The 144,179-nt window shown below is 28.8% G+C and overlaps 6 protein-coding genes and 1 long non-coding RNA gene across 20 annotated transcripts; 3 read left to right on the top strand and 4 right to left on the bottom strand.

Moving 5' to 3' along the window:
* Positions 1 to 43,753: 43,753 nt before the first annotated feature.
* On the bottom strand, positions 43,754 to 48,663 carry LOC126836466 (uncharacterized). Of its 5 annotated transcripts, XR_007685330.1 has the most exons (8): positions 48,479 to 48,663; positions 48,242 to 48,397; positions 48,108 to 48,170; positions 47,853 to 48,013; positions 47,590 to 47,699; positions 46,211 to 46,328; positions 45,538 to 45,599; positions 43,754 to 45,405 (listed from the first exon to the last, which is right to left on the bottom strand). It is a non-coding gene; the product is annotated as an uncharacterized LOC126836466 (long non-coding RNA). The 5 variants fall into 5 exon arrangements; XR_007685331.1 differs by having other exon boundaries at positions 47,590 to 48,013; positions 48,108 to 48,181; XR_007685329.1 differs by having other exon boundaries at positions 47,590 to 48,013.
* Positions 48,664 to 52,060: 3,397 nt separating this feature from the next.
* Positions 52,061 to 97,004, bottom strand: LOC126836543 (BTB/POZ domain-containing protein 9-like). Of its 7 annotated transcripts, none has more exons than XM_050570045.1 (16): positions 85,101 to 85,223; positions 83,345 to 83,465; positions 82,731 to 82,814; positions 82,061 to 82,190; positions 81,806 to 81,890; positions 80,922 to 80,994; positions 80,308 to 80,391; positions 79,666 to 79,795; positions 79,259 to 79,489; positions 78,908 to 79,181; positions 54,009 to 54,180; positions 53,439 to 53,662; positions 53,132 to 53,354; positions 52,353 to 52,539; positions 52,239 to 52,295; positions 52,061 to 52,165 (listed from the first exon to the last, which is right to left on the bottom strand). In XM_050570045.1, exons 1-16 carry the CDS (start codon positions 85,144 to 85,146, stop codon positions 52,106 to 52,108), a joined length of 2,181 nt encoding a protein of 726 aa, XP_050426002.1. In that variant the 5' UTR covers positions 85,147 to 85,223; the 3' UTR covers positions 52,061 to 52,105. The 7 variants fall into 7 exon arrangements, with proteins under 7 accessions (XP_050426002.1, XP_050426003.1, XP_050426004.1 ...); XM_050570046.1 differs by lacking the exon at positions 78,908 to 79,181 and adding an exon at positions 54,249 to 54,522; XM_050570047.1 differs by lacking the exons at positions 78,908 to 79,181; positions 79,259 to 79,489 and adding exons at positions 54,249 to 54,522; positions 54,600 to 54,830.
* LOC126836544 (BTB/POZ domain-containing protein 9-like) lies at positions 90,544 to 103,120 on the bottom strand. Of its 2 annotated transcripts, none has more exons than XM_050570053.1 (5): positions 103,062 to 103,120; positions 102,110 to 102,317; positions 90,851 to 91,037; positions 90,737 to 90,793; positions 90,544 to 90,660 (listed from the first exon to the last, which is right to left on the bottom strand). In XM_050570053.1, exons 1-5 carry the CDS (start codon positions 103,111 to 103,113, stop codon positions 90,601 to 90,603), a joined length of 564 nt encoding a protein of 187 aa, XP_050426010.1. In that variant the 5' UTR covers positions 103,114 to 103,120; the 3' UTR covers positions 90,544 to 90,600. The 2 variants fall into 2 exon arrangements, with proteins under 2 accessions (XP_050426010.1, XP_050426011.1); XM_050570054.1 differs by having other exon boundaries at positions 90,582 to 90,657.
* Positions 103,121 to 105,631: 2,511 nt separating this feature from the next.
* On the bottom strand, positions 105,632 to 109,320 carry LOC126836961 (BTB/POZ domain-containing protein 9-like). The gene is made up of 6 exons (XM_050570682.1): positions 109,305 to 109,320; positions 108,005 to 108,116; positions 106,616 to 106,748; positions 106,208 to 106,438; positions 105,896 to 106,130; positions 105,632 to 105,657 (listed from the first exon to the last, which is right to left on the bottom strand). The coding sequence occupies exons 1-6, from the start codon at positions 109,318 to 109,320 to the stop codon at positions 105,632 to 105,634; spliced, it is 753 nt and encodes a 250-aa protein (XP_050426639.1).
* A 1,238-nt stretch (positions 109,321 to 110,558) lies between these two features.
* Positions 110,559 to 114,897, top strand: LOC126836799 (BTB/POZ domain-containing protein 9-like). Its single transcript, XM_050570443.1, has 11 exons — positions 110,559 to 110,675; positions 111,594 to 111,677; positions 112,191 to 112,320; positions 112,486 to 112,716; positions 112,796 to 113,069; positions 113,143 to 113,278; positions 113,506 to 113,726; positions 113,838 to 114,024; positions 114,248 to 114,434; positions 114,494 to 114,583; positions 114,683 to 114,897. The coding sequence occupies exons 1-11, from the start codon at positions 110,593 to 110,595 to the stop codon at positions 114,722 to 114,724; spliced, it is 1,665 nt and encodes a 554-aa protein (XP_050426400.1). The 5' UTR covers positions 110,559 to 110,592; the 3' UTR covers positions 114,725 to 114,897.
* A 1,183-nt stretch (positions 114,898 to 116,080) lies between these two features.
* LOC126836960 (zinc finger protein 809-like) lies at positions 116,081 to 117,731 on the top strand. The gene is made up of 4 exons (XM_050570681.1): positions 116,081 to 116,214; positions 116,766 to 116,894; positions 117,071 to 117,193; positions 117,473 to 117,731. The coding sequence occupies exons 1-4, from the start codon at positions 116,150 to 116,152 to the stop codon at positions 117,729 to 117,731; spliced, it is 576 nt and encodes a 191-aa protein (XP_050426638.1). The 5' UTR covers positions 116,081 to 116,149.
* A 2,553-nt stretch (positions 117,732 to 120,284) lies between these two features.
* LOC126836456 (uncharacterized) lies at positions 120,285 to 143,946 on the top strand. 3 transcript variants are annotated; one of them, XM_050569896.1, is made up of 17 exons: positions 120,285 to 120,339; positions 120,427 to 120,456; positions 137,718 to 137,747; positions 138,373 to 138,429; positions 138,546 to 138,575; positions 138,676 to 138,702; positions 139,544 to 139,600; positions 139,882 to 139,932; positions 140,165 to 140,209; positions 140,335 to 140,385; positions 141,074 to 141,124; positions 141,366 to 141,395; positions 141,530 to 141,580; positions 141,827 to 141,874; positions 142,241 to 142,270; positions 143,147 to 143,230; positions 143,544 to 143,946. In XM_050569896.1, the coding sequence occupies exons 1-17, from the start codon at positions 120,300 to 120,302 to the stop codon at positions 143,825 to 143,827; spliced, it is 996 nt and encodes a 331-aa protein (XP_050425853.1). In that variant the 5' UTR covers positions 120,285 to 120,299; the 3' UTR covers positions 143,828 to 143,946. The 3 variants fall into 3 exon arrangements, with proteins under 3 accessions (XP_050425853.1, XP_050425854.1, XP_050425852.1); XM_050569897.1 differs by lacking the exons at positions 120,285 to 120,339; positions 120,427 to 120,456 and adding exons at positions 137,316 to 137,505; positions 137,595 to 137,624 and having other exon boundaries at positions 141,074 to 141,121; XM_050569895.1 differs by lacking the exons at positions 120,285 to 120,339; positions 120,427 to 120,456 and adding exons at positions 137,316 to 137,505; positions 137,595 to 137,624.
* Positions 143,947 to 144,179: the final 233 nt, after the last annotated feature.

Raw genomic sequence — 144,179 nt, 5'->3', positions numbered from 1 at the left:
GAAATACCAATGCGCTATGCATATGATTGAACGTCGGGTGGTAATTTCTTAATTTTGTCAATGCAAACAAAAAGATTTCCCAGTAGCTACTAAAATCATAAACAGTGCCTCTAGATTTATCCATAATTATTTCTTCTATGTCTATCAAATTTCGTCTTCTTCTTTTTAATTGTCGTAATCTATGTTTTTCTCGATCCTCCACATGTTCACATTCTCGTAAGATAATACTAATTAATGTGAAGAATTCCAAGACCGTATTTGCATAAACGCAACCCAGCAATTCGATGGTCATCTGATACTTTGCTTCGACACTTTGTTCGCCGACTTTAAGCCAATCTGTATCTTCTGCCGGTTGAATTAAATCGTTTCCGGAAAACCAGTCGTCCTCGTTCGTGGAACAGCTATGTCTGACTTTCAGATGGTGGATCTTACTCCAACCTGGGTAGCCGAGGATCGATTTCAATGTATTGGCAAGGCTCTTTTCGTCTACATACAAAAACAAATAAAATTAAGTAAGATTATGTACTAAAAAAAAATGTATTTATACAAAAATGTCAATTTTTCCAAACTCACAATATTTAGTTAAAATGTCCATATTAAACATTTGTACTTTGTTATAATAGTTTATAGTCAAATGAACTTACGCTAGGAATTCGGTCACAAAATAACCAGGAAGACACTTATAAAAACACCTTGGGATCTTTTAGGGGATAGATTCGCTGAACTATTGGTAGAATCAGGGTAGAAAGTATGAATATAATTACCGTTTTTCTCTTATTTAAAGGAACACTGTTTATTTCATAAACATACAGAGCACAAGATATAGGTAGTATTAATATAGATACCAACTAGTAACATTTCAGGGTCTAATCGATATTCAACAGTTAAACTTTGAGATGATTCTTGCAATCGGAGTAATTCATCTAATACGTTTTAATTATGAAACTAAAAGATTACAGTTCATATTTAACATTTGATCCGGACATTTTTGTTTCGATACTAAATCTGACTTACAAATTACCATCCATTTTTTTACATACGACCATTATTTTTATTTCACAAATCAGTTTTATTCTCATTATTATTCAATTTGTTATTTTTAGGGTCTATATATGTAATAATAACTTGCTTACCTCGTGTTTCAACAAAATCTGTGTGTCCCTCATTTAATTTATTGTCATTCAAACCTAAATCCAAGATGTAATTCTGGATCGTGTTGCCTACTTGATGTTGAATAAGTGTGCTTATGTTATTTAAAATACTGGCTTGATCTGCACTTATAATTTCCATGGCTACTGGCTCACCCGAGTTTTCTAGCCGTTGACAGTATTTATTTGCATAGAGAATCAAGGATTTTGTTTTATGGGAATTCAAAAAATCATAAATTTTTCTTCTAAATTTAACCACGTTAGCGTCAACGTTTTTTAGGTAGTCGTTGTTATAATCGGGAAGTAGTCGCGTCACATCTGTGGCAATTCGTTTCATTTCAAATAAACTAGCAACGACTTGTTGTATGTCCGAATAATACATTTCTGCATTTCCTAATTGATCCAATGATAGAAAGACGAATGCATTGCACATGCACTCAAACATCTGCCGACTTTTTTTCAACTGAGTCAGCGCAAAATCGAACATTTCCCAGAATATGCTATAGTTTGACTCGATTACATTAAAAAAAACAATTTTAGTATCTTTAAGTTGATATTTTTTATTTTTAAGTCCTTTTTTTCGAGATTTTAATTTTTGTATCCGTTTAGTCTCTAGGATTTCTACAATTTTGCTATCATTTAAAATATAATTAATTAATGTGATGGTATCTAGCACAGCATGTGTATACACACATCCAAGAAATATGGTAGCCTTGTGATAATAAATGTTTGCACTGACTTGTAGGTCGACGTTAACAGAAGGACTGTGTGGCTCTTCGATAGGTATACATACATCGTTTCCGGAATAATATGTCATTTCGTTGGTGACAAAAGTATAGTTCGCTCTTATATGATCGATTCGACCCCAACCGGGGAAACTGAGTAGTGCGTTTAGATTGTTGACAAAGTTATTTACTTCACCACACGAAATTAACAAATGTAGATTACACGCCGTTAAAAAAACAATGCAATTATTCATTATCTGTCTATATCAGAACTGTGAGAGGATTTGTAAACTTGATCAATTTGGAATAATCAAAACTCTTTAAAAAAAAAAAATAGTTTTTTTTTAAAACTATGCATATTAGTTTAAAAACAATTTCCGACAAATAAGTTCTGCACGAAGTGAACTCGAAAAAATTTTAAATAAAAATCTCATGTATTTCTGTTTTTGTTTTTGTTTTTGTGAACGCCATCTTTGCATTTTGTGCCTAATGTAAATATAAAATTGTTATTTATGTTTTTATGTAAATAAATATTTTTCAGTTTATTTTAATGGTTTGATAATGTATTTACGATTTAAAAAAAAAAATATTGATCACTCAGTGTAGATGTACACTGACAAATGTTTTCTTTGCTTGGCGTGTTTTTATTCCTAAATTTGAATACCTTGTGATAAAATCATTTTATTGCCACTGCAGATAATTTTGGGGTCATAGAAGTCTTTAGAAATCTTTTTTAAATTACAACTGTGGAATGTAAAAACTATTCAGTACAAATTATAGAAACAGTAATTTGAGTACTACGCAAAATGTGGTAAAGTTGCCGGCGTAGATGGCATCTTACCCGAATTCCTCAAATACCTCTGTTTAAAAGGTAAAGTTCGGCTAGCAAGTGTTTTCTCACCAGTCAAACATAATAGTGTAGTACCTTCATTATGGCGTGAATCAAAAGTAATTGCAATTTTGAAACCGGGTAAACGAGATAATGACCCAAAGAGATATCATTTCTATTAATGGTGTATAAATTATTTGAAAGAGTACTCTTAACAAGAATTCAAAAACAAATTGAAGAGAATCTACCTAAGGAAATTTATGTATGCAAGCGAAGTGGGATTATAGTAGCTCAGGCTGAGTTTTGTTTTATTTATACATCTGTTTTATAGTTTATAATTGTGTACATGTTTATTTCAGTTATTTATCTTTGTTAGTTTTGTTAGTAATTAAGAGTTCATAAATGTTTTTACCAATTAAGAATATGCCGTATGAAATTACTAGAAAGTGTGTCAGTATTAAAATACTACTAATATTAGAATAATTTTCTACCTATTGATTGTTTTTCATTTTTTTATTAAGTACTAACTAAAAATTAATGATACGATACCACAACAGCTTACAAAAAGTATGTAATATTATAATATTGTAAAACCAACTATCAATCAATTAATTTCTTTTCAGGATAAATTAATTTATTGTGTCTGAAAATTTACCTAACGTTGTTTTAATGATTCAATAATTAAGCTCTAAATAAATAAATAAAACGAATAGTCTACTTATGGTTTATTGTTTCCATTAATTCATGTACTTATTATTACACTAAACATGTATAATCTAATTATTGTTTTTGTCACGACACATTTTGTATTACAAAAAACGATGATGATTAAATACATTAAAATTTTTAAATAAATAGGTACATTTTTGTTTTATATATATTTTTTTTACTAGCTTCAGTTTAGGGCCCGAACGTGATTTGTTTTTATATTGTTTGTTTAAGTATTTTTGAAAAAAAACACTTATTTTAAAACTTTAAAGAAATGGCAAAAAAAATGTAGTCCGAAGAGTTTTACTTTTTGAGGGTATTTCTCAATACAAGTACAAAGTCAGAAACCAAAAAAAATGTTATTAATTTTTTTACCCCTCATAAAACGGTTGAAAGATTATTTTGGAGTTTGATTTTTTTAATAGCTTTTGTATTTGACAAAACTAGTTTGTGTACATAAAATTAAAAATTAAAATACATTTCATGGAAAACTTAATAATTATCGAAAAAAAGCATCAAAAAACCTAATTACACTGTTTGTACATGTATAGACTATGAAATTGTTTTAAATGTCAAATGACAGTTTTTTTTAAATAAAAAAAAATACAAAAAAAATTTTTTCTAAAAATAGGTAGTATTGCTTTCATTAAATCGTCGAATAGATTTTTCATTTTTTTTATTCCTTGGACAATTTTGATGTTTTTATTTTTTTTTTTGGTGAGTTTCAATTTAATAAATATTTTCAGGTCAACTTGATATAAGATGAGTTCTAACGAAAAAACAACATATATGTGCAGAAATAATAAATAGAGCGAAGAAAATAAAAATTACATTTTATTTTTTTAACAATTTGGTCATTGGAAGAAAAAAGTTTTTAGTCTCTATAAAATATATATTATGTAACATTGCGCTCAAGCTGTTAATGCAGTCTTCGAGATAACCTTATCTTTTGCTAAGTCATAGTTGTAACCTGTGTGAATAATTTATAAGTATTATTTTGTTATAATACATTAGGCAGCAAAAACTGATTTACTATGTTAGGTTGCTTGATATTTTGTTGAAAACATTTTTTTGTTGGCACCTTCAAAAGGCTTTGGGAAACTTTACTTTGGATATACTATTTGACTTGATAAAAGATTTTCTATCTGGACAAGAAATGATATACACCGAAAAGCTACTTCGTATTCAGAATATTATTATGATAATTTTATGTTCAAACGACTTTAACTTTTTGCCTAAATCGCGTGTCACCGGTTTGTGACCTTTTTGCTCAGCCATGAAGGTTTTATAAGGCAAAGTTGCCCCCCGCCCCAAAAAAAGAGACATTGGCAAAAGCCTAAAAGCCCCCGGTGAAATGCAATTTACATAAAAGCATCTCACGGAGTTTGATTGGATTTACAAGCGACACAGCGACCCCTCGGCATATATTCAACTGGAATTCCTTTGAACGTTCAGCATGCTTACATCAATGATTGAATTCAAGTCGTTTCCAATAAAGACGTTTCCTTCTTTTTTTTTTTTTAAGAGGATCCAGGAGGTCGTCTGAAATCCTAAAATTAAAATAAGATGACGTCATTAAAAAAGAAACCCTTATAACCTAGTAAGAAAGTACTCAGAATAATGTTGGAATAAATAAAACATATTTAACTAATTCATTTTAAAAACTGTGTCGGAATTTCGATTAAGCATAATTAACGTGTGCAACCCCTATTAGTGGTGGGGTTGGTGTATGGACTCTTTAGGCCTGTACACAGCGGACAACACATAAAGGGTGTATAGAAGCAGTCCGGTGGGCTGCACAATAAGGGTAGTAATTTCCTATGAACCAATTTGTAAAGAGGGCTCATGCATACTCTCCATTCAATGTACGGAAATAGCCAAAGGGCTTTGTCAATTATTTCCACCTGATCGAAAAGGTTTCCTTTTCTTGTTTGCAAAGGACAGACGCAAAGGTCCGGCAGGGCTTACTGCTGAATGGGATAATCAAATCTGGCGGTATGAGCTAATGTGATTTGAAAACTTGCTGAATCAGACATAGTTGGACGTGTACCGAATATAATGCAGCTTGTCTACTACGAGTGGGGTGTTATTTAATTCAATTTGACTGTATGAAAGTGGTTAAGCCAGGTACACTGACCCGATTCGACTTATTCTATGTAGGTAGTTATACGAGAAGAAGATGCAATCAAAGGATAAACGGAGCAGGGTTTTTCCGTGTGATGAAGCCAATAATATAATGTTTGTCCCTTTAAGTTTGAACTTTTTAAATTTAATTATTTGCTAATTGTTATAAACACTAAAGAAAAGTATAGTATAATATAAGTAGACTATAATTGCCAACAATATCCAAAATTATAAGAAAAATAGGATCCATAAAGAGGTTACCTCCCTCCCCATAATTCCGCCTTATTTTTGCAGAGCTTTATCACCTTTGGAAACTTATAATTTACTCAATAATTAACTTACATTTATTAACTTGAACATTTCGACTGGTCGATAACTAGATATGAATGAACTAGTTTAAAATCTAGGGTGGGTGGAATGTTGGAGAGTAGAGTTGTTTTTATCTGCACACATTACTTAGTCTCACTGTTAATTTTAAACTTAATTAACTTTAAAAATAATTAGTCAAACCTGGTTATCGACCAGTCATCATTTTCAATAAGCTATTCTTAGTTTAAAAATTTGATTGAATCTCTAGCAAATATAAACAAACATTTGAATATTGTCTAATATTGTAGTATGACATAAATAAAAAAAAACACTGCAGAATAATTTCCATTGTTTTCAAGAGTAAACTAGTAATGAGCGTTAAGAGAATCACCCTGTAAAATATAACTAAATATAATACAATATAATACGTCTTAGGGTTTAAATGAATTTAGCCGTGTATAGCCGTTCCAGAATTTTAATTGAAAACGTGAAGGCAATTGAAAGTAGGTATACCCAAGCCCTAATTTGAAATATGATTATAAACTTTTGTTTTTAATTAGATATTTATTTATGTACGCCCAAAGTCTGTGTCCTTCTGAAATGCGTACTTTTACAAATACCAGCACAATAGTTTAGCATTTGATATTTACTGTTTAATTTGTATTTTAATTACATTTTTGTATTGTTTGATTTATTATTTCAAACATTTATTTTTAACTTAGCAGTTTTAATATTTTAACATACATATTGACGGCCATAGTATGTTTTTTTCAACAAACGCAGTATCAAAAGAATATATACACATATATCTATACATACATACACTATTTCCTTCGTGCAATATTTCTTGCTTTGATATAGAAGGAAGAGGGTGGAATTTATCAGAAGAGACAAAACAATCATGAAGTCTGGAATACACGAACGTTCGCCGAAGGAGTAAATTAAATGAAAACGGTAAAACGAAACTTAAATAAAAAATAAAAGTATCAAATATAAAATATCTAAAAACAATGACAACCGTGATAAGAGACTACTTGAAAAAGCAATTTATTTTCAATCATGTTTCGTTAGACAACTTAACGCAAAATAAAGTCTTAATTCAATGAAATTTTAATTATATTTTATTTCCTCGAGTAGCTACAATTTCCAAAACCGGGCAAAGTGACTATTCAACAATATCTGTCTAAACCAAACACAGTTCGAACCAAGCACGGTCCAAATGTTAGTCCACTCAAATTACGTTTCCCTAGTTTATGCTTAAAACCTTCATTTACTTATTTTTTTAAATAAAAATTTGTAGTGAACCGTTTTTTTTTCAAGAAAACTAAAAATTCAGATCACACGCTAATAAACACGATTAACTGTCTCTAAAATTTTTATTGAATAGTTTGTACATTCCATTGTTTCACATACCAATGTTAATATAAAAGTGATAACATATCTTTCAGTAATAATTATTTCTTATGACTTGTGACTTCTACGATCCCAAAATAATCCCCCTCCACTCTGCTGGTTTTTTGTTTAAAAAATAACCAAAAAACCATTTTAAACAATTGGTTTGTCTAAAATGTTTGACTAGTTAATGAAAAGTAGGTAAATACTTTTTAGTTTTATTAATAATATTGTAGAAGGTACAACATCGTATGCAATCTATGTCAGTTACTACTTCCCACTTAATAATTTTATCTGTCTTAATAAATCACCAAGCACGAAATAAGCATTTCTGAGAATAGCAATAAAATTATTAAAATACAAAATATTAAAATTTAAGAATAAAAACAAGCCTTGCAAAGAAAACATTTGTTTTTGTACAAAAACACTGAGTGATCAACATTTTTGTTTAAACCGTATGTACATTATTAAACCATGAAAATAAACTGAAAATATATTTTTACATAAAAACATGAATAAAAATTACATACTTTTAAAATGTTATTTTCATAAGCATTAGGGTTGATATTGGAAAAATTATGCAATTTAATTTAGGTTGGAGTCAACCAAGAAATTATTTTGGATTTCGGTCACAAAATATCATACAGCTCAAAACCTCGATTTATTTTTTTTCAAATTTGGATGCTATAACAACTACATACATACTATAACAGCTACCTGCGTCATATATTAAATACTTACATTAAGCACAAAACGCAAATATGACATTAGAAAAAAACAAATATAACAGAAATACTTAAAATTTTTATTTAAAATGTTTAAAAGTTCGCTTCGTGCAGAACTTATTTGTCGGACATTTTTTTAAACCTTTATAAATAGTATACATATAAAAGTGTTTTTTTTATAAACAGTAGTAATTCTTCCAAACTGACCAAGTACTAAAATCCTTACACAGTTCTGACATAGCCGAAATAATGAAACATTGTATTGTTTTATTAACAGCGTGTAATCTACATTTGTTCATTTTGTGTGGTGGAGTAAATAACTTTGTCAACAATCTAAACGCACTACTTAGTTTCCCCGGTTGGGGTCAAATCCATCATATAAAAGCTAACTATGAAATTGTCAGCAACAAAATGACATATTTTTCCGGAAAAGATGTATGCATACCTATCGAAGAGCTAAACAGTACTTCCGTTAACGTGGACCTAGAAGTCAGTACAAACATTTATTATCACAAGGCTACCATATTGCTTGGATGTATGTATACAACTGCTGTGTTAGATACTATCACATTAATTAATTATATTGTGAATGAGAGCAAAATCGAAGAAACACAAGAGACTAAACGGATATTTCAATTAAAACTATCTCAAAAAAGTGGACATAAAACACATCAACTTAAAGGTGATAAAATTGATTTTATTAATGTACTCGAAGCTAACTACAGCTTATTCTGGGAAATGTTCGATTTTGCGCTGACTCAGTTGAAAAAAAGTCGACAGATGTTTGAGTGCATGTGCAATGCATTCAACTTTCTATCGATGAATCAATTAGGAAATGCACAAATGTATTATTGGGACATACAACAAGTCCTTGCTAGTTTGCTTGAAATGAAACGTATTGCCACAGATGTGACAAAACTACTTCCCGGTTATAACAACGACTACCTAAAAAACGATGATGCCAACGCGGTCGTATTTAGAAAAAAATTGATTCATTTTTTGATTTCCCATAAAAAGAAATCATTTCTTCCCTACGCAAGTAAATACTGTCAACGGCTAGAAAACTCGGGTGAGCCAGTAGTCATTGGAATCTTAAGTGCAGATCAAGCCAGTTTTTTAAATAACATAAGCACACTTATTCAACATCAAGTGGGCTACACGATCCAAAATTACGTCTTGGACGACATTGCATTAAATGAGGGACACACAGATTTTGTTGAAATACAAAGTAAGCACAGTCGCGATAATTATTAATTTGAACACACACTTTTTTATATATTGCAAACTATTATGATTATTATATACATATATAACCCCTTAAATAACAAGTTGTTTAATGATGAGAATAACGCTGATTTGTAAATTAAAAATGTTTACTGGAAGAGAGAATGGAATGTTACTAGTTGGTGTCTACTATTTATACTACACCCTGTAGTTATAAAAAAAAACAGTATTACCTGTAATAAGAGAAAAGCGGTGATTATCTTCATAACGCCTACCCTGGTTCTCTCAAAAGTGTAGCGTATCTATCCCTTAATGGATCTTAAGTAATTCTTGTAATTTTTTTTTTGTGGTTATTTTGTGACTGAATGTCTGGCGTCGATAGTGGATTGGCCTCAAATGGACAGAGTCAAATCAGTAATGTGTGTAACAACGATATTCTGAGTGAAAACATTTAATTTTAGTACAATATTTTAGTTAATGTTAATAAAATTTTTTTTGTATGTAGATGAAAAGAACCTTGTCAATATATTGAAATCGATCCTTGGCTACCCAGGTTGGAGTAAGATCCACCATCTGAAAGTCAGACATAATGGCTCCATGAACGAGAACGACTTGTTTTCCGGAAACGATTTAATTCAACCGGCAGAAGATACAGATTGGCTTAAAGTCGGCGAACAAAGTGTCGAAGCAAAGTATCAGATGACCATCGAATTGCTGGGTTGCGTTTATGCAAATACGGTCTTGGAATTCTTCACATTAATTAGTATTATCTTACGAGAATGTGAACATGTGGAGGATCGAGAAAAACATAGATTACGACAATTAAAAAGAAGACGAAGACTGCAGGATGAAGAAACATCAAATATCTATAAAACTAGAGGCCTTATTAATGATTTTAGTATTTACTGGGAAATCTTTTTTTTTGCATTGGCAAAATTAAAAAAATATCACCTGACGTTTAATTATATGCATAGCGCGTTAGTTTTTCTAGTGAAACTAAATGATCTCACTATCATACTACATGAACAAGTATATCAGGATATTCAGCTTGTCATAAATAGTTTGCTTCAAACTAAAAGAGTCACAGCGGACCTAAAACATTTAATACCCACTTACAATGAGGATTTTTTAGATGATACAAAGGTTGGTGTATTTAACACATTTTTGATTAAATTTATAAACACTAACATTAAAATTGACTTGGTCACTTTTACAAAAAAATACTGTGTACTACTGGATTCACCAGAATCAAACACTTTAAGTGGAAAGAAATCCAGTAGTATCTTTGGCACTGGATCACTTATTACAAAACATATGAATCATGTCATTAAGAAATACTTTTATGATTTGGGATTTGAAAACGACGAAACTACTATTTTAACTAAAGATATAAATCTTTATCCTATTGTAGATCAGGATTAATTTATCATTTAGTATCATGTTTATAATTTTATAAAAGCTGAGACCAATTGTAACCACAATGTCGAAATTTGAAGAAAAATATCCTTTACTGTATTTTATACTCTTATCACCAAAACTATTATACTTATTTTGCATACATTATAGATGTGTTTATCAATATCTATATACTATTGTTATATGATAACCACGTAATCAATATAGGTAAGTTTATAAAAATATTATGGACAGTGCTTTCGACGACTCGAGACTGATGACTAAACAATTAAATTAACCATAACGCTTAGTTTCTAAATGTAAAACTTAATAAATGGCAATTAATGTCACGACTTCTGTGCACTAGTTGGTCATCAGACAAAAAGTGTTCGGTTGTCGCTTTCCATTTCCAAGGCTTAAGTTCAAGAAATCGTTTGCTAAAACCCCTTGTACATTTTTATTTCTTTTTTACTCTCCAAGTATTCGTGTCTTGCGATTCGTTCGTACTTTGTACCAGCCCTGTCACAGTTAATCTCTATCACTTTACTCATTTTAACGATGGCTCTTCGACATCCGCAAAGAACCCGAACAGCTAGCCGAATACCGTCGGCAACAATACATCCAGTGTAATACAAGAATTTTATCGTCTTTTTCTTTTTGTCTTACGACACTGTTATTTATTTAATTTTTTCTATTTCTTTGCTTATTAATTAAATTAAGGCACACATCATTTTTTAAATGCTGTAATTAACCAATCTGATTTATTCTAATTTTAAATATAATAGAAAATATCGTTGTTTAATTACATATTATTTGGTAAGATTAGGTTTGGTTATCGACTGGTCAATATTTTCAGTAAAAAGTTCTTAGTTCAAAAATTTGATTGAATATAAATATTAACATTTGAGCTTCAAAATTTGAGAAATCTCTAGCAAATAAAAAAAAATAACAAATTCAATAAAATATAAATATTAATTCAATGAAACTTTAATTATATTTTATTTTCTCGAGTAGCTACAATTTCCAAAGCCGGGCAAAGTGAACAACTATTCAACAATATTTTAGCTTCGATAAAAGTTTTATAATGATGACTTTTTTGGCTTGTAGCCTAAATAACTTTTTCCCTGATGATCGAATTAATCGAGTACCACCACTTATAGATCCGGAATCGTATGCAGATGGTACTTTGGGTAAGTAGAAAAAAATGAACGTCTTCAGCCCTGAAGGCGTGATAAACCTCTCCAAAAAACCAAGCAAATTTTGAATCGAGTACAATATTAACCAGCACTTTTTAAACCAAGCACAGAAAATATAAGCAAAGTTAGTTCATATCAATTATTAAATTTCAATGTGATTTTATTAAAATTAAACGCTTTGATGCGATTCTGGAATAAATAAGAATCCAGCACAGTATAAATCAAGAACAGTCCAAACTACCACAGTCTAAATGGAACATAGTCTTAACCAAACACAGCCCGAACCAAACACAGTTCAAACCAAGTTCAATCTAAACCAGTACAGTCTAAACCATGAACATGAATATGTTTAAACTTTAAAGTAAAAAAAAAAAAAATCCTAGCCGTTCCAGAATATTAATTGAAAACGTGAAGGTAATTAGAGGTAGGTATACTCAAGTCCTACTAAGGACTAACACAATAGCACAACAGTGTAGTACTTGGAATTTACTGTTTAATTGAAAAAGGGTGGTAATGAATTTAGTCAAAAAGGTCAAAAGTAAAAAAAATCAACGCCCTCAGTACTGAAATTAGAAAACCCCCCAAAAAAAAACCGCTCAGTACAGTTTTAATAAGCAAATTCATAATCGAGTACAATATAAAGCAGCACATTTTAAACCAAACACAAAAGAATTTAGCAAAGTTGGTTCGTATCAATTTTTATTCTCAATGGCATTTTATCAAAATTAAACGCTTCCATGTGATTCAAGAATTAATAAGAATTCAACACAGTATAAAACAAGTACAGTGTAAACCCGCAGGGTGTTTGGTCACTAAATATCTTTTAGCTCAAAACCTCGATTGTATTTTTTTCAATTTTGGATGTTATAGATACTACATACTATAACAGCTACCTGCGTCATATTTTTATATTTACATTGGGCATATAATGCAAAGATGGTATTGAAAAAAAAAACAAAATTAACAGAGATTTTTACAAAAATATTTTCATGTCACTTGTTGCAAAACTTATTTGTCGGATATTTTTTTTAAACCTATATGCATAGTATAAGTATACTATCACAGTGGTGATTATTCCAAATAGACCAAGTACTACAAATCCTTACACAGTTCTGATATAGCCGAAATAATGAAACATTGTATTGTTTTTTTAACGGTATGTAATCTAAATTTATTTATTTCGTGTCATGAAGTAAATAATTTTATCAACAATCTAAACGCACTACTTAGTTTCCCCGGCTGGGGTCAAATCCATCAAATAACAGCGAACTATGAATTTAACACCAACGAAATAACATTTTTTTCCGGAAAAGATGTATGTATACCTATTGAAGAGCCGAACAGTCCTTTTGTTAACGTCGACCTAGAAGTCAGTACAAACATTTATTATCACAAGGCTGTCATATTGCTTGGATGTGTGTATACAAATGCTGTATTAGATACTATCGCATTAATTAAATATATTGTAAAGGAAAGCAAAATTGTAGAATTACAAGAGACTAAACGGATACGTAAATTAATGCTATCTCGAAAAAAAGGACTTAAAAATAAAAATAATCAACTTAAAGGTGATAAAATTGCTCTTTTTAATGACATCAAATCTAATTATAGCATGTTTTGGGAAATGTTTAATTTTGCGCTGACTCAGTTGAAAAAAAATCGGCAGATGTTTGATTGCATGTGCAATGCATTCAACTTTCTATCGTTGAATCAATTAGGAAATGCAGAAATGTATTATTGGGACATACAACCAGTCATTGCTAGTTTGCTTAAAATGAAACGTATTGCCACAGATGTGACGGAACTACTTCCCGGCTATAAAAATGACTACCTAAAAAATGATGACGCCAATGTGCTTATATTTAGAAAAAAATTAAATGATTTTTTGAATTTACATAAAACAAAATCCTTGCTTCCCTACACAAAAAAATACTGTCAACGGCTAGAAAACTCGGGGGAGCCAGTAGCCATTGGAATCTTAAGTGCAGATCAAGTCAGTTTACTAAATAACATAAGCACACTTATTCAACATCAAGTGGGCAACACGATCCAGAATTACGTCTTGGATTTAGGTTTGAATCACAATGCATTATATGAGGGACACACAGATTTTGTTGAAATACAAGGTAAGCATAGTCGTGATAATTATTGATTTTAATTTTTAACACACACTTTTTTATATATTGCATTTTTTAGTGAATATTATTACATATATTGACCCTATGAATAACAAGTTGAATAAATCATAGAATAACAATGATTTGTGAATGAAAAATAATGATTTTTTAATATGTAAAAAAGTGGATGGTAGTTTGAAAGACAGATTTAGTATCAATACTAAAATATCCGAATTAAATGTTAAATATGAAATGTAATCTTTCAATGTCATAATTAAAGCCTGTTAGAGAAATTCCAGTACAGTACAGTACATATGAAAGTTAATTTAATAAGCAACTATAATAACAAAGTATAAATGTTTGCTATAGACATTTTAACTAAATACTGTGCAAGATTGGAATCATTGTTATTTTTGTACAATATTTTAGCTAATTTTAATTTTTTTTGTATGTAGACGAAAAGAACCTTGTCAATATATTGAAATCGATCCTCGGCTACCCAGGTTGGAGTAAAATCCACCATCTGAAAGTCAGACATAATGGTTCCATGAACGAGAACGACTTGTTTTCCGGAAACGATTTAATTCAACCGACAGAAGATACAGATCGGTTCAATGTCAGTGAACCAAGTGTCGAAGGGAAGTATCACATGACAATTGAATTGCTGGGATGCGTTTATGCAAATACGGTCTTGGAGTTTTTTACATTGATTAGTATTATTTTACGAGAATGTGAACATGTGGAGGATCAAGAAAGACAAAAATTACGACGTTTAAAAAAAAGAAGACTAAATTTGAACTATAAAGAAGAAATATTTATGGATAAATCTAGAGGCTTTGTTTATGACTTTAGGAGCTACTGGGAAATCTATTTTTTTGCATCGAAAAAATTAAAAAACTACCACCTGACGTTTAATCATATACATAGCGCTTTGGTTTTTCTTGTGAAATTGAATGATCTCACTATCATACCACATGAACAAGTATATCAGGATATTCAGCTAGTCATATTTAGTTTGCTTCAAACCAAAAGACTCACTACAGACTTAAAACATTTAATACCCACTTACGATGAGGATTTTATAGACGATGATAAGGTTGGTGTATTTACTAAATTTTTGATTAAATTTATAAACAGGAACATTAAAAGTGACTTGGTTACTTTTACAAAAAAATACTGTGTATTACTGGATTCACCGGAATCAAACATTTTAATCGGAATGAAATCCAATAGTATCTTTGGCACTGGATCACTTATTACAAAACATATGGATCATGTCATTAAGAAATACTTTTATGATTTAGGGTTTGAAGACGATGGAGCTACTATTTTAACTAAAGATTTAAATCTTTATCCTATTGTAGATCAGGATCAATTTATCATTTAATATCTTGCTTTTAATTATATGAAAGCTGAGACCATTTGTAACTTTAATGTCTATATTTATACTCTTACCACCAAAACTATATGGCTATTTTTCACACATTTTAATTGTGTTTTTATATATATCTATGCACTTTTTTTTATATGTTAACCACGTAATCAATATAAGTAAATTTATCAAAATATTATGGACAGTGCTTTCGATGACTCGAGACTGATGACTAAACAATTAAATTAACAATAACGCTTAGTTTCTAAATGTTAAACTTTATAAAAGACAATTGAATGCAATGCTATTTCGCCAGACGACTTTCGTATTCGGGTGTCGCTTTCCATTTCCATGGCTTAAGTTCAAGGGTTCGTTTGCTAAAACACCTTTTTTATTTCTTTTTACTCTCCAAATATTCGTGTCTTGCGATTCGTTCGTACCTTGTACCAGCTATAATAAAATTATTTTATAAGACTTCAGATACATATTTTTTGCCAAGGTTAGGTTTGGTTATCGACCAGTCAACATTTTCAGTAAAAAATTCTTATTTTAAAAATTTTGATTGTATATTAATAATAACATTTGATAAATCTCTTGCAAATATAAAAAAATAACAAACATTTGAAAATTGTCTTATATTGTACTATAACATAAATAAAAAAGAAACCCTGCCAAATAATTTAAATTATTTTTGAGAGTAAACCAGTGTTGGGCGTTATGATCACCCTGTAAAATATAATTAAATATAATACGTCTTAGTGTTTAAATAAATTAAAAAAAACGTCTAGCCGTTCCAGAATTTTAATTGAAAACGTAATATAAAGTAGGTATACCCAAGCCCTAATTTGAAATATGATTAAAAACTTTTGTTTTTAATTAGATATTTATTTATGTACACCTAAAGCATGGGTCGTTCTGAAATGTGTACTTTTCCAAATACTAGCACGATAGTTTAGTATTTGGTATTTACTGTTTAATTTGTGTTTTAATGACATTTTTGTATTCTTTGATTCACTATTTCAAAATTTTGTTTTTTACTTAGCAGTTTTTAGATTTTAACTTACATATTGTCGGCCAAATTATGTTTTTTTCCATAAATGCAGTATCAAAAGAATATATATATACATATACATACACTCATTACTTCGCGCAATATTGCTTACTTTAATAAAATAAGGAAGAGGGTGGTAAGCAATTTATCAGAAGAAAAATGATAAAGTCTGGAATACACGAACGTTTGCCGAAGGAGTAAATTAAATGAAAACGGCAAAATGAAACAAAAATAAATTATCAAATATAAAATATAAAATATCTAGGAACAAAGACAACGGTGATAGAGCACTACTTAAAAAAGTAATTTATTTTCAATCATGTTTCGTTAGACAACTAAACGCGAAATAAAGTGTTAATTCAATGCCATTTTAACTATATTTTATTTTCTCAAACAGCTACAATTTCCAAAGTCGAGCGAAGTGAACGTCAAGTAAGAATTCAGCACCGTCTAAACCAAGAACCGTTTAAACTAGCACAGTATAAACTGAGCATAGTAAAAACCAAACACAGTTCGAACCAAGCACGGTCCAAATGTTAGTCCACTCAAATTAAATTTTTCTAGGTTATGCTTAAAAACTTCATTTACTTATTTTTTTAAATAACAATTTGTAGTGAACTGTTTTTATTGATGAAAACTAAAAATTCAGATAACACGCTAATAAACACGATTAACTGTCTCTAAAATTTTTATTGACCTATTTTTACATTCCATTGTTTTACATACCAATGTTAATATAAAAGTGACTATATAACTTTCAGTATTAATAATTTTCAAAGACTTGTGACTTCTACAATCCACAAATAATCCCTCTCCACTATGCAGGTTTTTTGTTAAAAAAAAAACAAGAAAAACACTTTAAACAATTGGTTTGTCTAAAATGTTTGCCTGGTTAATGAAAAATTTAGTATAAATACTTTTAAGGTTATTAATGATCAAAACTATTGTAGATGATACAACATCGTATGCAATTTATATGTATTTACTTAACCATTTGGTACTAGAACAACTACATACAATAACATCTACCTGCGTCATATTTTTAATATTTACATTAGACACAGCATGCAAAGATGGCACTAAAAAAAAACAAAATTACCTAAGATTTGTATAAACAATTTTACGAGTTGTATTTTACTTAGTGCAGAACTTGTTTGTCAGAAATTATTTTTAAATCCAAATGCATAGTATTAATATATCATTTTCTTAAAAAAATTTTTTAAAAACAGTTATAACTATTACAAATCCTCCGCACAGTTCTGATATAGCCGAAATAATGAAACATTGCATTGTTTTTTTAACGGCGTGTAATCTACATTTGTTAATTTCGTGTGGTGAAGTAAATAACTTTGTCAACAATCTAAACGCACTACTTAGTTTCCCCGGTTGGGGTCGAATCCATCATATAAGAGCGAACTATAAATTTGTCGCCAATGAAATAACATATTTTTCCGGAAAAGATGTATGTATACCTATTGAAGAGCCAAACGGTTCTTCTATTAACGCCGACCAAGAAATCAGTACAAACAATTATTATCACATGGCTACCATTATGCTTGGATGTGTGTACACAACTGCTGTGTTAGATACTATTGCATCAATTAATTATATTGTGAATGAGATCAAAATTGTAGAAACAAAAGAGAATAACCGGATACTTTAATTAAAGATATCTCGAAAAAAAGGAATTAAAAATAAAACTTATCAACTTAAAGGTAATAAAATGACTTTGTTTAATGTACTCGAAGCTAACTGCAGCTTATTCTGGGAAATGTTTGATTTTACGGTGACTCAGTTGAAAAAAAGTCGGCAGATGTTTGATTGCATGTGCAATGCATTCAACTTTCTATCGTTGAATCAATTAGGAAATGCACAAATGTATTATTCGGACATACAACAAGTCATTGCTAGTTTGCTTGAAATGAAACATATTGCCACAGATATGACGAAACTACTTCCCGGTTATAACAACGACTACCTAAAAAACGATGACGCTAACGTGGTTAAATTTAGAAGAAAACTGAATGATTTTTTGAATTTACATAAAACAAAATCCTTGCTTCCCTACACAAAAAAATACTGTCAACGGCTAGAAAACTCGGGTGAGCCAGTAGCCATTGGAATCTTAAGTGCAGATCAAGTCAGTTTTTTAAATAACATAAGTACACTTATTTAACATCAAGTGGGAAACACGATCCAAAATGACGTCTTGGATTTAGGTTTGAATGGCAATGAATTAAATGAAGAAAAAACAGAGTTTGTTGAAATACAAGGTAAGCACAGGGTAAGATAATATAAGATCTTACAAGATAAGATAATTCAAAATTTTTTACACACACAGTTTTTATATATTGCATACTATGATTATTATTACATATATAGACCCTATGAATAACAAGTTGAATAAAGATGGGAATAACACTGATTTAGGAATGAAAAATAATGGTTGTATTATTATTATATGTTAAAAATTGAATGGTAATTTGAAATCAAATGTTAAATATAAACTGTAATCTTTTAGTAACATAATTAAAGCCTCTTAGTTGAATAACTCCAATTAAATGAATCATCTCAATGTTAAACTGTTGAATATTGATTAGAGACTAGAATGTTACATGTTGGTATAAAAACAGTGTTACCTGAAATAAGAGAAAAAAGGTAATTATCTTCCTACTTTCTACCCCGATTCTACCAATAGTTTAGCGAATCTATCCCCTTAGATCCCAAGAAATTCTTAAAAGTGTCTTTTCTTGGTTATTTTGTGACCGAATGCCTTGCCTAAGTTCATTTGACTATTAACTATTATAACTAAGTACAAATGTTTAGTATGGACATTTTAAATAAATATTGTGTAAGATTTTAAAAATTGTCATTTTTGTAAATAAGTTTATTTTTAGTGCAATGTTTTAGATATATTTAACGATTTTTTTTTTTTTGTAGACCAAAAGAGCCTTGCCAATACATTGAAATCTATCCTCGGCTACCCAGGTTGGAGTAAGATCTACCATCTGAAAGTCCGACATAACGGCTCCATGAACGAGAACGATTTGTTTTCCGGAAACGATTTAATTCAACCGACAGAAGATATAGATCAGTTCAATGTCAGCGAACCATTTGTCGAAAGGAAGTATTACATGGCAATTGAATTGCTGGGATGCGTTTATGCAAATACGGTCTTGGAGTTTTTTACATTAATTAGTATTATCTTACGAGAATGTGACTATGTGGAGGAACGAGAAAGAAAAAGATTACGACAATTAAAAAAAGAAGACGAAATTTAAAGGACGAAGAAGAAATAATTATGGATAAATCTAGAGGCTTTGTTTATGACTTAAGTAGCTACTGGGAAATGTTTTTCTTTGCATCGAAAAAATTAAAAAATTACCACCTGACGTTTAATCATATGCATAGCGCATTGGTTTTTCTAGTTAGACTAAACGATCTCAGTATCATACCACATGTACAAGTAAATCAGGATATTCAGCTTGTCATAACTAGTTTGGTTCAAACTAAAAGAATAACAACGGACCTAAAACATTTATTACCCTCTTATAATGAGGATTTTATAGACGACAATATGGTTGGTATTTTTACCAAATATTTGATTAAATTCGTAAACACTGAAATTAAAAGTGACTTAATTACTTTTACAAACAAATACTGTTTAATACTGGATTCACCGGAATCAAATAATTTGAGAGGAAAAAAATCCGGTAATATCTTTGGCACTGGATCTCTTATTACAATACATATGAACAATGTCATTAAGAAATATTTTTATGATTTGGGGTTTGAAAACGACGAAACTACTATTTTAACTAAAGATATAAATCTTTATCCTATTGTAGATATGGATCAATTTATCACTTAATATCATGCTTTTAATTATGTGTATGCTGTGTTTATATATATATATATATATATATATATAATATATGTTCAATTATGTATTTAACTTTTTTATTTCTTTGCTTCTTAAATTAATTGGTGCATGCAAAATAGGTCTTTATCACTTTTATTTTATTTTGAGAAAATTAAAAAAAAAATTCTTAGTTTTTTGCGAATTTAAGACTTTTTAATGATTTTTTTTAGTGTTCACATAGAACATGTGTGTCAATAAGGCAAATTGCTTTTAACTCTAGATATTATAGTTAAAATAATAAAAAATAAATTGCACCAAGGTCCCTTTTTGCATAAATGGACAGAGGTGTGTTAAAAAAAGTAAATTTATATGAAAAACGTAAATAACAAAAATAGCAAATATCGTTTTGTTATTATATTATATAACTATAGTATATATGATTTGGTTAATGGAAAAAGGGTTCTTAACGCCATTTCTAGCAAAAACAAGTTAACCGCGGATTTTTACTGTTAGGGGTAGATTCAACGTTTTGTGCGAGAAAGGACTTAGTCATAGATTCTGGAAATAGTGAGAATTCAGCACATTTTAATCCAAGCACAGTCCAAACCAAACACGTAGCTTAAACCAAGTTCAATCTAAACCAGTATAGTCCAAACTTACAAAGTATAAACCAGCCACAGTCCAGATGAAAATCCCCTCAAATTAATTTCGTCTAGGTTATGCATAAAACCTTCATTTGCCTGTTTTTTAAACAAACATTTTAAACTTTTATTATTGATGAAAACAAAAAAATATGATAATACACCAATAAACACGATTAACTGTCTCTAAAATTTGTACTGACTAGTTTTTACATTCCATAGTTTCACGTCATAGTGTTAATTTAAAAGTGACAGCACAAATTACAGAAATAATAATTTCTAAAGACTTGTGACTTCTACAATCCCAAAATAATTCCCCTTCCACTCTGCTGGTTTTTTGTAAAAAAAAGACTGAGATAACCAATTGAAACAATTGGTTTGTTTAAAATATTTGACTAGTAAATGAAAAGTAAATACTTGGTAACGTATGCAATTTATGTGTGCCACTACTTTACCAAATATTAACTCTGTCCATCCTTAATAAATCGTCATGCACGGACTAAGCCTTTCTGAGAATAGCAATAAAATTATTAAACACAAAATATTAAAATTTAAGAATAAAAACAAGCCTTCCAAAGAAAACATTTGTTTTTTTACAGAAACACTGAGTGATCAACATTTTTGTTTAAATCGAATGTACATTATCAAACCATAAAAATAAACTGTAAAATATATATTTACATAAAAACATGAATAATAATTTTGTCATTTAAAAATATACTTTTTTTGTATTGTTTTTTTCAAAGGCATTAGATTTAATGTAAGTTATACACTTTTATTTAGGTTTTGGTCAACCAAGAAATTCTTGTGGTTTTTGATCAACAAATATCTTAAAGCTCAAAACCTCGATTTATTTTTTTCAATTTTGGATGTTATAGCTACTATTTACTCTAACATCTACCTGCGTCATATTTTAAACATTTACATTAGGCACAATATTCACAGATGCCATGTAAAAAATAAAAATAAACCATATTACCCGTTTTTAATTTTAAATCTTTATGAGGTCGCTTTGTGCAGAACTTATATGTCGGAAATTGTTTGGAAATCTAAATGTATAATCATATAATAAAATATTAATATAAACTATTTTTTGTTTTAAGATCATTTGTGATTATTTCAAATTGACCAAGTACTACAATCCTTACACAGTTCTGACATAGCCGAAATAATGAAACATTGTACTGTTTTTTTATCAGTGTGTAATCTACATTTGTTCATTTCGTGTGGTGAAGTAAATAACTTTGTCAACAATCTAAACGCACTACTTAGTTTCCCCGGTTGGGGTCGAATCCATCATATAAGAGCGAACTATAATTTTGTCGCCGACGAAATGACATATTTTTCCGGAAAAGATGTATGTATACCAATCGAAGAGCTCAACAGTACTTCTGTTAACGTGGACCAAATCAGTACAAACATTTATTATCACAAGGCTACCATATTGCTTGGATGTATGTATACAAATTCTGTGATAGATACTATCACATTAATTAATTATATTGTGAATGAGAGCAAAATCGAAGAAACACAAGAGACTAAACGGATATTTCAATTAAAGCTATCTCAAAAAAGTGGACATAAAACACATCAACTTAAAGGTGATAAAATTGACTTTTATTAATGTACTCGAAGCTAACTACAGCTTATTCTGGGAAATGTTCGATTTTGCGCTGATTCAGTTGAAAAAAAGTCGGCAGATGTTTGAGTGCATGTGCAATGCATTCAACTTTCTATCGATGAATCAATTAGGAAATGCACAAATGTATTATTGGGACATACAACAAGTCCTTGCTAGTTTGCTTGAAATGAAACGTATTGCCACAGATGTGACAAAACTACTTCCCGGTTATAACAACGACTACCTGAAAAACGATGATGCCAACGCGGTCGTATTTAGAAAAAAAATTGATTCATTTTTTGATTTCCCATAAAAAGAAATCATTTCTTCCCTACGCAAGTAAATACTGTCAACGGCTAGAAAACTCGGGTGAGCCAGTAGTCATTGGAATCTTAAGTGCAGATCAAGCCAGTTTTTTAAATAACATAAGCACACTTATTCAACATCAAGTGGGCTACACGATCCAAAATTACTTCTTGGATTTAGGTTTGAATAACTATGCAATAAATGAAGGACACACAGATTTTGTTGAAATACAAGGTAGGCACAGTCGCGATAATTATTAATTTTAACACACACTTTTTTATGTATTGCATACTATTATGATTATTATTATATACATATATACCCCTTAATTAACAAGTTGTTTAATGATGAGAATAACGCTGATTTGTAAATTAAAAATAATTACTGGATGAGAGAATGGAATGTTACTAGTTGGTGTCTACTATTAATACTACACCTTGTAGTTATAAAAAAAAACAGTATTACCTGTAATAAGAGAAAAGCGGTAATCTTCATAACGCCTACCCTGGTTCTCCCAAAAGTGTAGCGTATCTATCCCTTAATGGATCTTAAGTAATTCTTGTAATTTTTTTTTTTTGTGGTTATTTTGTGACCGAATGTCTGGTGTCGATAGTGGATTGGCTTCAAATGGACAAAGTCAAATCAGTAATGTGTATAACAACGATATTCTGAGTAAAAACATTTAATTTTAGTACAATATTTTAGTTAATTTTAATAATTTTTTTTTGTATATAGACGAAAAGAACCTTGTCAATATATTGAAATCGATCCTCGGCTACCTAGGTTGGAGTAAGATCCACCATCTGAAAGTCAGACATAATGGTTCCATAAACGAGAACGACTTGTTTTCTGGAAACGATTTAATTCAATCAACAGAAGAGTTAGATCGGCTTAAAGTCGGCGAACAAAGTGTCGAAGCAAAGTATCAGATGACCATTGAATTGCTGGGATGCGTTTATGCAAATACGGTCTTAGAGTTCTTTACATTAATTAGTATTATCTTACGAAAATGTGAATATGTGGAGGATCGAGAAAAACTTAGATTACGACAATTAAAAAGAAGAAGACAAAATTTGAAGAACAAAGAAAAAATAAATATCAACAGAAGAATTAGATCGGTTCAATGTCAGCGAACCATTTGTCGAAAGGAAGTATTACAAGACCATTGAATTGCTGGGATGCTTATATGCAAATACGGTCTTAGAGTTTGTTACATTAATTAGTATTATCTTACAAGAATGTGATTATGTGAAGGAACGAGAAAGACAAAGATTACGACATTTAAAAAAAAGAAGACTAAATTTTAACTATAAAAAAGAAATATTTATGGATAGATCTAGAGGCCTTATTTATGATTTTAGTAGCTACTGGGAAATGTTTTTTTTTGCGTCGAAAAAATTAAAAAACTACCACCTGACGTTTAATCATATGCATAGCGCATTGGTTTTTCTAGTGAAATTGAATGATCTCACTATCATACCACATGAACAAGTATATCAGGATATTCAGCTTGTCATAACTAGTTTGCTTCAAACTAAAAGAGTTACAACGGACCTAAAACATTTAATACCCGCTTATAATGAGGATTTTATAGACGATGATATGGTTGGTGTATTTACCAAATATTTGATAAAATTTATAAACACTAACATTAAAATTGACTTGGTCACTTTTACAAAAAAATACTGTGTACTACTGGATTCACCAGAATCAAACACTTTAAGTGGAAATAAATCCAGTAGTATCTTTGGCACTGGATCACTTATTACAAAACATATGAATCATGTCATTAAGAAATACTTTTATGATTTGGGATTTGAAAACGACGAAACTACTATTTTAACTAAAGATTTAAATCTATATCCTATTGTAGATCAGGATCAATTGATCATTTAATATCATGCTTTTAATTATATGAAAGCTGAGACCAATTGTAACCACAATGTAGAAATTTGAAGAAAAAAAAATCTATACTGCATTTTATACTCTTATCACCAAAAATATAATACATTTTATTTGTGTTGATATACATATATATAATAAATATTATTTTTATTTAATTTTTTACATTTCTTTGCTTATTAAATAAATTTATTGTGATTAATTTTAAATGCTGTAATTAACTAATCTGATATTTAATTTTAATTTTAAATATAATAGAAAGTATCGTTGTTTAATAAAGTTATTTTTTTAGATATTAGATAAATGTTATATGATTTTCTAACCTTTTACCAAGTACATTAAGTAATTGTACGCACAGAATAATGCATTTTACCCTCCATATCCAATAATCAAGCCACAAAGCCATTGTGTATGACTCATAACATCAACCATTGACAGAACTATTTACGTGGGAAGCTTATAAAAACTACTTATCTTCATGTCTAATGTTGGCAGTAGCTCTTTAACAGTTCTTTCAGACACTCGCATTGAGTCGTAGGCGAAAAAGTCGTCTTTCTCATCTACTGGTCAGTAGAATTATGGCCCTTAGTCCGACGATCCTTTTTCATATCTTTTATCAATTGCCCAGTTGGTCGTTAAGTATACTCTCCTTTCAATAGCTTAACAGTTAGTGAGGTAAGGATTTGCTAGTCAGTCCTACATTTCATCTTTCTTTAGTATAATGTATTTCTTTAAGACCTTACTCAGTCTATTTGAGAATTTTATTGTTAACCAAACTTAAGGTTTAACTAATATTCGTTTTCGCTCCTCGATTGATAATATATTCACTGAAATAATGTAAAATCACAGGTTTTGGGATAACAAGATGATAATTGCCATTTGGTCGTAACTATGAGACACATTATATAACCTGTCACACTTGTATTATCCTTTGTTTTTTTTATGTGTCGTGTTATACTAGAATTTTGTAGAAAGATACATTTGTATTTAGGTTGGGTCAACCAAGAAATTCTTGTGCTTTTTGGTCACCAAATATCTTATAGCTCAAAACCTCGATCTATTTTTTTAAAAATGTTGATGCTCTAACAACTACATACTATAACAGCTACCTACGTCATATATATTTACAATAGGCACAAAATGCAAAGATGGCACTAGAAAAAAATAAACAGAAATACCTGAGATTTTTATTTAATATGTTTACGAGTTCACTTTGTGCAGAACTTATTTGTCGGAAATTGTTTTTAAACCTAAATGTATAGTCATATAATAAAATATTAATAAAAAACTGTTTTTTTGTTTTAAGATCATTTGTAATTATTCCACATTGATCAAGTACTACTAATCCTAACAAAGTTTGATATAGCCGAAATAATGAAACATTGCATTGTTTTTTTAACGGCGTGTAATCTACATTTGTTAATTTCGTGTGGTGAAGTAAATAACTTTGTCAACAATCTAAACGCACTACTTAGTTTCCCCGGTTGGGGTCGAATCCATCATATAAGAGCGAACTATAAATTTGTCGCCAATGAAATAACATATTTTTCCGGAAAAGATGTATGCATACCTATCGAAGAGCTCAACAGTACTTCTGGTAACGTGGACCAAGTCAGTACAAACATGTATTATCACAAGGCTACCATATTGCTTGGATGTATGTATACAAATGCTGTGATTAGATACTATCACATTAATTAATTATATTGTGAATGAGAGCAATATGGTAGAAACACAAGAGACTAAGCGGATACTTCAATTAAAGATATCTCGAAAAAGAGGGGTTAAAAATAAAAATTACAAACTTAAAGGTAAGAAAAGTGCTTTTTTTAACGTAATGGAATCTAACTATAGCATATTCTGGGAAATGTTCGATTTTGCACTGAGTCAGTTGAAAAAAAGTCGGCAGATGTTTGAGTGCATGTGCAATGCATTCAACTTTCTATCGTTGAATCAATTAGGAAATGCAGAAATGTATTATTCGGACATACAACAAGTCATTGCTAGTTTGCTTGAAATGAAACGTATTGCCACAGATGTGACGAAACTACTTCCCGGTTATAACAACGACTACCTAAAAAACGATGACGCTAACGTGGTTAAATTTAGAAGAAAACTGAATGATTTTTTGAATTTACATAAAACAAAATCCTTGCTTCCTTACACAAAAAAATACTGTCAACGGCTAGAAAACTCGGGTGAGCCAGTAGCTATTGGAATCTTAAGTGCAGATCAAGCCAGTTTTTTAAATAACATAAGCACACTTTTTCAATATCAAGTGGGCAACACGATCCAAAATTACGTCTTGGATTTAGGTTTGAATAGCAATGAATTAAAAAATGAAGAACACACAGATTTTGTTCAAATACAAGGTAAATTATAGTTGCTATAATTCTTCTTCTTCTTCTTCGTAGTTGACGGCCTTTAAGACCAAACTGACAAACATATGCCATGCCATCTCTCTCTATCCTCCACTAGGACTCACCAATCAGCATCCGGTTCAACCCGCTCCACATCTTTTGACACCGGGTCTTCCCACCTCAACCTTGGTCTACCAAGTGGTCTTACGCCTTCTGGAGAGCCACATAGTACCTTTTGTATAAGGGCTCTTTCTTTTCGCCATGCGTGGCCAGTCCAAAAGAGCCGCCTCTTTCTTATATCGTCGACTATGTTTGGTTTCTGATAGAGCTCCCTGATCTCTACATTATGTCTGATTCTCCACTCTCCTGTATTTCTATCTATGCAAGGGCCAAAAATCGACCTCAACACTTTTCGTTCAAATACTAAGAGGTTATTCTGTTGTATCTTATGAAGTGTCCAAGTTTCGCATCCATACAGTCGATATAATTATTAATTTTAATTTTAACACACACTTTTTTATATAATGCAATATTTAATGAATATTAATACACATAATATGTAAATTTTATATTATATATAGACCCAATAAACAACAAGTTTCATAAAAATGATAATAACACTGATTTGTTTCCTTTCTAAAGAGCTCTGGCTTCTCAGTTTAATTTAAGTTAAATAAGTATATTAATTTCATTGAGTTTTACGCACTCTATGGTTGTTTTTTTTTGTTTATTATTTCTCATTTTATAATTATCGTTTAAAATCATATTATTACTAATAGTGCAACCTTTCATTTACTCTTTAGCACTGTTTAATTTATCAATAAAGGCTATAAAAAAAAACAATGATTTGTGAATGAAAAATAATGATTGTATTATTATACGTAAAAAATATATCACAAATATTTGCAACGACATTTTGACTAAATATTGTGCAAGACTGGCAACATTGCCATTTTTGTAAATAAATTTTTTTTTAGTACACTATCTTACTTATCTTAATTTTCTTTTTTGTATATAGACGAAAAGAACCTTGCCAATACATTGAAATCGATCCTCGGCCACTTTGGTTGGAGTAAGATCCACCATCTAAAAGTCAGACATAACGGCTCCATGAACGAGAACGACTTGTTTTCTGGAAACGATTTAATTCAATCGACAGAAGAATTAGATCGGCTTAAAGTCGGCGAACAAAGTGTCGAAGCAAAGTATCAGATGACCATTGAATTGCTGGGATGCGTTTATGCAAATACGGTCTTAGAGTTCTTTACATTAATTAGTATTATCTTACGAAAATGTGAATATGTGGAGGATCGAGAAAAACTTAGATTACGACAATTAAAAAGAAGAAGACAAAATTTGAAGAACAAAGAAAAAATAATTATCAATAGATCTAGAGGCCTTATTAATGATTTTAGTAGCTACTGGGAAATCTTTTTTTTTGCATCGAAAAAATTAAAAAATTACCACTTGACGTTTAATCATATGCTTAGCGCATTGGTTTTTCTAGTTAGACTAAACGATCTCAGTATCATACCACATGTACAAGTATATCAGGATATTCAGCTTGTCATAACTAGTTTGCTTCAAACTAAAAAAATTACAACGGACCTAAAACATTTAATACCCGCTTATAATGAGGATTTTATAGACGATGATATGGTTGGTGTATTTACCAAATATTTGATAAAATTTATAAACACTAACATTAAAAGTGACTTGATTACTTTTACAAAAAAATACTGTATATTACTGGATTCACCGGAATCAAATAATTTGAGCGAAAAAAAATCCGGTAGTATCTTTGGCACTGGATCACTTATTACAAAACATATGAATCATGTTATAAAGAAATACTTTTATGATTTGGGTTTTAATAACGACGAAACTACTATTTTAACTAAAGATATAAATCTTTATCCTATTATAGATCAATTTATCATTTAATATCATGCTTTTAAGTATATGAACACTGAGACAAATTATAATTTTTATGTCTAAACTTAAAGAATAAAATCCTTTACTTTACCGTATATTATACTCTTATCACCAAAACTATTATACTTTATTGCAAACATTATAGTTGTGTTTTTATATATATATCTACTATACAATATTATTATATGATGACCACGTCATCAATATGGGTAAATTATAAAAATACATATGGGCAGTGCTACCGACGACTCGAGACTGATAATTAAACAATTAAATTAACAAAAACGTTTAGTTTTAAAATGTAAAACAATATAAAAGACAATTGAATTCAATGCTATTACGCCAGTTGACTTCTGTGCACTAGTTGGTCATCAATCAAAAAGTATTCGGTAGTCACTGTCTATTTTCAAGGTTTAAGTTATATCGTGGTTTTATAAAATTATTTTATAAGACTTTGGATACATATTATTTGGTTTAGTTATCGAGTTAAGTTTGGTTATCGACCAGTCAACATTTTCAGTAAGTAATAACATTTTTATTGAATTGTTTTTACATTACATTGTTTCACATACCAGTGTTAATATAAAAGTGATTACATAACTTTCAGTAATAATAATATCTAAAGACTTGTGACTTCTACAATCCACAAATATCCCTCTCCACTATACAGGTTTTTTGTTTAAAAAAAACGAGAAAATCGTTTTAAACAATTAGTTTGTCTAAAATGTTTGACTTAGTATGTTTGATTTAGTATAAATCCTTTTAAGGTTATTAATGATCAAAACTATTGTAGAAGGTAAAGCATTGTATGCAATTTATGTGTGTCACTACTTTACCATTTGGTATTATAATAACTAAATACTATAACAGCTACCAGCGTCATATTTTAAATATTTACATTAGGCACAGCATGCAAAGATGGCATTAAAAAAAAACCAGAATTACCTGAGGTTGGTAAAAACAATTTTACGAGTTGTATTTTACTTAGTGCAGAACTTGTTTGTCAGAAATTGTTTTTAAACCTTAATGCATAGTATTAATATATCATTTTTTTTTAAGAACAATTGTGATTATTTCAAATTGACCAAATACTACAAATCCTTATAGAATTCTGATATAACCGAAATAATGAAACATTGTATTGTTTTTTTAACGGCGTGTCATCTAAATTTGATCATTTCGTGTGGTAAAGTAAACAACTTTGTCAACAATCTAAATGCACTACTTAGTTTCCCCGGTTGGGGTCGAATCCATCATATAAAAGCGAAATATAATTTTGTCGCCAACGAAATGACATTTTTTTCCGGAAAAGATGTATGTATACCTATTGAAGAGCCAAACAGTCCTTCTGTTAACGTCGACCAAGAGATCAGTACAGTCATTTATTATAACATGGCTTCCATATTGCTTGGATGTGTGTATACAACTGCTGTGTTAGATACTATCGCATTAATGAATTATATTCTAAATGAGAGCCAAATTGTAGAAACACAAGAGACTGACCGGATATGTAAATTAAAGCGATCTCGAAAAAGAAAACTTAAAAATAAATATTTTCAACCTAAAATTAAGATAATCGAATCTAACTATAGAATATTCTGGGAAATGTTCGATTTTGCGCTGACTCAGTTGAAAAAAAGTCGGCAGATGTTTGAGTGCATGTGCAATGCATTCGTCTTTCTATCATTGAATCAAGTAGGAAATGTAGAATTATATTATTCGGACATACAACAAGTCATTGCTAGTTTGCTTGAAATGAAACGTATTGCCACAGATGTGACGAAACTACTTCCCGGTTATAACAACGACTACCTAGAAAACGATGACGCCAACGTGGTTATATATAGAAAAAAAATGAATAATTTTTTGAAATTACATAAAAAAAAATCCTTGCTTCCCTACGCAAATAAATACTGCCAACGGCTAGAAAACTCGGGTGAGCCAGTAGCCATTGGAATCTTAAATGCAGAGAAATCCAGAATTGTATATAACATAGACACACTCATTCAACATCAAGTGGGAAACACGATCCAGAATTACGTCTTTGATTTAGGTTTGAATGGCAATGAATTAAATGAAGAACACACAGATATTGTTGAAATACAAGGTAAGCATAGTCGTGATAATTATTGATTTTAATTTTTAACACACACTTTTTTATATATTTTATTTTTTAGTGAATATTGTTACATATATAGACCCGAAAAACAACAAGTTTTATAAAAACGTAAAAAAGTGGAAGGTAATTTGATTTAGTATCATTCAAAAATTTCCAAATCAAATGCTAGATATGAACTGTAATCTCTCAGTGTCCTAATTAAAGTCTTTTAGACGAATTCCTCCAACTACATGATTCATCTCAAAGTATGACTGTTGAATATTGATTAAAGACTGAATTGTTACTAGTTGGTGTCTACTATTTATATAAATACTATACTCTGTGTCCTGTAAGTTTAAAAAATAAACAGAGTTACCTGATAAAATGGAAAAATTATAATTATCTTCATACAGCATACTCTAAGTTCAGAGAATATATCCTTTCAAAGATTCCAATTAATTCTTGAAAAGTTTCTATTCTGGTCATTCTGTGACCGAATGTCGTGCATTGATAGTAAATTACCCTGAAATGGGCGGAGCTAAGAGAAAAAAAAAGTTTTAGGTTATTATAAATGTAGACAAAACGAATAAAAAACATGTCAAGTCAGTGATGAGTATAACAACAATTCTCCGGGTGAACAAATACGGATATAGTATTGTGTGTGCTCTAAAAATACAGTTTAAAAAAAGTTAATTTGACGATCAACTATTATAACGAATCACAAATGTTTGCTATCGACATTTTGACTAAATATTGTGCAAGACTGGAAACATTGCCATTTTTGTAAATAAATTTATTTTTAGTACATAATCTTACTTAATTATAGTTGTTTTTTTTTTTGTATGTAGACGAAAAGAGCCTTGCCAACATATTAAACACAATCCTCAGCCGCCCAGGTTGGAGTAAGATCCACCATCTAAAAGTCAGACATAACGGCTCCATGAACGAGAACGACTTGTTTTCCGGAAACGATTTAATTCAACTGACAGAAGACACAGATCGGTTCAATATCAGCGAACAAAGTGTCAAAGCAAAGTATCAGATGACCATTGAATTGCTGGGATGCGTATATGCAAATACAATCTTGGAGTTCTTCACATTAATTAGTATAATCTTACGAGAATGTGAATATGTGGAGGATCGAGAAAAACATAGATTACGACAATTAAAAAGAAGAAGACAAAATTTGAAGGACGAAGAAGAAACAATTACCGATAGATCTAGAGGACTTACTTATGATTTTAGTAGCTACTGGGAAATATTTTTTTTTGCTTCGAAAAAATTAAAAAAATACCACTTGACACTTAATCATATGCTTAGAGCATTAGTTTTTCTAGTGAAACTAAATGATCATGCTATCTTACTACATGAACAAGTATATCAGGATATTCAGCTTGTCATAACTAGTTTGGTGCAAACTAAAAGGATTACAACGAACCTAAAACATATAGTACCCGCTTATAATGAGGATTTTATAGACGATGATAAGGTTGGTGTATTTACCACATTTCTGATTAAATTTATAAACACTAACATCAAAAGTGACTTGATTACTTTTACAAACAAATACTGTATATTATTGGATTCACCAGAATCAAACATTTTAAGTGGAAATAAATCCAGTAGTATCTTTGGCACTGGATCACTTATTACAAAACATATTAACCATGTCATAACGAAATACTTTTATGATTTGGGGTTTGAAAACGACGGAGCTACTATTTTAACTAAAGATATAAATCATTGTCCTATTGTAGATCTGGATCAATTTATCATTTAATATCATACTTTTAATTATATGAAAGCTGAGACCAATTGTAACCGCAATGTCTATATTTAACGAAAAAATTCTTGTGCTGCATTTTGTACACTTATTACCAAATTTATATTACTGTTTTGCAAACATTATTATTGTATAACATTATATATTTATATATATATATATACATATAATATATTCTTTTGTATCTATTTTTTGGGTTATTTAATAAATTAAGACACACTAATCTGATTTATTTTAATTTTTAATATAATAGAAAATATCGTTGTTTAATAAAATTATTTTTATTATACATAAGTTACCTAAAAAAAATCCATTGCAGTGGGGTTATTGCATAGTGGGCTCAAAGCATAGTAGGGATAATGAGGTCACTGGTCTACAGGAATTGTTATAAATAAAAGTGATAAAATCATTTTCAATGAAACGCTTTGATACTAATTGTAAACACTGGATTGTACTGTGCTTGGTTTGGACTATACTGATATGAACATGCTAACCACTGATTTGCATCGAAGCGTTTAATCACCACTGCTAAACAACCAACAGAATCACTTAAACATAATATTAATGGCCTGAAAAATAACAAATAATCGTTAAGTATCTATCTAATAGTTCATATTCCTTTTTATCAAATGACATGCCGTTTACATTGGTTCGAAAAAGGCAAAACGTTTGTTCATCCCCGAGTATAAATAACAAAATATTACCCTCTTGAGTGCACATAAGCCAGTGCCTCTCTTAACAATAGGGTATTAGCTAATCCATTAAAGTCAACGCTTTTAACGCGAGAGTAAACAATATTTTTTTCACCGAGAATCGAGGTCCCCGAGGGCAGAGCCAATCGTGTATAGGAGTTCTTTGTTGTATACAATTATATTTGTTGTCCTAAACTGTGTACCCAACGGTGCTCGATAGCAGTCAGTAATACAATTTAAAGGGTGTACACTCCGAGGGCAAAAGACTCAGGTCCTACTTATAAAAGCTCCAGGTACAACAATTACTATTCTAATGCTGTAATGGCTGAGTGGCACTAAATACTTTATTGGTTCCATAAAAGGCGTTTGGACCGGATCACAGTTGTCCATCAACGGTTTAAGGGACCAATAATGTTTTGTGCGACCCAACATAAGTCAATAGGTTAATATTAAATTACTACATTTCTGAAACAAGTAAAACACCTATGCAATCACCGTGCATCAATAAGGTATGTTGGAACCAAAAGGAGTTGCTGACAATAGTCCAGCAATAGCAGCACAAACTTAATCAATATTAATATACAACAGTCATGGTTTTTTTATTTGACTTTGATTTGACATGTTTTTTAAATTTGTTTTCATCCCTATGTGTTAATACATAAAACATTTGATGACGTCATATCCAATCCAATTTACTCGGTCTTATACAAGACAAAATAAATCAATATTCATTTAAAGAAAAACTTATTAGATAATGAATATATCTTATGATCGGGTGATTTTCAGGTTGCTCTAATTTTCAAGAAGATTTAAATAGATTAATGAACTGGTAAAATATAATAATCAAGTATTAATGTTTCAAATGAAAAATAAAATAAATGTTGATTAAAATAATTGGAGACGATCCTTTGTCTACTGTATAGACTGTGCACGATCTTGGTATTAACTTTCAATCTATTCTAATGTTTTCCACCCGTATTGGGCAAATTTGGTACGAGTTCAACTGTTTATGAAAAATGTCAACTGCAAAAATAATGTAAGTCATTTAGGTAGCACATTAAATGGAATCTATAGCACTTATTTAGAGTGAAAATATTTTTTGTGAGTTGTAGAATATGCATCTATTTAGTAGAGCATACCAATACAAAGACCAATTTCATTGATAACTGTTCTCTATAGCGTTTCTGCTTTACCCTTTTGTTTCTTAACTTTGAACTTTCGTGACGTACACCACTTTTGCTGTAGACGACTCATATATTATAATATATAATCTTTAATTTAAGGTATAAAATGGAATATGTCAAACTTTGAATTTGATCTTAGAATATTTATCGGTGACTCAAAGCTATTTTGTCCATTCGATTAAAACTTTTGGAAATTATATCTTTTTTTTTTGTACTATATCATTTTCAGTTTTGAAGCTACAGTATTCGGAGTGGGCTCGTCGGAAAGGTGTGCTAAAAGTTTTTTAATAGTTTTTTCGAGACGATTCCGGTAACTTACGACTAGGTTTGCGCTGTAGGTTTAAAATAGAAAAAACGATTTCAAAAGCTAAGCAGATAATCTCAAGAAAGCTTTGTCGGAAAGCCTAAAGTAATTCGCGAACGTGTCAGTTCGCGGAAGACCGGCTTTTAGTATTTTTCAAGAAGCTTTACGGCGAATACAGCATTGCGGCACCACAGTGAAATAATAATAATATGATTTACCGGGAAATAAATACTGGCTTTTCCGGAATGTCCGTACCGAGAAAATAGCTGTCGTGTAATGTCGGCAGTGAGTGACTCTATCCCTCGAAAATACGGCTTACGTGTGGGCGATGCGGTCTTAAGGGATTATACAGGGTTAAACAAAATTCCAGCTACACCGATTTGTCCTACGAACTAGACGTTTGGGCCGAAAAAGTTGCAAATTAAAATTCTTTTTTTACTTAAAATATCATAATTAATTTTTTAGCAAAAAAAAATGTACATATCATATTAAACGGTAATATTGGTTTACCTGTGTAGTATCTCAAATGTATGAATTTTGATTGTTTTTTTTTTATTTCCTGTCAATTGATAAAAAAAAATGTTCCTTCCTAAATTCCCAGTTAAATGTGTTTTATTTCTATAACGTACTTTATTGCTCCCGTTTCTAATTTTAAATATAATTTTTTAGTCTTTTTCTACTTCTCTTCCCCGTCTAAAAAAATTAGATAATAGCCTATTTAAATAAATAGTCTCTAGAACTTCCAGCCCCTAGCTCAACTCTAACATCCTCGTGATTTTTTTCTTGCATTTTCCCAGACTTGGGAACTCGAAAACTAATCAAAATGTGAACAATCAAACAAAAAAAAAATACTTGAAGCTGAAATATGTCACTCATTTAATGCTTTACGAAAAAAATTGTTTTTTTCAAGTCAAAACCCGTTGAAAACTCGGTAAGTTGCTAAAAACAAATTCTATCCCGAAATACCAAAGAGAAATACTTTCAAGTGTCATATTTTTGCTTTCATAATCTTTTTTCTATAACAAAATAATTATCATTGTTTTAGAAATTGGAATTTTATGTTAATCGAATGCAAAAAAAAAAAAATTGAAATCACAAGATAATGAGAAAGTACTTAATGTTTTTGCTAGGGATCTGCAATTTAAAGGATTCCTTATTTGTATAAGCTACTATCGATTGAAAGGGAAGCCATAAAGAAAAACAATAAAAAACAGTCTAATATATATTTATTTATAATATGTGTGTATTTTTTTTAAGCAACTCCATTACCTACAAACATTTTACATTTTTTTTCTTGTAAGTAGATAAATAAAAATTGTATGCGATTTCATTGTTTTATTCTTTAATTAAATGTGTTGTGATTTTTTTATTGAGATCATTATTTTTGTTCAAATAATTATAGTAGCAAACTATAATTTGTATTATTAAAATAAAATTTATTTTTATTAAAGAAATTGGAAACGGGTATTTAACTAGGAACAAAATATAATTTAAATTATAGCAATCTTTATACATAGACCTATCAAAAAATACCGATCGCTTCTGACGCTCTTTTTAAGTTTGATTATTTTTTAGCTTTATTCTTTTATTGACAACAAGCCAAATACATTTTTACAAAATATTTCCAAATATTAACCAAGTCTAGCTAAGGAATCCCAATAATGCTTTTCAATTACCTTTTGTTCGTACATTGTTTTATCAAAGGGAATTCCTTGCAAAAGTCAGCAAGTGGCTCCAAGAAATGTTGGTTTCAATAAAGGTTGGGTCGGAACAAAACCAACGCCAAGTTTTCAACTGAAAACTTCTCGCAAACTTTTCTCATACAAATGACAATAGTAATGTAGTTTTAATATGTTTGCCTTTATATGTTCCATTCGAGTGCGGGTTGTGTGTGTATCATTGTGTTTAATATTATATTGCCTTTAGTTTGCGAGTGCTCGGCCAATATTTAGGTTTACTTGGCCGGATTAAAAGTAATAAAAAATATAATACCGTTAACAAAATCTGGCGTAGATGCCCAAATGTATAAGGAATTCGTATATTGATCTAATCCTACTTGCTTTTTTTGCATTTAAGACCGAGCTTTGGTCGACTTTGTTGTATTTATGTAACGGATAGAGATAAATAAAGTATATTATGTAACTCGAATTTCATGTTACATTACTTTTTTCTTTAAACTAATTGCCTTGGCCAAAAAAGTTGCCATGATAAAATTCTTTTTAAAATTGACAACAAGGCAAAAATGTCATCTTCAAGGATAATATTAAGGGGTGTTTTTTGTTTTAAAAAGGAAAACAGAGACCGGCCAAAACAAGTTTTGGATAATTAATACTTCTCGAGTCATTAACTTGTTTTAATGTCATTATCTTCATTACATCATTGTGCTTTTAATAGATAATTAACACATTGATGTCGGCATTTCCCTTTTAACGATTTCCCTTTAAAACTACCCTTTGAGGCAACGTTTTTTTTTTTATTAAATATTAATTACTAATTAATGATTTATAATTTTTTATCATTAAGTATAATCACTAATAAGAGTTGGGAACGTTTTTAGCCTTGCCTATATTTTCAGCTATTAAAACGGAAAAAAAATTCGGTTTCTGGTTTTATAATTTTATTATCAAAGGTTTGATTTTAATTTATGATACGTTTATCTTATTTTGGTTTGCAAATTTGTTGTTTCTTTTTATTATTTATTTTTCGATTTGTTGATTAAAAACAACTATCATCAACATTATTATAATTTCGATTTGTATTACTATAATACAATACCTTTTCTGAGTTTCATGCTGTCGACGTCGTGAAATTTTAACGTGGGATTAACCAGGACTTGGGTATTAATTATTAATAATTCTGGAAAGGAGCTTATTATGACTCGGAAATACTTAAAACATTTTTTCCAAGTGGGTAGTTTAGTGGTACAAAAATAAACCTGGAAAATAATAATTATAAATACATTCAAAATTCGTAAATATTACTTTTAGTTTTTTTTATGGTAACGATTTAAATTGTTATTTATTTTGTTTTGACCTATATTAATAAAATGTTAACCTTTTTACTTATTGGGTAAACAATTTTTATAAATTGTAAAATATATTCTTTGAAAAAAAAATATCTCAAAAAAAGATGAATACTTATTTCCCAAATTATGGAGGAAAAAACGTATGGTTTAAGATGCCAACAAACACAAATAACAATTATAATATTTACTTTACATTGATAATTTATTTAGGTGAGTAAAATTACCTGTACAATTAGCGTTTCTGTAGAAAAAAAAATAAACAAACTAACAATAGAAAATTAATAGCAGGTATGAGAGTTTTTTTAAATGTCGAATATAACTAATTTGTTCCTTTAGGTACAGAAATTAAAGTATTGACATTTTACACACGTTGTAAGCGTGTAAAATATTTTATAAATAGACAGTAAAATAATATTATACAAATTTAGGGAAAATAATTAAATATGCGTTTTCCGTCTCATTCAAAACGTTAAATTTGCATGGAAATCGCTTCGAATGGAATTTTTTTTTTTTAACTAAAAAAGAAAAACTTCAAGTTTAAAATTATTTTTACGTTAAACTGTATCTATAAATGAAAACAAAATAGGTTTTTCAAGACAATATTGTGCTTAAAGTTACAATAAATGAAATATACATTTTGATTGACTGAAATAAAAATACATTTTGTTTTATACGAGTAAACGGCTTTACGAATAAACGGATTTTTTGTTATAAATAGGTACTTTTAAATGTTTTTTTAGGAAAATACGCTTTCAAGACAAAACTTCACATCAATAAGAATGAAATAATAATATTAGAAGTTGTACTCTTGTAAGATTTATCATTCGCCAGCAGGGTTTCAACTTTAAATTATTCCAAGTAGCGCACAAGAATGGAAAATATTATAATAGGTTTTGACAGCCGGTTTTCTCAGTAACTGTATAATGATAATAATATATACTTTTGCGATTTCATTATATAACGTTCCCTCTGAGCGTGTCGTTTTCCCCCTCGGGAAAACTGTACAGCACATCTTATTAAAGAAAAAAAAATCATGACTAATGGAAACGGCCCTTTTTTTTCTGTTCGGTTTATCGTTATAAAATATGCAACAGCTCTAAAAAAAAGGTTCGCTTTTAAGAAAAAAAAATGATAAATTAGAGGTGGATTTTTTTTTCTAGAAGGGCTTGTGAATAATTATTTTCACTCTCTCCCTCCAAAGAAATTATAACCTACTAGTATTTCTGAACGACGCGACGTGTACTTGTCAACAGATTAAAAACGCTGAGAATATTTTCTAATAAATGTGCACCCAGGTAAAAGTTTATTAGTTGTATGAGAATTTTGAATTATATAAGATAAATAGTTTTGACGACCAAGAAAAAAATATTTATTACTGCTATTAAAAATCTTTAACTTCTGGCACAGTAATGATTAAATAACCAAAAATCTATATCAATTACCAAGTATCTTTAGATACCCAAAAAATTCTAATTTAAAAAACAACTAAAAATTATTTTTATTTTTTTGTACTTTTAATTTTACTACAACTAATATTATTATTATTTTTAGGTAAGTTTATTACTTAATTATGTCGTTATTCTACATTTTTTTTGTTCTAAAAATAATTAAAAATAAAAAAATAAGAATAATTTTGTCCCAGAATTGTATTTTAAATAAACCCTGATAACGACTTTTGTAGGTGATTCTACTATTAAAATAATTATCCTAATATTTTTGGTTTGAAGGTTCAATTCCAAAACTATTAATTTAGTCATTTTTCTTTCAATATCAACTAAATTTTATTCGCTGGAATTTTTTTTTAATGTTACTTAAGTATTTTACCTAATTACTTTTTTTGTTGGTTAGTTACTATATTTCTATTTTTATGTGAAATTTAATAACTAAAACTATAAGCACCATATAAGTATTATGAGTAGTATTTAAAATATTCGAAAAATAAAAAAAAACACAATGAGTTAAATATATATTAACAATAAACGAAAATCAAAATGAATTGTTTCCATAGTTAACTTTTGAAACGAAGTCCATTTATTTCTATGTATATTTTGTAGCTCAAGATTTAAACCACACACAATTTTAAAAATCTCTTTATATTATTATAAGAACTATGATGCAATCAACAACCGTAAACGATACTCATTTCCCAAATTGTGTTAAAAGTACAATTATGCTAAAAATGTCAACAAACGCAAAATTAAAATTCTACCATTTTCCTTAGAATAATTATTTTTAGATAAGAGAAAATTTACCTAATATAATTAAGCGTTTACAACGACACATACAAAACTACAATAGACGGTTAATAACTATATAATGCGTTTTTTAAAACCGCAATGTCAAATATAACTAATTTGTACCTATACAAATTTAAGTAATAACATTTCACTCACGTTTTAAAGGTAATTAATATTATTTTATAAGCAAACAATAGTAATCATTTTTCAGAGGAAATAATGGTGATGATTTGTTTTTTTGTGTGTGACGTTTAAAACGTTCAGCATTACAACCGAAAAAATATCTATAAAACTATTTTACTAAAATAAATAATTAAATACTATCTTATACGAATAAATAATTATTATAATACCAAAATAAATACACTGTTTATTTTGAAGGCCGACCAAAAATCGAATTAAAATGCTTTTGGCTTTTAACAGTTTAAGGCTGCAGCGATGGAAAATAATATGATTAAAACAAATTAGATAGATAGGAATTTTCTTAAAATCTGAAAACGTTTGATTGCATAAGTCTCTCGGTAATTTGTCTATACAAAACAAAACAATAGCCGTTTTTGTGTTTAAATTGAGTTTATAATATAATGAACGTCAAAATAATATCATTACTTTTTAGCGAATAAAACATTAATTTAATTATATGGAATATAGAACGGCCGAGTAATTCAATTAAAATGATAAAACGCAACTAGTTAAGTAATTTCATTAAATTTCAGAAGTTATTTTCCCAACATTGTTTTTTGTAATAGAATTAAATTAACCACATTATCTTGACCATTAAAATGACACAAATTACAAAACCAGTAAAATCGATGATTCTTTGTTTGTTAGGCTGTTTTAAGTTTAAAAAAAAAGGAATTCTCAAACCAGGTTTAATTTATACTTAACAATCCTCTTTTTTCAATACTTACCTAATAAAATAATTTAATACATTTCTTCTCGGTTCTCTAATATTATATTACGTACCTGTATAACCTTATTTTTGACCAAGACAGCTCTGTAAATTCTGATTCTGACTTTTCGGAGTCTATTTCAAATTTAGTTTTTACCTTACATTACCGTATTTCTTTGTTAATATTTAGGAACATCCTTTAATAGCTGCTGTACTTGATAAAACAGTTATCTTTACAAAAAATCAAAATAGCGTTTTACAGAAATAGGAATACAACTATTTTTTAAGCATTGGCAATTATTGGTAAAATTATTTTAAAATTACTTATTTCATATTTAAATTACTTATCAAGTCCATTTCTTTTCGACCTCCTTATTTTTTATTTTTACAAAAGTTATAATATATCCATTTTTTGGATTTTTTCATTGAATTGAAATTTGGAAATATAACAAGCTTTCGTCCAGCACGTTTTTTTGAATACTTTAAATCGTCTAAAATGTAATAAAAACACTGTTTTTTTTATATTTTATTATTTATTTTAAAATGTATTTCAAACAGAATAAACTTAATTTGTATCTACCTTTAGAAGTGAAAGTATTTTGAAAGGAATCAAATTTGTATGGTAGTTCATTTTATTATGGCAATTGTGAAATCATGACAAGAAATAGTTTCTATTGACGATTTATATATTTGTATAAGCATTTGCTTAAAAGTCATAATGATATATATTGGTAAAGTAGTTATGACATGCATCACTTACTATTGCACACAAACCTGTGCAATGATTTAGTGATTTATTTATGAAAAGAATTGAGTAACTAATTTGTTTACAAAAAAAGGATAAAAATCGTTACTATCGGTTAAAAATAGATTTAAAAATTCGGTATTCACAAATTTATGTAAGTATATTGCATACAAATTTAAAAAAAATGTTATAATAGTAAATTTGTGTATGAAAAAAAGTAATTGTAAATTTCCCGAACAGTATTTTTTTTATAACTTTTTAAATATTTAAAAGAAACGTTCTAGACGAAAGCTTGATATATTTACAAATTTGGATTCAACGAAAAAATGAATATATTAAATTTTTGTTCTAATACAAAAAAATAAGGTAAATGAGGTAAAAATTGGACTTGGTGTGAACAAAATATATTCATATTGACTATCGAATGTTTAATTTTAAATGTATTTTTAATTCATTTGATTAATTAGGATTTTCAGAAATTTCAATTAAAAAAAAAATGTTTTTGTTTGTAAAACGATAATAACAAAAAATAGATTTCGTTCTTTTTAAATGTTAACATTTACCAGTGCTAGTATAATTTGGTACCTACCTGATTTTTTATTTTTAAATTAACAGTCTTACAATATTTCTGATACAAATGTTTGGACTAAACCTTTCATAACTAATCGATTCAAATATAATGTTGTCGCGCCATCTATCTCCGTTTGGGTTAACATTGGCTTTTTGTTTTTTACACAGTACAACGACCAAAGCACTAATTATTGTAATTAAGAAAAACGAATGCGTTTTTTGTCAAAAGTCGACCAGAGGTAAATTTTTTACACGACAGAAATTATTATTAATTATACTAAAAAATATATTGTTGTTTTGCTCAGCTGCATCAGCTGCTGCTCTTTTGGGCAGTAACCCGCGGCCATTTTTTGCGATTTTTTCTTCCACAATGAAACGAAACATGTTCATGGAAGAACAGAACTGACCACGACCGCGGTATAAACCGCACGGTCCAAGGAATCTCAAGTTGTTTGTAGCAGCTGCTGATATCGACCGGCGTCGTTGGTATAATATAATATTATAGTGTTCAATTATGTTTGTTCTTTACAATCTTGGTAATCAATTGCACGGCTAATAATACTATGAAATTTTGGTCGCCCTGAAAAGTATAAAGAAAAACTAAAGTCGTCTAGAATCTGTGGCCCGCAACAGTTTTGAATTTCAACAGCAATCGCCATCTCGATAAGTTTTACAAAAGAAACCTTCTGTCGTCCGTAATGTACGTGTTGATATTAAGAGGACGCCACTCCGCCCATTTCTAAAGAGTAAAGTGTTCGCATAGTTTTAATTTAGAGTTTGAAGCATAGTGCATAGTCGCTTATTAATACAACTGTAATGAGAACACTTTATTGGATGCAATTTTATTTTTTGTCAGACTAATGAGTTCGTTAAAAAAAAGATGATATCTCAAGTAATAAAAAGTCTACCTAATTTTAAAAGAAAACTGTTTCAGCAGAAATTTATATTATTGTTCGAAACAAACTAATTTAATACATTAATTTTGTATCAAGAATAAAAATAAAATAATTACTTTTTTTAGAGTTTACTCTATTTGAAATACATTTTAGAAAATTAAACTTTTGATTGACGTTTTTATTTCAAAACTTCAAGTTAAAACATAAAAGTAAATCAATTTAGTCTGGTAAAAAAATAAACCATCATTTGTATTTTTATTTAAAAACAATAACACTTATTTATTAAACCAATATATTATAAATAAATAAATGTAGGAACTTAATTATTTTGTAATAAATTCTTAATTGTTTTTTCTCTAAATTGGTAAATCTCTTAAAGGTTGGTTTTAAAATAAGATATGATATTAAAAATGATACAAATATTTGTCGTTAGTGAGAGCAAAAAGAAAAATGTATTACTCGACTAGTTTTAAGTGGAAAAAGTCGAACAATGTTAAAGCTATTCCAGTCATTTGTAACAAATGTTAAATTAAATTAATAAAAAAAAGTAGTGGTTTTTGTAAAAACTACTTTTGTGGACTGCATTTTTTTACATTTTCGTCTAAGTCATAATTCTTAAAATGTAATACACTTAGTTTGAAATTAGTTAACTATAATTTTACTTTTAATACTAAAATAGTTAGTTGTAAAATAAAATTGCAACAAAATATATTTTAAGTGCAAAACCTTTTATACAACAATAGCCATCGCATTGTTTATTATAAATAATTTTTTTTAAAACAAACATTTTCTAAAATACATTAAAATGTTATTAATATAATATTTATAAATGTCGTTTAAGAAGTAACTAAAAATGGTTTTAAATAATATCCAGATGGTTAATGACATTAGTTTTAGGCCGTCTAATAAAAAATTCATTTTATGAGTTTATCTGTTTCGAGCAAACTTTGACGACCGACTAAATATGATTTTAACGTGATTACAATTGTTTTTTTTTATCAACTAACAACAAGCTTTGCAACGATTTTGATACAATTAAAAAATCAAAATAGATAATATAAAAGTAATTACAGTAGGATTCTGTTCTAACAAAACTATACACTAGTTATGAGTATACAATTATTGTAAATTATTTTAATAACGTTTGACTTGTCCGAAATGATGTTTAACACCGGGGTGTTGTTTTCACAGATCAGATCCGGTCGTAACTGTTATCGTTCAAGCAGTCGCAAAATAAATGTCGTCGTATATACAACGGCTTTTGCCGTTTTTACCCGACCATATCGTAATACCCGATCATGTTCTGAATCCCCCAAGTACATCATCGACAGCGGAGAAGCCACGAGAAGATACAAACGATACGAAACAAACGACGGCTCTCGGTGCTGTTAAACGGTACACGTTCGACTTTGAGCAAACGGACTGGAAGAAAAAACCAATAAATAGTCCGTTGGCCAGAAAGGCTTTACAAAAAATCGAAGAGGAACGAACAAACATCGAAAAAGATATGGAATGGTTGGAAACCATTCGACAAATGAAGTCCAAACAAGAAGGCTTAATGAGTGCGTTGTTGAAGATAAAGAACGAGTTAAAAAAACAAATAGACAGCGAATGCATAATGATCCCAGACTAGAAAGTACTTATTTTTTTTTTTTCTAAGGCTCCCCAAAATTAATATTATAATAGTTATGATGAAAAGTAAAACTGTGTTTAAAAATGCATTCAGTTTATAGTGAACATACTTTTGTTCGGCAATCGATAATGTTACTGAAAAAACACAAGCTTATTTCGTTTTCCTAAATTAATTTTTTGGTAACATCATCAATTTTACATTTAACACAATTCATATTGTTAGTTTAAACTATTAATTACTATGTGTGTATTATATAGTATAGTAAACTATCGAAATAAAATATATTATCGTAATCGAATCGGCGACTTGGTAGTTTTTTTCATCTTCAAAGAGTACTGTCCCAACGAATTTGCAGATTTAGCTGAACAGTTTTGGTGTTGTATTGTCTTATCACAATGCCGTAACTAAAAAAATAAGATAATAATAATAACAATAGGAGACTGTTAAATAGAATGAAGTAGGCACCAAAGCTTTACGATGAAGAAGCGAATCAAAATAATATTGTCATCGTATTGTCGTCAAATGCTACTACTTACATATTCAAACAAAATTGGCAAATACATCAATCGGCAATAACATTATATCTTGTTTTGAATACCTACAATTATTCAACAAATTAATTAATTATTTATAAGTAAATATTTTTACTTTGGGAAAAATTGTATAAGGTTTTAAAAAAGTGTATCTCCTAATTTGCTTAACACAATTTAACCGAATTCCATTAAAAAAGTAAAACAGAAAGCAAAACATATTATTAAAGAAGGTATAGGTACTAATAATTATTTATTAAAATATATATATTTTTTTTTATATAAGTGCAAAATCTCCTAAAAGTAAAATAGTTAAAAATATTTATTAAAAATAAAAGTGTAATTAAACTGAAAGTGTTAAAGAAAATTATTCGATATTCTTTTAATTACTCAAATACTTTTACATGGCATGTAATTTTTGCTGTCGTATTTTCTTCTTTATAAAATGAATTTCTAAGTTATTTTTAAAAAAATTTACATAAAACTGCAATAAAAGAAAACATTTAATTTTTTTTTGTACAGATAATTTTTATAGCAAGTTGTATTTTAATAAATAAATTCTAAAAGTATTGTAAATAAGAATGACTTAAACTTCCAGGCTTAGTTAATATTTTAAAGTTTTTTAAAACTATAAATTATTGTATAATTTTTAATCAAATGAAATAAATACAAATTTTACCTATTAAATTATTTATACATTTACGGTACTGACTTGATGACACAATCACTGCACTACTATATATTCTTTCGGAATTTCATCTTCAAAACTCGGATTGTCTTATTTAACCGCTGTCGATCTGAAACGTAATTCAACGTTTTATTCTAAGTTAATCAATAATACATTTTTTACTTATTAACATACAAAACTTTAATAGACTTAGAAATGTCAACATAAACTAAATGAAATATATTGTAAAGCCGATATATATTTATGACTTGAGGTTTTTAGATACACAGTTTGTATTGAGCGACCCAATTTAACGAGCGATATGAACAACAAGAGGATACGACGGCATAAAAAGAAACATACTCCATTTCAAAGACTCTTTGCGTTATATGACGTTTACTGCTTTACGACTAACTTAAATATTTTAATTATAACAAAATATTAATTTATGAATTTTTTTTTTTATACAATTTTTGACAGAACATTTGCAGAAAATATGTATAAAGTAAGTAAAGCACGTTGTGTATTTGATATTTAAAATACATATAAAATAAAAATGAATTTCTTTTACAAATATCTCAGTTAAAACAACAAAACAGATTATTTTATTAATAGTAATTTAAAATAATGTTTTCAAATCGAATAATATGCACTATGAATAATCACAAAGTTAATATAAATGATAACTGACTAGCAATAGTAGGCAATTTGTCATATAAGCAATGTGAAATAATGTTCTAATTTTTTTCATCTAATTATTATATTTAGAGTTGAAATTAAAAACCAATTCCATAGTTTGTCATTTAGTGTTATAATTTGTTGAAAAAAAATGTACTCAGATATATTTTGTTTAAACGATAACAAAATTATAACTACTATTCTAGTGTTTTATAATAATGATTATTTAATTGAGTTTTTATTTGAATAAAAAATACATTAAACAACGTTCGGGTTTGCTGACTGAGTATTAAAATAAAAATTTGGAGCAAACCAGATTTATATGACGTTTCGTTTTGTTTGTCTGTTTAAAAATGTTTTGACATTAAAAATAAAATAAAATTTTATCATGAAATATTTGCTCCAATAATGTTTTAGATTACATTTGAAGTAAGACAAAAAAAAAATTGTGGATAAGAAATTGGAACTTAAAATAAGTTTGCGGCGACTAGAATGTTTTATCAAATCGAAAAGGTTGAAATGTAAGAAAAATGTGACGCTTATCAAAGAAAGTGGAGAGATGATTTCTTAGCGTCAATGTGTCGTGAGGAGAGACAAGAGAGTGAGATTAAGGGAGGCAATTGAAAGAAAGGTAGAGGAAGGTAACAATAGAGATGGTTTGACGTAATTGAGGATGATAAAACAATAGCCAATATGTGTAATCACTAATTTACTTATTAAGGTTGGAGTCCACTGCAACGCAGTGCCGTCGCTCTCACTTGATGCCTGACGCATCTTAATTTTTTTGTCTTAGGAACCATATCGTGCCATATGTCGCATCAACCTACGAGAAAAACAATTTTTATAGTATTTGAAACAAAATCAAACAATTATTGAAAATTAAATTTGGTAAGGCTAAAAAATGCATGATTGGACATAGTTGAGAGTAGTAATATAAAAATAGCTAATGTGTACCTATAATAACAAATTTTCTTACTAAGGTCAGCATTGTGTAGAATGGCAGAGAATCTTGGGGAGCAACGCTGCACCATATGCCGCCGTTCTGACTTGGCACCCGAAGCATTTCTTTTTATTCACACACATAATTTAGGGACCGTATCGTACCTTGTTACGCAGCATCAACCTACAAGAAGACCACTTTTAGAGTATTTGAAACAAAATCAAACAAAGATCAAAGATTATCTACAAGGTAAATTAGTATAAAATACCTATTACATCGCCTTAAACTTACGTTTTCATGGTACTTATAATTCATCATGTCTAATACAGACTTCTCCAACAATTTATTATACACCTACACAAAACCTACCATTCATTGCGTTATAATTAATATTTAAAAGTTTTAAATAGCAAGTCTAATCATACTAGTAAAATTGATCTTGGATTTGATTCCTTTGTTGCGTCAAGCTTCTGAAAGACATCGTTGATACAATTTGTGCGTCGACTGAGTAAGTTTTCAGCCATTGTCTTTGAGATGAATGTAATTCGAGGGGAACCATCTAAAATGTTATTGACTGCTACCTAGCATTTTATTTTTATTATTATATTGCCATTTTTTTTTTAATGATAATGTTTATTTTCTTATATAGTTGAAAGTGTTACTTTGTGTTTGTAGGTAATCATAATTTTTATCCTGTTGCAAAGCTGTACGAACAATAACCGAAATTTCAACTGTGTAAAATGATTTCTAATTATATTGCAATAAGAGTAACTAACGAATTTATATTTTATTTACAAGACAAATTAAAAAATTTAGAAAAAATGGTTTTTTTGAACGTACGTTTTCATCAATCTAAGTACAATTTCAATTTTTATCTTGTCGAATCAATATCTTATGATAACGAAGTCGTGATAACTTTTTTTTGATAACAGATTTTTAAAACAGTATTTTCAATTTAAAAAATGCTGAAAATGTTGACTAGTAATAGCCAGTTTTAAGTTATTTAATTAAAATAACTATGACGGGAAGAAGTGAGAGAAAGAGATAATATTGTATTGGGGATAAAGTATCAAAATCGAAACATTCACAAATAATACGTATTAAGTGTGGTAAGTTTGTAGAAATACAATCATTGGAGAGGGAACTAATTAAAACTGCATCAAAAATACACATTAATACAATTATTTAGAAATTTCTTTTCAAATTTACATAAATAAAACAAGCAAAATTTAGTTAATGGAAAATCTTATAAACTATACTGAAAAATTGAATAAAACATCAGTCTCCCGGTATAAAAATATGATAAAAATAGTATTTCATATAATATTATGGTGTAACATTGTACGATTTTTATTATGTGAAACTATTTAAATGGCAAAAGTAAATAATTGTTTTGTATTTAATTAAATTTTTCATATTTAGTTGGCGACAGTTGTCAAAAAAAAAACCAATTTTTAAATTTTACTTTATTACATTACATGTAGGTAATATAATATTTTGTTGATTTATAAACAATGTGTTAATATTATTTTGAATATTCTATGACTATAATAAAATAAAGTATTTTATGTACGGTATAATTAATACAAATCTATTATGCTTTCGATAACATACAGTAAGTTATAGTTTTAATTATGTGAAATTATTTAAATATGATAAGTAAATAATTTAATTTTCCAAATTGCTCCGACCTCACTTGTCATTCTTTTTTATAGGTAACTATTTTAAATTAATTTTATTATACTTGATTTATGAACATAGTGATGGTAATTTAAAACTTAAACATATTGGGCAGTCGACAACTTAACTACATCCATAAAATGTAAAATAACCCTGTATTCGAACGGCAAGCAGAAGTCCTTGAATTCTTCTAAATTAAAATTCTCAATGACTGTTATTATCCAATCGTTGCTAGATATTTGTTCTTCAGTAACGTTGAAACTGAGCCAATCGGGTTTGTATGTGTATGTACCGTTCAAATCATTTAGTATCTCCATGGTCTTTGTCGTCTCACTTGCTAAAGTGTCTTTTATATCAATGATGTCTCTTATATTTGCAACCTGTAATTCTGGTATGCTAAACACAAGGAATTCATCTTTAAAAGCCGTTAAACTCAATACGTCTCGGATAAAGTTATACACAAATATCTTTGATGGGTTCTAGCGTCTCTTCGTCGAGTGCGGATAATTGTTTTTCATAAACATGCAGTACAACCGATACATAACAATACAGTCTGGCATCAAGAATTTTGGTTTGTATATCCAAGTGCGGTTTTGCACAAATTCTCTGGTAACGGCCATCTCGACTTGATGTCGTTGTTTCGCCTTGCTCCAATCGACATTGACTTCTGTTATTTGTCTGGACAATAAATCGTCGTCGTCCCAAAATGGTTTTAGATATAAAAATTCCACCGTGACCAAAAACACCGCCGTATAAAACATCTGTAACTCATCCGGAATTGCGTAGACAGGTGAACATATTTCGTATTACTGATGGCAACGATTTTCAAAAAATAAATCCAAAGCCATTTGCCCGTCTCCAAATCTGACGCAATTAATAAATGAAGTATAATTTTGGCTTCCTCTTCAAGACGTTTTACAATAGCCTTGTTATAAATGAAAGCCTCTTCTCTTTTGAACTTTTCAACCAAGTTCTTCAAGTCCAATATGTTTGATTTCGCAATTATACAAAAACTACATTTGATGTCTTAAGCTTTTTTCTCTAATTTTTAATTTTAATTGGTAAAATTTAAAAGTGTGACAACTTTTTGTCGACAAAATTTTCAGGTCGTGCGATGAAATATTAATTCGATGTTTTTTTAATGTTTTCAATTTATTTAAGGTACGTCCATATTGTTCATTATATACTTCAACGACAAATCGTATAGGAGCTATCTAAAATAAAAAATTTAGAAAAGTGAGTCTAGAAATAAAATATTGCGTGATATATTTTGCTTCAAAATAGCTAAATTTTAGAATAGTGCAGCATCATTGATGCTGTTAAACATATATTTATGTTTTTTTATTATATTGTCTGAAAATGTATAATTCTGACTACACATTAATATTAACATCTCATTTGTACAAGAAAAATATTATAAGTTGTTTAACGTACCCGTTCACAGCAAACACTTGAATCCCAACTTTGTAATTGTTTTCATTTATAAATAAAAATGTCTATTTATATTATTAGTAACGTCTTTACGATTTTCATCGTGTTCAGTTGAATCATTAGCGCAAGAAAATAAAATCCCTGTTAATAAAAACAGTACAGTGGAGTCGGAGCATAGTGGAAACTTAGCCAAACCAATACACTTTTTTTTTTTGTTAAGACTTACATTTATTTTTCAATATGCTTCGAACGAGTAGCATACAATTTCAACAAAATTTATAATATTCTACTAGTATTAATAACAGTGTGTGTCTTTAATATTCAAATGACGTTGAAGCATTATGAAAACATGTCAAAGTTAAAACCCTATTTCACCTTATCTTGAAACATGTAGTAAGTAACATAAATAATAATTTATTTAATAAAGAACAAATGTTAAATGTCAAGTACAAATGTTTGTGAATGGATAAATCTAATTAAAAACGATATGGTTCAACAAAACATTTAAAAAACTTCACATATGTAACGCTTAAAAAAATAGTGATTATAAAAGTAGGTACTGACAATTATTGTTAATTACTATTACACTGAGTGAAGTGTGAAGAAGAGACGGTGCCGTTCATTTGAAAATTATTACTTTTTACTTTTTTTACTCTTGTCTGTCGTAGCCCTAGTATTTAGATAATGGTATTATTCGTGTATGGTGTGCGGCCGGTATTGTGTATTTTTACCGGGAAAACTTGTAAATTTCATAACCAATGCACATTGTTTAGAGTATTTTTACATTCACTCTTGTGATCTCTCTCCGGTGTTAGTTTTTTATCTCAAATGTCAACTTATATTTTTGGGACTAAATTATAATAATAATATCCAATCAAAAATAGTAAAACCACGCTCTTATATAATGACTTAACAGGTATTACCAAAATAATGGCCTCAGTAATACTATAATATTATAATTATTTTTATTAAGCCCCGGGATACTACCCTACGTGTATCAATTGAATTACCAAACACATTACTGTAATAATTTATTTAATCTGTTATTATTATATTATATAAATAATATGTATCATGTACGAATTATATATAAACGAAAAAAATTGTATTTTTTATAATATCTTTAATTTATGGTAAGCGTGCAACAAACACAAATATGCTTATAATTGGAATTTGTCTTAAACGACTGGATTTGAAGTCGAAGCTTCTGTCATTGTAACATCTGTTTCGTTGTTCTTCTGAAAATTAAAATTCTGTCTCAATTTCCGTCATAATGATTGTAAAAAAAAATATATATATAGTATTTCTTACCCCACGATCGTCTACAATTACTCGAGCGGGAGCTTCAAAATATAAAATACGGAAATCCTACAACATAAAATAGTTATTAAAAGTTAAAAGACACTCTTAGCTTATTTCACTCACATTGCCTGCTGAGTTATAAACGCCAGTAATACGAATGTAGAGTATCGGTCTGGGTGTAAATTTCAACACCTGCCAAGATTGTTTCAGCTCTTTAGTTTCGTTTGCAATCCATTTCCAATCCTGATTATTGATAGAATCCTCAACAGTGTACTTGTAGAATTGGTCATTACCGCCCCAAAGCAGAAACCTGTCAATTATGGCAATAATAATACTGTATTAGTTAAATAATGAAAAAATTCATGAATAACAATAATTAGGCCAAAATAAACTTCTGTTTTCTTGTAAATAACCGAATAATAAAAAATTCATAATAAATGATAAATCAATATAAACATTATGGTACAACATAAAAAAAACAACAAATTAAACCTATTTTCGTTAATGATATCCATTAACATTTTACATTGTGAATTAGTTGAATAAACTGCACATCAATTTTCAATTAAAAAAAAAGAACATTTTTATATTTATAATTCAATTTAGAAAAAATGCTATACAAATGGAGGGTATAAGTGTTACAACATCCTAAGAACTAAATTTGGATAAAGGATCTAATCGAAAAGATAAATCTTTTACTTGAGAGTGTTTAAGAATGATAAATAGTATTTTGTACAATTTGGAGACTTAAGCTCTGACAAGGAAATAAAAAAAAAAACTTTAAGAAATTATTTATAGACCGTGTATGAGTTAAAATTGTATTAGAACGATTGAAAATGATAAAGAAAGAAATTGAAAAGAAGACTTATTGCTCTAAAAATACAAGATATTTATACAATTACCTCATTGAACTAAGTATATATGGTTGTGCAAGATGAATCACTATACAACCAGATTGTAAATTATGATATGTATACATGTTTAAACGATCAATCTTATTATCATAACGATCATAGTAATCATCAACTAATACGTTTAACATCGACTGACTCCACAAATTATGTTCTCCTTTGATTACAAATGCATACCTAAAACTTGATGCGACATTATACCCGTACTTAGGAACTAAGGAATCAATTAGACAAATACATAAATATATATGTTAAACTTTTTTAATTAAAAACTGAGTTACTTTATTGATTTTCTTACCGACTAATCCATTTTTTATTTCCACCTCGTGCATTTCTTCTGTATTGTACTTGACACTCGAAAATTCAAAAGTTTCATTAGCAGTTCCTACAACGCGTATATACCGAACTATGCGTGATTCAATCCACAAATTTTGAGCTGATCGACAATTATAATTTGAATGATCTATAGCACGGAACCAAACCGTCTGGTCCATTGAAACATCAATGTAATAAGAGTAATACCTAAAGTATTAAATAATTCGATTAACTTGTAGAGTAGTGATTCATAAAAAAGTATAGCAAATTAAATATTAGGCCCAAAGTTGTTTAAAAAGTTGTCGAATAATAAATATTAGTTATAAACAACTAATTCTTAATAAACATTAAGAATAAATAATCATTTTTCAACCACTGATCATTTTTTTTTGCTTAACTTATAATAAAAATAAATTCTCAACACATGAAATTTTTATAAATAAATAAAATTAATCATAAATCATAGTCACGAATCTTTCAAACAATTTTTCAAACCATATTTTTTCTTAATAATGGTTATACAATTAGAGTTATTTATAAGCTGAAAACATACCTTTGTTTATCCAGGCAATCTCTACCCGGTAACGATATTACAATATAGTTTATAAATGATGGATCATGCAAGGTTATCGTAGTACTACCGTTAGTGCCATTGATAACCGGAGTATTCGAAGGTATAGGAAAAAGGAAGTCACGTGGCCGATGAATAAGATCTACATTGGGTTCTAAAAAAAGAAATAATTAAAACCCACATAATTTGCGAAACACAAATTTATGTGTACAGCAAGCATACTTAGCTGGCCTCGATATTGAAGCTTATCTGGTGACGAGGTGTTTCTGAATATTGTGTCATATAAACTTTTATTCGTTTTAACCAGCGGTGATTGCCTAACCTCAGCCAATTCTTTAACACTCATTAACGGATATCTGATCGCAGATAAAACTTTCATTTTAGTATTATGATCAAGACTGTTTTGGTGTATATTAATCCAGCGACAAACTGCGTGGAATATATCTAATTCATTACAATAAAATGAGTCACGAATGATAATATCTTGAAGAACTTCCTAAAAATCAAAATTCCTTTTAAACTATTCTCCTAACACGAGCAATATAATTTTTTTATTTAAAACAATGCCATTACGGGTGACAAAGATAGAAAGTCTTCAGAATGCAATACTTCTGAGGCGTGATTATCGATAAAATGAAGTGATTCGACTTCAAGGTCATTGTATTTATAAGTTCGAGTCATAGCTAAGAACGACCATGCATTTTCTACGTCAAGAGTACTTTTTAAATACTCGTGCAGTGGAAGTTTTAAGTTTAAAATACCATAATAAACCGAAATCCTAAGTAATTCGAAAACTTCTTCACCCTAACAAAAAAAAAAAAAAAAGTGATTAATCTTTCTTTCAAACGACCACACAACCTTAATAAAAATTATATTTATGCCGTTTATATACGATAAAGCTACATCGACTATTCATTACCTGTAGATCACCTAAATTTATTTGACCAGTATAAATATATCCAAGAAGTGATTTATATGAGGTTATAGATGCACCACTAAGATTGACCTTAGATTTATGGGCTTCTTCATAATCTCCAGAAAAAAACCTCCTAAAAATAATACACAATATTATTACAAACAACATAATATTATATGTTAAACATTTTGTAAATTACAGTTTGTTAAAGTCTAATTAAACGGGCTTCTAAAAATAGATGATACATCTAATTCTTACTAAAAATTCTCGTTAAGAATTGGTAAAACAGATAAATTTGAAATGACAATATTATTAAGGAGTGTTAATAATATATATACAAGCATTTTACTATGAAGTAAAACGATAAAAATAGAAACCTTTTTAGAGATAATTGTACTGATTGATAATTATATTATGTTTGAGACGATAAAAACATTTATTTTGAGTATTTTTTATATTAAGTCACAACGAAGCAGGAAGTCCAATTCATTGTCATGAAAATTCCACGAGGAGAGCCGATAATCAAGTTTTACATGAAATGCCCCATATACAGGTAAACAAATATTTTATTTATGCCTAACTTTCTGACTTGATGTTTAATAACTTCAGCTACAAATAAAACAAGTAGTTATGTCATAATAAAAGTTAAATACCCACCTAAAATATTCGCTGTGTGAGGCTAGTATAATACGATGGGCAGGCAATTGTTCTTTACCCACAACTAAAACAACATCTGAACATCTGAAAAATGCATTCAAATTATTTAACACGACACATATGTGTATGTTTTAACCTTATCTTAGTCTCTAGTTTAATATAGAAAATAAAAGCATTGAATAATTTTGGGTAGGAAGATTATAAAAAATAGAAATGGGGCAGAAAGTAAACCTGTCTACATTGACAAATCAGTCAAAAAATGTTGAAACAGTAGCTTCTTTATTAGCATTTTATGTTTACAATAAAATGAAACAGTCATTTAAAAACATATCATATTTTAGCTTTCCGTGTACAACCTACTTTAAATCAAATATGAAATAGGTTAACCTATCTATATTAACAAATTAGTATAAAAAAATATAAATAGTAGCTTCTTTATGAGCATTTTAAGTTCACAATGATACAGGCATACTATATTTTAGCATTCCGTGTACAACCTACTTTAATTCAAATTAGAATTATTACACAAAAATTGGGAAAACGGGACACACAATTATGGCTTACTTTTACAATATTATTTTAAGTATAACACTTTATATTGCTAACAGAGTAGAAAAAATTTCGGGCTATGGAATTAAAAAACTGTATACAAGATTAGCTTGATAACTTGTGAAAATAATAAAGTAAATAAGTAAAAATTCAATACCACATACATGTTGCTTAGATAGAGGTCCCTTATGAATTCAACCAAGAGTCCAGTATGGTCGATATGCTCATTACTGTGATCTGAGGAAGGCGTAGGTGGAACAGATCAAAACAGAAAACATTTTAGATTAATTTGTATGATTTATTAATTTAGGTTGCATCCACCCGCCAGAATTCTTATTTTTCAACTTTTTGTTTATTTTTTTTAATTTAAATAATTTAGTTATTATAGTTTTTTCGACGGTAATAGAATGGTTTTATAATTTTTAAAATCTGTTAACGGCGCTAGCGTTTAGTATAAAATAATTCAATAAAAATTAATCCTTTATTAAAGGGTTATTAAAATCTTTTTATTTTTAAAAATACTTGAATTGGGGGGGATTGTTGATTTAATTTTTGAAACTTATTAGTTAACAATAATTTTAAATAGATATTAAAAGATATTCAATTGTTTATCTAGTAAATTTATAGCTCTACTAACTTTTAAAACTTAAATTGTGACGTACAAAATATTTAAAAAAATGTCCATCTGCATATTCTAAGAAATTTTAAATTTTTTATGATTTAATAAAATAATATTGTAACAAATAGTTGTCATCCTCCAATTTTCTATCCCTAAGGAAATACCCTTAAAGTTAAGTCACACAGAATAATACACATAGTTGTTCCACCTGAAATTTTGGTGAATAGTAAAGTGACAGACTAAATTTCAAGTTAAAAAAAATAAGTAAATATTTGACCCAATTAAATTTTTAGTTTAAGGAACTTGATTAAGTTCGTCCAACTAAATGTTTAGTAAGTCCAATTATTTATTTAGTTTTTCTAAACTAGAAATAAATTGTGTCCCTATAATAACGTTAATTTTAGTTTCACCAACTTTGTATTTTTTTCGTACTTTTTAAATACTTGTTCAATGGAAATTTTAGGTTTGAAATGCCATAATAATCCGAAATCCTAAGTAATTCGAAAACTTCTCCACTCTAAAAAAAATAATAAAAAAAGTGATTAATCTTTCTTCCTTAAAATGTTCTCAACAAATATATAATTTAAAAGATCTAACACATACTACCATCCAAACAATCACACAAACTTATAAACGGTTAAGCTACGTCGATTATTCATTACCTTAAGATCACCTAAATTTATTTGACCAGTATAAATATATTTATGAAGTATTTCAAATGATGTTACTGGTGCATCATTAAGATTGACCTCAGATTTATGGAATTTTTTATCATCTTCGAAAAAAACCCTCCTGAAAAAAATACACAATACTATAACAAACAACATATTATATGTTATACATTCTGTAAAGCACAGTCTTTTCAAAAGGTAACCGAGATAATTGCACTGATTGATAATTATACTATTTTTGGGACGATGAAAACATTTATAAGGAGTATTTTTTTTTAAGTTTTAAAAAGTCCTTAGACATATTATGTTTTGTACCGAAATATTTAAGACAGCAGCAACGTTTAAAATAAGTTAAATTACTAAAAAAAAATAGGGATCTTATTTTAGGTCACAACGAACCAGGGAGTCCAATTCATTGTCATGAAAATTCCATCGGGAGGGCCGATGAACAGGTTTTACGTGAAATTCTCCATATACAGGTAAACAAATATTTAATTTATGCTTAACTTTCAGACTTGATGTTTGAAAACTACAGCTAAAAAAAACAAGTAGTTATGTCATGATCAAAGTTAAATACCTACCTAAAATATTCGCTGCGTGAGGCTAGTATAATACGATGGGCGGGCAATCGTTCATTACCTACAACTAAAACAACATCTGAACATCTGAAATATGCAATCAAAATATTTAACAATACACATACTAATATAAAATGTAACAATAAATTATACATAATGTAACAAATTATTCTTACAATTAATGTTTATCTTTTAACCTTATCTTAGTCCCTAGTTTAAAATGGAAAATAAGAGCATTGAATCATTTTGAGTTGGAAAATTATAAAATATAGAAAGGCGGAAGAAGGTAAAACTATTTATATTGATAAATCAGTCAAAATATTTTTAAATAATAGCTTCTTTATTAGCTTTTTAGATTCACAATGAAATTATAAAGTCATATCATATTTTGGCATTCCGTATACTACCTACTTTAAATTAAATTAGTATTATTACACCAAAATTGACAAAACGGGACACACAATATTGGCTTACTTTTACCATATTATTCTAAGTATAACACTTTATATTGCTCACAGAGTAGAAAATATTTCGGGATATGGTATTAAAAAACTGCATACAAGGTAAGCTTGATAAGTTAAGTAAATAAAGTTAATAGGTACAAATTTAATACCACATACGTGTTGCTTAGATAGAGGTTTCTTATGTATTCAATCAAGAATTCAGTGTGGTCGATAAGCTCGTTACTGTGATCTGAGGGAGGCGTAGATGGCGACGCATAACCAGATTTACCAGAATGACCTAGAATAGATCAAAACAGTGGACTTTTTAGATTAATTTGTATCATTTATTAATTTAGGTTGCATCCACCTTCCAGAATTCTTATTTTTCAATTTTTTGTTTATTTTTATATTTTAAATAATTTAATTATTATAGTTTTTTCGACAGTAATAGAATGGTTTTATAATTGTTAATGCTGTTAACGGCGCTAGCGATTTTTTTTTTTGCTTTACACGCCTTGCAGGCGTTTCGCAGCTTCTACTAAGACTCTCCAACGATCCCTGTCATCGGCCTCCTCCATTACTACTGTTTCATCCGTTCTTTTTAGATCATTCTTTACACGGTCCATCCACCGCTGGTGCGGTCTTCCTCGCGGTCTCTTCCCAGATGGATTATTGGTTAAAACTTTATTGATCAGATTCTGCTTTGCCCTCCAAACATGCCCAGCCCATTCTAATCTTATGGATATTAGAAAACTTTGAATGTTTGGTTTGTTGAACAGTCTTTCTATGTCTGTGTTTTTCCCCCGCTCATACTCCCCATTATCCGGGTTTCGTATAGGTCCATATATTCTTCTCAGAATCTTTCTCTCGAACCTCAACAGTTTTCCTTCGTCACCCTTTGTTGTTGACCATGTCTCACATCCATACATGATGACTGGACGGAGATAAGTAGTATAAAGTTTTATCTTTGATTCTTTTGATAAAAGTCGTGATTTGAACATCTTATTCATGGCGAAATAACCTCGATTTGCTGCCGCTAATCTCAAATTCATTTCATTGTGCATATTATTGTTTGCATTTATATTGACTCCCAGGTATTTAAAGTTATCCACCTGCTCAAAAGTGTATTGACCTATATTGAGATTTTGTTTATTGATTAAACGCCTAGTCATGATCATATACTTCGTTTTATCTTCATTAATTTTCAGTCCTATTCTTTGGCTAGCTTCTATTAGCTTAAATGTACTTCAGATTATCTGGTCTTGAGATTCTCCCAGGATAACAATATCATCGGCATATGCTAGTAGAGTCCTGTTCCCAACTAGTTCCATGGACCTGTTATCCTTCATATCTCTTATTACTTGTTCTAGTGCCAAATTAAATAATACTGGAGACAGTGCGTCTCCTTGTCTCAACCCTGTTTTAACTTTAAAACTTTGGACATTTCTCCCATATAACGTACTTGGCACATCGTATTTTCATTGCAGCTTTTGATTAATCTTACAAGTTTTAAGGGAATTCCAAAATTTATAAGTATCGTCCAAAGTAGATCCCTGTTTATACAGTCATAAGCCTGCTTAAAGTCAATAAATATCAAGTGTAGATCTTTATCAAACTCATAAAATTTTTACACAACTTGTCGTAGTGTAAAAATATGGTCACTTGACGATTTCCCATTCACAAATCCACACTGATAATTACCTATTATGTTTACCGTATAAATTTCAAGCCTATGCAAAATGGCAATAGATAGTATTTTGTAGATGGAGTCTTAAGGCTGATTCCTCTGTAGTTTTCTACTCTTGATGGGTCACCTTTTTTGAAAATTGGACATATGATGGCCATTTTCCAATCATTCTCAATCCGTTCACTCCTCCACACTTCTGCAATGAGGCATTGTATAGTTTTTAGAATGTCTTTTTCTCCTATCTTTAAGAGTTCTGAATTAATGTTATCTTCGCCTGGTGTTTTATTATTTTTTAATGTATTCACAATTTGTTCTATTTCTTCCAGGTTCGGTTCCGGCATTTCAGGTTCTACGGTGACTTGTATTACTTGTTCATAAGGCAGGTCGTTATTGTATTAATTATCATTATTGTTATTCAGAAGTCTCTCAAAGTAATTCCTGAAGTTATTGACTATCTGCCCCGGATCCGATAATAAATTATTATCGTCATCCTATCCTTCATTATTGAAGCACGCGCCTTAAATCCTTCTTTAATTGATGTGCATTTTTCGAAAACATTCTTGGGTTCTTTCTGTATGTTTCCATCTCTTCTAGACCTTTATTTTCTGAGAGTCGTTTTTGTTGTCTGATTATTTTATTGGTCAATGTTCTTGCTCTTGTATAATTATCTATATTGGTTCTGGTGGGGTTTTGTAGCATTAGTTGTCTTGTTACTTGACACTTGTCAACCGCTTCTTGGCATTCCTTGTTAAACCATACTTTTTTTTGTCCCGTACTCTTCATTCTTAGGTTTTCTGCTACTTTAGTCACAGATTTCTTTTTTTTGACCATGTAGATATTTTTTATTTGTCTTGATTCTTGTCATAATTGTTAAGTGTCTGTGCTACTCTAGCTCTGTACGCCCTAATTCCATTAGAATTTTTTAGCTTGTCTCTATTTAATTTTACAGCCTTATTCAATTGTTTTTTATTCCTCCACTTTACGGATAGAATCAACACAAACTTTGAAATCACTAAATAGTAATCAGAGTACCCCTCTGCACCTCTGTATGTTCTAACATTTTTTATACACGTTTGGTACCTCTTATCAATGACTACATGGTCATTTTGGGTTTTCGTTTTCCCATCTGGTAAGGTCCAAGTTCGCTTATGAATATTTTTTCTGGGGAAGTATGTGCTACTGGTTATAAGATTTTTGGCCATCGAGAAGTCTTTTAGTTTCATGCCATTGTCATTTGATGTGTTGTGTAAGCTTTCATGACCGATAGTTAGCCGAAAGGTTGCTTCTTTACCTATTTGAGCATTAAAATCTCCCACAATTACTTTTATACAGTTCTTTGGTAGTGAGTCAAAAGTTCTTTCTAAAACTTCATAAAATACGTTCTTCTCCTCTTACTCTTTCTCCTCAGTTGGTGCATAACAGTTAATTACAATTATATTAAATTTGCGTCCTCTTATACGAATAAAACAGATGTGTTCATTAATTGCTACAAAAGACTTAACGCAAGGCATAATCCCCTCATTTACAACAATACCTACCCCTTTTTCATGTCTATTATTCTTTGTGCCACTATAAAATATGGTGCTATTTTTAGACCTTATATTTCCTTCACCAGTCCATCGGATTTCTTGGACGGCTACCAGAGGTATTTTGTACTTTACTACTTCTTCAGTTACAATTTTGAGTGCACCAGGCTTATACAGAGTTCTGATGTTCCATGTTCCTATCCTTATCTCCATGTTGTTTCCGTTCCTGTTTCCAGTAGTTTTACCATTTATATCATCGTAGTTCCGAGGCTTAGTTAGAAGATTCACAACAAAGAAAATTTTTAAGAGGCCGGGTTGTTAGCCCGACGCTCAACCCTCAAACTGTGAGGGACAGTCTGAAACAACTAATTAAAGTCATTTCAGGGCTCAGGGCCCCGGGTTCGCCGTACCTGTATCACTATAAAGTGATCCCCCTGAGGGGCACTTAGCCCTAGCGTTTAGTATAAAATAATTCAACTAAACAAAATAATATTACCTTAAAAATATTTAGAATTTGGAAATTTTAAAATTAACCTTTTATTAAAAAGTTATTTTTATTTTTTACTTAAATAGTTTGGGATTGTTAGTTTGATTTTTGAAACACTTTAGGTAACAAAAATTAAAAGTAGGTAGTAAAAAATATTCAATTGTTTATCTAGTAAATTTATAGGTTTTCGTTTTCCCATCTGGTAAGGTCCAAGTTTGCTTATGAATATTTTTTCTGGGGAAGTATGTGCTACTGATTATAAGATTTTTGGCCATCGAGAAGTCTATTAGTTTCATGCCATTGTCATTTGATCAGTGGCGAGGCATGGGTCTTTAGATCGGGGAGACATTGAAAAAAAATGGTGTTACGTGACTTGACAGGGGGACTGCGCCCCCTTGGATCCCCTGTATATTTTATTTTATCTATACTGTAAAAAATAAATGTTCAAAAACTAATATACTAAATGGCATAGGCATATTTGAAAACGTACAACACGACAATCGATACGACGTACATCGATAACGGATAACTGATACCGTCTACCAAAACAATAATAATATGAACGGCGGTCGGTGAGACATGTCTCATAGCGCAACGATAAACCCCCGCCGTTTTCCATTTCCCCCTGCATACCGCGCCCGGCAAAAGAGACAATTTTGAAATTGTCTCATTTATTTTTATATTAAATTTGGATAGACCGGCAGCGCGACCGCCCGCTGATCCGCGTCCACAACTACTCTATTTTAAGAATACTATTACAAAAAAGTATATACTTTTACATTAAAATTGGTAAAAACATTTTTATACATATAAAATAAAACCAAATTTTTTTGTCCGTATTCTAAGTGGGTAGACATTGTCTCTTTGTCTCCTATGACGCTTCGCCACTGGTTGTATATTGTTAAAAAATAAACACAGATTTGCACCTGACTTCATTCTTCTTGATCATACCTATGATTTGATTTAACAAATATTTTTTTTTTGGTATAGATCGTATACTATAGATTAGTATTATATAATTAAAGCTTAACGAAAATTGCCCGTAAAGTTTTATCGAACAAATACAACTCTGAAACTTACCAAAAAAACTAGTGTAATATTATATTATTTAAAAGGTTTCCAAAAAGAAATAACAAAATTATTAATGAATATGTTTTTGATCTGGTACAAACAATAATTTGTATGGACAATTTTGCGTAGATAAAAAAAACGTTCCAATTTAAATGTTATTATTACTATTGAACAATCAAAAAAATACCTTAGTTAGCGATAAGTTCATTAATTATATATATAACCTGTCGCTTATACGTAGGTTGCTGTAATTAAATTATAAAGCAAGAAATTATTTATATATTAATAAAATATATAATTTACCTGGAGTTGACCATAGAATTATAAACGCTACAAAATAAATCAGCATAGTTTATAATACGTGTTAATACAATTTTAAATGTTGAATTCTTTAAAATACAGTATAAAGAAAACCTTTTCAATAGAAATGGAACACCAATTTTAACATGTAGTTTTATTACAATGGCGTACAATCTTTTTCTACACATAATGTGATGTGCTATAAACGATTCACTGTGTTTACTTAGGCAGTACGATGTTTTGCATAAACCACCTGTTATTATTGCATGTTGTTTATCATTAAACACATATTCGATGCGGAGCAGCGATGTTATTGGTTTTACAATAATGTAAGCTTTTTCTGTGTTTTTATACACTGATTTTTTTTTAATACTTGCCCAATTTCTTCGAGTTACAATTGTAAAAATCACAAACTTTATCTAGTTGATACTCGGTAAAAGTTAAAAAAATCCCTTTCTTTACCCTTTAAATTTGACAATAAAAGCCAGTATAGTGGGGCCAGGTTATAGTAGGGACAGAGCATAGTGGGGATGGGGAGGTTACGGGAATTATTACAACTGGATGTAATAAAATCACTTTCAAATAAATGCTTCCATGCGAATCAGTAGTTAGTATTTTCAAACCAGTAAAGTCCAAACCAAGAAAAGTGAGAAAGTATCAATGTGAGGTGTCCTGTTACAAATTATCATCGAAGCGTTTATTTGAAAGTGATATTATTCGAGCAAGCCAGTACAATGGTGTCGAGGCATTATGGGATCAGAGTATAGTGCGACGAAGAAGTCACAGGTCTACAACAATTATTTATATTTTGAATATTTATTTATAGAGTTTTTAAAGGTTAAAAGTTAGAATGGGAGGGGAAGTATACTAACAAGGCGTTATACCCCAATAAGCAAAGAAACGTTTTTCAAACATTTTTAAAATATTACAACATTGCAAAAATAACGTGTTGCAAAAAAAATACTTATAAAACGTTTTTTAAAAAATATTTTTAAATCAATCTGTTATAAATAACAGTAAAACATTGCTTTTAAAATATTGTTTAACCTATACTAAAATAATGTTTATTTTTAAATATTTTATTTTATCACATAAAAATAACATTTTTAAATAAATATTTTTTTATATTATATTTATAAAATATTATTTATTAAATATTTAAATAGTTAGAAAAAAATGTATTTTAAATGTTATTATATTATTTGTTACAATATAGTTTTTACCTATATAGGTAATATATATTACAAAAATTATTGTGTATAATATACAACATGTACAATACATAGTAGGTTACGTATAGGTATATATTTTATTTTATTTGGAATTTAGACATTATACATAGTGGTGAAAATAGCTCAAATTTTTTGGGGGACTGCATGTTGTTTCCCATAAAAAAACTTATAATTCTTGATTTATATAATATACCTATTGGACATATTATGTCACTATAGGAGCAACGCAATCCAGGAACGTACACGAAACTCTAAATTAGATCCTAGCGGAACTTACAGTAAAGATATATTTCTAAATTATAGATGGCCCACCGAGACAATTTTCAGTTCTGTACGTCGTCACGGGACAGGCGCTGGTAGTATTGTTTTCAATGAAAAATATACTTCTAGCGCCCAACCCGTACACATATGTGTGGGAACCCAATTACATTTCTTTGCCGGACAGCTGAGAAATTCCGAAATTAGGAAGTAATTGTTTAAAATATTTTCCATGAGATTTGTAGAAAATTTTGATAAACCAATATTGGCCTATCTAATATCTACATATTTGACCGAATGGTGTGGTGAGAGTGAAATGGGCGGGGGTTGAGATAAAGATGAAATGAGCACACAGGTAGGTAATAATAATATATTTCATCCAAAACCTACAAAGTGTGTTATCGATACCGGTCGCGGATAAGTAAACGACGGTGTTGCGCCTAGCGGTTGACGTTGTTGTACTCGTTACTGTGGACTGTTCCTCAATTCGAATGCTAAATACTAAATCTACCAAATTGACAAAGAAAAGTAAGTGTTTACCAATGTTAGTTAATTGTTGATATAATACATATTAATTATAAATATTAAATACCTAAAAGCGCTAAAATTTGTTGTATGATAAAATTATAATTTTTAATGATAAAAGAAAAGTTTCTGATTATTTAAGAGCTGTTTTAACTAGTTAAACAAAGAGTCATATATTGTTTTCCCCTTTTTGCACACAGTATAAAAATTAATTTTCCAAAAGCAACATATTTTGTACATATATTCATACTTCATTGGGTATCCAACAACTTACTTATTAGAATTAACTAAAATTAGATAAAGAAAAGTAAGTGTTTACCGATGATTATTGTTGTTGATATAAACACTAAGTCTAGTTAATTGCTTAGGCACAAGGAGAAGTACTGTTATCTGAATCTGAAAAATTAGATGAACTTAAATCAACATTACCTCATCTTTGTTAAGCTCACACTGACCATTAGGCATTAAAGAAAGGGTGAACCATTTTAAGTTTACTTTTGTTTTCTTCTTTCCTTTCTTGGTTTTCCTAGTAATATTTTTTTTAAAACTTTTATTTGTATGACATAGTTATGATATATTTTTTATGTTTCAATGTTTTTTTGTGTATATCTTATTGATGGGGTTTGGTTGTAGTTTTAAATTTGTCTATGTTCAAAGTTCTGTATGAATTAAAATTATATTATTATTAATTAAAAATATAATAAATTATAACAATAGAAACTATAAAGTATAGACTATTTGTATTGTAGGATATGAATAGAAAACGGGGCCTCATTTTAACTAGTAGTCAGAGAGATCCAAAAGAAGACGTGTTAATGTTAATTCAAGTTCATCTAATTATTCAGATTCAGATACCAATACTTCGTCCTCGCCTAAGCCATTAGCTGGAACATCTTCATCTTTTAATTGTTCTAATAATTATAGCGTTAGTCTTAATAATTGTTGTGTTGATAAACAACACAATGCAGATCTGTTCAAATTGTCTGATGTCAGTGAAGTGTATGGTAAAGCAACAAAATAAAACGAACGAAGGACCAGTCGAAATTTTTCGACACGAGAAAAAGACTGAAGCCGAAATGGCGTCGTTACGCCTTATCAATTTTGGGTAGGCAACCTAACGCACACTATAACTGTTCGCTGTTCAGATGGCCGATGGGAAAGTTGGATAATAACGACACGGGACCGACGCGGGTTTCAAAGAAAGGAAGCAGTTTATATTCACAACGGATTGCAGGAAATAGAAATTATATAAGGGGCTTCTTATGGCCGGTTCCGTTTAGTGCAATGGCCAAAAGATAAATCTTAAAACTAAACATTCAGTCCACAACTTAAAACTAACTTAAATACTATTGACGGAGGTGAATTCAATATAATGATTGACGGTTATACAAACAGTCAACTCCGCATTTAGCCAATCGAAATCAACGGCCACAGTTTACGGACAACCGAGGGTGTAGCGTGGCAGCTGGGCTCTGGACGACCTCGGCGGCCTCGTGATAATGATGGAGGACTTACGCACTCAGCAAACTCCGTGGACGGCCAATTCCAGCAAACAGACAGTTGTTGAACGGTCGGGGGTGTGAATCGTCGCAGCTGGGCTCCAGATGACCTCGGCGGCCACGTGACAAGTGTGATACTTTCAGAGGACTTACGCAAACAGCAAACTCCACAGACAGCCAATTACAGCAAACAGACAGTTTACAGGAAGTAATCCAGGGAAATCAGTGGTATTGACTCGGACAGAATATCAATAAACACGAGGTTGTTGAGATGAACGATTTTATTATTTACAGATCTATATACATTAAAAACGATCTTGTGAATAACATATCCACAACGTTATTTTAATAATAACAGAATATTAAATCAATAATTGTTTAATACTAGTTTTTTAATTAGAATTAATTTCTAATAAGAAACACAATATATACGAACGAGAAAAAAAAAGATTGTGGTATAAGAAAAATACCACCGACGATAATGACGACGAAACGGTAATTACAATGAGCAACAACAACAGGTTAGATTATTTTTATATACAGAGGACGGTCACAACAACAAAAACAGGAGGGAGTGGAACGCCAACGAACAACAACATTAACGCATACGCGTACAACGCGTAAACAGTGAAGTAGAAAGTTATTTTTATGATACTTCTTCAAGCAATAATACATTTATTGAAAGTGATTGGTTTTTGGATACTGATGTATCAACGTCTTTAAACATTCAAGAAAATGCTCAAAGTGCGCCTTCTTTAGAGATTAACGAATTTCTGCGCTCATGGGCAATTAAACACAATATAACAAACAATGCGGTGTCTGATTTATTAGTTGGCTTAAAGAATAATGTTGACAGCTTAAAGAATGAGTTACCATCTGATGCTAGAACATTATTAAAAGTAAATTTCCCTCTTTTAAAAAAGACTGTCGATCCTGGCAGCTATATTCATTTTGGGTTAGAACAAAATTTGAAGTTATTGATGAAAAATTGTTCATTTATTAATATTCATGAATTACATATATTTGTAAATATTGGTGGTTTACCATTGTTTAAAAGTTCTTCAGGCCAAGTCATTCCTATTTTAATTTCAATTACAAATGTACCTCACCTCAGAAAAATGATTATACCAATAGGATTGAAAAACCAAATGACATGAATGAATTTTTGGAACCATTTATCACAGAGGTAGATAAATTGTCATCACAAGGTATTACAGTTGATAATGGTGCATTTATTCTTGTAAAAGTTTTGGGTTTTATATGTGATGCTCCAGCCAAAAAAGATTTACTTGGCATTAAGGGACATGGAGGATATTTTTCTTGCACTAGATGCACTGTTCGTGGTTCGACAGTTGCACACAAAAGGGTTTTTACAGATTTAGATTGTTCACCTAGGACACACGAAGATTTTGTAAACTAGGTAGATTCTAATTATCGCTTGCGTAACACCACATTGATCAGGGTTCCAGACATTAATTTTATTAACTCTCTGGTATTGGATCTTATGCACTTGGTGTATTTGGGAGTCATGAGAACTATGTTAATTACCTGGTACCAAGGGGACATTCCATATATATTATCAATGCAGTTAATAAAAAAAATTACTGACTTTATGGAGTCAAAAAGTTTACCAGAAGAATTTGTACGCAAACCCCGGGCTCTAAAGTATCTCATTCGCTTTAAGGCGACAGAATTTCGCTCATTTTTACTATATGTTGGACCGGTGGCTTTAAAAGGAGTTTTAAATGATGATAAATACAATCATTTTATGACCCTTAATGTGGCAATATCTATTTTACTTAATCCAAAAACTCGTGGTGATCCAGATCTTCGATGTTATGCAAGATCATTATTAAGACATTTTGTACAATCATTTAAGAGTTTATATAATGAAAGTTTCATAACACACAATTTCCACGGATTGATACATTTGGTGGATGATGCTGATTATTTTTCTTCAAAAATTAATGAATTTACTATGGATACAATTTCTGCTTTTCCATTTGAAAATTATTTACAAAAAATAAAGTCTATGGTTAGAGGAAGAAATAAGCCATTAGAACAAATTGGACATAGAATGGCCGAAGCTTTTTCTTTTGGATCATCATTTTCATCTCCCATAACTAATCATCAATCTTTTCCTATACTATCTCGCATGAATTACAATGGTCCATTACCTTCTAAATGCATGGGTCCACAGTACAAACAATTAAAGTTCCCTGATTGTAATATTTCCCTTGCATCACCTAATAACTGTTGTGGTTTAGAATGTGGTAACATAGTCCTAGTTGAAAATATTTGCTATTCACAGGTTTTAACTGTGCTGTCATCGTGGGCAGACAATTTGTATTTAAAAGGAACTTTTTCAAAATTCCTTGTGATAGTTCATTAATAGGTGTTTATGAGATTGAGAAACTATCAGAAATTAAAATTTGGCCTATTTCATTAATTTCTAAAAAATATATAATTTTTAAGTATAAAGAATCATATATTGTTTTCCCCCTTTTGCACACAGTATAAAAATTAATTTTCCAAAAGCAACTTATTTTGTACATATATTTTTGATATAATACACATATTCATACTTGATTGGGTATCCAACAACTTACTTATTCAATACATTATTCTATTCATTATACATTATACATTATTCATTCAATACTTATTCATACACAGACGCCCTTCAATGTTGATAAACTGCGAAATACATCATCTACATTAAAGGTGGCATTATTAGGCAAGTCAAAAGTAGGGGTATCTAGTTTTTTAATATCAGGATCCATGTGTTTAGTAGAATATACAGAAGAAAAGTAGCTGGAAAAGAGATTGGCAGTTTCCTGTTCATTACCAGATGTATATTCGTTATAAGACATTACCTTGGGCATATGGCTACAACAGTGGTTTTTCCTAACGAATTTCCAAAAATCATATGGCTTAGTCCTAAGAGATTTCTCCGTACGCTCAATATAGTTACGATAACTTTTTTTTGTCTCATATTTAAGTTTAGCTCGGAGAAAAGAGAATTCACGATAGTCAATAACACTTAATGAGGACTTGAACTTCATATGAGACCTTTTTTTTAAGAACAATATGTTTTTTAAATTTTTTGTAAACCAAGGAGGGTAAGTAGATTCCTTAAAATAAGAGCGGGGTATGAAATTAAGAATAGATTTATGAAATGCATCAAATAAAGCGCTAACTGCTGAATCAAGATCATACTGAGATAAAGTTGAACTCCAATCAAACGAAGATATGAAGGAACGAATATTCTCATAGTTACCTTTGCGGAAATTATAATAATGATGGTCCCGATTACCGCGTGGTAAAGAGAAACTAAAAGGGAGTGTAAGACTTAACGCTGGGTGATATTTATCAATAGGTACCAGTGGCTCAAGTGACTCTACGACGGTTAAACTTTTATCCTTACTGAATACTAGGTCGAGAATACAGTTATGAGAATTATATATATTATTTTTTTGAAAAAACCCGTTGGTAGTAAATGATTCGGGAATGCAAGGGGCTCGAGCAGGAGAGGTATAGGAATATACAATGCCATTATTATCATTACTCCAGATTACTTCAGGAATATTATAATCACCGCAAATTATAATAATGTCATTAGGATATTTTGTAATAAGGTATTCAATCGAAGAAATGTGCGATTCATAAATTAATGGAGAAGAGTGAGGGGGGATATATACACCACCAACAATGAAACAGAGTGAATCAATAGTAAAACGAACAAAAATATGTTCAACATTTAGCTGAGTGACAAAAATGGGGGACGAAGTAAAATCTTTACAAATGCCAATTAGGACTCCTCCTCCACGACTACAATTACTATTAGAGATACATCTGTCATACCTAAAAATATTATAATTAACAAGACCAAGCTCGTGATCACAAATGTTATCTTGTAACCAGGTTTCAAATAAAACAATAAAAATATAATTGACAGATGATGCGTTACATTTAAAATTAGTTAATTTAGTATTAAGGCCACGACAGTTTTGGTAAAAACCGGTTAGCGGAGCGAAATTGGTAGAATCAGCTAAGGATGTTTGCTTGAATGGTGACGACGAACTCCTCCGTTTTTTGGATTGGCGACTCCTACTATAGGTAATCCATTTTCAAAAACAATTCGTAAGTCGGTTTCACCGCCTTTGGTTCTCTGCTCGAGTTCGGCATGACATGAACGAAGTAGTTTTCGTTGTAAAAGTGTTTTGTCACTAGTCATACGGAAATTTTCCATGAATACAGTACCAGAGCGTTTAGCTGCATTGAAAGTGGATAATAAGTGAGCTGCCACCTCTTTGGAATCGAATATAACTTTTAGTGGACGGGAAGAAGAAGTACTTGACTTTCCAAATAATAAACTTTCATCTGGAGATGAGGAATACCATAACCTATTGGTATAACAAATATAAAGAAGATATAATAAAATATAATAAAAATAAATTAGTAATAAAACTAATTTTATTTTTGGCTATCTGCTTTTTTGTTTGCTGCCGAGGGCAAATCAATATCAAAATTGACTAACAGCCTTCTTAAAACGATATTTTCAAATGAGTTTGCAACAGGGTATAGTTGGAAGGGGCAGAAAGATAAGAAAAAATTAAAACATTTTAAAATTTTCCAAGTCATTTTATGTAATATACTGTTTTAAAGTTACTAAAAACATTACTTTTAGCCAATTAATTAAGTATACTGTCATCATTTTGTAGGCTGTGTTGGTAAAAAATGTCCAACAAATAATTTTAAAACGGACGCAGTATCATCTATTATGACATGGTTTGCTCAAGCTCCCACGCGAATTGTCAGGTATGTGTTATTATTTATTAATTTAGATGATAAGCTTCTACAATATGGTGATACAAACGATGTATTCAGCAAATCCCATTTATATTGACTATGTTGTATGGTTTGGAGTGTTGGGCGATAGACAGAAAGATGGAACAGCAAATTGATATAGCGTTGATGAGAATACTTAAGTGAATGATTGTAGTGATTTAGAATAAGAAAATATTACATAAAATATAGCATAGCCGTGGTTTCATTATTGGACAAAACGAGAGAACATAGACTGAAATGGTTTGGGCATGTCATGTATGGCGTATGTAACGATGATGTGAAAGATTGTGTCAAGTGGAAATTTAAGACAGGTGACCAACCCTAAATAGCTGAGGATAAATGGAAAAAAGAATAAGAAAGGTCCTAATTATTACGACCATTAGAATGTGTAACAAGTATTTATAATTTATTTGGAAACATTTTTTTTTAATAGAGAAGATGAACAAAAGAAAAAACACAATATATCATCTTAATCGGTCATCATCTTTTATAGTCATAATACTTGTGTTAAAGTAAATATTTTTTTTTATCAGATTTTTTTAAATTTATAACACTCAAAACTAATAATTTATAAAAAATGTTTTTGTTAAAATCACATTTAGAAATTTAAAAAGTAAAAATGATAATCAATATGTTATGTTAATTATTTATTTTTATCTATATATCATGTCTGTAACAGTAATCAAACACATTCATTTTATCAATTGTATTTTAGGTTTTTATTTTAAGATGACAAACTGATTGAGCTTGTATTTTAATTTTTATGAAACAGATTAATTATTTAATATGAAAGCAACTGTAATGTGTTCACTATTAAAACTTTGAATATTATATTTGTTTGTAATTGATTTAAAATGTTAAGCATTTTTCCTTTATTTGAGTTTTACATTAATGAATAATTATTTAAACTAATAGTGTATAACTTTTTTTTTTACCTAACCATTTTATATTTTTTTATTTCTGATGTTACATAATGTTATGTTATATTATACAGCTTATTGTGTTAATTTTTTTGTTTGAAAATTTACTGATGTTACATGTAATGCTACATTTTTTATTATGTTAATTTTTCTATAGTATTTGAACATATAAAAATAACAATTTTTATAACGTTAAATTTTTTTTATTATGTTACTTGTCATAAATAAATATATTTATGACAAATTTAAATACAAACTTTTTTGCTATATTTTTGTTTCTTGGTTAGTTCTGCTTTCTACTACAGTCCTTGTTCGCTCTCATATGACATATGTCATCATTTTATTGACATTCTTTTATAAGAAAAATATAATTTATAAATAAATATAATGTTTTTAAAACGTCTAATTATCATTACATGAATATAAATAAAATGTTTCTAAAACGTTTAATTACCATTATTTATAAAGCAATAAAATGTTTTTAAAACGTCAAAATATAATTTTCAAAAAACGTTTCATAAATGTATTAAAAACGTTATATACATGTTTTTTTGTAACGAAAAAGCGGACAATAAGGGATTTTAAAAACGTTTCAAAAATAAATTATTAACATTTTTTATACGTTAATTTAATCATTGCAAAAACATTTCTTTGCTGATTGGGACGGTAGCTTAAGATTTTCATCGTGTTAGATTGAATCATTAGCGTAAAAAAATAAAATCCCTTTTAATAAAAACAGTGCAGTGGAGTCGGAGCATAGTGGACATTTAGCAAAACCAATACACTTTTTTATTAAGACTTACATTTATTTTTTATTATGCTTCAAACGAGTAGCGTAAAATTGCAACAAAATTAATAATAATCTACTAGTATTAATAACAGTGTGCGTCTTTAATGTCCATATGACGTTGAAGCATTATGAAAACATGTCGATGTAAAAACCCAAACGCAATTGACGGGAGCAGTTGTTTAAGACGAGACGTTTGGCATGGCTATGAGTTGCCCAAGTAAGGCGGCGGTCTAGGTGTAGGCCCAGGTATCTGACATTTTGAGCGGTTGGAAGGGGTGTGTTATTGAGGTAGATATGTGGGCAGTCTGTCCGTTTTAGAGTAAATGTGCAGTGGATGGATTTAGTCTCGTTGATCCCCATTCTTTATACCAATTTGATAACAGGTTGAGGTGGTTTCGGATAAAGTTTGAGGCCGTTTCAGGGTCGGCATGGAGGGCTAGGAGAGCTTTATCGTCAGCAAAGTCGCCGGTAGTGGTGTATGGTGTAGTCGGTTGATCCGAGGTGAAAAGATTAAATAACAAAGGTGCTGCGACAGCTCCTTGTGGAACACCAGCACGAATTAGAGATATTTCAGAAAAGGAAGAACCTGATCGTACAGTAAAGTGTCTATTTTCCAAGTAAGATTTAAATAATAGGTAGAAATATGGGGGAAGAAAAGACTTTAGTTTGAAGAGGAGACCATCGTGCCACACTTTGTTAAAGGCTTGTGTCATATCCAAAAATGCACCCGTGCATACTAGCTTTTTCTCTAGTGTGTAGGGAATTTTGCCAACTAAGCGGTGTACTTGGAGAATAGTTGAGTAGTTGTGACGAAAACCAAATTGTGTGTTTGGGAGGTTGGATTCGATGGTAGAGAGGGTACGTTTTAAAATAAGTTTTTCAAAAATCTTGGAAAATAAGGGAAGAAAACTGATGGGCCTATATAATTCAGGGGAGTCCGGGGGTTTCCCTGGCTTAAGGACCATGATGATCACTGAAAATTTCCATAGAATCGGGAAGTAGGAGAGCCTAATCATAGAGTTATACAAGTAAGTCAGGAGGAGTAGAGTTTTTTTTGGCAGTTGTGTTGCCACTTCTGCTGTAATTAGATCATAGCCTGGGGTTTTTCTTTTAGGAGATTTTCGTATTGCATGTTCGACTTCACTTGGCCGTATATGTTTAGGTGGTAGATTCATGGGTAAAGAGCAGGATAGAAAATGATTTACCTTTTCAATTTGGGTCGGGCAAAAGATATTATAGTGTGGTTGGAAGGTAGAAGTTAAGTGATGGGAATATAAGTTGGCTTTTTCTAGATCACTGATGGCCCAAGTACCGTCAGTTTTTTTCAGAGGAGGTACAAGTGGTTGGGATCGAAGGATTTTCCTTGTAGTTTGCCAGAGTGGATTATCACCTGCTGATAAGGAAATGAGGTGTCTGGTGAAGTTATTAGATCTGACTGTTGCTAGAACCCTTTTAAGTTTGTTTGTTAGGTTATTAAATTTTCGTTTGTCAGAAGGATATTTGGTTCTTTGCCAGGTGGCACGGGCTCTGCGTTTTTCGGAGATAAGGACTCTAATATGTAAAGGAAGATTTCCAGCGTGATTTGTAGGAGGGGTAGGGGTGGAGCATGACCAAGCTGTTTCTTGTATAGATTTAGTTAGGCGGTTTACAGCTTCATCTATCTCATCGGAGGATTTTAAGCTAAGTTTAAGATTGGTTTGGTTTTCAAGGGTTAATCTGAATTTGTCCCAGTCCATTTTGCCTTGGATGAGGCTGGGTTGTTTTGGTTTATTTAAGGGAGTAGTGTCAATCGTTAGAAGAACGGATAAGTGGTCAGAGCATAGATCGTTTAGATTAGTTGTTAAAGTATGTTGACTATTTGGTATTTTGGACACAAAAAAATCGAGAATATCTGGTCTTTTCCTGGGTGAGGTAGGCCAGTAAGTAAGTGAGGGAGGAGTATGAATTTTGTAGTTTTGAGTTTGAGTAAAGAGATTGAGTGTGTTTCCACGAGGGTTATTCATACGACAGCCCCAATGTGTGTTTTTTGCATTGATGTCGCCTCCTATTATGAATTTTTGTCCAAGTGTGAGGAAAAAGTTACTAAATTGATTAAGAGTGATGACATGGCGTGGGGGACAATATACTGCATAGATGTGTATGGGGATGTTGTTTAGAGTTAAGGAATTACCAGAAGCTTGTATATGATCTGTTTGATATTGTGGGAGGGGATAGAACAGTAGTGAGGACAGTTCTAATAACAGCTCTTAAAGATTTGTCGGATTGTAACTGATAAGTGTGGAATTAAGCGTCAATATCTTTTAGGAAATGTATTATCTTCCTGTAATTATCCGGGGTATCTGTTTGGATTTTGAGTTGATTCGTTGTTGATTTGCAAGAAAAGGTGTCTGGGCCGATGATTGTCATAAAACTTTTTCGCAGGCCTATGACGTCAAGGACGCCTTTGATGAAGATGAGTGGAGGTAAAACGGTTTTCGGTGCATTATTGTTGATATCCGGTTGCTCCTGATTAGAATCATTAAATACGTTATCGTCAACGTTGGGTTCTTCAATAGAAAGAGCAGAATATCGGTTTGGAGTTACGAATAACTTTGATTTCTTTATGTTGATGATAGTTGGTGATTGCGGTAGGGAGGAGGAGGACGATAATGGACGTTTATTGTCATTAGATGAGATATTACCTTTTTTTTCGTTGTTAACTATCTGGTTTCGAATAATTTTTATTGGCGATACGGGGCCATAGGAGGTGGTTTGAGTAAAAGACATGTCGCTGTATGTTATCTAAAGTCCAAAGGTCACCGCACGCAGCGGAGCGTCGGTGCCTCACGTTTGTAGTAAGTGTATAGTAATTGCGTAATAATTATGTATAATAAAATTAGAAATATTACTTTGTGTAAACTTATGAAAATTAAGCCTCAATGAAACTTGTTAAAGTGTGGAGCACAATACTCTTCGACTGGTGTGAAATGCAGAATTTTCGGTTTGGAGTAGAGCGAAAGAAATGAACATAACTCGAGAGCGAAGTGAGATGCGTGCGCACTGTCGGACTGTTCGTGCGGAACTTCAACAAGTATATATAAACGAGAAAAATTGTATTTTTTATAATATCTTTAATTCATAGTAAGCGTGCTACAACCACAAATATGCTTATAATTGGAATTTGGTTTTAACGACTGGATTTGAAGTCGAAGCTTCTGTCATTGTAACATCTGTTTCGTTGTTCTTCTGAAAATTAAAATTCTGTCTCCATTTCCGTCATAATGATTGTAAAAAAAAAATATATATAGTATTTCTTACCCCACGATCGTCTACAATTACTTGAGCGGGAGCTTCAAAATATACAATACGGAAATCCTACAACATAAAATAGTTATTAAAAGTTAAAAGACACTCTTAGCTTATTTCACTCACATTGCCTGCTGAGTTATAAACGCCAGTAATACGAATGTAGAGTATCGGTCTAGGTGTAAATTTCAACACCTGCCAAGATTGTTTCAGCTCTTTAGTTTCGTTTGCAATCCATTTCCAATCCTGGTTATTGATAGAATCCTCAACAGTGTACTTGTAGAATTGGTCATTATCGCCCCAAAGCAGAAACCTGTCAATTATGGCAATAATAATATTGTCTAAATTAAATAATGAATAATTCATGATTAACAGATAATTAGGCCAAAATAAACTTTTGTTTTCTTGTAAATAACCGAATGATAAAAAATTCATATTTAAATAATAAATAAATATAAACATTAGAGTACAACATAAAAAAAACTACAAATTAAACACATTTTCGTTAATGATATCCATTTACATTATCATTGTGAATTAGTTTAATAAACTGCATATCAATTTTCAATTAGAAAAAAAAACATTTTTATATTTATAATTCAATTCAGCAAAAATGCTATACAAATGGAGGGTATAAGTGTTACAACATCCTGAGAACTAAATTTGGATCAAGGATCTTATCAAAAAGATAAATCTTTTACTTAAGAGTGTTTAAGAATGATAAATAGTATTTTGTACAATTTGGAGACTTAAGCTCTAATAAGGAAGTAAGAAAAAAGACTTAAAAGAAATTATTTATAGACCGTGTATGAGTTAAAATTGTATAAGAACGATTGAAAATGATAAAAAAAGAAATTCGAAAAGAAGACTTATTGCTCTAAAAATACAAGATATTTATACAATTACCTCATTGAACTAAGTATATATGGTTGTGCAAGATGAATCACTATACAACCAGATTGCAAATTATGATATGTATACATGTTTAAACGATCAATCTTATTATCATAACGATCATAGTAATCATAATCTAATTTGTTTAACATCCACTGTCTCATTAAATCATTTTCTCCTTTGATTACAAAAGCATACCTATAACTTGAAGCGACATTATACCCGTACTTAGGAACTAAGGAATCAATTAGACAAATACATAAATATATATGTTAAACTTTTTTAATTAAAAACTGAGTTACTTTATTGATTTTCTTACCGACTAATCCATTTTTTATTTCCACCTCGTGCATTTCTTTTGTATTGTACTTGACATCCAAAAATTTAAAAGTTTCATTAGCAGTTCCTACAACGCGTATATACCGAACTATGCGTGGTTCAATCCACAAATTTTGAGCTGATCGACAATTATAATTTGAATGATCTATAGCACGGAACCAAACCTTCTGATCCATTGAAACATCAATGTAATAAGAGTAATACCTAAAGTATTACATAGTTCGATTAACTTGTAGTGATTCGTAAAAAAGAATAGGAGATTAAATATTAGGACCAGAGTTATGTAAAAAAATGTCGAATAATAAATATAAGTTATAAGCAATTAATTTTTAATAAACAATAAAAATAGACAATAATTTTTCAACCACTGATAATTTTTTTTGCTTAACTTATAATAAAAATAAATTCTCAACACATAAAATGTTTATAAATAAATAAAATTAATCATAAATCATAGTCACGAATGTTTCAAACAATTTTTCAAACCATATTTTTTCATAATAATGGTCATTCAATTAGAGTTATTTATAAGTTGAAAACTTACCTTGATTCATCCATCGAACGTCCACCCGATAACGATATTGCAATATAGTTTATAAATGATGGATCACGCAAGGTTATCGTAGTACTACCGTTAGTGCCATTGATAACCGGAGTATTCGAAGGCCTAGGAAAAAGAGGGTCACGTGGCCGATGAATAAGATCTTTATTGGGTTCTAAAAAAAGAAATAATTAAAACCAACATAATTTGCGAAACACAAATTGATGTGTACAACAAGCATACTTAGCTGGCCTCGATATTGAAGCTTATCTGGTGACGAGGTGTTCCTGAATATTGTGTCATGTAAACTTTTATTAGATTTAACCAGCGGTGATTGCCTAACCTCAGCCAGTTCTTTAGTACTCATTAAAGGATATCTGACGGCAGATAAAACTTTCATTTCAGTATTATGATCAAGGATGTTTTGTTGTATTTTAATCCAGCGACAAACTGCGTGGAATATATCTAATTCATTACAATAAAATGAGTCACGAATGATAATATCTTGAAGAACTTCCTAAAAATAAAAATTCCTTTTAAACTATTCTCCTAACACGAGCAATATAATGTTTTTATTAATAACAAAGTCATTACTGATGTCAAAGATAGAAAGTCATCAGATTGCAATACTTCTGAGGCGTGGTTATCGATAAAGTGAAGTGATTCGACTTCAAGGTCATTGTATTTATAAGTTCGAGTCATAGCTAAGAACGACCATGTATTTTCTACGTCAATAGTACTTTTTAAATACTCGTGCAGTGGAAGTTTTAAATTTAAAATGCCATAATAAACCGAAATCCTAAGTAATTTGAAAACTTCTTCACCCTAAAAAAAAGAATAAAAAAAGTGATTAATCTTTCTTCATTAAAATGTTTTTAATTTAACAAATATGTAACTTAACAGATCTTACACATACTATTATCCAAACTATCACACAACCGTAATAAAAATTATATTTATGCTGTTTATAAATGTTTATAGCTACGTCGATTATTTATTACCTCTAGATCACCTAAATTTATTCGACCAGTATAAATATATTTAAGAAGTATTTCAAATGATGTTACTGGTGCATCACTAAGATTGACCTCAGATTTATGGGATTCTTTATCATCTTCATAAAAAACCCTCCTGGAAATAATACACAATAATATTACAAATAACTTATTATATGTTATACATTCTGTTAAATCTAATTAAACGGACTAAAAAGAAATCATATATTTAAAACTTACTAAAAATTCTCGTTAAGAATTGGTAAAACAGATAAATTTGAAATGACAATATTATTTAGAAGTATTAATAATATATATACAAGCATTTTACTATAAAGTAAAACGATTAAAATAGAACCCTTTTCAGGGGAAAGCGAGATAATTGCACCGATTGATAATTATATAATGTTTGGGACGATAAAAACATTTATTTTGAATATTTTTTATATTAAGTCACAACGAACCAGGAAGTCCAATTCATTGTCATGAAAATTCCACGAGGAGAGCCGATAATCAAGTTTTACGTGAAATGCCCCATATACAGGTAAACAAATATTTTATTTATGCCTAACTTTCTGACTTGATGTTTAATAACTTCAGCTACAAATAAAACAAGTAGTTATGATATAATAAAAGTTAAATACCTACCTAAAATATTCGCTGTGTGAGGCTAGTATAATACGATGGGCGGGCAATCGTTCTTTACCCACAACTAAAACAACATCTGAACATCTGAAATATGCAATCAAATTATTGAACAATACACATGCTAATATAAAATGTAACCATAAATTATGTTTAATGTAACAAATTATTATTACAATTGATGTGTATGTTTTAACTTTCTCTTAGTCTCTAGTTTAAAATAGAAAATAAGAGAATTGAATAATTTTGGGTAGGAAGATTATAAGAAATAGAAAGGGGGAAGAAGGTTAACCTATCTATATTGACAAATTAGTAAAAAAAAATATAAATAGTAGCTATTTTATTAGCATTTTAAGTTCACAATGATACAGGCATATCATATTTTTGCATTCCGTGTACAACCTAATTTAAATCAAATTACAATTATTTCACCAAAAGTGGCCAAACGAGACACACAATTATGGCTTACTTTACAATATTATTTAAAGTAAAACACTTTATATTGCTAACAGAGTAGAAAACATTTCGGGCTATGGAATTAAAAAACTGTATACAAGATTAGCTTGATAACTTGTGAAAATAATAAAGTAAATAGGTACAAATTCATTACCACATACCTGTCGCTTAGATAGAGGTCTCTTATGAATTCAACCAAGAGTCCAGTATGGTCGATATGCTCGTTACTGTGATCTGAGGAAGGCGTAGGTGGAACAGATCAAAACAGAAAACATTTTAGATTAATTTGTATGATTTTTTAGTTTAGGTTGCATCCACCCGCCAGAATTCTTATTTTTCAACTTTTTGTTTATTTTTTTTAATTTAAATAATTTAGTTATTATAGTTTTTTCGACGGTAATAGAATGGTTTTATAATTGTTAAAACTGTTAACGGCCCTAGCGTTTTGTACAAAATAATGCAATTAAAATTAATCCTTTATCAAAGGGTTATTAAAATCTTTTTTTTATATATATACTTGAATTGGGAGGGATTGTTGATTTAATTTTTGAAACACATTAGGTAACAACAATTAAAAATAAGTATTAAAATATATTCAGTTGTTAATCTAGTAAATTTATAGCTCTACAAACTTTTAAAACTTAAATTGTGACGTACATAATATTTAAAAAAATGACTATTTGATTATTCTAAAAATTTTAAATTCTTTATGATTTAATAAAATAATATTGAAACAAATAGTTTTTATCATCAAATTTTCTATCCCTATAGAAATATGCTTAAGGATAAGTCACACAGAATAATACACATAGTTGTTCCACCTAAAATTTTGGTGAATAGTAAAGGGACAGACAAAATTTCTAGTTGAAAAAACTAAGTAAATAGTTGAACCAATTAAATTTTTGGTTTAAGGAACTATATTAAGTTCGTCCAACTAAACGTTTAGTATGGCCAACTATTTATTTAGTTTTTCTAAACTAGAAATAAATTGTGTCCCTATAATAACCTTATTTTTAGGTACACCAACTTAGTATTTTTTTCGTACTTTTTAAATACTTGTGCAGTGAAAGTTTCAAGTTTGAAATGCCAAAATAATCCGACATTTTGAGTAATTCGAAAACTTCTCCTTTCTAAAAAAAAATAATAAAAAAGTGATTAATCATTCTTCCTTAAAATATTCTCAACAAATATATAATTAAACAGATTTAACACATACTACCATCCAAACAATCACACAAATTTAATACAGAATATATTTATGCCGTTTAAATACGGTTAAGCTACGTCGATTATTCTTTACCTTTAGATCACCTAAATTTATTCGACCAGTATATATATATTTATGAAGTATTTCAAATGATGTTACTGGTGCATCACTAAGATTGACCACAGATTTATGTGATTCTTTATAATCTTCAAAAAAAATCCTCCTGAAAATGTTACACAATTTTATTACAAATAACATAATATTATATGTTAATCATTCTGTAAAGCACAGACTGTTAAAGTCTAATCAAACGGACTTCAAAAAAGAGATCATATAACTAAAACTTACTTAAAAGTCTCGTTAAGATATGGTAAAACAGATAAATTTGAAATGACAATACAATTAAAGAGTATAATTAATATATACAGAAGCATTTTATTATGAAGTAAAACGATAAAAATAGAACCCTTTTCAGAGATAATTGTACTGATTGATAATTATACTATTTTTGGGACGATGAAAACATTTATTAAGAGTATTTTTTTAAAGTTTTATAAAAGTCCTTAAACAATTTATGTTTTGTACCGAAATATTTAAGACGGCAGCAACGTTTAAAATAAGTTAAAGTATTTAAAAAAAATAGGGATCTTATTTTAGGTCACAACGAACCAGGTAGTCCTGATGAACAGGTTTTACGTGAAATACCTCATATACAGCTAAAAAAAAACAAGTAGTTATGATATAATAAAAGTTAAATACCCACCTAAAATATTCGGTTTGTGAGGCTAGTATAATACGATGGGCGGGCAATCGTTCTTTACCCACAACCAAAACAACATCTGAACATCTGAAATATGCATTTAAATTATTTAACAATACACATAGGACTACTAATATAAAATGTAACAATAAATTATACATAATGTAACAAATTATTCTTACAATTAATGTTTATGTTTTAACCTTATCTTAGTCCCTAGTTTAAAATGGAAAATAAGAGCATTGAATAATTTTGGGTAGGAAGATTATATAAAATAGAAAGCGGGAAGAAGGTAAACCTACCTATATTGACAAATTAGTAAAAAAAATATAAATAGTAGCTTCTTTATTAGCATTTTAAGTTCACAATGATACAGTCATATCATATTTTGGCTTTCCGTGTACAACCTACTTTAAATCAAATTAGAATTATTACACCAAAATTGGCAAAACGGGACACACAATTACTTTTACAATAGTATTTCAAGTATAACACTTTATATTGCTAACAGAGTAGAAAACATTTTGGGCTATGGAATTAAAAAAAATGTATACAAGTTTAGCTTGATAAATTGTGAAAATAATAAAGTAAATAGGTACAAATTCAATACCACATACCTGTTGCTTAGATGGAGCTTGCTTATGAATTCAACCAAGACTTCAGTGTGGTCGATAAGCTCGTATCTGCGATCTGAGGGAGACGAAGGTGGCGACCCATAACCAGATTTACCAGAATGACCTAGAATAGATAAAAACAGTGGACTTTTTAGATTAATTTGTATGATTTATTAATTTAGGTTGCATCCACTCTCCAGAGTTCTTATTTTTCAACTTTTTGTTTATTTTTGTATTTTAAATAATTTAATTATTATAGTTTAGCGTTTAGTATAAAATAATTAAATTGTACAAAATAATATTACCTTAAAAATAATTAGAATTTGGAAATTTTTAAATTAACCTATTATTAAAAACTTATTTTTTTTTTTATTTAAATAGTTTAGGATTGTTAGATTGATTTTTGAAACACTTTAGGTGACAAAAATTAAAAGTGGGTATTAAAATATATTTAATTGTTTATCTAGTAAATTCATAGCTCAACTAATTTTTAAAACTTAAACTGTGACGTACATAATAATAATAAAAAAAAAGTCCACCTGTCTAATCTGAGAAATTTTTAATTCTTTATGATTTAATAAAATATTAATGGAACAAATAGTTTTTATCCTCCAATTTTATATCCCTAAGGAAATATGCTTAAAGATAAGTCACACAGAATAATACACATAGTTGTTTCACCTGAAATTTTGGTGAATAGTAAAGGGACAGACTAAATTTCTAGTTGAAAAACTAAGTAAATAGTTGAGCCAATAAAATTTTTAGTTTAAGCAATTATATTAAGATCGTCCAACTAAATGTTTAGTAAGGCCAACTATCTATTTAGTTTTTCTAAATTGAAATAAATTGTGTCCCTATAATAGCCTTAATTTTAGTTACTCCAACTTTGTATTTTTTTCGTACTCCCATTATAAGTACCTAAGTATTTAGTATTACACTCTTCAAAGTATGTGTGTTCAAATATAAGATAAATAACATTTTATCGAAGTTTTAATTTCTAAGTTTCTCAATTACACAGATACAAATTCAACAAAATCAGCCTATTTTGTATATTTTGTATGAAACATGTACTTTGTAAACATGTGCTTTAACATGTACTTGAAGTACAAGTTTAAGGCTAAAAAAATAAATAAACAAGTCTAAAGATATGGGGAGCCGATTTGAGTATGTATTTTTATTTTAATATTGCGGCCTTTTTTTAATACCTCATAGGATATAGTATTATAAAAGTATCATTTATTTCACATATGGTGAACAGTTTTTTGTATAGCTATATAAATATGTGATTGTTGTATATTGTTAAAAAATAAATACAGATTTGCATATGACGTCATTCTTCTTGAACATACCTATGATTTGATTTAACAAATAGTTTTTTTTTGTTATAAATCGTACACTATAGATTAGTATTATATTGTTAAAGCTTAACGAAAATAGCCCATAAAGTTTTATCGATAAAATTCTGAAACTTACCAAAAAAACTAGTGTAAAATAATATTATTTAAAAGGTATCAAAAAGAAATAACAAAATTATTAATGAATATGTTTTTGATCTGGTACAAACAATAATTTGTATGGACAATTTTGCGTAGATAAAAAAAAACGTTCCAATTTAAATGTTATTATTACTATTGAACAATCAAAAAAATACCTTAGTTAGCGATAAGTTTAATAATTATATATATAACCTGTCGCTTATACGTAGGTTGCTGTAATTAAATTATAAAGCAATAAATTATTTATAAAATATAATATTTACCTGGAGTTGAGCATAGAATTATAATTACTAAAAAATAATTCATCATAGTGTTTAATACAATATTAAATGTTGAACGTTTTAAAAAACAGTATTAATAAAACCTCGTCAATAGAGATGGAACACCAATTTTAATATGTAGTTTTATTATAATAGCATACAATCTTTTTCTACACATAATGGGACGTTCTATAAACGATTCACTGTGTTTACTTATGTTGTACGATGTTTTGCATAAACCTGTTATTATTGTATGTTGTTTATCATTAAACACAGCTTCGATGCGCAGCAGCGATGCTATTGGTTTTACAATAATTTTAGCTTTTTTTGTGTCTGTATACACTAAATTTTTTTAATACTGGTTCGATTCCTTCGAATAGTAATTTTATAAATCACAAATGTTATCTAGTTGGTACTAGGGAGGAGGTGGGGGTAAAAGTTGAAAAAATCCCTTTTTTTACCCTTAAAATTTGAAAATTAAAGCCAGTACAATGGGTGTTAATTTATCAGTTAATTAAAACACATTTAATTTGTAATCAAGAACATGATTTAATTATTAAGCAATCATGACAACGTGACTGATATTGAACACATATGTACGATAAAAATCTAGGGAATGAATTGTATCACAATACTGATAATAAGTTTAATGATAGGACACCGGTGCTACTACAACATCTTCCTTTTTTTAACATAATCTATTAATCTATTAATTATCATAATTAGTAAACAAATGAAAATTGTTATTAAAGAACATAGTTCATTACATAATATTACCACAGTAAACAATTACTTAATAACACAAAATTTTCTTATTCTTATATAAATTTTTTTTTTTTTTAATAATAATTAATACTTATATCTAGAAGGTGCACTTACTACTCTTCTTCCTTTCTCTTACTTATAATATTTCTATTCAGCAGATCAGCGATATACATGAATTTCCCTGGTAGATATTCAAGACTTAATGTATACAAGGCTAATTTTAATTTTAATCTTTTGATTCTATTATTGTGAATTTGATTTAACTGTTTCTTAATAATTGACACCAATGGTAAATGATCATTATAGATAACCGTATCCTTTTTCCCATAAATGTAGTTATGAAACTTTTTACACGATTCAGTAACAGCTAAAAATTCCTTTTCGATTTGAGCCCAAGAATTCTCGGTATCAGTTAAAGAACGAAAAAAATATGATAATGGTTTTTTATGTTGCATAAGACAACAACCTATTGCCAATCTTGTAACGCATCACACTGGATCTCTAAAGGAAACTTGAGGTCATGTGTATTTAGTACTGTGACTTCAGCAATAAGCTTCTTAATATTATTAAAAGAGTCATCACGAACCCCATTCCAATCCCAAACCACATCTTTCTTTAACAGCTCTCTCAGGGAACTTTAAATTTCAGCTAAAATAGGAATAACCTCTCTTACATAATTTATGATTCCCAATATCATCTGCAATTCTTTTTTATTATTTGGTTTTTTTCAATTGAATTATTGACTCTATTCGATCTTTGTCTGGATTAATCCCTTCCTGATTGAAAAGAAAACCAATATATTTTACCTCCTTGACACTAAATTTAATGTTTAATAATCTTGCCCGCTCAATAACTTTATCTAGTATTATGTCATGCTCATCCTTAGTTTGAGCACAAACAAGCAAATCATCAAAGTACAACACAACCCCTTTGATATCACCAAAATACCTATGCATTAGTTTTTGAAAAATTTCAGGAGCTGATGACACTCCAAATGCTAATCTTTTAAATTTATGCATACCAAATGGTGTACTAAAACAAAACAACTTACTAGATGCATCATCTAAGATAATATGATAAAAACCACCTTTAACATCTAAGACGCTGAAAATTGTTTTATTTGTTAGCTCTATTTTAATCTCCTCTAACAATGGTATTTGATATACCTCTCTTACAATATATTTATTTAGCTCAGAGGGGTCTAGACATATGCGCAAAGTTTTGTCTTGTTTCTCAACTACTACTAGATTTTTTACCCACTCACAAGGTTCATTTACTTCTGTTATGATATTCTGGCCAACTTATTCATTTAATGTTTCTCTCAATTTATCTTTTATAGCATAAGGTACTCTTCTCGTAGGGCATACTTTAGGTATAGCTTCTTTACTCAATTTAATGGCTACCAGGTCTGGAAACGAACCCATACCGGTAAAAACATCAATATTTTTATTTATGAATCTTTCCTTTTCCTTATCCACCAAAAATTCTAATTTACTAACGTTTCCAATGTATTTTAACTTTCTACTGTCAGCCAACCCTAACAACGGTTTAGTTGGTGTGTCAACTACTACAAACTCAGTCTTTACTTTAATTTAATTGTTAGCCAAATTTACAATTACTTTACCAACAAGCTTAATAATAAAACCTCCAAATGCCTCAATTTTTAAATTACACACAATTGGTTCTAACTTCAATTTCTTACACAATAATGATGGCATGACATTAATCTCTGCACCTGTATCTATTTTAATACTAATTTCACTATTATTTATTTCAACCTTTTCAAACCAACTAGTACCATTTACTTCTAATAAACTCAACACAGCAAATTTATTTATTTCAACTTCACTTTTATCGATATTATATACTTGATTATTTTTCTTATTGCTAATACTCCTAACATTACAACATTTAGAGAAATTATACAATTTATTACATTTAAGATAATATTTACCAAAAGCATAACATTAATTAACATTAATTAAGCATATCATTAATTTTGTGGGTCATCCCACACTTCTAACAATTTTGAATTACCTTGACTTGCCCTTGCTTTGATTTGTCTCCATCAGTAAAGTGACTCCCAGTTCCTTGATTGATAGATGCTGCTTTAAAACGATTGTTCATTTTGTGATGTTGTCCAGATCCCCGATGACTTTTTTGATCTCCACCAGACATAATGTATACTTCTTTTGAATCACTTTGAAGCAAATGTCTGTTCATCTCCGCCTGCTCCATTGCTTGACATTGCTTTACAACTTTGTCCAGTTCTAAGTTTTCCCTCAGTAGCCGTGCATGTAGTTCCTTGTTACATAACCCAATAACTACTTGAGTATGCAGTAGCTTGCTCTCCAATGCATCAAACGAACATGTAGCCACTAGTGCCTTAAGATCAGTGTAAAACTGATCAAAAGTTTCACTTTCCAATTGCTTTCTAGAAAACAAACGAAAATGTTCCACGACCTCATTCTTCTTGGGAATACAGCATTCCTCGAAAGCTTTTAATACATTTTCAGCCGTTTTTGGTTTTAATTTAAAAGTATTGTACAACCTGAGTACTTCTGGACCAACTAAATTCAACACTCTAGCGATTTTGGTTTTTTCATCTTTCGCCTCAGTCTCCGTTGCCGTGAAGTAAATATCAACTTCCTGCTTAAAACGTCTGAAGTTTTCTTCTAGGTTACCTTCCAACCTGAGGTGATCAGGCTTAATAAACTCGTTCGCCATTTTTATCTTTAATTATCCGACCGATCCTAGTACATAAATTAATTATTCGACTGCGCCATGTTGTATATTTGTGTACTTGATTTAATTTATCAATTAATTAAAACACATCTAATTTATAATAAAGAACATGATTTAATTATTAAGTAATAAGAACAACGTGACTGACATTGAATACACATGTACGCTAAAAATCTAGGGAATGAATTGTATAACAATACTAATAATAAGTTTAATGATAGTACAACAGTGGGGCCAGGTTATAGTGGGGACAGAGCATAGTGGGGATGGGGAGGTTACAGGAATTATTACAACTGGATGTAATAAAATCACTTTCAAATAAATGCTTCCATGCGAATCAGTACTTAGTATTTTCAAACCAGTAAAGTCCAAACCAAGAACAGTGAGAAAGTATCAAATTGAGGTGTCATGTTACAAATTAGCATCGAAGCGTTTATTTAAAAGTGATATTATTCGAGCAAGCCAGTACAATGGTGTCGAGGCATTATGGGATCAGAGTATAGTGCAGGTCACAGGTCTACAGGAATTATTTATATTTTGACTATTTATTTATAAGGTTATTAAAGGTTAAAAGTTAGGATGGGAGGGGAAGTATACTCACAAGGCGTTATACGGTAGCTTAAGATTTCCATCGTGTTAGATTGAATCATCAGCGTAAGAAAATAAAATCCCTTTTATTAAAAATAGTACAGTGGAGTCGGAACATAGTGGAAATTTAGCAAAACCAATACACTTTTTCTTTTTTGTTAAGACTTACATTTATTTTTCATTATGCTTTGAACGAGTAGTGTACAATTGCACCAATATTCATAACATTCTACTAGTATTAATAACAGCGTGTTTCTTTAATGTTCGAATGACGTTGAAGCATTATGAAAACATTTCGAAGTAAAAACCCTATTTCACCTGATCTAGAAACATATGAAAGCAATACGGGGTGATTTTTTTTATCGTGAGCCACTCAACATCTCATTGTGTTAAATTAATAATTTTACACTCATTTTTGTGTGTTTACCCTCCCCCTAAATTAGATTTTTTATAGCAACTTTTCATTTTAAAATAGAAATACAAACCTTGTTTTTTTAGTAATGTTAACAAGCGCTATTTTATATTAATATATATGTGTATACATTTTTAGTTTCATTAAATTATGAACTAAGTTATTATACATACAGTTGTAGGAAGATTATTTTGGTAAATAACATAAATGACAATTTATTTAAAATAGATTAATAAAGAAAAAGACAAATTTGAAATGTCAAGTACAAATGTATGTGAATAGATAAATATATTTAAAAATGATATAGTTCAACAAAATATTTAAAAAAACTTCACATATGTGATGCTTATAAAAATAGTGATTATAAAAGTAGGTACTGACAATTATAGTTAATTACTATTACATTGAGTGAAGTTTGAAGAAGAGACGGTGCCGTTCATTTGAAAATTATTACTTTTTACTTTTTCCACTCTTGTCCGTCATAGCCCTAGTATTTAGATAATGTTATTCGTGAAGATTGTACGGTCGGTATTGTGTATTTTTACCGGGAAAACTTGTAAATTTCATAAACAATGCACATTGTTTAGAGTATTTTTACATTCACTCTTGTGATCTCTCTCCGGTGTTAATTTTTTATCTCAAATGTCAACTTATATTTTAGGTACTATAAATTATAATAATAATATCCAATCAAAAATAGTAAAACCACGCTCCTATATAACGACTTAACAGATATTACCAAAGTAATGGCCTTAGTAATACTATAATATTATAATTATTTTTATTAAGCCCCGGAATACTCCCCCACATGTATCAATTGAATTACCAACTACAGTACTGTAATAATTTATTTAATCTGTTATTAATATAATATATATAAACAATATATATCTTGCAAGTATATGTAAACGAGAAAAATTGTATTTGTTATAATATCTTTAATTCATGGTAAGCGTGCAACAAACAAAAATATGCTTATAATTGGAATTTGGTTTAAACGACTGGATTTGAAGTCGAAGCTTCTGTCATTATATCATCTGTTTCGTTGTTCTTCTGAAAATCAAAATTCTGTCTCAGTTTCCGTCATAATGATTGTAAAAAAATATATATAACATATAGTATTTCTTACCACACGATCATCTACAATTACTTGAGCGGGAGCTTCAAAATATACAATACGGAAATCCTACAACATAAAATAGTTATTAAAAGTTAAAAGACACTCTTAGCTTATTTCACTCACATTGCCTGCTGAGTTATAAACGCCAGTAATACGAATGTAGAGTATCGGTCTAGGTGTAAATTTCAACACCTGCCAAGATTGTTTCAGCTCTTCAGATTCGTTTGCAATCCATTTCCAATCCTGATTATTGACAGAATCCTCAATAGTGTATTTGTAGAATTGGTCATTACCACCCCAAAGCAGAAACCTGTCAATTATGACAATAATAATACTGTCTTAGTTAAATAATGAAATTATTCACGAATAACAGATAATTAGGCCAAATAATCTTTTAACCGAATGATAAAAAATTCATATTTAAATAATAAATCAATATAAACATTGTAGTGCACCATAAAAAAAAGAACGAATTAAAACCATTTTCGTTAATGATTTAACCATAACCATTTATATTGTGAATTAGTTTAATAAACTGCACATTAATTTTCAATTAGGAAAAAAACAAGAACATTTTTATATTTATAATTCAATTTAGAAAAAATGCTATACAAATGCCCTCCATTTGTACCCTCTATAAGTGTTACAACATCCTAAGAACTAAATTTGGATCAAGGATCTTATAGAAAAGATAAATCTTTTACTTAAAAGTGTTTCAGAATGATAAATAGTGTTTTGTACAATTTGGAGACTTAAGCTCTGAAAAGGAAGTAAGAAAAAAGACATAAGAAGTTATTTATAGACCGTAGTTGAATTAAAATTGTATTAGAACGATTAAAAATGATAAAAAAATAAATTGTCAAAAGAAAACTTATTGCTCTAAAATTTACAAGATATTTATACAATTACCTCATTGAACTAAGAATATATGGTTGTGCAAGATGAATCACTATACATCCAGATTGCAAATAATGATATGTATACATGTTAAAACGATCAATCTTATTATCAAAACGATCATAGAGATCATCATCTAATATGTTTAACATCGACTGTCTCATCAAATCATTTTCTCCTTTGATTACAAATGCACACATATAATTTGATGCGACATTATACTCGGACTTAGGAACTAAGGAATCAATAAGACAAATATATAAATATTTATGTTAGTTTTTTTAAATAAAAATTGAGTTACTTTATTGGTTTTCTTACCGACTAATTCATTTTTTATTTCCACGTCGTGCATTTCTTCTGTATTGTACGTGACTCTCCAAAATGTAAAAGTTGCTTTAGCAGTACTTCTGGTCCCAACAATGTGTATATACCGAACTATGCGAGGTTTAATCCACAAACGTTGAGTTGATCGACAATTATAATTTGAATGATCTATAACACGTATCCAATCGTTCTGATCTATTGAAACATCAATGTAATAAGAGTAATACCTAAAGTATTAAATAATTCGATTAACTTGTAGAGTAGTGATTCGTAAAAAAGTATAGAAAATTAAATATTAGGACCAAAGTTGTTTAAAAAGTTGTTGAATAATAAATATTAGTTATAAACAACTATTTCTTAATAAACAATAAGAATAGACAATCTTTTTTTAACCACTTATCATTTTTTTTTGCTTACCTTATAATAAAAATAAATTCTCAACACATAAAATGTTTATAAATAAATAAAATTAATCATAAATCATAGTCACAATTGTTTCAAACAATTTTTCAAACAATATTTTTTCATAATAATGGTTATTCAATTAGAGTTATTTATAAGCTGAAAACATACCTTTGTTCATCCAGCCAATCTACACCCGGTAACGATATTACAATATAGTTTATAAATGATGGAACACGCAAGGTTATCGTAGTACTACCGTTAATGCCATTGATAACCGGAGTCTTCGAAGGCTTCCGAAAAAGGGTGTGTTGATAAGGCCGATGAATAAGATCTACATTGGGTTCTAAAAAAAGAAATAATAAAAACCAACATAATTTGCGAAACACAAATTGATATGTACAGCAAGCATACTTAGCCGGCCTCGATATTGAAACTTATCTGGTGACGAGGAGTTTTTGAATATTATGTCATGTAAACTTTTATTCGATTTAACGAACGGTGATTGCCCAACCTCAGCCAGTTCTTCAATACTCATTAACGGATATCTGATCGCAGATAAAACTTTCATTTCAGTATCATGATCCAGGTCGTTTTGGTGTTTTTCAATCCAGCGACAAACCGCACGGAATATATCTAATTCTTTAGCAAAAAATGAGTCACGAATGAGAATATCTTGAAGAGCTTCCTAAAAATAATAATTCTTTTTCAACTTTTCTCCTAACACGAGCAATATAATGTTTTTATTAATAACAAAGTCATAACTGATGTCAAAGATAGAAAGTCATCAGATTGCAATACTTTTGAGGCGTGGTTATCGATAAATTTAAGTGAATCTACTTCTAGGTCATTGTATTTATAAGCTCGAGTCATAGCAAAGAACGTCCATACATTTTCAACGTCAATAATACTTTTTAAATACTTGTGCAGTGGAAGTTTTAAGTTTGAAATACCATAATAATCTGAAATCCTAAGTAATTCGAAAAATTCTCCACCCTAAAAAAAAGAATAAAAAAAGGTGTTTAATCTTTCTTTCAAACGATCACACAACCTTAATAACAATTATGTTTATGCCGTTTATATACGATTAAGGTACATCGATTATTCATTACCTCTAGATCACCTAAATTTATTTGACCAGTATAAATATATATAAGAAGTAGTTTATATATGGTTATAGATGCATCACTAAGATTGACCTCAGATTTATGGGCTTCTTTATAATATCCAAAAAAAAACCTCCTAAAAATAATACACAATATTATATGTAAAACATTTTGTAAATTACAGTTTGTTAAAGTCTTATTAAACGGACTTCTAAAAAAAGATCATATATCTAAAACTTACTAAAAATTCTCGTTAAGAATTGGTAAATCAGATAAATTTGATATGACAATATTATTAAGAAGTATTAATAATATATATACAAGCATTTTACTATGAAGTAAAACGATAAACATAGAACCCTTTTCAGAGATAATTGTACTGATTGATAAACTATATTATGTTTGGGACGATAAAAACATTTATTTTGAGTATTTTTTATATTAAATCACAACGAACCAGGAAGTCCAATTCATTGCCATGAAAATTCCACGGGGAGGGCCGATAATCAGGTTTTACGTGAAATGCCCCATGTACAGGTAAACAAATATTTAATTTATGCTTAACTTTAAGACTTGATATTTAATAACTTCAGCTACAAATAAAACAAGTAGTTATGTCCTAATAAAAGTTAAACACCTACCTAAAATATTCGCTTCGTGAGGCTAGTATAATACGATGGGCGGGCAATCGTTCATTACCTACAACTAAAACAACATCTGAACATCTGAAATATGCAATCAAATTATTTAACAATATACATACTAATATAAAATTAAACCATAAATTATGTATAATGTAACAAATTATTATTACAATTGATGTGTATGTTTTAACCTTATCTTAGTCTCTAGTTTAAAATAGAAAATAAGAGAATTGAATAATTTAGGGTAGGAAGATTATAAAAAATAGAAAGGGGGAAGATGGTAAACCTATCTATATTGACAAATTAGTAAAAAAAATATAAATAGTAGCTTCTTTATTAGCATTTTAAGTTCACAATGATACAGGCATATCACATTTTAGCATTCCTTGTACAACCTATTTTAAATCAAATTAGAATTATTACACCAAAATTGGCAAAACGGGACACACAATTATGGCTTACTTTTACAATATTATTTTAAGTATACCACTTTATACTGCTAACAGAGTAGAAAACATTTCGGGCTATGGAATTAAAAAACTGTATACAAGATTAGCTTGATAACTTGTGAAAATAATAAAGTAAATAGGTACAAATTCATTACCACATACCTGTCGCTTAGATAGAGGTCTCTTATGAATTCAACCAAGAGTCCTGTGTGGTCGATATGCTCTTTACTGTGATCTGAGGAAGGCGTAGGTGGAACAGATCAAAACAGAAAACATTTTAGATTAATTTGAATGATTTATTAGTTTAGGTTGCATCCACTCGCCAGAATTCTTATTTTTCAACTTTTTGTTTATTTTTTTTAATTTAAATAATTTAGTTATAATAGTTTTTTCGACGGTAAAAGAATGGTTTTATAATTGTTAAATCTGTTAACGGCGCTAGCGTTTAGTATAAAATAATTCAATAAAAATTAATCCTTTATTAAAGGGTTATTAAAATCTTTTTTTTATATATATACTTGAATTGGGAGGGATTGTTTATTTAATTTTTGAAACACAATAGGTAACAACAATTAAAAATAAGTATTAAAATATATTCATTTGTTTATCTATTAAATGTATAGCTCTACTAACTTTTAAAACTTAAATTGTGACGTGCATAATATTTAAAAAAATGACTATCTGCATATTCTAAGAAATTTTTAATTCTTTATGATTTAATAAAATAATATTGAAACAAATAGTTTTCATCCTCCCATTTTCTTTCCCTAGGAAATATGCTTAAAGATAAGTCACCCAGAATAATACACATAGTTGTTCCACCTGAAATTTTGGTGAATAGTAAAGGGACAGACTAAATTTCAAGTTGAAAAACTAAGTAAATATTTGACCCAATTAAATTTTTAGTTTAAGGAACTTGATTAAGTACGTCCAACTAAATGATTAGTAAGGCCAACTATTTATTTAGTTTTTCTAAACTAGAAATAAATTGTGTCCCTATAATAACCTTAATTTTAGGTACACCAACTTAGTATTTTTTTCGTACTTTTTAAATACTCGTGCAGTGGATTTTTTAAGTTTGAAATGCCATAATAATCCGAAATCCTAAGTAATTCGAAAACTTCTCCACTCTAAAAAAAATAATAAAAAAAGTGATTAATCTTTCTTCCTTAAAATGTTCTCAATAAATATATAATTTAACAGATTTAACACATACTACCATCCAAATAATCACACAAACCTATAAACGGTTAGAATACGTCGATTATTTTTTACCTCTAGATCACCTAAATTTATTCGACCAGTATAAATATATTTAAGAAGTATTTCAAATGATTTTGCTGGTGTATCACTAAGATTGACCTCAGATTTATGGGATTCTTCATCATCTTCAAAAAAAACCCTCCTGAAAATAATACACATTACTATAACAAACAATATATTATAAATTATACATTCTGTAAAGCGCAGTCTGTTAAAGTCTTATTAAACGGACTTCTAAAAAAAGATCATATATCTAAAACTTACTAAAAATTCTCGTTAAGAATTGGTAAAACATATAAATTTGAATATTGCTAAGAAGTAATACTAATATACACACAAACATTTTATTATGAAGTAAAACGATAAAAAGAGAACCCTTTTCAGGGATAAGCGAGATAATTGCACTGATTGATAATTAAATTATGTTTGGGACATTAAAAACATTTATTAGGAGTATTTTTTTTTAAGTTTTATAAAAGTTCTTCGACATATTATTATTTATACCGAAATATTTAAGACGGCAGCAACGTTTAAAATAAGTTAAAGTACTAAAAAAAAATAGGGATCTTATTTTAGGTCACAACGAACCAGGGAGTCCAATTCGTTGTCATGAAAATTTCATCGGGAGGGCCGATGAACAGGTCTTACGTGAAATTCTCCATATAAAGGTAAACAAATATTTAATTTATGCTTAACTTTCAGACTTGATGTTTGAAAACTACAGCTTAATAAAACAAGTAGTTATGTTATGATAAAAGGTAAATACCCACCTAAAATATTCGCTGTGTGAGGCTAGTATAATACGATGGGCAGGCAATTGTTCATTACCTACAACTAAAACAACATCTGAACATCTGAAATATGCAATCAAATTATTTAACAATACACATACTAATATAGAATTAAACCATAAATTATGTATAATGTAACAAATTATTATTACAATTGATGTGTATGTTTTAACCTTATCTTAGTCTCTAGTTTAAAATAGAAAATAAGAGAATTGAATAATTTTGGGTAGGAAGATTATAAAAAATAGAAAGGGGGAAGAAGGTAAACCTATTTATATTGACAAATTAGTAAAAAAAAATATAAATAGTAGCTTCTTTATTAGAATTTTAAGTTCACAATGATACAGGCATATCACATTTTAGGATTCCTTGTACAACCTACTTTAAATCAAATTAGAATTATTACACCAAAATTGGCAATACGGGACACACAATAATGGCTTACTTTTACCATATTATTCTAAGTATAACACTTTCTATTGCTCACAGAGTAGAAAACATTTCGGGATATGGTATTAAAAAACTGCATACAAGGTAAGCTTGATAAGTTAAGTAAATAAAGTTAATAGGTACAAATTTAATACCACATACCTGTTGCTTAGACAGAGGTTTCTTATGTATTGAATCAAGAATTCAGTGTGGTCGATAAGCTCGTTACTGTGATCTGAGGGAGGCGTAGGTGGCGACCCATAACCAGATTTACTAGAATGACCTAAAATAGATCAAAACAGTGGACTTTTTAGATTAATTTGTATGATTTGTTAATTTAGGTTGCATCCACCCGCCAGAATTCTTATTTTTCAACTTTTTGTTTATTTTTGTATTTTAAATAATTTAATTATTATAGTTTAGCGTTTAGTATAAAATAATTCAGTCTTACAATATAATATTAACTTAAAAATAATTAGAATTTGGAAATTTAATAATTAACCTTTTATTAAAGAGTTATTAAAATTATTTTTTTTTATATATTTAATTGAATTGTTAGGGATTGTTGATTTAATTTTGGAAACACATTAGCTAATAATAATATAAAGTAGGTATAAAAAAATATTCACGAGTTCAATAAAGATGTGCACTTTATGTTATAGACTACAAAGGAGCATACGATTCGATTAATAGAGAAAATTAATAGAATTTCATGGGCTATTTGGGAATACTAGCAAACTTAGTCATAATGATAAAGCATGTACATATGAATCCAAAAGTAGAGTAAGGTTTGGAGGAGAGATATCAGATGAGTTTCCAGTAACAACAGGACTCAGACAGGGAAACGCTCTATCGCCAGCACTGTTTAATATTGCATTAGAATCAGTTACGCGAAAGGTACTAATTTATGCCTTTTATGGAATAAAAATGGAAAACAATAAAGAATTAACCGTAGTAGCTTTTGCTGACGATATAGTCCTTATAGCCGAAACAGAAAATGAACTGAGAAATACAACTAGCATCCTACTAAATGAAGGTAAAGAAATTGGTCTGCAGATAAATGAGTCAAAAACAAAGTACCTATATGATACTTTCGAGACAAAACCACAACACTAATTATCTAAAAGTTGATGAATACAAATTTGAAAGGGTGCAGAGCTTCAAGTACCTAGCGACAGAGATTAATAAAAATTCTAAAAGCCACGAATAAGTGAAAAAACAACTGATGGCAGCAAATCGATGCTACTATAGTCTAATGCCATTATTCAAATCAAGATTACTATCCATGAAGTCTAAAACTACGTTATACAAAGTCATAGTTAAATCAATTGCTCCACATGCACGTAGTAAATGGGCCACGACAAAATCTAGGGGAAAGAGCTTATGATATTTTTTTGGTTTGTTAATGTTTATCGATAGTACTATGTTTGAAAAACAATTCATATAAATTTGGAACTTTTTCGACTATTTTTAAAAAAGTTTTAGAGCATCGTAATTTTAAGTTGAAAAATGTATACATTTTTTGGGTGTTTTTCTCGATTTTTATGGGTAAGGGGTGACTATTTTAAACTTTTGACCTTCAAAAGTACCTTCCGGGTATGATTTCTGATCTATAGAGTTGCTACACGAAGAAATCAGTTCAGCGGTTTACGAGATATCGTGGGTACACATCATTTTAAAAACAATATCTTCTCAGCTCCGCACCGAAGCTAAAATATAATTTAAACAATGATTTCGTAGCAAAATTACACAGATACCATAAACCAACAAAATAGGTTGAATTCTCTAGTAAAGTAAGCAATTGCTTAATACAACATTTTATGAATTTCATGGTTTCAACCATAATAAGTGGCCTGGTAAAGAATAAGAACAAAGAAACGATTGTATGGCATAGGAACTTCAAAATAAATTTATTTAAATAATATTATGTACTTGAAGTACAAGTTAAAGCCTAAAAAATGTATAAACAAGTCTAAGGATATAAAGAGCCGATTTAAGAATGTATTTTTATTTTAATATTGCAACATTTTCTTCTATACTTCATAGGATATAATATTACAAAAGAATAATTTAGTTCACATATGGCGAACGGCTTTTTGTATAGCTAAATAAACATGTTAATGTTGTATATTGTAAACATTTAAACACAGATTTGCATCTGACGTCATTCTTCTTAATTATACCCATGATTTGGTTAAACAAATATTTTTTGTGTAAAATTATATTATTTAAAAGGTTTCCAAATGGAAATAACAAAATTATAAATGGCTATGTTTTTGAGTTGGTACAAACAATAGTTTTTATGGAAAATTTTGCTTAAATAAAAAAAAATGTTCTAATTTAAATGTTATTATTACTATTGAGCAGTCAAAAAAAAACATTAGTCAGCGATAAGTTCAATAATTATGTACATAACCTGTCGCTTATACGTAGGTTGCTGTAATTCAATTATAAAGCAAGAAATTATTTATATATTAATAAAATATACTATTTACCTGGAGTTGCCCATAGAATTATAAACGCTACAAAACAAATCAGCATAGTGTATAATTCGTGTTAATACAACACCAAATGTTGAACAATTTTAAAATAGTATAAAGAAAACCTTGTCAATAGAGATTGAACACCAATTTAAATATGTATTTTTATTACAGTAGCGTACAATATTTTTCTACACTAAATGGGATATGTTGAAAAGTATCATTGTGTTTACATAGGGTGTACGATATTTTGTATATGCGCATAAACATGTTATCGTTGTATGTTGTTTATCATTAAACACAGATTTGAAGCTGACGTCAGTCTTGTTGTTTATACGCATAATTCGTTTTCACAAATATCTTATTTTTAATATGAATCGTACACAGCAGATTATTGTGTAGGAGTAGTCTTTTATTATTTTTAATATATGTTTTATGTTTTATGTATTCAGCATCAATTTAAAAAACATCAATGAGACTCTTAAAAATGTCTAATGTCATCTGCATAAGTCAGCACTCCTATGGACGATCCCTCACATTTTATTTCTTACCGGGTTTTTGATATATTTGTCAATGATTATCTTTCACTTTGATAAATTTAATGTCTTTAATTTTTGTCGATAAATATGTCGTCACTAGTAGACGTTAAGTAACGCATTGTTTTTTTTAGGTACCTATTTTAATTTATCCTATATTTCACAAGTGATAAAGATAGCTTAACGGTAGTTCGTTTTTATAATAAACACATGGTGATGCCTGTGTCTTCTTATTTATTCGTATAAACCATCATGAGTAATTCTAAAGGTTACTACAGTTCTTACAAATTGTAGCACATATAGTTTATTGTTGGTATTTATACTGTGTATAATTTTTAGCGCCTTATTGTTTAGAGGTGTTAAATAACCATCAGTTGGAGGTGAAAATAAGTGAATCATCAGTAACGTCATTTAAAATTCTTCTTGTATATATTTATACTGGACGGATGAAAAAATTGAGCAGAGCATTTTTTTTTGAGACTGAGATTTTAGATATGTTAAGGAGATGAATTTTTTCTAAATTTGATCAAGTATAGTTGGCTTGTATCGTCATCTAAGCCCAAAAAATATCCATGATTCTGCGAGTAGCGGAGATTAAACAAGGTGCGGGACATATAAATTGCAAACCATAATATGTATAACATGCAAACCAGACAGTGGCGACAGATATGTCTATTCATTGCCGTAGGCACTAATAGACCAATATTTTTGGTAGGTTATGGCTTACATCGCTCAATATTAACTAATACTTATTATGCAATTCCAAAAATCAACAGGGCTCAGTAAGGAAAAAATAAGAATGAAATAATTGGCTTATTAAAAGGTCCCTCAATAATAACAATTGTAATTGTATACAATTTTACATCATTTTACACAATGCGAAAATCTTGAAATTTAACTACTTTAATCAAACAAAAGTCAAAACATAAAGAAATATATTAATAAAAGAGAGAAATTATATTTTATAATAATATGTTTAATTCATGGTAAACGTTCAACGACCACAAATATGTTTATAATTGGAAATTAATTTAAACGACTGCATTTGAAGCCGACGTTTCTGTCATCATAATATCTGTTTCGTTGTTCTCCTGAAAATCGAAATTCTGTCTTTATTTCCGTCATAATGATTGTAAAAAAAAAAAAAATAATATTTGAGTATTTGTTACCTCACGATCGTCTACAATGATGTTGGAATCTAACGTTACTTGAGCGGGAGCTTCAAAATATACAATACGGAAATCCTACAACATCAAAGAGATATTAAAAGTTTAATAAAACACATATATCAATGGTACTGACATTGACTGTTGAACTGTAAAGGCCAGTAATACGAATGTAGAGTATCGGTCTGGGTGTAAATGTCAACACCTGCCAAGATTGTTTCAGCTCTTCAGATTCGGTTGCAATCGTTTTCCAATCCTGATTATTGACAGAACCTTCAATAGTGTACTTGTAGAATTGGTCATCGCCGCCCCAAAGCAGCAACCTGTCAATTATGGCGATAATTTAAAAATATAATTATATAATTAATTCAGTAAACTAGGCCAACATAAACTTGTTTTTTTGTGAATAACCGGATAATGAAAAATTCATAATTAAATGATAGGTTAATATAAACATTATAGTACAACTTAAAAAAAAAACAAAGTCAACAAATTCTTGTTAATGATAACCATTTACATTTTACATTGCTAATTAGTTTAACAAAATTGCGGATCAATTTTAAATAAGATAATAACAAGATTATATTTATTTATATAAGTCTCGCTAGAAAAACTGCTATACAAATGGTTGTGTTACTACATCCTAAGAACTAAATTTGGATCAAGGATCTAATCGAAAAGATTAGATCTTTTAATTAAGAGTGATTCTGATAAATAGTATTTTGTACGAATTAGAGTCTTAAACTCTAATAAGAAAATAAGAAAAAAATAGAAGAAACTATATTTTATACACCGTGTATGAATTAGCATTGTACTAGAACGACTGAAAATGATAAACCAAATTGTCAAAAGAAAACTTATTGCTCTAAAATTTACAAGATATTTACACTATTACCTCATTGAACTAAGTATATATGGTTGTGCAAGATGAATCACTATACAACCTCTTCGCATATAATGATATGTATATATGTTCAAATCATGAAAGACTTCTGGATGATAAAATATGTTATTTAACAGCGTATATCTCATTGAATCATTTTCTCCTTTGATTATAAGTGGATCCATATGTCTTGAAGTGACCTTATACCTGTACTTAGGAACTTGTTTGAAATGAATCAATTAGACAAATATATATACATATTTATATACCGAGTTATTTTTTTAACGCCTTACATTAGTTAACTCTTATAAAAATTGCAATTTTGTAGTGTTTCTTTTTGAAAATATTATTGTTTATGCTATTAATGTATGAGACAATATTTAAATTGTTATCTATTTTAGTATTTTCATGAGCTTTATCATCTTTTGAAACGTACACATGATAATGTATACATATTTTTAACTATTAAATTAACAATGATTTGCTGCTAATTTTGACTGGTCGTTAACCAAATTTGAATAAATTGATTTAAAGTTATTAAAGTTTAAAATATAGGACGGAGAGTGAAGAATTGAGTTATTTTTACATTCGCGCATTTCTCAACGGCACTATATCTAACGTCCTAAATTTTAAACTTAAATAATTTTAAAACTATTTATTCAAATCTAGTTAATAACCAGTCAAAATTTGCAACAAATTATTCTTAATTATTAAATCGAATTAAATATATATTTATATTTGCTTTAGCAAATACTAAAAATGATAAACATTTAAATATTGTACTATATAGTTATACAGTATACTTAATCAAATATATTTTTAAAAATGAACACTACGAATTTGCAAATATTTTAAAAGTAAACTAGTATAGAGGAATTTAAAATAATCACCCAGTATATAAATAAAAATGTTCATTATTTTATTCGAAAAATGTGTTAGTTTGAGTTACAATTGAAATTCTTACCGACTAATCCATTTTTTATTTCCACCATGTGCATTTCTTTGGTATTATACATGACTTTCAAAAAATTTAAAGTTGCATTAGCAATACTATTGGTTTCTACAACGCGTATGTACCGAACTATGCGAGGTTTAATCCACAAACGTTGAGTTGATCGACAATTATAATTAGAATGATCTATAACACGTATCCAAACGTTCTGATCCATTGAAACATCAATGTAATAAGAGTAATACCTAAAGTATTAAATAATTCGATTAACTTGTAGTGTAGTGATTCGTAAAAATGTATAGAAAATTAAATATTAGGACCAGAGTTGTGTAAGAAGTTGTTAAATAATGAATATAAGTTATAAACAACATATAAATTTAACATATAAAATTGCCCTACACAAATAAAATCAATCATGTATCATAGTCACGAAGGTTTTGAACAATTATTCAAAAACAATTTTTTTTAAATAATAGCAATTTCAGTTAAAAATATTTATAAGTTTAAACATACCTTGGTTCTTCATTCCTACCTCCACCCGATAACGATATTACAATATAGTTTATAAATGATGGATCACGCAATGTTCTCGTAATACAGCCGTTACCGCCATTGATAACCGAAGTAGTCGAAGGCCTTAGAAAAATGAAGTTATCTGGCCGATGAATAAGATCTACATTGGGTTCTAAAAAAAAAAAAAAATTGAAACCAACATAATTTGCGAGATACAAATTGATGTGCACAGCAAGCATACTTAGCTGGCCTCGATATTGAAGCTTATCTGGTGACGAGGAGTTTCTGAATATTGTGTCATGTAAACTTTTATTCGATTTAACGAACGGTGATTGCCCAACCTCAGCCAGTTCTTCAATACTCATTAACGGATATCTGATCGCAGATAAAACTTTCATTTCAGTATCATGATCCAGGTCGTATTGGTGTTTTTTAATCCAGCGACAAACCGCACGAAATATAAATAATTCCTTAGCAAAAAATGAGTCACGAATGAGAATATCTTGAAGAGTTTCCTAAAAATAATAATTCTTTTTAAACTATTCTCCTAACACGAGTAATATAATGTTTTTATTTAAAACTATGCCATTACGGGTGACAAAGATAGAAAATGTTCAGATTGCAATACACCAAAAGCTTGATTGTCGATAAAATTGAGTGCTTCAACTATGGACTCGTTGTATCTATAAATCCGGGCCATTGTCAAGAATGAACATGCATTTTCTACGTCAATAGCACTTTTTAAATACTCGTGCAGTGGAAGTTTTAAGTTGGAAATACAAAAAAAATCCGAAATCCTAAGTAATTCGAAAACTTCTCCACCCTAAATGATAAACAACAAAAAATGTGATTAATATATCTTCATTAAAATGTTTTCAATTTAACAAATATATAATTAAATAGATCAAGCTCATGCTATCAACCAAACGATCAGACAACCTTAATAAAAATTATTTTTATGCCGTTTAAATTTTAATAATGGTTAAGCTACGTCGATTATTCGTTACCTCTAGATCACTTAAATTTATTCGACCAGTATAAATATATTGAAGAAGTATTTTAAATGTTGTTACTGATGCATCATCACTAAGATTGACCTCAGATTTATAGGATTCTTTATAATTTCCATAAAATAAACCCCTAAAAATAATATACAATATAATTATAAACAACAAATTTTATTGGTATGTTATACATTCTGTAAAGGACAGCCTATTGAAGTCTAATTAAACGGACCGCAAAAATGAGATCATCAATCTAAAATTCACTACAAAATCTCATTTAAAATTATTAAAATATATGAATTTAAAATGATATTATTATTAAGTAGTGATAATAATATTTATAAAAGCATTTTGTAAAACTATGAAAATAGAACCCTTTTTGAATAAAGAGACAGTTGAACTCTACTTGATAAATATACTATTTTTGGGATGATGAAAACATTTTTTGGCCCAAGTATATAAAACAAGTTTTTTTTTAATTTTAAAAACGTCTATCGGTATATTCTATTTGTATTTGAAATAGTATGATGCGGAATGACCCACATACAGGTAAACATAATTAAATTTATACCTGATGCTTAAACACTACAACTACAAAACAAAACTATAATGAAACAAATATTTTTTGACTGTCCAAGGCTAAAGGCCTGAGGAAATATACTTAAAGATGAGAATTAAATACCAAAAATATTTGATGCGTGAGGCTAATACAATACGGTGGGCGGGCAATCGTTCTTCATCTACAACCAAAACAACATCTGAACAACTGAAATATGCATTACAAATACAGATACCATTATAAAATGTTACAATAAATTATGTATAATTTCTGACATATATAATTAAATAACAAATTATTCTTATAATTAATATTTATGTTTTAGTATTATCTGAGTCCCTAGTTAAAAATGGAATATAATAGCAATAAATAATTTTGGATAGAAAGAAGGTACAAAATAGAAAAGGGGAAGTTGCTAAACCTATATTGACAAATCAGTCAATACATTTTTAGATAGTAGCTTTTTTATTTGCATTATTAGCTCATAATGAAAGCATCCAGGCATATCATAATTCGGCACTTTGTATACTGCCTTCTTTAAATAAAATTAGAATTATTACACCAAAATTGGCAAAACGAGAAACACAATTATGGCTTACTTTTATCATTTTATTTCAATTATAACACTTTACATTGTAAACAGAGTAGAATGCATTTTAGGATATGATATTAAAAAACTGCATACAAAGTAAGCTTGCTAAATTATGAAAATTCTAAAGTTAATAGGTACAAATTCAATACCACATACCTGTCGCTTAGATAGAGGTTACTTATTTCGCTGTCCAAGAAGTGGTCATTGATTAGGTAATCGCCATTGGATAGCCTAACATCAGCCTCAGCTTCGTTAATACTCATTAAAGGATATCTGACGGCAGATAAAACTTTCATTTCAGTATCATGATCTAAATCGTTTTGGTGTTTTTTAATCCAACGACAAACCGCACGGAATATATCTAATTCATTAGCAAAAAATGAGTCACGAATGAGAATATCTCGAAGAGCTTCCTAAAAATAATAATTCTTTTTAAACTATTCACCTTACACTTTAACTATACTGTTAATTTTTAAAACAAGGTCATTACGGGTGACAAAGACAGAAAATTTTCAGATTGCAATACACCCAAAGCGTTGTTTTCGATAAAGTCAAGGGACTCGACTTCAAGCTCATTGTATTTATAAATTCGGGTCATAGCCAAAAACGACCATGAATTTTCTACGTTAATAGTACTTTTTAAATACTCGTGCAGTGGAAGTTTTAAGTTTGAAATACCAAAATAATCCGAAATCCTAAGTAATTCAAAAACTTCTTCACCCTAAATGATAAACAACAAAAAATGTGATTAATCTTTCTTCATTAAAATGTTTTTAATTTAACAAATTTGTAACTTAACAGATCTAACACATACTATCATTCAAACGATCACACAACCTTAATAAAAATGATATTTATGCCGTTTATATACGTTAAAGCTACGTCGATTATTCATTACCTCTAGATCACCTAAATTTATTTGACCAGTATAAATATATTTAAGAAGTATTTTAAATGAGGTTATGACTACTGCATCACTAAGATTGACCTCAGATTTATGGGCTTCTTCATAATCTCCAAAAAATGACCTCCTAAAAATAATACACAATATTATTACAAATAACATAATGTTATGTGTTAAATATTCTATAAAACACAGTCTGTTAGTCTAATCAAACGGACTTCAAAAAAGGGATCATATATCTAAAACTTACTAAAAATTCTCGTTAAGAGTCGGTAAAAAAGATAAATTTGAAATGACAATATTATTAAGAAGTATTACTAATATATATACAAGCCTTTTACTATGAAGTAAAACGATAAAAATAGAACCCTTTTCAGATATAATTGTACTGATTGATAATTATACTATGTTTGGACGATAAAAACATTTATTTTGAGTATTTTTTTTTTAATTTTCATAAAAGTCCTTCGACATATGTTTTGTTCCGAAATTTTTAAGACGGCAGCAACGTTTAAAATAAGTAAAAGTATTTAAAAAAACAGGGATCTAATATTAAGTCACAACGAACCAGGAAGTCCAGCTCATTGTCATGAAAATTCCCCGAGGGGCCCGAGGAGGGCCGATAAACAGGTTTTACGTGAAATGCCCCATATACAGGTAAACAAATATTTAATTTATGCTTAACTTTCAGATTTGATGTTTAATAACTTCAGCTACAAATAAAACTAGTAGTTATGTCATAATAAAAGTTAAATACCTACCTAAAATATTCGCTTCGTGAGGCTAGTATAATACGATGGGCGGGCAATCGTTCATTACCTACAACTAAAACAACATCTGAACATCTGAAATATGCAATCAAATTATTTAACAATACACATACTAATATAAAATTAAACCATAAATTATGTATAATGTAACAAATTATTATTACAATTAATGTGTATGTTTTAACCTGATCTAAGTCTGTAGTTTAAAATGGAAAATAAGAGCATTGAATAATTTTGGGTAGGAAGATTATAAAAAATAGAAAGGGGGAGAAGGTAAAACTATCTATATTGACAAATCAGTCAATAAAATTCTAAATAATAGCTTCTTTATAGCTTTTTAAGTTCACAATAAAATGATAGTCATATCATATTTTGGCATTCCGTGTACAACCTACTTTAAATCAAATTAGTTTTATTACACCAAAATTAAAAAAAAAACGGGACACACAATAATTATGGCTTACTTTTACAATATTATTTTATGTATAACACTTTATATTGCTAACAGAGTAGAAAACATTTCGGGCTATGGTATTAAAAAACTGTGTACAAAACTAGCTTGATAAATTGTGAAATTAATAATATAAATAGGTACAAATTCAATACCACATACCTGTCGCTTAGATAGAGGTTTCTTATGTCTTCAAACAAGAATTTAGTGTGGTCGATATTCTCGTTACTGTGATTTGAGGAAGGCGTAGGTGGCGTCCCATAACCAGAATTACCTGAAACAGATCAAAACAGCGGACTTTTTAGATTAATTTGTATGATTTATTATTTCAGGTTGCATCCGCCCGCCAGAAATCTTATTTTTCAACTTTTTGTTTATTTTTTATATTTTAAATAATATAACTATGATTTTTTTTATGTATATACTTGAATTGTTAGGGATTGTTGATTTAATATTTTAGTTAACAATTATTTTAAATAGATATTAAAAAATATTCAATTGTTTATCTAGTAAATTGATAGCTCATTGTGACGTACATAATAATACAAAAAAAAGTCCATCTGTATATGTTGAGAAATTTTAAATTCTTTATATGATTTGATTTAACAAATATTTTTTTGTTATAAATCGAATACTATAGATTAGTATTATATTATTGAAGATTAACGAAAATAGCCCGCTGAGTTTTATCGGTAAATCACAATTTTTAAACTTATGTATCTATTCTAAACTAGTGTAATAATAAAATTTATAACTTACCTTGAGTTGAGCATAGAATTATAAATGCTAAAAAATAAATCAGCATAGTGTATAATACAATATTAAATGTTGAACGCTTGAAAAAAACCGTATAAAGAAAACCTTGTCAATAGAGATTGAACACCAATTTTAATAGTTATGAAGTTTTATTACAACAGCGTACAATCTTTTTCTACACATAATAGGATTGTGCTATGCACGTTTCACTGGGTTTACTTAGGCTGTACGATGTTTTGCATAAACATGTTATTATTGTATGTTGTTTATCATTAAACACAGCTTCGATGCTATTGGTTTTACAATATGTGAGCTAGTTTTGTGTCTGTATGCACCGTATTCTTTTTAATACTGGACCAATTCCATCGAATAGTAACTCTATGAATCTAGTTGGTACTCATGGAGGGGGGGGGGGTAAAAGTTGAAAAAATCCACTTCTCGACCCTTAAAATTTGGAAATAAATGCCAGTACAGCGGGGCCAGGTTATAGTGGGGATAGGGAGGTTACAGGTTTCAAGGAATTATTACAACTGGATGTAATAAAATCACTTTCAAACAAACGCTTTCATGCGAATCAGTAGTTAGTATTTTCATACCGGTAAAGTCCAAACCAAGAACAGTATGAAAGTATTAAAGTGAGGTGTTGTGTTACAGATTATCATCAAAGCGTTTATTTTAAAGTAATATTATCCGAGCAAGCCAGTACATTGGTGTCGAGGCATTATGGGATCAGAGTATAGTGCGACGAAGAAGTCACAGGTCTACAGGAATTATTTATAATTTGAATATTTATTTATAAGGTTATAAAAGGTTAAAAATTAGAATGGGAGGGGAAGTTTAGTTGGGAAGTGCGTGCGTATAAAAATAATACTATACTCCACTATTCTTCCTGCCCTATACTTCAGTAAATTCATAAATAGTTATCTGAAACTGGATATCGACTAGTTAACATTTTTATTAAAAAAAACGTACACCAATTGTGTACACAATTTTTCATTTATAAACTTTATCATGTATGGAAAAACATTGTACGCTACCATAATAAAACTACATGTTTATATTAGTTTTCAGCCTCTTATGACCTGATTTTCTTTACTATGTTTTAAGTGTCCAACATTTAGTAATATATTACACATAATTTAACACGATGATAATATATTTTTTAGCCTTTGTTATTTTATGGTCAACTCCAGGTAAATAATATTCGTTATTAATACATAAATAATTTTTTTATTAACTTCTCTGCATAATTATGAAACTTAACGCTCTCTAAGGTATTTTGCTATTTGCTCACTGGTAATAACAATAAGACTAATCATTTTGAAATTTTCATTTGGCAATATTGTTATTGATTACATTGATATTGTCAACCTTAGCATCACAAATAAGTGAAAATTAGAATATAATAGAAACTCTACCATTCAATAACTTCTTCCCTAAATACATAGTGAATAGTCAACTGAAGTGGCTCTAAACCGAAATTTATTTTTTTCATAATTTTAATGTAATTTTTGTGTTTAGCAAAAAATATGTATAATGGTATTTTTAATTATCACATTTTTTTTTTTTGCAATTATTTAATAAGGTCTTCTTTATTTAAATAAACTAACGCAAATGTTTTATAGTTTTTATACACTATACCTACAATTTACTACACTTGTTTTTAGAGTAATCCATTTAAGACACTAACAAACTTCAACAATGTGTTATTATTTTCGGAAAAAAATAATTTCTTATGTCTTTTGGATTGCCTTCTGTACTACATTGTTATTAATTGAATAGTAACCAATTGAAATAATACATAATTTTAAAAAAAAATGTTAACATTGGTTGTATTTAAAATATTTCTTATACTATAGGTTTAAACAATTTTAAATAGGTTGTTAATGTTAACTGAAAAAATAAATCATATCACTTTAATTATAAATAAGCTGTTTTTTTTTTAATTTTAACTAGCATGTTCTGACCCTGTCGATTGTACTTCGTCTTCGTTTATGGCCAAACAGAACAGTATCGACGAAATCAATCACACTTGCTTCTTGCTCAGTGACATAAGTAATCTGTATCTAAACGACAGGTATGTGATAGTAAATTTGTACTTATTTTTACAAATAAAAATCCATGTTTGTTCCAGTTTTAATTATTATCATAATGATTATGTTATTTATAGTATTTATAAAAATAAAAACAATTTTATAATCAAAATATGAATTAAAAACTTAAGTTGTATTTTTCAGAAGCTCTGAAAAGTATGAGCTAGTGCCACAGGCATAATACTATTGGCAGGCAAATATTTAATAATTAATTACACCTGACAACTATGAAATAGATATAATAATAAAAATATATACCTAACTGATATACTTGGGTCATTCCATGCCAAATCACCTGATGTCTGAAGGCTATATTCAGTAAACTTATTGTAATAACGCCTTAAGTTCCCGACCATGTTACTTAACGACTAATTGTGATATCGAAATGGAATTTCCCCGGAACAAGTGTTATCTAAGTGTTCTTTTTCACGGTATCATTAAAAAAAAAAATCAAATTTTTAAGTAGCTAAAAATTGAAAAACAAATTCCAAATTTTATACATTTCATTAAATTTTTATGCCGAATCAATTTTCTTATACTGACACATCTAACTACACTCTTTTGATTCGTATATACTTTTTTTTTATGATTTATAAGTAACTTCAAAGTTTGGTATTTTACTAAAAAGTGCAATAATTAAGAGTCTATAACTTTTTAGGGCTTGAACTATAAGTTCTGAAATTTGTACAAAACTTTTACCAGATGTTCTGTATACATAAAGGTAAGTGCTGTTCAATCAGGTGATTTAGCATGGATTGACCCTATTATAATAAATTTTGAAGAAAAGTCGTTGGCAATTCATCTTGATGAGCATGTCGTTTTATTACTACATACAAAAATGAATCACAATAATTATTGATAATTCGTATCTGTAAAATAATACATTTCAATGTTTATTTCAGTTTTTCAGATATTGTTTTGGTGGTCGGTGAAGAACGATTGCACGCCCACCGTGTTATTTTAGCCTCACGCAGTAGTTATTTTAGGTATTAATTATTGTTACTTCCTGTTTAGATTGATAATAAACATTTATGTTAATAAATAAGTACTTATCGATAGCTATAATAAGTAATAATTATTTTTTTCCACAGTTCGGTCACAAACCAAAACACATAACTTATACCGGCAAAAATTGTAGTCTTAAATTTATTTAATTTAATATCTTAAAGAATATTGCAATAACAAGATATTCACTAAAATAAAACCTATAAATAGAAACGTATAATATTTTTAGAGCCTCTATTGACATTTTTTTTCCATGTTTATTTGTTTTTATAAAAATTGAGTTATAGTAGGTATTTTAACTTATATCTGTTAACATATCTATTGGAAACGTGTATTTTTTTAAGTATTATTTAACTTACCGAGCCAACCCAGTGTTAATAGTAAGTTTTGGACCGAAAACATATCGTTTGTGTAGTCTGTGAAGTTAGACTTCAATACACTAGGTTTTACAGATAATTTGGTTGTTTTTCACTAATACCGTATACAATTTTTAGAGTCTTATTGTATGGAGATTTTTATGAATCTGATAAGGCTGAGGTGGACGTTAGTGATGTATCAATGGCCTCATTTAAAATACTTCTTAAATACATTTATACCGGTCGGATGAATTTAAGTGTTCTAAAGGTGACGTATAATCGCTGTACCTTAACGTTATTCAAACTGCATAAACACTTTTTTAAAGCCTGAGCGATCGTTGGGTCGATCGGTTGTGTTTGTTATTGTTTAATTGGAAAGACAATTTTATAAAAAAAAACTATTAATCAAATATGTAATTTTTTTATTTTTTAGAATAACACTATTTTGGAATTATTTAGTATTTCGGATTTTTATGGTTTTCCAAACTTACAACAAATACTGTCCGAATATTTACACAGGAACATTAATGTACACAATGCATGTTCGTTGTTTGTTGGTGCATGTCTTTATCAATACAATAAGCTCAAAGACGAATCACTTGACTTTATCGAAAACCACGCTTTGGAAGTATTGCAATCTGAAGACTTTCTATCTTTGACATCAGTAATGACTTTGTTTTATGTGATCAATTTTTATTGTGCTTGTGTTAGGAGAAAATTAAAAAAACAATTTATATTTTTAGGAAGCTCTTCAAGATATTCTCATTCGTGACTCATTTTATGCTAATGAGTTAGACATATTTCGTGCGGTTTGTCGCTGGATCAAAAAACACCAAAACGACCTGGATCATGATACTGAAATGAAAGCTTTATCTGCCATCAGATATCCGTTAATGAGTACTAAAGAACTGGCTGAGATTAGGCAATCACCGCTGGTTAAATCGAATAAAAGTTTAGATGACATAATATTTAGAAAAGCCTGGTCACCAGATAAGCTTCAATATCGAGGACAGCTAAGTATGTCTGCTGTGCACATCAATTTGTATTTCACAAATAATTTTGGTTTCGATTATTTCTTTTTTTTTTTTAGAGCGCAATGTGAATCTTTTTTATCATTATCGAACTGTTCTGATTCCCAACGACATTGACGGCAGTTCCACGATAATATTGGGTCATCCATCAATCATAAGCTATATTAGCATGATGCTATATGATAAGGATTTAGGGTAATTTGTTCAATCATAAAGTATAGGTATTATTCAATAGAACAGTTCTATCAGGAATAATTTATACAACGAAATAATTGTTAGTAAAAAACAATTTTTACTTAAACTTGCATCCTTTATTGGACATTTTTTCGCACAATTCTCATCCTAACATTTAATTTCTTTTACTAATTTTTTTTTTTATAAATTACTACTTTACGAGTTATTCGAATTGTTTGATAATTTAGGGATTACGGTTATTCCATTGAAGTTTCAATGGATGGTCACGAATGGGTGCGTGTTTTAGATTATTCAGATTATATTTGTCGTTCAATTCAACGTTTGTGGATTCATCCACGCCCAGTGATGTATATTCGAATTGTCGGCATCAAAACTAATTGGAGAATTCTTGAAATCTCTTACAAAGCAGCAGAAATGTACGGGGTGGTAATAGAAAATGGATTAGTGGGTAAGAAAAAAACAAAAAAAAAACAAAATTAACTCTTAATAATAAAAACTTATTATTATTATCATTGTAATAATTAATATTTATCTAATTGACCGGTTTTTTATCGATTAGCGCCAAAGTCCAATGTCGCTTTATGGTCTATGAATGCTACTGTAATCAAAGGTCAAAATTTTTTTAATTCACTATTAGTTGGCTGCTATGAAGACTACGCTAGGTATGACAGATACGTATGGCATTGGCTGGGATCGGGCTGCATACTGGTTCAACTCGCACAACCTTATATGCTTAGTTCAATGAGGTAATATTTTAAAGGACTTGTCCTTTATGGCTATTTCGTTTTATATCGTCAAATATTGCAGCGTCTTAAGTTAAGTTTCTTAAGATACCATTAATATTTGACTACTATTGTGTACGCGTTAAGCTGCAGAAAACAACTTATTTAATGTTCACTAAAATCATTCGTTATTGACTAAATTAATGTAACTCACTATCATATCAGAAACATTTGTTTGAATTTACAGGTTGCTGCTTTGGGGCGGCGATGACCAATTCTACAAGTACACTATCGAAGGTTCTGTCAATAATCGAGATTGGAAAAAGATTGTAGACAAAACTAAAGAGCTCACTCATTCTTGGCAGGTGTTGAAATTTAAACCCAGGCCGATAGTGTTCATTCGTATCACCGGCGCTTACAATTCAGCAGGCGATGTGAGTAAAATTAAGCTAAGAGTGTCTTTTTCACTTTTAATGACTCTATTATGCTGTAGGATTTTCGTTGTGTATTTTTGGAGGCTCCTGCTCAAGTACCATTGCATTCCAACGTCGTTGAAGACGATCGCGTGGTGACAAATTACAGGGTAGGTACATCAAATTCGGTCCATACTATTGTTAGTTTACTATAATATTTTTTTTCACCAGCATGATGTCGAAAATCAAATGAAAATGTTTGTTTTCAGGGGAACGAAACACATTCAGCGGCTCAAACTCCAGTTGTTTAACCATATTCGAAACATAAGCATAGTTTTGGTTCCTTTTGCGATTACCAAAATTAGCAGATATAAATTTTATTGTATATTTTACTGTTATACTACTTGTATTCACTTCAACTGTAGAGTTTTTGAAATCTGTTAATTGTGTTTATTGTTGTTTTGTCTTTGTCAAGCTTACTTATTAAAAGGTAGGTAACAAAAGTTACGAAGAAATATATAAAGAACTATAAAATCAAGGTCTTTTTAAAAGGAGTTTTTTATAGTCAATGATGAAGAAAAAAAAGAGGATTTTAATAATGTTCGACCATGTTAATTAGTTTACCGGTTAATAAAGACATTTATGGTTTACTATAGTCAAAAAAGCCAGACAAAATTTTATCTCCTCAGGATGGTCAAATTTAAATTTTGTAAAGAGATTTGAGTTCTTTGGCTTATTTACTATGTAATGTAGAAAGCTGATTTTCATTAAAAACAAAAAATTCTTGTAACTAAATTTATTAATTATTTTATATAAAAACCAAATTGTTTTACATAAACAAATCAAAATTCAATAATCTGTTTCTTACCAAACCTGGTAAAGGTACTAGAGAACTCTAGTAGAAATGTATACTTCTTCCTTCGTTTTGTTGGTAAACAATCATTAAAAATATTCAATTAATTTGATAAGGATATTACTAAAGCCAAGTTGAAGGAGGTAATAAATTTACTGCTCACTTTATATTTCAAAAAACAATTTTATCGTGGATTGTGGAACGACATACATTTTTTTACTTACTTGCAGTCATCAGACGAAAGCATCAGTGAATATATAGCGGATTTTAAAAATAAGGGGGGGTTATTTAAATGGAAGATAGTTTGTATAATAAAATTTAATAGACTTTCATAAATAATTAATTAAAAAGCCAGTGCAGTGTGTACGGGGTGTAGTGAGGACGGGTAGGAGTTATTTAACATAAAATATGTTACTGTCTATAACCCTTTATTTCTTAACCATTGATATTTAAAAAGAAATCTATGATATCTCTGATATAACTGACATTACTTTTATTTGTTATAATATGCGTGATACTATTAGAAATTGTTATTTGACGGTCATACATTATGAATATCTTTAATTTTGAGTTATCTTTGGTGTTTCGTACTCAAAATTGTTGCAAATACCATCATTAGACTTTACTGGAACACTATTAGGTTTGATTTGATCAAAATGAGTTAAATATTTTATGTAAAATACAATAATTACCGGCTTTGTAGTGAACCGTTTGGCTAATAAAAACTAGAAATGTATCCAAGACAACTATTGACTGTAGTATGTAACTGTATCAAAATGTTTATTTTGGTATCGTGATCGTTCATGTTAAAACATTATTCTAATTGATAGTTATTGTAAATCGATATTTAAAGTATTCGTATTCTTTTTCTACATTTATCAAAATGGCTGAAGACGAAAAATTCTCTTGCTCTACCGTCGAAACCGTCACGGGCAACCCAATTTACAGGTAATTTAAAGTTTATTAAATGTTTTTCTTTAATTGTATCCCGTACTATTGATTAAATTTAGTATATTTAACCTATGCCGGTACTAATAGGGTCGGCCAGACTGATCCTTTGTCTCTTATAGACCCAATAATGGTTGCCTTTCGATTTTCCTTTTGGCACTTCTTATGTTGTAGGATTATCTGTAACAAGGACAACAAAATATTATGCTATTTAAATTACCTAAACGGTAATCCTATGGTTGATAGTCGAGTACTTTAGGTTTCCAAACACGATAAGTCCAATTTGGTAAACTCATTTTGAAATCAATGTAACATGGAAATCTTCCGTATTATACATATGTTTCCTTTAAAAGTTGAGAATTCTGTCATATTGTTTGTTTTACTAGATTTGTATAGCGTGTTAGTGAATCAAGCGACGAAAAAATATATTTTATTCTGATTGCATTTAATCTGGAATAAATAAACAGAACATCTTATGAATATAAATGTAGAAATATGTTAGAGACAAAATATAAGCTCGATAATAAGCGTATGATGATTTTTAATTGCAGCGTGACTGTAATTAAAAGGGAACCTGATGAAACTGAAAATGATAATTATTCTAAATCTGAAGTAGAATATGAAGAAAATCAAGATTTGGCATTTATAATGGACTATGATGTGGATGTTTTTGCTAGTGGGTAAGTCCACTTATCATCATCATTTTCATAGTTAGATAAATAACTTTATTTTTTTATTATTTTTAATCTTTCGTATATGCATTATTAATAATCTGGCAAATTATAGAATCTGAAAAAATTTAAATCAATAGCCACTTAATAAATTATGTTAACATATGTTATTATTTTACTGTAAGAAATATTAACTGCCCGGCCGTAGTTAAAACAGAAGCCGAAGAAGTCAATAAGGATTATTATTTCAAATATGATATAGAAATCGAAGAAAATGAAGGTTCACATGTGAACTCAATTTATACTAGGTAAGTTGAACTGTTTGGACCGACATTTTTTCTATTTAACACCTATTAAATAACAAAAAAAAAGTATTTAATGTACACAGAAATGTAAAGTTAAAAATATAGTACTTTTCAAGTTTTTAAAATTGTAAAATTAAAAGTGACAAGTTACAAAGATCTTTTGTTTTCCATTTAATACAAATAGATAAATACACATATCAATTATTTATAGGTTTATTAATTCATTTATTAAAGTTATATAAAATTCACTACCAAAATAAATCATAAAATATGTTGTTTTAGCGATACAATCAGTAAAGTTAGATACGACCGAAGTTGTACTGAAGAAGAGCCATTCATATCCACACAGGAAGAGCTGATAATGTATAAAGAGAAGCTAACTCAACCAACCTTATGCTTAAGCACATTCACACAATCTAAAAAACATGAACAGCCTTTTCAGTGTTTAGTGTGTTTGAAGGAATTTTCAACATCTAGTGTTCTCACAAAGCACAAAAGGACTCACTCGGGGAGAAACCTTTCCAATGCGAGTTATGCATGAAGACATTTTCACATGCTGATAGTCTTACAAAGCACAAAAGGACTCACTCGGGGGAGAAACCTTTCCAATGCGAGTTATGCATGAAGACATTTTCACATGCTGATAGTCTTACAAAGCACAAAAGGACTCACTCGGGGGAGAAACCTTTCCAATGCGAATTATGCACGAAGACATTTTCACAAGCTGGTAGTCTCAAAACACATAAAAGGACTCACACGGGCGAGAAGCCTTTTCAGTGTTTAGAGTGTTTGAAGGAATTTTCAACATCTAGTATTCTCACAAAGCACAAAAGAACTCACTCGGGGGAGAAACCTTTCCAATGCGAATTATGCATGAAGACATTTTCACAAGCTGATAGTCTCTCAAAGCACAAAAGGACTCACTCGGGGGAGAAACCTTTCCAATGCGAATTATGCATGAAGACATTTTCACAAGCTGGTAGTCTCAAAACCCATAAAAGGACTCACTCGGGGGAGAAACCTTTCCAATGCGAATTATGCATGAAGACATTTTCAACATCTGCTTCTCTCAAAAGGCACAATAAGACTCACTCGGGGGAGAAACCTTTCCAATGCGAATTATGCATGAAGACATTTTCACAAGCTGGTAGTCTCAAAAGGCACAATAGGACTCATATCGGCGATAAGCTTTTTTAGTAATTAGTGTGTTTAAAGGCATTTTCAACATCTAGTATTCTCATAAAGCACAATATGATACACGTGGAGCGAGAAATTTAAGAGTAATACAAAAATATTGTTCTAAACATAGTTTAAATAAATTAATATTTTTTATTATATTAATTACCTATATCACTGCAAGTTGATGTTAAACGTTCAAAATATGATCAGTGTTTAGGAACCTTTGCAGGAATCAAGTTTAAAATGTATAAAATGCTGTGTTTTATTGAATTAAAATAAAATGTTTATGTGAATTATCAAGTGTATCTGGCAGTTAGACGAATATCCTACGAGTTCAATTCGCTTGACGAAAATAAAATCGGTGTTATAAGCAAAGCGGAAATAATAAAAATTATAGAAAAACTCTGTTTAGAAGTTTTAGACATAATTAAAACTGCACTTGATCGCGAAGGTAATATAGCTGTAAATTATACAAACCGTGTTAAATTAAACGGGTTTTAATGTTAAATATAATATTTCAGTAATGTATACCTAAGAGACTGGGGTTAATTTTAAAAGAACTTAAATTAGGATTTAGTAGAGTTGAGTTTCAGTCATGATTACCATCGAGTATGTAGAGTAAAATAATACTCATAAAATTTGCTGTTTTTATTTATTTTCGTATAACGCACTTTTTTTATATTTAAAATAAGAATAAAAAGTAAATCAGAACTGTACACTAAAAAATTTGTTTTTCTTTAGTAAATAAATGTCCTGAGATTAGGGTAGTGTAAATGGTTACTAAATCCCGTTTAAACAATTGGAGATATTAATTGTAAATTGGGTCTCAAGATTATTTTTAACATAGAGATTGGATAAAACGGATAGGCTACTCCTATACTAATAACACGAGGTTGCTGTCCGAAATGGGGAAGAAAGAAAGTCACTTGATAATACGAGATGTTGTCAATCATAGATTATAGTAGTAGCTATCATGAAAATAATTTTTAACCCGTAATGATATTTTTTAATTACCAATTTCAGGGATAAAAAATACTGTTAAAATTTGAAAACAACAATATGCATAATGCTATAAAAAGAAATAGTAGTGTATCGGCTTCTATCGAACAGAAAATAATTTTTTTTTCTTTTCATATTTTCGTACTCCAAACAATTGTACAAATAAGAACATTTACAACAACAAAACCAGCAGATAACACAAAAACAATTTTTCGTTTAACAGTAAATGAATATATTTTCAATTCCAACCTACGCTACACTAAAATATCTGTTAATAATTTTACTTCATCTTGCAAACTAAAAAAAATGTACAAAAACACTGACTGAATATACAGTTTCGTTAATAAAAACCAAAATCCAAAATAACATATCTAAACAAATATAATTGCATTGTAAAAAAATATGTTAATTAAAAAATAGAAGAATATATCATACTTTTTTTCCTATCAGTCCCATAATTAAACAAAAAAGATTTACTGTTAAGAAGTAAACAGTAAAACCTATTAAATAGTAATATGTATATAATATATCTATATTATATTTTTTTATATTCATTTAAAACCATTTGAAAATATTATACGGTTTTATTGGAAGCACGTTTTAAGTCTTGTTTTTTATTGCAATAAGGTGAAAACATATTTTGATGTGATGTTTTGTACGCTTGTTCAAACAGTTACCTGTTTGTCATACAACAATGGCCTGAATAAGATTAGTGTCTAAAAACGAAAACAATATCGCTAACATCGACCTATGGTTTGATTTTTACTGTTCAGGTTGATACATTGACTCAACGACTAGTCCCGAGAAAATCACTACAACACAAAAATTAAAACAAGCTTAATTCTATAGAATTCATATTTTTCTTATAAGTTGTACTATTTTAATTATTTAATTGCTATTATCCAACACCATGCAATTCTACTACTTTTTAATGGCCCTTGCCTTTGTAAACGTTCCGTCAACAACGACAGGTAATTATTTTATTTTTACACATACCCGCCTTCTCGAGGTGGTTAAAAATCTACATAGAAAATTCAATATTTAATTTTTCCTTACAGCGGACTACGCAAAGACGGTTTTCATGACAAGTAAGTATCAATTTTTTATACAACATAAATATACTGGGCGTTCAAAAAGTTCAAAAACGGTCAATTTTTCGAGCCGTTATTTTTTTTCTTCAAATTTTGGCTTTTGGATGTTGGTAGGTGTTATTTCATGCACATTTAAGGCTAAATCCAAAATCTTACCTTAAGTAGTTTGCGCATGCGTGATATCAACTTTTAAAATTTAAATGGGAACCCCCAAATTTTTTTAGACATTCTGTTAGATTACATTTCCTATCAGCTCTGATATTATGCGGCATTGAATATTATTATTATTCAACTTGTAGTTTAATTTTCTTATTTATACACTAATTTAAAATATTAATAAACTTAAATTTAAATTTTATTTGTTATGCACTACTATAAAATATATTTGCCTTTTTAATATTTTGTGAGCGTTATTATTTTATTTTATTGGGATTATACTAATCACGATTAATTTCTGAAACTAAAACATTTATTCTATAATAAGTTTATTTTTAAACGTTTCGAAAACAATTTTTGTTTAATTAAGTAGAATTATGTTTAAAAAAATAACATAAATTAAATAAAAACGGAGTTTAAAAGTTGTATAATAAACAAATTATAATAATATTATAAGATTTTGATTATTGAGATATTTAAATTTAAATTGTATTTATGGTATGCGTATGCATTACTATAAATATTTGCCTATTTAATATTTTGTGAGCGTACTTAATAATGCAAATCGTTTTATTTCTAAAACTAAAACATTTTATATTATTAATATTTTATTTAATAAATTATTAATTAAATATTTAATGATTAGTTAATTTTTAAAACTAATTTTGTTTAATTAAGTAGTAGTATGTTTCAATAAATAAAATAAAAACGGAATTTAAAAGTTGTATAAATAAATAATTTATAATGATGTAATAAGATTTAATAACTATAATTATATTTGCTAGTTATAATGATTGCTAATTATAATATTTGTCAATTGAGAAAATTGTTGAACACCCATCCCTGAATTACCTTGGCGGCAGCGAGATCTTTGAGTACTAACGGTTTGATAGTTGTCCGACCCCACCCTCCTCAACTTGCATTGCACGTTCCCCACAAGTAAATGTGCCGTCATCACACAGATCCCCGAAGAAAACGCACAAATTTAACCGAGCTTGGATGAGATTCGTGCTTGACACCTTGTATGAATTTATGGTTAGTGCCTAACCAAACGCGCCAATACCCAAGATGACGTCATTAAGCGGTATTGACGCTTTTAAGTCGATTCGTATCTTGTTATCATCGAAAAAGACTAGATTATTTCTTATTTAACATAACATATTTGATTTTTTTCATCTGATTGAAGAATATTTACTGAAGTGCAGTACCTATCTATTTTGTTTTTATTTAATACTGTGGTGTAGTTACGATACACTATTTTATATGTTATAATTTACATATTAAAAGCGTTTTATTAAAATACTTTCTATTAGGAAAAATGTTAACAATGTCATTTAATACCGAACCACTGGTATGACTAAGAAGCTAAAACAATGTAAAATATGATGTTTTTGGTAAAATATATTCTTAATAATACTTCCTTTAGAAGTACAAAGGGTCTTTTAAACATACATTTGTCTGTACATTATTTTTTTTTTAATAGAAAATGGTATTTTTTAATCATTTATTTTTAAAACTTTTTACGGCAACTTAACTAGCCGTCTTACTTGTTAATGGCTTAGAAGATCTACCAATATTACTTTTATTTTATAACAATTTTTAACATTTTAATTTCTGCAAAAATGTATTGTGTATATATTTTAAATTAAATATATATTTTACCTATTATGCTAATCATATTGAATTTTTAAAATAATAACCTGTAGATATATATATTAAGTAATATTTTTTTTAGAATTTAAAGGAATGTATAGTAATATTGTAGGTGTCCAGTTACAAATAAAATATGAACGCAATAAATGTATTTTATGAAATTCATTAGAACAATAGTATAATTGTATTTAAATTAAAATTTTATATGTATTATGTATATTAAAATCTGAATGGTATCTTTTTTGTAAATTTAAGACTTCCCCATTTCTTTGATTTACAAATAAAATATTAATTCAGTATACTGCTAAATAATTTATAAACACTAACCAATTATTGGTTTTATTTTTTACAACTAAAAAAAGTTATCATAAGCTAAGCCATCATAACATATTGTATACTTTATTAGCTAATAATGAGGTGGACTCGGCTACCTTTTTTTCTTTATATATTATAAGATATACAGATTTTAGTATAATTTTAAACTAACATGTAACAATAATTATGTAGCCGTGTTTTTTAAATTGAAGAAACCCCATCACTTGAACTTACAAAATATACATTTTACGCCATAGTTGAAATTGTTGCATTTTATTTTATCTTTAAAAAAAATGTCTATAGTTGTGAAGAAAAAGCTGTAAATAATATAATTAAATAATTATACTAGGTTATATACTAGGATTTTAGCCTTAAATGTGAATCAAATAACATCTACCAACATCCAAAAGTCAAAATTTGAAAAAAAATCTAAAACGGCTCTAAAAATTGACCGTTTTCGAACTTTTTTTTAATTTTATAATTTTCAAAAATATTTTTAACATAATATTTTGTTACAGACAAAATCATCGAAATGGCTTCTAAAACTAGTAAGATACAAATTACTTATAGTTTTTTTTATCTGTTCAGTATATGAGTGAACGGGGAATATATTACCTACTGGTATTCCGAATACTGTGTAAATACTAAATTTGAAAAAATCAAATACTTCATATTTATACCTAAACGAGCAGTTCCCATAATTTACTTAGAACACACTTGATAATTACTATATAATCTAACAAGTTGTGTAGCATCGAGTAAAATAGTCACATTCAAGTATTCTGTACTCTTATTTTGACGATTTTTAGTTAGAATTTTATTTATTATTATTATTTGATTTGAAATGATGTGTATACTTAACACCACTATTTGCTTATAGATGCTGCTGGATTAAAGACTGTAATTGAAAATATTATTAATGGAGATAAACCGATGGGTAGTCATTATTATTTAATAAAAAAAAAAAAAAAATATTGATTTCTAAAAGGAAAATAAAAGTATTTAAACGTTAATAAAAAAATCGACATAATTAATTTATCAATTTATATTATTCTTTTTTCAGAGACAGTTAATTTGATGTTAGCTATGCCGGGTAATAATATTCCTTAAATTTTTTGGACGTATTTCCACACAGTTTCTTGATAATCATTATTAACTGAGTTATGCATAACGTAATTTCGTTTTAATTTCAGAGTTAACATCTATTTCCAATATACCAGGTAACCATTTTTATATACTACTAAGATTTACACAGATTCTTATATACATATTTTATGTTAGTCATTTTTTCATTTTTTTTTTTGTTTTTCCTAAGGCTCACACTTTCAATCGATTGTATGTGTAGCCCATTCATTTGAGAAAAGATTTTAGATCCATAGCTCAACTCTCAATAGTACATCCTGATATTTTTTTTTTCATATGATTAACATGGAAAATTTTAGTCTTTTATTGGAAAAAAATATAATTTAAAAACTAATTATACTTTTTCAATAACGAATAATAATGTTAAATCTAAAATATTACACTTTGAAAATGTTGTCAATTGATATTCGCAATAACAATTTGTTTTTTTTTTTGAAAAACATCCAGTTACCAGTTTAATTGAGTTCTAACTTGATAAAAACAATTTTTAACCTTTTTTTTAAAGTGTAATATTAAAAATGTAAGAGAAAAATTGTAAAAAAATTGAATTAATTGCAAGATATTTTTAAAATGGAAAAATTTTACATTCCTCATGTTAGTCGAATGCAAAAAAATTATGTCAATAAATTATTCTGAAAAATATAACGATTTTTCACTTTGAAAGACTTAAGGCAGTTTTGAAAACTACAATTTTTTTTTAGACACAATCTTATATTTTATCATTTTTGTCATAAGAAAATATGTATTTTGTAATTTTTATTTTAGAATCGATTGCCATGGATGAACAGGAGACAGTGCAAAATGAAATATTAGGCGTGAGAAGTAAATATAAAGTTTACAAAATATATAAAGTTTTAAATAAATAATTTTACAAACATATTTCAAAATTAATAGTTACTAATTTTAACTAAATACGATAAATATACAACAACAAGAAAAAAACCGCGAGAAATCTGAAAATTTAGGAATTTTTAATTTTTTAAAGCTATTATTGACTGAGGGGGGGGGGTAGATAGAAAAATAAATTTTATTTTTAGAAACAATCTAATATATATCATTTCTGTTATAAGAAAATAAGTATTATTTGTTTTTTTTAGAATTGATTAGCACAGTTGAAAATGAGGCAGTGCAAATAATAACATTCAATAGTAAATATGTAGTTTAACATATTACATTTATGAACGATTTTTCAAAATTAATAATTTCTCATTTTAACCAAATATATTACTAGAATTCAAATTCATGGAGCTATATCATGGTTTTTGATACAAATGTTGATGATCGTATGAAAAATAGTTCATACCAGCTTACAAAATTTTACTTTAATTAAATGTTTTCGGTTTACTGTAAGATAATTAAACTTTTTTACTTTTTATACAGCTATCAAAATTGTTTATGTACGAGCACATAATAACCCAGACGAAGGTAATTAGGCATTTATTGACTGCCGTAAATTACGCTTAGGGTTTATATTATAAATCCAAATTTATACAAGTTAAAAAAAATTTTTTTACTATTTTTTCTGTCATAGGAAAATAAATTTGTATATTTTTTTTAGAATATATTGGCCTAGTTGAACAGGAGACAGTGCAAGAAATACCAATAACAAGTAAATAACATATAACTATTTCTCTGCTCCCCGAGCTCCCTGTATCCCTTAGGCATTTTCAGCCACCAACTTTTTTCAAATGAACAAAGTAAGTAACTGCTCTGACTCCACTGTAGACCTCATTTTTTGTAGTAATAAATTGTTGACTGTTTAAAAATCACATAAACCTATAGTGCCTATTGATTCATATCATCCAGCACTAAATATTTCTCTACCTTATAGTTTACCTATGTCTCACTTTAAGCAGGAACATTCAATAATTACAATAATTATTTATAATTATGTGTTTAATTGTGTATTATATTTTTCTGTAATCAAAAGGCGCATGCCCGTATATATTTTAATAAATAAATAAATATTAAAAATACAAATTTATACAAGTTAAAAGAAAATCTTTCACCATTTTTTTTTCTGTCATAGGATAACTAATTAAAAATTTTTTTTTTATAATATATTGGCCTAGCTAAACAGGAGACAGTGCAAGAAAAAGCAAAAGAAAGTAAATATAATATATTATTACATATATTTATGAGCAATGTTTAAAATTAATAAATCTTAGTTTTAACCAAATAAGTTTAAACTATTATTACAATTAAAAGTCACGAAACTATATTATGTTTATTTATAAAAGTCTTGATGATCGTTTGAAATATAATTCAAAACCAGCTTACAAAGTTTTACTTTGATTAAATGTTTTTTGTTTACTGTAAAATATTTAAAGGTTTCATATTTTTTTTCACAGATATCATTGTTGTAATTGGCCCAAACGAAGGTAATCAGGCTTTTATTGAATGCCGTAAATAACGCTTAAGGTTTATATTAAACATACAAATCTATACAAGTTAAAAGAAAATCGTTCACTATTTTTTCTATCGTAAAAAATTTAATTTTAATTTTTTTTTTTAGAATATATGGCCCTAGCTAAACCGAAGGTATGGCAAGAAAAACCAAAAAAAAGTAAATATAATATATTATAACATATATTTATGGGCAATTTTCAAAATTAATAATTACTCAGTCTTAACCAAATAAGTTAAAAATATTATCACAATTAAAAGTCATGAAACTATATTATGTTTGTTTATAAAAGTCTTGATCGTTTGAAATATAATACACAACAGTGTAAACAATTTTACATTAATTAAGTAATTTTTGTTCACTGTAAAATAGTTACATATTTTTTATACTTTTTATACAAAAATCCAAGCTGTATTTAGCCCAGTTAGAGGTAATCAGGCTTTTATTGACTACCATTAATAACCCATAAGTTTTAGATTATAAATAGAAAGTTACCTTTATAAGTTAAATAATTAATAAGATATTTACAATCTGTATACAAACAAAAAATACAATAAGTAAATGGGCTGAGTTTTACAGTTAAACAAGACGACGTGAAAGAAGAGATATAATTTATTTATACCAGTATATAACCTATTACATTTATTAAATGCTTAGAAGGGGTGGATTGATTTTGGGTAATGTACTTAAACGCTTCAACATACGATATTTTGAGTGGTAAATTCTTAATTAGAGTGTTTTTCACATTAGGTGATTTTTAGACACAATCTAATTTATTGTATTATGAGTTATGTCATAGGACAATATATATTATTTTTCTTTTTTTTAGAACATATTGACGCAGTGGAAGCAAAATCATCAAGTAATAAATTTATAGTTTATAATATATTTATTAGCAATTTTCAAAGTAATTTTTTAGAGATCGTGTACTGGTTATTTACCTTCATTTAATTTAAAAATTCATTTCATTTAAAAATATAACTTCACTTGGTTATGCATATTTAGCAGGTACTGGCATTGGGAGAGGAATATTTAAAATTAATAATTACTTACTTTTAACCAAATAAGATAAATAGATTATTAGAATTCAAGGAGCTATATTATAAATTGTTTTATTCAAGTCTTAAAGATCGTTTGAAATATAATATACCAGTTTACAAAATTTTTACTTTGATTAAATGCTTTTTTTTTTACTGTAAACTATTTAAAGGTTTCATATTTTTTTTCAGATATCCATGTTGTACTTGGCCCAAACGAAGGTAACCAGGCATTTATTGACTCCCGTAAATAACGTTTATGTTATAAATAGGAAGTATATTATAGAAATTAAAAAAATATTTTATTCGATTTAAAAAAACAGACTTTCTTCATCTCTCTCAAGATTTTTAATTAAGACTATTTTTGCCAAAGTTATTACTTAAACATTTCATAACTCTGCCAAAATGACAAGGCCCTTAGGTATCATCTACTATTCGAATTAAATATTATCTAGCTACCTAGTCGAATTCGTGACATTATTAATTGCTATTAGGTACTGCACGCCTAACATGGTACCTTAGAAAAGTGTCCCAGAAACGTAAATTACTGATAAAAGGACATAATTTAAGTGACTATTTTGACTTTACTTTGTTAAGATGACTCTATACTTGGAAAAACTTGACTACGCATAACATACACCAATAATGTAATAAAAATAAAATAAAATGTATAAGAAACTTGCAAATCCTTTATACAAAATAATGCTTAATTAAAAAGTTACAACTGTTCTATATCTCTTTTTGCGTGGATACTACTAGCATTTAACCTCTCTATAATATTGTTTTAGATACCAATAAATTGAAATTTGAAGTATTGCAAATATATTTTATGTCTTAGCTTATATGAAACTTTCTATAAACTTCCTGTCCATACAAATCGATTTTGAAAATCCCATTGATTTCTACTTCTAACCGACCAACGTTGATTCTAATTTTAATGTGTTAGAAGTTTTTTGAATGTCTAGAATAAAAAAATGTATCTCTTTGAGTTCTTATTGTATTCTTTTTTCTTCCTTACACCGTAATTTATTTATTTTAACAGATATTGGTTCATTGCCAGAGCTTGGAAAAGAAAGAAGACTTATAATTGAAAAAGCTATACTATCGTTACTTCTCGCTGAAATAAGTAAGTATTAATTATTAGTGTATATTTGTACCAGTGTTGATTTTAACTATAATATTATGTTATTTGATATATCATTCAAATAATGAATTTAAAAAGTAGTGTGTTGTTCAATATTTTTTACCAATAATAATAATAATAATAATAGGAATCACATTCATCAATAGCTCATAAATAAAACTGTGCGGAGCACGACTTACCGCTTGATATTATTAACTAGGATGGATACGGAAAATAGGTTAAGATTTAGAAGAAAAAAATTAATTAATGATTAACGCAAATTAATGGACTTTAAATTACTACTATTGCCAAAATTACACACAAAAATTATCTTGACAATTAAATAAACTTATAACTAAAGTTAGTCAATGTTTTACAACATACATATATATGAAGTTTTTAAAATAATTTTTTTTTAATTTTAGAAAAAGGTAATGATGGTCCAGAATCCTTCAAATTGTACACGGTGTGCCGTTTAACTGGTTTGATCAGAAGCATAAAATTCCCAAATGACTTTATAAAAACCGTTGTTGTTAGACCTAATTTTTGTATATTAACTTCAAGTGCTGGCCATCAATACAAATACAATCGCCGTCCACACTTTATAATGATGGAACCAATCACTGCAGGTCAACAATTTGAATTACTTGAAAGTCAGATAGAGACTTGGTTCACGCTCAAACAGTGATACTACAATATGAAATTTTAATATTTGTGTTCAATAATATTGTATTTGTCATAAAATATTTATTGTAAAAAATTATTACAAGCTGTCCAAATTGTAATATAACATGTAGGAATTATTCAATAGTATATTTATTATTTAATAAAATAGGATTGATTTAAGCTGTATTATTATTACACTTTTAAAATTAATAAACGACTACCTAATTTGGAGTTTCTAAAATTTCATAATATGGAAAATACGCATTTTGTTGAGAATCAAATGATACATAACATTCTAGGTTTTATAATTAGTTGTATGTGTACTATACAAACATATTGATGTCCTTAACGCTAAGGTGTGTAGTTTTTCTTATAAAATTGTACAGAAAAGAAATTAGTAATTGTGTATTGGAGCACCATTACATGTAGTTAATTTACTCCGATGCCACCAAGTATCAATACTTTAAATCTCACCAAGGCTAAATTGAAATATAAAAGCAAGTTAGGAAGATTAGTAATAGAAGTTTACAAATTGATATTTTTTTAATAAATAGTGACAATTATTAGGAGTTCTTATTTTTATAACTAGAATAGTGTTAAAATAGTGTTAAGCACTATAAAGTGCATGGAATGAATAAAATATATTCAAAGAGAGTATTTTGAAATGTCCATGTGCTCAGTAATATAATAACGAACGATCATAAAGTGGCATAAGTGTGAAATTCATTAAATTAAGATAGTTTTTCTCGCTTAACTACTCCTATATAATACAAAAACGTTTTGTAATCGAACGGCAAGAAGGGATACATATGATTTGATCATATACAAAAATAAAACAGCTACGTAAATAAATTAAAATAGACCCATTAGTTAAAAACATCATCAAATTAATATTTTTCTTAAAAATTGTATAAGGTAAAAATAAAAATATGGACTTATAAAAGATTTAAAATAATAAAATTTGGTATCGAGAAATGATGGTAATAATAAAGTACTTAGTAGGTAATACCAACATTTTAGTTAAGAGTACAGTATGAGCAGTAATCAGCTCTACTAAAACGCTAAATGCTATTATGTAAAAAACGTTAACAGTGGTTAAGTTTAGAGTTTTACTTTGAAATAATAAAATTTTTTTTTATGAAATCAATGGCCGATTACATTTTGGCGTAAGACATTGGGCAGGCAGTGGAAAGGACGCGCTCTGGTGGTTAATGCGCACACTAATGCAGAGGCAACCATATACGAGTTATTAAGCTGTGTCGATTTTTTTATCATCAATCTATACTAGAATTTGTGTTTAAAGACATTTTTGATAATGATAGTAAGTTGTTAATATTTTATTCGATTTTTAAAGGTAAATCCTCGTACGAGGATGTCAGTAACGAAAGGGTTAATTTTTTTTTATAGGAACGGAATCACTGTCAATAATTTTAATCAACGTTTGTTGTACTTATGACAAACTTTGTATACATTTTGGTTAAAAAACTTTTTCAATCCCTTTTTATAATACTCGTTGTACGATTAAAATGTAATTCAAAATTGTACTATTCGTTTCTCTGTTCAACTGTTTTTTTTTTTTGTGTTGCCATTACGGCAATGATACATAATAATTAATAAATATACAGTTTATCTAAACCGCCGACTTGTTGTTGTTGTTTCCTCCGTGACATTACGTCCAACTCAATCAACGTGCTGATCGGCATTGTATCGACCCTGTATTGCGACAATCACAGTCGAGTGAGTACACTTTTTTTGATTCTGCCGTTGTCCGTCGGTGTGGTTGCCTAGTCACACAGAAACACGGCGCCCCTGTGGTAGTGCACATTCGGTTGCCTACACTGCGCCCCTCCAAGAACCTTCTTAAATTTTTCTTTCTTTTTTCCTGATTCGACCCCCAATGGGTTTCGTCTCGAATGAGTTTCTCTAAAACATACGAATCATGTGTAAATGAAGAACAAAACAAATTTGTAAGTTTAAAAGTATCAGATTTTATTCACATGAAATTTAATATTAATGTCACATGTTATTAAAACCGCTATTTTATTTTATTGTATTCTGATTATAAATTATTAATATTAAAAAATAAATATGTTCATTATGTCGATTTAAATGATCCTGGAAAAAACACAAAAACAATAATCCAAAGCTTACAACAACTAATTTTTAAAGTAGCGGTCAAATTTTTGATTGATTTCGACTTCGGAATTAATTCTGTTAGAAACCATTTGACTGAATGCAGAAAAATGTATAAAATTCGTCGGCGGCCCAAAGTTTGTTTTCAGTTCGGCAAGAAAACTCTGTGCTTCCCCTAACAGTTCGGTATGTGATTTTTTAGTTTTCGGTTACACTAACTAGCCAAAATTAAACAGAAAACTCGCTTTGATTATATATGATTTTGGTGAAAATTATTGGTACATAAATAATACATAATAACATGATATATTCATTTACACGAATTTAGTTTTGTTTATAATTATTTTTTTTATTTCCGTATATTAAATTCTTGAACAAAAAACTAAAGTAGTTTGTTGTAAGCTAAAATTGGAAATTTTTTAAAATAATTGTTTTTAAATTTTAGACAATGTAAGAAAAGTACCAGAATCCCTCAATTTGTACACGGTGTGCCGTTTAACAGGTTTGACCAGAAGTATAAAATTCCCAGATGAATTTATAAAAACCGCTGATGTTATCAATGATCTTTGTAAATTAACTTCAAGTGCTATGAATACGTATACAAACGCTCCCTCAGCTTTATAGTTAAGGAAGTACCACTCGGTGAATATGAAAAAGAACTTGTATTACTTAAAGAACAGTTAGAGACTTGGTTCACGCTCAAACAGTGATACTACAATATGAAATTTTAATATTTGTGTTCAATAATATTGTATTTGTTATAAAATATTTATTGTAAAAAAACAATTTAATTAATTATACTAGCTGTCCATAATATAATATAATACGTACCTCAGGAATTATTCAATAGTATATTTATTATTTAATAAAATAAGCTTGATTTTAGTTGTATTATTAAAATACATTTAAAACTAATAAACGACCATCTAATTTGGAGCTTCTAAAATTTCATAACATGGAAAGTACGCGTTTTGTGTAAAATAAAATAATACATAACATTTTAGGTTTTATAATTAGTTGTATGTATACTATACAAAAAAAATGTCTTTAACGCTAAGGTAATTGTGTATTGGAGCACCATTACATGTATTTAATTTACTCCGATGCCACAAAATATCAAGACCATGAGTTTCTCGATCCTGTATGTATATGAAATGTGTAGAAGTATTTTAGATATCTATTGGCATACACTTTAGTATCTAGCGCTATATTTTTTCATCCTTAAAATTAGGAAAAACCCCGTTTAAAAGATACTCCTGGATTATCATTACTTATTTTTTGTCTCCAAAAACCAAGTATAGACTTCGATTTTTCAAATTGGAGCATATTTTTAGTAGAATAGGTATAGAACAAAAAAGACGAAAAATAAATATGATAGTCACTTGAAGTAAAAAAGGTTAAAACGGATGTGTGTAGCGACAGGTAAAATAGTTTGAACTTTGAGATTTGGACTTTGAATCTCACCAAGGCCAAATCGAAATATAAAAACAAGTTAGGAAGATTATTATGAAAGTTTACAAATTTATGTAGTGATAGCCGAAGAAGTGATAATTTAACGGTAACTTATAATATGATAATATACAACACTATTATACAAATCATAATATTTAATTAAACAAACACTTAACTGCTACATATTTTTCCCAAAAAGTTGGAATTTTTGCATGGAGATATAAGCTATTATATCTTTAATAAATATAACTAGTTTGACTATTAATATGTAATAGTGACAATTATTATGAGTTCTTATTTTTATATGTAGAATAGTGTTAAAATAGTGTTGGGCACTATAAAATTTAAAAATATAATTAGAAATGTACTGTACAGAATAGTTGTGCCACCAAAAACACAATCAACAATATATTTTATTATTTTGCTTTCGTATTAGAATTTTTTTTTAATGTCCCTTTTTTGGCCACGCTAGTTAAATAATACAATCTTGTGTAATCCCAAACGTTTTACATTTTCTTAGGTAAGAAGACATAGTCGATAAGACAGATGTTAAAGTTTAAACAAGACAACGAGTACAAATGACTATGTACTACATTCTTCTATAGGCATACTCTGTTTATTGTACACGGGATTTTATGCAAAATTGTATGTATTTTCTTTTATGAATAATCAAATGATATAGCGCAGATACGCAAAAACATACCAACACATCTCTGTATTCAAATCCTGAAAAAGTATATCTGAATACTACTAGTAAAATCTACGATTTTCTAAGCTCACACAAAAACAAAAAAAACCAAGTTGCTATAAGTTGAAAATTATTTAAAAGCAATAATTTAAATAAATTGTATATACTTTATAATATAAATTATATATAATATATCATTGATAGAAGTATTATGAATTAATATTTATATCCCAACATTAATTTAATGTAATGTTTCTATAATTGTTAACTTAATTGATCAGGTTAGGTAAATAATTAGTCGTACTTAATTTATTAAACTTAAACTTTGCTTTATTTGATGTTAAAAATATTATCGTTTGAATTTTCATGTTTCATCCATCTGTTCATTAGCTATGCCTTTGTAAAGGTATTACATTTTCCCTTAATAATTATTATATTTCTTTGGTTTTCTAAAAACGGTTAAGTAATCCATAAAGTTAATATTTATGTTTCCATTGTGCGATAGGTTTTAATCCCTATTATAATTTATAACCAGTCACTAAAAAAATATATTGAAATAATGATAGGTTACAACTGGTTCTAATCCACAGATTACCCACCAATTCAAACACACCGGCAGGTTAGGTTGACACAAAGAGAAATACTCTATAGGTTGACCGACTAACATAATAAGCTAAAGAATAGCGATTTAACCACAACAAGTAATAACCTTGTACAAGAAGGCTAAAAATAACTGCAATAATGATTATACATAACAGGTATTGTTTGTATTGTTAATAGTTAATAACAGTTATATACGTTAAAAAATATGTTTTATTGTATACACATTCTAAAAAGCGAATTTAACCCACCCGCAACACAAAATATAATTTGTACAGGGTATTTCACAAATATATTTTAGATTTAGTCACTTTAAAAAAAAAAAGTAAAATAGTAAATAAAAAAAAGAACAGTTTCAAATATCATATAAATTGTATTGTCTAACGAATTTCTTTGAATGAATAATATTATAATGTTTTCTAACACTTTTAGTGCATGGAATGAATAACATTTATTAAAAAAGAGAGTATTTTGAAATGTCAATGTGCTCAGTAATACAATAACGAATGATCATAAAGTGGCATAAGTGTGAAATTATTAAAATTAAGATAGTCTTTCTCGCTTAACTGTTCCTATAAAATACAAGAACGTTTTGTACTCGAACGGCAAAAAGGGATATTTTAACTTGTTTAAATATCGTTTGAAGTTGTCAATGATTCTTATTATCAAATCGTCGGTAGTCAACTGTTGGCGTTCGATAACGTTATAACTGAGCCAATCGATTCCGCCATTTCCGGCACCGTTCAAATCGTCTAACATCTCGTTGGCCTTTGTCTTGACTCTTGCTAATACGTCTTTTACGTCGTCTACGTCGATTGGGTTTGCGTACATCAATTCCGATAAGATGTTTAAAAGAAAGTCGTCTTTGAACGACATAAACTTCATTGCTTCGTGAGTAATGTCATTTATAAGACCTTTGATGTGTGCCAGCGACGGTTCGTCGAGGATGGCCAATTGTTTTTCGTAGACATACAGTACAGCCGAAATGTAACAATAGAATCTGGCATCGAGGATTTTGACCAGCAGGCGCTGGTGGTCGAGGCGATCGTACGGTTTGTATATCCAAGTGCGATTTTCCACAAATTTTCTGGTAATAGCCACCTCGACTTGGTGTCGTTGTTTCGCCTTGCTCCAATCGACGTTGACTTCTCGGGTGATTTGCCCGAACAATAATAATTGATCGTCGTCCCAAAATGGTTTTAGATATAAAAACTCTGCCGTGACCAAATCCAGGCCGTACATAACGTCCAAAAACATTCTGGAAGCGCGTAGAACGTGGAACATGTCTTTGGATATATTCGGGTTTTCCGAAACCAAATCCGATTCCGTCGTGGCCGTAGGAAGGTATTTTTTGGCCTTACAATATTCGATGAAATCCGAAACGCCCGTTTGCAGTTGGTCTTCTTCGAATGGGTTTTCCCGGATGAAATGTTTGTTGTTTCCGTATTGGCTGATGGCGAGGGTTTTCAAATAATAGCTCCAAAGCCATTGGTCCGTCGCCATATTTCCAGACAGTAATAAACTAACCATAATTCCGGCTTGTATTGAAAGACGTTGTACAATATACTCGTAATCGCTGTAAGGCTCTCCGGTCATCAAGTCATCAACCAAGCTTTTCAACCGCAATATGTTTGATTTTGAAATTACGCAAAAACTGCATTTGACGTCTTGGATTTTTTTCTCTAATTTCTTCACGATTTTCATTTTTAATTTCTTAACTTTATAACTATCACAAATTTTTGCCAGCATTTTCTGTTCTGCAGTATTCATAATAATTGGATGTCGGTTGAATGTTTTCAAGCGATTTACGGTTTTTGAATAACACCGATCACATAGCGGATAAAAATATTGTATAGGACTAACCTGAAATAAAAATATATTTACATTATTCTTAAAAAAAAAAAACTATAAACTTTAACCAACTTAAATTTTTTATTTTAAAACTATGTCAATAGCAGTTTGTTCAACTATTAAGAAATGTATTTCAAAATAATTGCTTACCTGGTTCTTTGCTGATTCGATTGTTTTTATGTTTGACGTTGTAACAACACAACATAACCAAAATGTACAAATATTGACAATCATTGTTATTTTTTTGTATACTCTTATTATACTATAGTAAAATTCAAGTTTTTTTATATGATATCGCGGTATGTATTCTAACTTATTATACTCGCAAGACGTTATACGGTAGTCGAAGGTTTTCAGTATATGATTTCATTTTTTTAATTTTATTCGACAACACTTGTTCATACAAGTTTTCAACTTTTAATTTAGACTGATAAACATAAAGAACCTAAAAAAAATATCAAAAACAATTTTCCCAAGAAGAGGTGAAATTTTTTCCTTTATGTCGCTATTTTAACTGAAGTTTTAGGGTCTTAAGTCTGAAACATAAACCGAAAATAGATCGAGATCTAGAATAGATCTACAACTATATCAAAAATACGTGGTCAAACAGATTTTTTTTTATTAAGGAACCTCCCCCTCCAAAAAAATAGAGAATTCATACTTTGGTCGTAGTCGATTTCTAGGTCGCTATGTGAGAGGGAATCAATAGTCAAGATGTATTTGAGTAAAATTACAATATGTTGTTAACTATTACAATACACAGGTATCAGTGGCATTCAATTTTTATGTACAGACAACTACATTTTTAAGCACATTTTACTTATATTGGTATTTCTGCCATTATAATTTTTTTTTTTTTTTGTTAGTACATACTAACACGTATACCACGTAATATACCACGTATATTTGATACGAATAAAAACACATGCTAAAATTTCTTATTTTCTTTTGAAACGTTCCTTTTGTGTTTGTCGTGAAATTTAAGTAAATATCTGAACACTATTTACCGTCTTTTCGATTTACCGTGCCACCATTTTTCTATTTAATGTAATAAAAATATCTTGTAAAACGTATCTTGTATGAAAAAAACTAAATAAGTATAATGCAATGAATTGTGTTGAACCGAAAAAATTGTGCCCGTTTTGCCCAGTTGGCTTTTATTGTTAGGTTAGGTTAGGTTAACGGTCTTATCATTGTTATTACAATTCTAAATAATTGTTTATTTCCTTTCCTACATGGAAACGTATTAAATATACGTTTTAGGTCTTGTTTTTTATTGCAATAAAATGAAAACATATTTTGATGTGATGTTTTGTACGCTTGTTCAAACAGTTACCTGTTTGTCATACATCAGTGCACTAAATGAGAATAGTGTCTAAAACTGAAAACAAGATCACTAACATCGACCTAGTTGAAATCTCTTAAGCTAAATGGATTTTCATTATTATTATATTATTGGAAACTACAAACATTATTTTTACATGAACCGTCGAAAAATCGATAACTAGAAAGAAAATATAGTAAACTTCGCTTCAGACTAAATGTAAATATTTCAACTACAACATATGCGACAACAATAAACTTGCATTTTGCCATATGTGGTTTGATTTTTACTGTTCAGGTCGATACATTGACTCAACGACTAGTCCCGAGAAAATCACTACAGCACAAAAATTAACAGAGTTAATAAAAGCTAACAGAGTTCATATCTTTCTTATAAGTTATACTATTCGAATTATTTAATTGCTATTATCCAACATTATGCAAATCTACTGCTTTTTAATGGCGCTTGCCTTTGTAAACGTTCCGTCAACAACGACAGGTAATTATTTTATTTTTACACATACCTGCCTCTACTCGAGGTGATTAAAAAACTAAAAAAAAAATTCAATATTTAATTTTTCCTTACAGCGGACTACGCAAAGACGGTTTTCATGACAAGTGAGTATCAAATTTTTATACAACATAAATATAATATATTTTTTTAATTTTATAATTTTTTATAAAAAATTTCGAAATATTATTTTGTTACAGACAAACTCATCGAAATAGCTTTTAAAACAAGTAAGATACAAATTACTTATAGTTTTTTTTAACTGTTCAGTATATGAGTGAACAGAGAATATATTACCTACTGGTATTTCGAATACTGTTTAGATAATAAATTTAAAAAAATTGAATACTTCATATTTTTACCTAAACGAGCAGTCCTATAATTTAGTTAAAACACACTTGACAATTACTATATAATATAACAGGTTGAATAGCGTCAAGTAAAATAGTACCTTAAAGTATCGCGTACTCTCATTTTGACGATTTTTAGTTATAGTTTTATATATTATTATTATTTGATTTAAAGTTATGTGTATACCTAACACTGAACTCAATATATGGAACGCGTATTGCCTATAGTCGGCTACCTATGAAAATGTCCCCTGGTTTATCCATGATATTTTTTTTTTCTATGATTATATATATATATATATGACGGTGTTATCACAAAATAGATAAAATTATCATTATCCAACCTAAAATTTTAAGATATATCATGGAAAAATGACGTATAATTTTTACTTTCTAGAAAAGTATACACAAAATGGTTGCCTCCCAGGTGGGGTCATTTTTCAATCTGAATACGCGTTCCATATATTGAGTTCAGTGATACCTAACACCACTATTTTGCTTATAGATGCTGCGGGATTAGAGACTGTAATTGAAAATATTATTAATGGAGATAAACCGATGGGTAATCATTATTATATAATAAAAAAAAATTAAAATATTGATTTCTAGTAAGAAAAAAAATTATTTAAGTGTTAAAAACAAATCCGGCATTATTAATTTATATTATTATTTTTTCAGTGACAGTTAATTTGATGTTAGCTATGCCTGGTAATAATATTTCATAAAATTTTTGGACGTATTTCCACATAGTTTCTTGATAACCATTAATAACTAAGTTAAGCATAATATATTTTCGTTTTAATTTCAGAATCAATATCTATTTTTAACATACCAGGTAACCATTTTTATCATATACTACCAATATTTATCCTGATTCTTATAAACATATTACATTTTAGTAGGTTTTTTCATTTTTTTTTGTTTTTCCTGAGGCTCACACTTTCAATCGATTATATGTGTAGCCCATTCAGATGAGAAATCCCTAAGATTTTAGATCTATAGCTCAACTCTCAGTGGTACATCGTGATATATTTTTTTTCATTTGATTAACTTGGAACATTTTCGTCTTTTATCGGAAAAAAATGTAGTTTAAAAACTAATTATACTTTTTCAATAACGAATAATATTGTTAAATCTAAAATATAACACTTTGAAAATTTTGTCAATTGATATTTCGCAATAACAATTTATAGTTTTTATTGAAAAAATTCAATTTTAAAAAACTAATTGAACTTTTACAACAATATGGAATAATATTGTTAAATCTAAAATATGACATTTTGAAAATCTGTAAATTGTAATTTCGCAATAACAATTTGTTTTTTTGCAAATCATCCAGTTACCAGTTTAATTGAGTTCTAACTTGATAAAAACCATTCTTGTCCTTGTTTTTCGAAGTGTAATATTTCAGATATAAGAGAACTTTTATAAATTGTAAAAAAATGTAATTAGTTTTCAAGTAAACATTACTTAAAATTAAAAAAATTACGTTTACCGTGTTTATGAAATGCAAAAAAAAAAAAATGTCTAAAAATTACTCTGAAAACTTAGAGATTTTTCACTTTAAAAATTACAGTTTAAAGGTAGTTTGAAAATTATAATTTTTTTTTAGACACAATCTAATATTTTATCATTTTTGTCATAAGAAAATATGTGTTTTATAATTTTTATTTTAGAATCTATTGCTATAGCTGAACAGGAGACAGTGCAAAATGAAATATTAGGCGTGAGAAGTAAATATAAAGTTTACAAAGTTAATAAAGTTAAATACATAACTTTTACGAACAACTTTCAAAATTAATAATTACTCAGTTTTAACTAAGTACGATAAATATATTATAGCAAGAAAAAAACCGCGATAAATCTGAAAATTTAGGAATTTTCCATTTTTTAAAACTATTATCGACTGAAGGGGGGAGGGGTAGATAGAAAAATAAATTTTATTTTTAGAAACAAACTAACATATTATTACCATTTCTGTTATAAAAAAATAAGTATTATTTTTTTTTTTTAGAATTGATTAGCACAGTTGAAAAGGAGGCAGTGCAAATAATAACATTCAGTAGTAAATATATAGTTTAACATATTACACTTATGAACAATTTTTCAAAGTTAATAATTACTCAGTTTAATCAAATATATTACTAGACTTCAAAGTCATGAAGCTATATCGTGGTTTTTGGTACAAGTGTTGATGATCGTATGAAAAATAATTCATACCAGCCTACACAATTTTACTTTGATTAAATGTTTTTGGTTTACTGTAAGATAATTAAACTTTTATATTTGTTATATAGCTATTAAAATCGTTAATGTACGAGGACATAATAACCCAGACGAAGGTAATTAGGCATTTATTGACTGCCGTAAACAACGTTTAAGTTTTATATTATAAATACAAGTTAAAAGAAAATCTTTTACTATTTTTTCTATCATAAGACATATTTAAAAAAAAAAATTTTTTTAGAATATATTGGTCTAGCTGAACAGGAGGCAGTGCAAAAAAAACCAATAAAAAGTAAATATAATATAACAGTTATTTATAAATATAAAAGTTATATTTTTATGATCAATTTTCAAAACTAATTATTACTCAGTCTTAACAAAATAAGGTAAAAATATTATTAGAATTAAAACTCATGAAACTATATTATATTTATTTATACATGACTTGATGATCGTTGAAATATTATTCATACCAGCGTATACAGTTTTATATTAATTAAATGTTTTTTGTTTACTATAAAATAGTTACATTTTTTAAAATATTTTTAATACAAAAATTTAAGCTGTACTTAGCCCAGGTGGAAGTAATCGGGCTTATTGAGTACCATAAGTTACCCTAAATTTTTAGATTATAAATAGAATATTATATAAGTTAAATGAAAATCTTACAATCTATCAATAATCTTTTTATTTATTAAAATTAAGAAAATATTTACAATCTGTATACAAACAAAAAATAAAATAGCTAAACAAGACGACGTGAAAGATGAAATATAATTTATTCCAGTGTAAAAAAAAATTACATTTATTAAATGCTTAGGAGGGGTAGACTGATTTCGTATAACGTATTTAGTTGCTTCAGCATACGATTTTTTGAGTGGTAAATTCTTAATTAGAGTTGTGTTTACATTAGTTAATTTTTAGACACAATTTAATGTATTATAATTTATGTCATAGGACAATATGTATTATTTTTTTAGAGCACATTGACGTAGCTGAACAGGAGGCAGTGGAACCAAAATCATTAAGTAGTACATATATAACTTAACATATATTTATGAGCAATTTTCAAAATTAATAATTACTTAGTTTTAACCGAAAAGAGATAAATTTATTATTAGAATTTATAGTCATGTAGCTATATCATGTTTTTTGATACAACGCTTGATGATCCTTTGAAATATAATTCATAGCAGTTTACAAAGTTTTACTTTGATTAAATGTTTTTTGTTTACTGTAAAATATTTAAAGGTTTCATATTTTTTTTCACAGATATCATTGCTGTAATTGGCCCAAACGAAGGTAATCAGGCTTTTATTGAATGCCGTAAATAACACTTAAGGTTAATATTAAAAACACAAATCTATACAAGTTAAAAGAAAATCGTTCACTATTTTTTCTATCGTAAAAAAATTAATTTTAATTTTTTTTTTTAGAATATATGGCCCTAGCTAAACCGAAGGCATGGCAAGAAAAACCAATAAAAAGTAAATATAATATATTATAACATATATTTATGAGCAAATTAATAATTACTCAGTCTTAACCAAATAAGTTAAAAATATTATCACAATTAAAAGTCAGAAACTATATTATATTTATTTATAAAAGCTTGATGATCGGTTAAAGTATAATTTATAGCAGTGTATACAATTTTTAGTTAATTTTTAGACACAATCCAATGTATTAGAATTTATGTCATAGGACAATATGTATTATTTTTCTTTTTTTAGAACATATTGACGTAGCTGAACAGGAGACAGTGGAACAAAAATCATTAAGTAATAAATTTAGTAAATAATTTAGTTAACCATATATTTATAAACAATTTTCAAAGTTATTTTTTAGAGGTCGTGTACTGGTTATTTCCTTTTATTTAATTTATTTGTTAAAAATTATAACTTTACTTGTTTATGTATATTTTGTAGGTAATGGCATTGGGAGAGGAATAGTTTAAATTAATAATTACTCAGTTTTAACCAAATAAGATTAATAGCTTATTAGAACTCATCGAGTTATGTTATATTTTTTTCTTCAAGTCTTAAAGATCGTTTGAAATATAATGTACCAGTTTACAAAATTTTTACTTTGATTAAATGCTTTTTTTTTTACTGTAAACTATTTAAAGGTTTCATATTTTTTTTCAGATATCCATGTTGTACTTGGCCCAAACGAAGGTAACCAGGCATTTATTGACTGCCGTAAATAACGTTTATGTTATAAATAGGAAGTATATTATAGAAATTAAAAAAATATTTTATTCGATTTAAAAAAACAGACTTTCTTCATCTCTCTCAAGATTTTTAATTAAGACTATTTTTGTCGAAGTTATTACTTAAACATTTCATAACTCTGCCAAAATGGCAAGGCCTTTAGGTATCATCTACTATTCGAATTAAATATTATATAGCTACCTAGGCGAATTCGTGACAATATTAATTGCTATTAGGTACTGCACGCCTAACATGGTACCTTAGAAAAGTGTCCCAGAAACGTAAATTGCTGATAAAAGGACATAATTTAAGTAACTATTTCGACTCTACTTTGTTAAGATGACTCCATACTGTGAAAACCCTGACTATGCATAACGTACACCGATAATGTAATAAAAATAAAATAAAATGTATAAGAAAATTGCAAATCCTTTGTACTAAATAATGCTTAATTAAAAAGTTACAACTGTTCTATATCTCTTTTTGCGTGGATACTACTAGCATTTAATCTCTCTATAATATTATTGTTTTAGATACCGATAAATTGAAATTTGAAGTATTGCAAATATATTTTATGTCATAGCAGTTAGCTTTAATATGAAACTTACTATAAACTTCCTGTTCATACAAATCGATTTTAAAAACCCCATTGATTTCAACTTCTAACCGACCAACGTTGATTCTAATTTTAAAGTGTTAGAAGTTTTTTGAATTTCTAGTATAAAAAAAATGTATTTCTTCGAGTTTCAAAACTAATAGCGAGTTGTACAAAACGATGTTACAGTTCATTAAAATATTTATTTTTTTCTCCTTAACACCGTAATTTATTTGTTTTTACAGGTATTGGTTCATTGCCAGAGCTTGGAGCAGATAGAAGACTTATAACTGCAAAAGCTACAAAATCGTTACTTCTCGCTGCAATACGTAACTATTAATAATTACTGTAGATTTGTACCAGTGTAGATTTTAATATTATGCTATTTGATGTACCACTCAAATAATAAATTTAGAAAAAAGTGTGTTGTTCAATATTTTTTTCCAGTAATAATAATAGGAATCACATTCATCAATAGTTCATAAATAATACATAATTACATCATAGATTCATTTACACGAATTCAGTTTTGTTTTTAATAATTTTTTTTATACCCTTGTATTAGTTTTTTGAACAAAAAACTGAAGTAGTTTGTTGTAGCTAAAATTGGCAAGTTTTTAAAAAATTGTTTTTAAATTTTAGACAAAGTTAGAAAAGTACCAAAATCCCTCAATTTGTACACGATGTGCCGTTTAACAGGTTTGATCAGAAGTATAAAATTCCCAGATGAATTTATAAAAACCGCTGATGTTATCAATGGTCTTTGTATATTAACTTCAAGTGCTGGCTATGAATACGTATACAAACGCTCCCTCAGCTTTATAGTTATGGAAGTACCACTCGGTGGACGTGAAAAAGGACTTGTATTACTTGAGGAACAGATAAAGACTTGGTTCTCGCCCAAACAGCGATACTACAATATGTAATTTTAATTATTGTATTCAATAATATTGTATTTGTTATAAAATATTTATTGTAAAAAAACAATTTAAATAATAATACATGCTATCCATAATATAATATAATATGTACCTCAGGAATTATTCAATAGTATATTTATTATTTAATAAAATAAGATTGATTTTAGTTGTATTATTATTATACATTTAAAACTAATAAACGACTACCTAATTTGGATCTTCTAAAATTTCATAATATAGAAAATACGCATTTTGTTGAGAATCAAATGATACATAACATTCTTGGTTTTATAATTAGTTGTATGTGTACTATACAAACATATTGATGTCCTTAACGCTAAGGTGTGTAATTTTTCTT

Source organism: Adelges cooleyi, unplaced genomic scaffold (assembly GCF_023614345.1).
Source record: "Adelges cooleyi isolate 19-005CV unplaced genomic scaffold, UGA_ACOO_1.1 ACOO_flye_CR_arks_rails_tigmint_CR_PRNA_247, whole genome shotgun sequence".
NCBI classification, from domain to species: Eukaryota; Metazoa; Arthropoda; class Insecta; order Hemiptera; family Adelgidae; genus Adelges; species Adelges cooleyi.
Note: the sequence above shows the minus strand (reverse complement) of the source record. Positions and strands in the feature narration are given on the sequence as shown.

What these genes read in the sequence shown, in the direction of transcription:
- LOC126836543 (XM_050570045.1), bottom strand. Translation starts at nt 85,146, where the DNA reads ATGATGAATTATTTTTTAGTAATTATAATTCTATGCTCAACTCCAG. An exon ending in ACTGCACAAGTATTTAAAAA is followed by an intron (nt 80,995 to 81,805) that starts GTACGAAAAAAA and finishes CGCCTTCCTCAG; the next exon opens with ATCACAGTAACGAGCATATC. An exon ending in AATAAAAAATGGATTAGTCG is followed by an intron (nt 53,355 to 53,438) that starts GTAAGAAAATCA and finishes TTGATTCCTTAG; the next exon opens with TTCCTAAGTACGGGTATAAT.
- LOC126836544 (XM_050570053.1), bottom strand. Translation starts at nt 103,113, where the DNA reads ATGTATAATACCAAAGAAATGCACATGGTGGAAATAAAAAATGGATTA. An exon ending in AATAAAAAATGGATTAGTCG is followed by an intron (nt 102,318 to 103,061) that starts GTAAGAATTTCA and finishes ATTTCAAACAAG; the next exon opens with TTCCTAAGTACAGGTATAAG. An exon ending in TTTATAACTCAGCAGGCAAT is followed by an intron (nt 90,794 to 90,850) that starts GTGAGTGAAATA and finishes TTTATGTTGTAG; the next exon opens with GATTTCCGTATTGTATATTT.
- LOC126836961 (XM_050570682.1), bottom strand. An exon ending in ATTTTCTGTCTTTGTCACCC is followed by an intron (nt 106,131 to 106,207) that starts GTAATGACCTTG and finishes TATTATTTTTAG; the next exon opens with GAAGCTCTTCGAGATATTCT. An exon ending in CTTCTTGGACAGCGAAATAA is followed by an intron (nt 105,658 to 105,895) that starts GTAACCTCTATC and finishes TATTTAAAGAAG; the next exon opens with GCAGTATACAAAGTGCCGAA.
- LOC126836799 (XM_050570443.1), top strand. Translation starts at nt 110,593, where the DNA reads ATGGCCAAACAGAACAGTATCGACGAAATCAATCACACTTGCTTCTTG. An exon ending in TCAATATCGAGGACAGCTAA is followed by an intron (nt 113,070 to 113,142) that starts GTATGTCTGCTG and finishes TTTTTTTTTTAG; the next exon opens with AGCGCAATGTGAATCTTTTT. An exon ending in CTATATGATAAGGATTTAGG is followed by an intron (nt 113,279 to 113,505) that starts GTAATTTGTTCA and finishes TTGATAATTTAG; the next exon opens with GGATTACGGTTATTCCATTG.
- LOC126836960 (XM_050570681.1), top strand. Translation starts at nt 116,150, where the DNA reads ATGGCTGAAGACGAAAAATTCTCTTGCTCTACCGTCGAAACCGTCACG. An exon ending in GTGGATGTTTTTGCTAGTGG is followed by an intron (nt 116,895 to 117,070) that starts GTAAGTCCACTT and finishes TTTTACTGTAAG; the next exon opens with AAATATTAACTGCCCGGCCG. An exon ending in GTGAACTCAATTTATACTAG is followed by an intron (nt 117,194 to 117,472) that starts GTAAGTTGAACT and finishes ATGTTGTTTTAG; the next exon opens with CGATACAATCAGTAAAGTTA.
- LOC126836456 (XM_050569895.1), top strand. Translation starts at nt 137,445, where the DNA reads ATGCAAATCTACTGCTTTTTAATGGCGCTTGCCTTTGTAAACGTTCCG. An exon ending in AAAGACGGTTTTCATGACAA is followed by an intron (nt 137,625 to 137,717) that starts GTGAGTATCAAA and finishes ATTTTGTTACAG; the next exon opens with ACAAACTCATCGAAATAGCT. An exon ending in TGTACTTGGCCCAAACGAAG is followed by an intron (nt 142,271 to 143,146) that starts GTAACCAGGCAT and finishes TTGTTTTTACAG; the next exon opens with GTATTGGTTCATTGCCAGAG.